Below are 144,179 nucleotides of genomic sequence, written 5' to 3' on the forward strand. Positions count from 1 at the left end.
AGCATCTCCTGTCAAGGCTCCGCTACTCCCTACTGCTGAGGCACACCCGATTCAGCATCCGCTAACCCCGCCGGGCTCCAGAGGCACATCAGGGGGAGGTAAAAAGAGCATGTACAGTGGCTCTGAGGGGCCAGGGGTTCATTGCTAGAGAGGAGCTGTCACCATCAGCGTCCTCACGGCATGGCAGCTAGCTCTGTCCCCACTGTCGCAGGATGCTCGTTTTCCGCTTCTAAGATGTAGTTCTTGTAGAACTCATCGGATTCAAGCAGAATGTCAGTCTTGTGCCACTTGAATAGTAGGATATACTTTTGCAGATTCAACCTGTTTCTCTTGGGCAGCCAACAACCTGCTAGCTTTTTCCCCATGTTCACAGTGATGCTTCTTTAAGTGCATAAGAGTAGATTCAGCTTGAGAGGTGTGGAGCTTGTTAAGAGTTTGTTTATCTGCATGTAAGTCACCTAGCAGTCCCGGGGTCAGTCTGGCATTATATTCCTGGGTATGGTGCTCTGCTCGGTCTTCCAATCTATGTTTATCAGTATCTATACTCCTCTTATAGGTCTCCAAATCATTCATGATTCCTAGAAGCTAAGCTTTACCTGACACTAAGAGCATATGGGTGGAGAAGAAAGTTTCATTGTTTTCTTCCAAATATTGTTTCAGAAAGGAACGTAACTTTCCTTGGTGGCAGGAGCACCATGTCGGGAGATATTCATCCGCCATTGGAGTGTTGGTAGTTTGAATGTGGCAAGATTGAAATCTATTAGGATGAGGTCATGGTCAGAGGTGCTGTGAGGCATGATGGAGGAGAAAAATAAGTGGTGGACTAAGGAAGCAGTACAGAGAAAATAATCTGTTCAGGACGTGGTGCCATGGTCCACGAAGTGAAAGTTTAGTCTCAGTTAGTGGGGTGGGTCAGACGCCAAGGGTTCAACAAGGAATGATCAGTTATTATGTCTTGCAAAACAATCCAATAATCTGGCTGTGGGGCTGAGGGTGCAAAGGACCTGTCAAGGAATGGGTCAAGCAGGAGATTCCAGTCCTTATTAGTAGGTATTTGGATTTCCCAAAAGAATGGAGGAGTCTGGATAGTGTAGTCAAAACATCTGTTGTAGAGCTGGTGGGTGCATAGACAGAGCTACAAATCAAGATCTCTGATTGGATGCTAAGTTTCCCAAAAGCATATCTGGCTCTGTCATCTTTCCAGATACATATGACGCATGCAGCAAGGTATTTAGGGAGTAAGATCACTGCCACTCCCTTACTGTGTGCCAGGAGGGTATGAGCATTGCTTGTGTTCCGGTTCGGTGAGGACCTTGTTTGGCAGTTCGGCCTGGACTGTTACATGAGGAGCAGGGTCAAGGCTGATTTGCATTTGGCTGAGTCCAAACTGAGGTGGCATGGTGAGCAAAAGAATGATGGGTTGGGATGCTACCCTAGGCAATTGCCAGTGGTTAGACAAATTGCAAGCATTCCTCCCATCACATTTTTGTGTTTTATGTACAGCTCTAAGTGGCAAGGGTATGCTCAGACATGTGTCCCTTGCTCCTTGCGCCATGGGAACCAAGATTTCCTGGCTGATAAGCCCTTATCAGGGCAAAACCGGTCCTATGCTTGTGTTCCTAGGTTGCATGTGTTTCGGTTCGGTGAGGACCTTGTTTGGCAGTTTGGCCTGCAGTGTTCCCATGAGGAGTAGGGTCAAGGCTGATATGCATTTTGGCTGGGTCCAAACTGAGGTGCCATGGTGAGCAAAAGAACGATGGGTTGGGACGATACCGAGAGCAATTGCCTGTGGTTGACAAATTGCAAGCATTCATCCCATCACTTTTGTGTGTTTGATGTACCGCCCTAAGTGGCAAGGGTATGCCCAGATGTGAGTCAAATGGTTATTGTGCCACTGGAACCAACTTATACCTGACTGATGAGCACTTATCGATGCTAAACTGGTCGTTGGTTGCTTCAGTTCTGGTTCAGTGAGGACCTTGTATGGTGGTTCGGCCTTGACTGTTCCCATGAGGAGCAGGGTCAAGGCTGATTGCATATGGCTGGGTCCACAATGAGGATGCATGATGAGCAGAAAGACGATGGGTTAAGATGCTACCCCAAGTGTTTGCCCGTTGTTAGACAAATTGAAAGCATTCCTCCCATCATGTTTGCATGTTTGATGTACTGCCATACGTGGCAAGGGTATCCTCAGACGTGTGTCCCCTGCTCACTGTGCCACTGGAACCAAGCTGTACCTGGCTGATGTGCTCTTATCAGGGCAAAGCCAATCCGAGGTTGCTTGTGTTCTGGTTTGATGAGGATCTTGTTTGGCAGTTCAGCCTGGACTGTTCCCATGAGGAGCAGGGTCAATGCTGAGTTGCATATGGCTGTGTATTAACTGAGGTAACATAGTGAGCAAAGAAACAATGGGGTGGGATGCTGCCCTGATCGATTGCCAGACTAATTGCAAGAATTCCTCCCATCACTTTTGTGTGTTTGACGCCCATAAAATATTCACTGCTCTCTCCCTGGAGATGCCCTGCATAGGTTTTGTTCTTAAAATTGTGGTTGTCGTGTTTGTTGTGGTGCCTCTAGAAAGAGCAGGGGCACCACCAACTATTTTCAAAAGTGTCGTTGGGGGATGCAAGGAGCACAGAAGCACCCCAGGGGAGTTTTATTAGGAAGCTGTAAGTCTCCCAGGTCATTGAATGCATGACCCCAGGACAGCTTCAAATTATTTTTAAAACACACCGAGTTGGATCTTTATGCTCTTCAGCTGGAGTGCAAGGACTCCTTGAGGTTGGTTCTATGGCTGCACTTTGATGCCTGAAGCTTGTCAAAGTGAGACTCCAACACACATTTATGGTTGTTTGGAATAAAAAGTCTTAATTGTAGGTTTATTTGTGACAATAACTATTATGCATTGGAATGGGTGTATTAATAAGGATTACTTTGGAATATGGTTATTGATAAATTGTTGTTGTGATTTTTTGACAATGTCAATAGATCTGCTTTATATAGGTTGATGCTAAACCCTTTCTAAAGCCAATAGGCCGCTTTTTATATTTCTGATCCTTTGACAAAGCCAGTAGCTCTGCCTTAGTTAACATTTCATTTCTTTATGCTGTTACTTTACGTTAAGAAAACGTCAGAAATTCACTGAAAAAAACAAAGTTTAAAGTGACGTTTTAGGTGCGTCTGGTAATAATATCTTACTTTACATTAAAAAACCCTCAGAAATTCACTTGAAAAAACAGATTAATATGACATTATTGTTAGGTGATAATGCCAGTTAAAACGACAGGATCTATGAATTCCTGCACATGGAAAATAAACATTTTAAGGCAGTTTCTTGACCTAAATGGATCCATCTGTGACCCCTCTAACACACCCAGGGGGTGAGCATACCTCTACTCCATCCCCAACAATCAATTTACAGTTAAAATTTTAAGCCCCATGGTTGATAAAATGGCACCTGCAGCTTTCCTGTCAGGTTGCAGATAGCCAATCACGCCATTGCTATTGGTGCGCCGATTCAGAAAAACACAGCAGTGGATCCGAAGAGGGTCCGATTCCCTTGAAGTACAATTTTCTGTCTTGTTTAATAATTCCGCAAGTACTAAACGGATTTACACCAAATCACAAACAGGGCTCTTTCTGTGCCAAGAGTAAGTTTTCTGCCAAATTTGGTGTAATTCAGTTCAGCATTTCGGGCTGTAGTCATGTCTAAATTTTACCTGGGAAATTGCATGGAGAAAATGCATTTTGGGACCCCCTTTTTTCTCAGTCCCCACTTGACGGATCATCACAAAACTTTCCACACAGTAGCTGAACTCAGGTACATACTCGTTTTAAAAGTTTTGTGAAAATTCATCAAACAGCTTGAAAAATATTAGCAAAACTAAAAATGCTTTTCCTTTGGAAATTAGGTCCTAACTATAACTACCTAATGTTGACTACCAGTAGGATATATCTATTGCTATATATATAAACAATATCATTCTACAGCCAAAACAGCTGTACAAAATTTCACCAAATTTGACAGAAAGCTAGATTGTTACCCAGAAAGCATGCTTTTTTGTGATTTGGGGTAAAACCGTTTGGTAGTTTTTGAGAAATAAAGGTTAAAATGTGTTAATGTCGGGATGGTTGGGTTTGCGGGATTTACTATTTCCACACCAACCTGAACAGCAATAAATAATGTGTTGGACGTTGGAGGCGTCAAATTTACTATTTAGTCCCATTCCAATGTAAGCAACCATAGGGATGTAATGGACTTTCGATGGGCAGATTTACTATTTACCAGCCAAACTGCGCAACAATGGGAAAAGTGTTTTATTTGGATTAGTCTGATTTTCTACTCCCACTTCAACGTAAGCAACAATAAGGAATGTATTTCACTTTGGAGGAGGCAGATTTACTATTCCCACTCCAACATAAGCGACATCACAGAAAGTATTGACATTTGGATGGGTCGGATTTACTCTTTCCATTCTACGTGAACAACAGTAAGGAAAGTGTAGGATTGTAAAGGGGTGACATTTACTAATCACACGCCAGCATAAGGAACAGTAAGAAAGTACTACGCTATGGAGGGGTCATGATTAATATTTCCACTCCAAACTGAACAGCATTTTGGTGAAAGTGTTGGGCTTTGGACGGATTAAATGTACTGTTTCCGCTCCAGCATAAGCAACAGTAGAGAACGTGTTGGACTTTGGAAGGGTCAGATTTTCTTCTCCCACTCCAACCTGAGGAACAGTAAGGACAGTGTTGGACTTTAGATGGGTCACATTTATTATTTCTAATCTAACGAAAGCAACAATAGGGAAAGTGATGGATTTTGAAGGGTAAAATGTACTAGTCCCATTTCTTTTTTTTAATTTCAAAGAGATTTATTAAATGTTTTAAAGCAAGAGGAACAAAGGAAAAAAAACAATACAGGTTATACATAGTGAAAAGCATGGAATTAGTATACTTGTACAGGTTTGGTAGGAGAATGCTAAGCAGTAGTAATCAGATATAAAATCAAGACAGGTCGCATCAAATTAGGACTAGTTAAAATATGCAAATCTACAAATAATAGAGTAACATAAAGTAAATAACAATAAGTAATAAAATACAATACATACGTTAATACAGCTATTGTAGCACACATAGTAACACTGGTACAGATATATTACTACATACATATCGTTTGCTAATCAGCCAATGAATACAGAGACCTGAGAGCTGAGGATGTAATCCAGCGTTTGAGAGAACCAGAGGGAGCCCTGTCTTGCAAGAATAGCAGTTTGGTAGTTCTTGAAGTCTGCTATATTAACAACCCCAAGTTGAACAGGCAGACAAAGTTCCTTAATAGAAATTCTGGGACTATTATTTTGCCAGATAAACTTATTTAGTAGTCTAATTAGTTTTCAGTGAACGTCTTCCTATTCAACTAAAGTGAACATATTTGTGCGATGTTGATGGTCTCTCTATGCCCCCACCATGTCAGGAATCTAAGGCTCCAGCCCTCTAATAGGGATTCGGTCTTTTTTTTAGCGATAGGGCTTCTTTATTGTGTAATAATTCCAGGGGCGTAACACAGGCCCCCGCAGTGCGGGGGGGGGGGGGGCAAGCTGCAGATGGCCCCCCAGCACTAACTTGTACTCTGTGGCTGCTCGGAGTTCTTCAGCGCGTGCCACAGCATCGACGTAGACAGTGATTGGCGTCTCAAAGAGGCTCTGTTGATGAATGGATTGGCCCCAGCGCGGCCCCTACTGCGTCCCGGCCCTGCCCACCTGACAGCACCTGTCCTCCCGCTGTGAAGCTGCCAGAGCTCGAAACCAGGATCCGGGTCAGGGGGCAGCCGGTGCTAGCCGGTGCTCCCCTGAGTGCCAGCAGCACAGCGTGCATGTGAGCCCCCAGGCGAGCAGCAGTGGTGGGTGACAGGGGAGCCATGCATGGCACCTGGTAGGAGGAGAGCTTTCCTGCCTTCCTTCTCTCATGTTCACTTCCATTGGCTGGTCACCCTTCTGTTGCTTATTGCTATATTCGAGTGATAAACTGGAGCAAATGAGGTGCAACCGAAGCCCGGGCAGTGTTAACAAGTGTAAAAATGACAAACTAATATTGTAATACAATAATATATTGTGCAGCATTATGCTGTATACATTGGCTTTTCTAGCCGCATAATTTACGCAACCCTGCCGCATAATTTCAGTAACCCTGCCCAAAATCTGCATATATCAGGCCGTCTCAGTTCTTTAGTTGCGGTTGAAACTTCCTGCCTGCCTGGCCGTATGAATACGCCTTTATGGCTACCGTAAAGTTCTTGAACGCACATCTCGTATCTAAGACCCGTAGTGAAGTTACACATGTGTAGTCCATGTGGCCGTCTGCTCTCTGGAAACAACGCGTGCCATCTGACCAGCAGGCTCAGAGGCCTGCTGCAAAATGCCTCTCTGCCCTCTGTAATAATAGCCTCCCAGTCCCCTCCGCCGTTTAACTCCTCTTCGTTACTGTTCTGCACAAAAGCTGGCAAGTGCTCAAAACTTTCTTGGCACTGCGTGCCACCGGAAACGCCAAACTCTCTCTTCTCACCACTTTCTGCATGTCTGTGCAGTCCTTGCATGTTTGCAACGCCTGTGATACCCAGAGATGTCTGGTGACTGCATTTAAACACCACGTCATATTTATTATCTGAAGTTACTCCAGTAACATTTTAGTTAAATCGCTGATCATTTTAAATTAAACCTGGTCATTATTTTAAATTAAAGGTGTTGTCGGATGGACAATTTATTTTACAAGGATGCTAGAGTATTTAAATGTTTTGGAAGGTAAAAACGTAAGAAAATATGCTGCAGGTGAAAAGTACACACTGCAAAGACTTTGTCATGAGTTTCCCAAACAAACATGACACCCTCGTGGTTAACATTTTCACCCAACCAGTCTCACTTTCAACGAAATAATTACTGCACAAAGCATACCAGAACGTGTATTATTTGTAAAGCGCACGTTCACTACGAAGGATATATTGGCGCTGAATAATAAATGTTTAATGTTAACTAACTCGAAGGTACTTATTTTATCGACCTCAGAAGGATGACTAGCTGACTGGACCTGCCGGGATTTGAACATGTGACAGTGAAGGCATTAGTCCACTAAGCCACCAGACCCGACTGAACACGTGTAGAAACGTCTCTAGTGAGTAAACCGTTCGTATCTCATGCAGAGTAAAGCACACTTCCGCTGTTTGTGTGCTCTTGGTGTAAATCAGTGAGGTGGGGGGTGCAACTGGCTGGGGATTTAGATTACCGGACCTCACCTGCAGTGCCCACACCCATAAAATATGGGCTGGCGTAGTTGTTCATGGGGAGGTGAGGGGTACTCAAAGAAAAGAATGCTGGGGTGACATCAGAGATACCTTGGATACAGGTGGAAAGAGGACACTAGTCTCAACGGTAAATAACAATCTTGAAGCTCGTCAAATCTATCCAAACATTGAGGTATCTTGTGAGTTGAGTGCACGCCTAGAAGATGTGTAGCTCCGGAGAGAAACCAACATTTATCACTCAACTCAAGTAGGCCGGACCCCTGGAAGGGGCCATGATGTTCCACACCTCCAAAATTTGACACCGCAAAAAGCCGTATTCGAATTTGTCCAGTTACAACGAATGAAAAAACACTCTCATATAAGTGCCACATGCAGTGCTTAATTTGTGCCGGTGTTTTCCGGTGCTGAGCACCAGCCCTTATTTGTAAACACTGGCACAGACTTCTGAGAAACCACCACGTCGGGGCGTATTTTCAAGCAACGTTCATTAGTGGAGCATTAAACTATTTAATATATATATATTTTTTTAATTATAAAACTTCAACTATAAGCTGTAGTTTGAAGTGACAATTTTTTTACAAACTAAGCACTGGCACATATGCACGTTACTGGATGTCTTTTCCCATAAACAGTTCAGAATAAGGTGTGTAAATGTTTTTTTGCACACACTAATTACTCATAGCACAAAGCTGCAGGAGCAATTTCGTCTAGGTAGGAAGTGGGGGAACTGGACCAGCGTAAATTCAAAAGGAGTGGGATTCGGTTCATCCTGTGATCACTCTGTGAACAGAAGGGCAGAAACCTCAAACTAGTTCATGTGCGCCAATGCCAATGGTAACAAACTTCACGTTATCAAATCACACTTTTTATTGTTACAGTGCAGAAAGAAACAAAAGAAAGTTAAAACCACACAGATAACCAGCCCAGCAACAACCCAGCGTCATTTCCCTTCTACCTGCCATAGCTCAGCATTGATAATGTATGAACTGCACCAACACGCTGCTTACATCACTTCCTGTCACTAACCACATGACAAGGTGCAACTGAAAGACACTATCTGCTTGTGTTCATTCAAATGCCCACTAGACAATACATCTCAGTAAAATTTGATTATTTTTCTCAATTTATGAAAAACAGGTTTAATCCGCAATCCTTTACCTTAATTGTGTTTTACGATCCACCGTCACTAACTCACTTCTCGTGACCATCTACCCACCCTGCCAAAGTCATTGCACAATAAGCTGCACACACCCCAGTCAGTGGTCCTCAAACACAACATGGAAACACTTCCCACATAGCATAAAAACAAATACAACACCCTTCCAACCACACACCCTATACAAAGTGTAGCTTGCTACTCATGTAGGCAAGCGCTTCAGTGCTCCATATAGGGGTAGTAGGCCCTCTCTAAATATAACAATACAACACATTCAAGACAGCTCCAGCCCCTTATCGCCTGTCTTTTTGGTTCTGTCCCTTTAGCTCCTGCCTCCTTGCAGCCGTACATTTAGATCATCCCTTCTTGTATCTATCCCTTTAACTCCTGCATTATTGGCTCTTATCGTCCTCATCCAACTGTTGAGTGATTACCTCCTAATCCCATCCCTTTTGCTATTTCCTCTTTTGAATCTTTCCCTTGAGTACTCGCCTTCTTGCATCCATTCCTTGATTTTACAAACTATGCTTGATTTTGTATATTGCTGGACTGGTGATGTTTTTTTTTTTGCACTTTGAAAGTATTTGCACTTTTTCCTTTGCTTTACCAACTGTAGTTGTATAGGTTCTGTCATTAGGTACTTGCTGATATGGTTTGTTTTTATGCTACATGCTGTGTTATTTATGCTTTTGCTTTCTCTTGTCTGTAAAACGTGGTCCTTAAATCTTGCAATTAGCATTGTTTACACTACAGAAATGAAACAATTCAAGCAAACATATGCAACTATGTTCTGAAGCATCCAAGTAGTTTTTATCATCAGCCTTGTTTACCTGCCTGTTTTTGTCCTGCTTACTAATAAAGACGTGATGGTACAAATTAAAAGTGCTTCCTCAGGTCACGTTATTATCATGCACACCCTTGACAGTCGCAAGTGTGCGACATGCAGATAATTCACTAGTTTATCTCTCTTGGGGTTGGCAGGATACCGAGTTACATCTTGTGTACTCCTCATGTATATTGTCAGTCGAGACTGTGAAATTGCAGATTTGGGTTTGTCTTTCAAAGATTCAAGTTATTGTCTATCAATGTAAATTCTAATTCAGACCCAAAATAGTTCTTTGTATTCAACGATAGGGAGTTCGTAAGCAAATAGGATCACTCCTTGGCATTGTTCTGATTGTTGTCTCAGTTAAATAATCTGCTCTTGACAATAATGTTTCAAATGGTGTAGTTTATATATTAAGAGTGCTTCCCACTTTCTTACGAAAACTTTGAACGAAAGGCATTTCATTAAATGTTGGCAGTTTCAAATATAAATATACCAGATTTTTGGGTGGTGGGGAAAAGAGGTCGGTGGTGGGCTGGGCCACTAGGAGGGGGCCCCCCTCCATGTACTTTACAGGGGGGCCCCCTCAAGTTTCGTTACGCCACTGAATAATTCTAGTACATCTGGGTTAAACTCAATTTCCAAATACAAAATAAACTTAGGTTGCCAGCTTAAACCTGTGTTTTTGAAGAGGTCGCTGGAGCAGAGATTATTCAGGCCTAGGATTTCAGAACTTTCCTCTATTAAGCTTGTAGTTTGAAACTCGGGCGTACTCATCTAGTGTCTGTAGTAATGCAGTGGTTGAATCGGATGCACTTTCAGTCATAATTAAAATATCATCAGCGTAGGCCGCTAGCTTCACGGTAGAGTTATTAAAAAGAGACACTGTTGATGCAATTGTTAGATCCGATTTTGTGTAGTGTGGATTCTAGGGTCAGAATGCATAGAGATTGAGAGAGGGGACTGCTCTGTCTTGTACATCTTTCTAGACTGAATGCTGGAAAAACTAGGCCTCTGGATCTCACTTTAGCAGAAGGGCCGCGATAAAGCGACATGACGATTTTAGCAAAGGGCTCCCCTAAGTTATATCTCTATAAGGACTCATGGAGCAATGCCCAGGAGACTATATCAAATGGTTTTTCAGCATCGAGGGTAACTGCAACTGTTTATGTTGGTGCCATCTTGGCCCTTTCAATAATGTGGCATAGGAGGTGGGTGTTGCCATTTGAAAGTCTATTCTTCATGAAACCCACCTGCAAACGATCAATCAGTCAAGGGAGAAGAGGTTCAAGTCTCTTGCATAAGATCTTGGCACATATCTTAACATCCAGATTAATTAGGGAGATTGGTCTATAATTCTTTACCTGTGTCGGGTTCTTACCATCTTTTGGGATCACCACTATAGTAGCATCACTGGTTGAACCAGATCCAGAGTCAGCAAAATGTTGGTAGAGGGCCAATAGGGTTGGTTTGAGAAAAAGAGCAAATCCTTTATAGAAAGTAGCTGTATAGCCATCTGGACCTGGGGCTTTATGCAGTTTTAAAGAATGTATGGTCAAAGCTAGCTCTGACGAGTTTGGGGTGCTAAGAGCCAGCTTCTCTGGATCAGTGATGGTAGGGAGGGGGATGACTTTTAGGCATGCTACACAGGAAGATGTAGAGGTAGTGGAATCATCTTTGTATAGGGATTGGTAGAAGTCTTTTGGGATTTCTAATATTTTTGGGGGATTAGTGTGGGTGACATTTGTTTTATCCGTGAGGGAGTGGATACCCTTGTGACTCTGCTTGTGCTCTAAGTAGGAGGCTAGGAGTTTGCCTGCTTTATTAGCCTCATATAGTTTTAGGCGTTTATATTTGTTAATCCATACTCCCACCCTCTCACTAAGGATTCTGTTGTATTTGTATTTTTTATTAGTGAGGTTGGAGAGCCTTTGAGGGTCCATACCAGAGATGTGGACAGCCTTGTGACTGTATGTTGTTTTCCAGGTCTACTAGGTCTTTATTGTGGTCTCTGCTTATTTTGAATTGAATGTTTATTAGGGCACCTCTTACAGTGGCTTTCAAAGCATCCCAATGTAAGGAGGGCGAAGTCTTGGAGGTTGAGTTTTCCTCCAAGTAGTTTAGTATGGTCTTTTCAATCGTATCTCTGGACGCAGAATCCTTGATTGATTCATCATGGAATCTCCAAATCTTGCTAGGGGTTCTCACATTTGCACCAGTAAGAGAAAGGCTTATAGCTGAGTGGTCGGAGATTTATCTTGTCAGTATGTGTGTCTGGTTGATTAAGTGAATATCAAGTTTAGAGATCATTAGGTAATCTATTCTGGAATAAGATTAGTGGGATGCGCTGAATTTGGAAAATCTTTACCTGAACATAATCACACTCTTAAAACAGTTTTCACTACATTTAATTTTGGTATCACTCTTCGCACAGATAAATGCACATTTTTTGCAGAAAACATTGACACTCTACCACTCACAATGGTATTTCTCCAAAATGTGCATTGATTAAAACTATTAAAGATGCACATCCACCCAGTAACAATGATACCCTTCACTCCTTTCTCGGATTAAGCAAATACTATTTAAGGTTTGTGCAAGGTAATGCTTTTGTTGTGCAGCCTTTGAAAAATCTACTCAAGAAAGGAGTGAAGTGTATCTAGTCTGATGCTGTGCAAGAAGATTTTCAGAAAGTGAAACATCTCATTATTAGAGCCTCAGCTTTAACTCCATTTGAAGCAGACAGAAAGTGTATCATAACTGTTGATGCAGTCAAGTTGGAATGGGGCTGTGTTTTCACAGTTGCGTCAGTGCAAAAAAAACACTATTGCCTTTGCATCTCGCTCTCTCAGTAGTGCAGAAACCAATTACAACACCAATGAGCGAGGGGCATTGGCATGCTGTTGGGCACAGGAAAGGTTCAAGACATTTATCTGGGGTCCCGTTTTAATCTATTCTCAGATCACAAACCATTGCTCCACCTGTTGAGTGGCAGTGGTTCGGGGAAAGCATCATCAAGATTGGTTAGCTTGTTATCAAAGCAGCAAGAATGTAATTTTACAATTAAATGCATACCTGATGGGAAAAACATAAGAGCAGACTGACTTTCCAAATTACCCATCAGAGATGAATTATCCAACACACTTCAAGATATTGACGATGTGATTGCTTTTGTGGAGGATATACTGCGAAACAAAGGAGTGATCATACATAAACAGTGGTTAGAACCTTTCAAACAGGATGCCACATTACGGTCTGTTTTAAAATTCATTAAAGAAGGTTGGCACAAGGAAACAAATGTTGAGGCCTCCTTGAGACCTTTTGTACAGATTTCAGAGGACCTAGCAGTTGTTGAAGGGTGATAGTATGTTGTGATTTGTGTGCCTCCTGTCAGACTATCAGATATGATATTATTAAGAAGGCGCATTTACTGGTGGCCTACATTGAAAGCTCAAGTTTATGAGTTTATTGACAATTGCACCACCTGCTTGGTATCTGATAAGCAATGGGAGGTAGATGAGTCACCTAGTTATATGATCCCTCTATCGGAGAAATCTTGGCAAAAAGTGGCACTTGATTTTGCGGGTCCAGTTGAGTTATTCCCAATTTAACACAAGATGCATGATCGGTTTGGTTGAATATTTTTCGAAATGGGTGTATTTTGGGTTTACCTCCGTTCCTAAAACTGACGGTATAATCACATTTAAAAAAATAATTATTGATATAGAAGGAGCACCCCAAGAAATTGTTACAGACAACGACACCCACTTCAAATCAGCACCCATGAAGGACTTCATTGGCTTGGTTGAATGCATGAATAAGTTCTCAATAGAGGGTATGCAATCAACCTTGACCATGGGTCTTGAGGATGAAACTTTTCTCTGTGAGAACGTTTGGTTATATCGAGTAACTGCACAGAGTAAGAGTATGTCTCCATTTATGATGTTACACAAAACATTTCCAAGGGCTTCAGTTTGTCCTGACTGATTGAGAGGGGTAAGCTAAAAGAGCACACCTGACTTGCAGAATATTGCATCCAGAGTTGAAGCAATGCAAGGCCAGGTTAAAGAACATTTTGACAAAACACACCACGTCAAAGAAATAAAATTGAGAGCAGGGGATTGGGTTTTAACAAAAATCGCACTGAGGTCAAGAAGGGTTTATCGAAATTTTCAAACCCAGTTTGTGTCGAAAGAGTGTCTAAAGGCTCAGTACTTATAAAGGACAAAGGCTGGTGGAGTAAGAGAGATCTGGTCAAGCTTACCCATGTGCTGGCAGCCAAAATTCAACCTGTGCGAGGCTGTGCTGGCAGGAATTCCTATCTTGGAAGTACTTGGTGGTAAATAACTCAAGAGCATTCAACTGACAGTCAAGGGTCCTGTCAGATTGATAATGCAGATGATTTGTTATTTAGACAAAGCAACCTGGTACAGACATTGTTCCTGAACAATCTAATGAATACTACTATGCCTTCTAAGTTTAAGGATTATTGAAAGTCTTAAAAAAAATAAGAGATGTAAATATGTTGTTATGCTTATATTAGATATTTTTTTTATTTATGTTTTTGTTTCATATGAATTATTTAGCTTTGTTTTTTTCAAAAAAGGGAAGGTGTTGTACCAAAAGACATTGCAGTAATGGAGCGTGTGGTACCGCTAAGAACTTGTTATGCGTGAGCAAGCACCTGCGGTGCGAGCTCACTTGTCGAAAGTAAATGCATTCCGGTTGTTATGTTTCCTTTTAAGATACTGCTTTATGACCACCGCCACTGTACTGCATCGGTTGCCGAGTCATCATTGGGCATCTAATGCTTGAGCACAGGCTGCGTGAGGGCTCCTTATTTATTACCTTGTACTTTAGGAAATAAACGCTCTACTTATCTCCCCTTGGCTCCTGAAATCTCTATGTAACAATGCCTTCCAAAACTGTAGAGTTTGCTGAGTTTACTCGAAAAAACCCTCTTCAAATATTTCCTTGCAGGTCTTAGTTATGTGAATTAGTAAATGCTTTGGTGCTCATATTTCTCCAAATGTTTCAACTAATCAGTCAGAGAACATAAATAATGGGTCATTTTAAGGTTTGCTAGGCTCTCAAATCTTTAATTTTCCAACCAGGCTGCCAACTTTTTTCTGCCCAAAGGGCTCCAGTGGGAGATGCTTCAGGGGAAGAAACAGTATTGGCAAGTCCACCAATACCATGGCACCTTGGTGGACCTCTTGTCGCGTATGCAATTTTGGAAGAAAGTTACCCAAAGCAAAAGTCTTTCTTTGGAAGTTACAAAACTGATGTCAATGGTATGCTGAGGGTTTTCTACCACTGTGAGTAGAAATGTATCAACTTATTTTACGGAGTTCCATTGTTGACATAATGCTCAAGTCTTCAGAACTTGTTCCACAGACTCAATCCACTGTGTCCAGTTGCACCTGAGCTCAAACAGCTCTCCTATCCAGTTCTAAATGGTGTTATGGAATTCTTCTATGCCGGTAACAATAGCCTCTTTTTTAGGATCTCATGACTTTCTGCATCCTTCATCCATGGGAGGAAAGTTCCACTGGAAAAGCAGGATACCTTGGCTGGTGCTTTAGGCCTATTGCCAGCAGACCGTCATCTCCAGTACCAACACAAAATACTACAGGAGATGTTTATAATAGAGCTGAAGGCAGCTCTCTAGAATAATTAGGCATACAGGCAGAAATTCTTTGGTTCAGGACTCACAGTTCCAGGAACAATCAGTCTTTAAAGTGTGCCAAGTAGGTATTTTAAAGGGCAAACTAATTGTTTATTAGTGATGTGATACAGCCTTATCTTAATAAAATCCCAAGTCTTCTCAATCTTGGTTTCGCAGCAAAGTAAACCTCATCCTTTCCTAGGAACAGGCCTTGTGGGAAAACATCAATCTTTGAATTCGATGCCCCCAAAATCCAAAATGGGAAATCCCTGTCTTACCTGTGTAGAACAATATTTTCAGACATCAGTTGTTTGCCAACATGGAAAGATTTAAGGTGTAATTCTGTTTTATTCAGTAAGAGTATGTCCTGTATCAGAGGTTCCTCAACATAACAGCTAATCTAAAATAACAATATTCTTTCCTTCTATTCTTCATATTTCTGTGCAGCTGCGCAGAGTTCCTGCACATAGAGGGGTGGCTTACTAGAGTGACACTTGTGGAAGTAAAAATGCCTTCACTTAAAAAAAAAATAAACCTATTGCCAAATCTGTTTGGGAGGTTACAGTCACTGAAAAGATAAAGGTTCCATGTGTCCAGGGCAAGATAATTGCAAGGAAGTGCTCTCATTACCAATAATTATCTAGGTGTGGGATTTTCATCCTGCTCCTTTTCTCAAACTATCTGAAGTTCTGATCTGTACAATATTCAGAAGTACTTCTTCATCCATGAAGCAATGTGAACAGACGAGTGGTTCTTTCCTTGATTGGAATCAGTGATAATGATTGAGGGTAAGACCACTGGAGATGCTTAAACCTTATATATTGCCGGAAGTCTGCTATCAAAATGTATTTAGTTCTTAGGCTAGGTGGCTGCCAAACAGAAGTCCTTCCTTTACTGGCACAGCTTCTGTCATTACCAATTCTCATAATTTCAGATCAATCATTATGAGAAGACCACTCTCTCTTCCAAAATTACATTGTCCATTTTCCCCAGGGACCAAATGACCCACGGAGTTCAAATCTGGAGCTCCAGATTGAATAAGTTTTCATGCAATGCAGCACAACAACCAAATGTGCTGTTCTGCGCAAGGGGAAAGATACATTGTCATATCAATTATGATTGGCCAGCTACTGCTGTCATCCCTGCATTGGTGCTGGAAAATAGGTTTGCGAGTTGGGATTAGGAAGGGGAGTTTTAAGGGTTGTCCTTCCCAATAGTGACTTGCAGGGACATGTATGAATGTTTTGTGACTAGAATGCAGACACAAACATTCATATTTTACCGACTCCGCCAAGGAGGTGTTGATCCATTTGCAAACAGGACACCTTCTCCTCTGTGAATGTGGGTGCCAGCATGTTTTTTAAAAGCAGGCATTGGTCCCACAGACCACTGCTTGGTCTTAAAAAACAAAAAGGTAGTTTTTCATTTTTATTTTTGAAATACATCCCATTTTCCTTTAAGGAAAAAGGGCTGTATTTCAATACAATAATTGCTTACACTGACATGGTGGTCTGCTGATCCCTGCAGGCCACCATTCCTTTGATTACAGGCTATTCCCAATGGGTAGCAAATTGTGACCTACCTCATGAATATTGATTAGGCACATCAGGTGCGAACCCATTGGGAATCGCAAACAATGTCTGAGACACTGTTGCAAATCGCAATTTGCGAGTTCCTAATTGCGAGTCACAGAAAGTCACAATTAGGATCTCGCAAAATATTTCTATTGTACATGTGGCCCCAAATGTTGGCATGTACCTACAGTGGCTAGCCTCCAATATCTATTTTCACTGTAAAGTGCTGTAGCTGTCCTATAAGAAAAACTAGAGTTCAGAATAAATTTATAACCCTGCTAGCTCCTATTTGGAGCAAGCTACTGAAATAATTCAAACACTATTTTAATGGTTCTTAAAAATGCAGTTCAATAGAGAAGTTGAATGTTTAATAAATATTTAGGGAAAATTACTTTTAAAAAGGTACACTTTAACTGCATAGACCTCCAGTGGGCTAATTAGCATTAACCTGCTGGCAGATGAATCTGCCAGTGCTTCCCCTTAATAAGGGGTGAAAATTGCTCCCAAAGCAATAACAATGGCTTGGGCCTTTTTTAAACAAACACCTGGGTGGAGTTGTGCAATAGATATCAGCTCAGGAAGGACAGATGTGGAGGGTTTAGGAACTTTATTTTCTTGAAAGGGACCAGGTTGAGACCTTCACATTCATAGTTAATTATGAATTGAGACCACTGGAAGACAAGTCTTTTCTCCCATATACCATCTACAGCCAGTGTGGCGCCAGCCTAGTGGGATGGAGTGATGGTCCCAAAACCAATTTGATATAGCTGAAGAAGAGGACACCATGCATTTCCCTAAACACACCCATAACTGGCACAGAAGCTCCTTTTCAGGGGCAGAAAGATTCTGTCACATTGTATTTGCCTCAAAATAGTGTACTGTGGGATAGTTTGCAGTAAGGCAAGCAGGATATGCTGCAAAAGTGGGAAGGGTTGCTCTTAGGAACCTTTTTTCTGAATGGTCAAGGAGTATTTAGGCATCATCTCCATCCACTGGCTAGTAAATCCTACAGAGCTGGCACCTCACCCATAACTCAGCAGAACACTATCTGGAATTACAGGAGAACAGAAGAGGACAGGACATGCTGTTTGAAACCTGAAAGGCTGGATCTCTTCCTACTTGTACCCAGGGCTAAGAAGTGGACACCAAGGGTCAGTTGCCACAGGAACACAACAAACTGTAAGTGACCTCTTTCCTGAAGTGCTCAGCTAACCAGAAGCAACAGAACTGGACTGAATCCTTCTGGTGGTCTCTGCTACAGTGAGGCATGGCCACTAAATGCAGTCCATGTGGTACTGGAAGCCTTAGAAGTGACCAAGAGGAACTGTTTCAGAAACTCTAATAAGTTTGAACATAGAAAATTAGAACCTCTGATGCGTCAGCAGTACCTTGCAGCAAAGGTGTCCGACTTTGAAGTGACCTCATCAGATATTGCCTCAGGCTTGCCCTGCTGGTGGAGTTTGAGCTGACTAAGATCGAAGGTATAAATCTTGGAAGGAGCAAAAGGTATCCACCCTTTGTCAACCACAAAATTTAAATGTCTCCTGCTCTGAGCTTTACCCACCAAAATCAATGGTTTCTGCAGGATATTGTCCAAAGGCTATCCAGATTTGAGTAGACTGCAGCAGGCACAACCTGCAGCTTTGACCAGTTAGATGATTTTGACTGCAGTTTCAGAGACTAATTTAGTAGGTAAAATGTTTGACTGGACGGAATCTCCTTAGAGCATCCAATCAGCACTCCAGCAGTCAGCCTGAAATCACGCCTAGGTCCCAGTCAAATGCAAACAGTGACTACTGACAGGCACTTTGCTTTTTCTTGGCAATTTTCACTTTAAATCTTTAGAAAATATCTCTGGTTCCCCTGATTGTATTTGTCATTTTGGTGCCATTTTTCATTACATCTTTCTCTATTTGTTTTAATTAGGTGTGAATTTTTTATTGTATTTTGTTTTGACTGTCTTGTTAATGCTAAATACATTGCATTTTCCTCAGTTAATCCAGTCTGCTCTGTGCCATCCATACCAGAGGATTGACCCAAGGTTTAAACTGAATGGTTTGCGGTCGTATTCCTTGTGGTGAACTCACATCCACCCCAATCTATAACCCACTTTCTTAGACATACCCTTTTAAAAAAAAAAGGACCAAGAAGGTTGTTGATTACATTGCCTACAAAAAACCTATTAGGGGTGACATTGATTATGTGTTGGAAGAATAGGCAACAACAGCAAAACTACTCTCAGGGGAACAAATATCTAGGACCATTTTTTCCACTAATATTTTTGTGTACTTTGGAGGACTAGAAGAAATGCCATGTTCTGGAAACCACATAAACAAACAGTAATAGCAAATTCAACATGCTCTCCAAATTAGCCAATCAGGAACAAGTAGGTACATTATTGGCAAATTGATATCTAAGCAACTACCTCAATGACATGTTTCACCTTTGAGGGATGTAGGAAAGAAATTGTTTATATTACGAATTTTGTGAAAAGCATTCTATTTGTAAATTTCCTTGATGTCACTTCTAAATCGGTTCAGGATAAGAGGTTACCACCCAATAGATATGTTGCTTAATATGTGTAGAATTTGAAAATCAATTGCTCTACCATGCTTTCCTACAGTCCTGCGGGTTTTATTTGCCACCAAAGGTAATGTGCCCTAAGATGATTTTTCTGCAGAGTTAAACTTGCCCTGTGTGCCATTTTTAATGACTAGTGGACCATAACCCTTGCAATTCCTGTAGCTGCATAGCATCCAGACTGCCTAGCCCCCTATTGGGATAAACCTCTGGGTACACACTTAGGGCCCAATTAACAAAGGGCCTCCGTACTTGTGGTCGAGGCCCAGAAGTAAGAGGCCCACAGCAACACCTATGGAACGCACCTTTCACGCAGTGTAATGTGTAAAAGGGGCCCATATTTACCAGGCCATGAAATGTCACGCAGGGTGACTTACTTTACGTGGTCTTGTAAATATGGGAAGCACACTGCACTGCCGGTGAGTCAAAAAAAGTGACTGATCGGCAGTGCAAATGGCCTTGTAAATGAGGCCCAGAATAACCAGTTCCCCTCTGTTTTTATTTGCAAACATTCATGAAGAGACACCTTGTCTGGTCCTGCATTGCTTGGTAAATCTGGAGTAGCACAAGACAGGGCTAGTTGCTGTCTTGCGGTACTCTGCCCTGGGAAGGCGTTCTGTGGGTGAGTGTGGGTGTTAACACGCATCCACCCATGGATTTAGCGCATTCCTAGGTTTACCAAAACTGGGAAACCCAGGAATGAGTCAAAGTGCTACACCTTCCTGATACAGGTGCAACGAGGAAAAATATCTTTATTTCTTCTCATTGTTTCCTATTTCTAAGGGTGCTGCAGAATGCAACTAAGTATTGTTTTTGTTTAGGAAGGCGCTCCTGTTCTCTCCATTTGACACAGTGCAGCACAGCAAGTTGTCTTGCTGTATTGCTCTGCCACAGAGATTGATAAATCTGTCCCCAAGGGTCCACAGGAAGATTTCTTAAGACATGCAGAGTCAGAATATGAAACTGCATTGTTTTCTCATATTTCTCTGTATTCTTTGAGAGCAAATCTTTCAGAACATCGAATTTTACAAGTAATATTCCATGGGTTTTCCTAAAACTCTCTCTCCAGTGTTGAAAGGGCCACTGCAAGATGATTATTTCGAATGAGGTGAGAATTACCCTTAAAATGAAAATAGACCGATTGCATATTTCCATGCATTTGTTTTACAGCTCTTGTAGGCCATCAGTTCTAATTGTTTTCTATGTCTTGAGATACCAAAGTTAACCATTGATTTCTGTTTAAGCATGTGCAAGCTCAAAACAGAAACTGTAAATCTAAAACTGTGAAAGTTCTTCGGCACATGGGTGCAGATTAGAGGGGGAGTAGGAGAGGGTGTGGCATAACAGCCAGAGCTGCTGACTTTAGAGCTGGGTATCCAGGTTCGAGTCTTGGCATCGGCTCAACGGGGCATATCATCAAGGCCATGAGATAATCTTAGCGCAAAGATAATTATCGCCGGCCAACTCTGAATTTTATTGCGGAGATAGCATGCTATCAGCAACGCTTATCTCCAAAGCGATAAAATTCAGAGTGCAAGCTGCCACTTGTGTGATTATCGCTGAAAATACAGCGATAATCGCACAAGGTTTGGCAAAAGCTTGCTGATAGGGCAAGGCATACTTAGCCATGATATCCACCTCACATAGGATATCATGGCTAAGTCAGTTGTGAAGCAGGCGTAAGGAAAGTAGCGATAACAGAGGTTATCGCTACTTTGCTTGTCACTTTGCAGGTTAGCGTGCCAATTGATAATTGGAGAAATGTCGGTTAGTGACATTTCTTCAGTTATGTCAGGGCAGGAACGTCCACTTTGCATCTCATTAGCGATGCAAAGATGGGCATTGGGGGAAAGGGCGATAATGCAAGGATTCACGCAATAGCGTGACCTTGCTGATTAGGCGATAAAATTATAGCTGCTTTCCGTCCAAAAACGGACGCTAAAGCGGCGATAATTTTATCTCTGGGGCTTGATGATATGCCCCAACATTCTGTGATTCTAGGCAAATCACTTAGGGGCATATCAACAAGGCGGCGATATACAATTATCGCTGCTTTTGCGGCTGTTTTCGGCCGAAAAGAGGCGATAATTTTATCGCTATATTAGCAAGGACACGCTATCACGTGAAACCTTGCTTTAGCGCCTGAATTCCTAACGCCCATCTTTGCATCTCTAATGAGATGCAAAGTGGGCGTTCCTGACCTAACATGACAGGAGAAATGTCGCTAAGTGGCATTTCTCCTATCATCAAGCCCCACACTATGAAGCATAGCGGCAAGAAAAGTAGCGATAACCCCTGTTAGCGCTACTTTACTTACGCCTGCTTCAGGACTGACTTAGCCATGATATCCTATGGGAGGTGGATATCATGGCTAAGTTTGTGAGGCCATATCAACAAGCTAACGCCACATTTCGTGAGATTATCGCTGGGTTTCCAGCGATAATCTCACGTTAGGCAGTTAGCGCTAGGAATTTTATCGCTTTTGAGATAAGTGTTGCTAATAGCACGCTATTTCAGCGATAAAAATCCACGTTAGCCGGCGATAATTATCCAAGCGCTAAGTGCGCTCAGCGATAATTATCGCCGGTTGTTGCTGATATATCCCATGATCTCACCGTGCCTTCGGACAGTGCCTAGAGACCCTCCGGGGTGATTAACCGCGATGTAAATCCACGTTTTAAGAATGATTTTTCAATTTTCACAAACGAGTAGTACACCTTGAAAATGTCTGCCGTCACAGTTTTAAGAACTGGTAATAGGTATTAGGACTCTGTGTATTGAAAAGACAGTCCAAATGTACAATTGTATATTTTTTTGTTATTTTGCTCAATGTGGAAAACAGTTTCCAACACTCATCCAACACATTTTGGGTGTTCGATTCCACTTCTCACAATGGAAGGGGATTTGCTACAAAGTTTCTTATCATTTCCTGGGAGGGTAAGGGTCACAGGGGATGTTATGGATGCCAATAAACTAATGAGTTGTTGGTCATTCACAAACTCACAAGGTAAATCGTACCTTGATCCTCCTACTCTCCACCCCTTGCACGGAATCTACTCCAGCGAAAATGTATGTAGTTGTGTCATGACGTATGAGCGAATGGACTTGCAAATATAGGTTACCTTTTGTGAGTGTCTGTCATTTACATTTGTAAACCTGATTTACAAACGCAAATGGTATTGTGAACGAGGCACACAATGTGCATCACTGTTCATAATGCTTACTCTTCTGTGGCATATACAAACACTGCTCCCCTTTCCCTCCGTGGACAAACTGATGTGTAGGGGAAGTATTATAATACAATGCTTTGCCAACTGGCATTCTAAACTAAAGCACGTCCGCATTGCTGTGTACTTACATTTGTGAACGTCACTTTACAGCATGATGCATCCTTATTCTGAGCTTGGAGAGGGCAAATTGATAAGAATCCATGTGAGTATGCATCATGCTCACACTTTTGAGCAGAGTAGAGGGATCATTTAGACTCCGCAGGGGGATTGGACCCTGCCTTCGCCCACCCCTTGTCAGACCACCCACCTTATTTAAGGTCACCACTCCTGCAGTGATTGAATTGTGCTGAAAGTCATCTTGTGGACAATGATGGAGCACTTACATCAGTGGCCGTAGGTCGGACCTCTATGTTATGGACTCTCACTAAGCATTCTATCTTACTTTTCTGAAATTAAGGTCAATAGTGGGCATTTGATCAAGAGGAAAACAACAAAAAAGCAATCGATGACCCTGGCTTGCAGGGAGTTTTGTGCCTATGAATATGGGTCATTTCTTAATGTCCCCTGCCTGGGTGGCCATTCTCCACATGGCGGATCCTAACAGAGACAATCTGCATCAAGAGGACCACCCTGAATATGGCAGATCTCCTGAGGCACTAAAGACAATGGTCCTGTAACAAACAGGCCTTTGCCAATGATTGTGCACCCCAAAGTATACAAAACAGCGATGGATGGAATGCTTGAGTTAATCTCAGTCACTGTTTATTTGTATATATTTTGTCACCCTAGTGTGAACTGGGATGCGGCCCAGAGTGATAACCAGTGACTGAGATTGGTTCAAGCATTCCATACATCTCTTTTTATATAATTCAATGTGTCGCCTTAAGCGGCCCAGATGTGGGTTTCATGCATACTGTGTTACTGAAACCAAGCTATACCTGGCTGATGAGCCCTTACTAGGGAAACACTGTTCCAGGGTTGCTTGTGTTCCGGTAAAGGGAGGACCTGGCCTGGTAGTTTGGGCTGGACTTTTCCCATTGGATATGGGTCGAGTGATTTGCATATGGCCTGGTCCAAACTGAGGTGGCATGGGTTGCAAACTAATGATGGATTGAGATGCAGCCAGAGTCATTACCAGTGGCTGAGATGATTTCAAGCATCCATCCATTACTGTTTTGTATACGTTAATGATTGTGCACCAGCCAAGATAACAGATGCCCTCCAGTGCACAATCAGTGGTTTTCCATCTCTAAAGGGGTCGAGCAATCATTAGTAACTTATGTGGGTTGCAAGCACATTTCTTTGCACATATAACAACTATTTTGCACACATGCAATATCTGTTTACACATGGGTCCTATTTATACATGTAAATTTGGTTGTAATCCACCAAGCAGGTGTAAATGTATTTACTAGAATAGATTTCTGCTCCTCAAGTGCAAAGAAACCACAGTAGTAAGTTCTGCTCGAGCAGTGGAAATAGGTCATTCCAAGGCATGCTTCCCCTTGAAAGTTTGTGAATGCCCAAAGACACGTATGTTTGTGGGCATTGTTATGTCATGTTATGTTAACAGACTTGCAAAGCGCATGGCTGCCCCAGCAACAGGGCATCCCAGTGCTACATCTAGCAGAGAAAGTATCAAGGAGGCTAGTGACTGGAGAAAAAATACGTCTCTTCCATTTTCCTGAAGATCCAATGGTCAGACTACTGCGGGTGGCAAGGGGAATGGAATTCCAAAGGGCAGGTGCCATTGCCCTAAATGAATGACCACCTGCTCTTGCCCTGCGAACCGGAGGTACTCGGGCCAAGGGCAAATCCGTAGAGCGCAAAGCCCGTGCGGGGACGTACTGGGAGCACATATCGCTTAAGATCTGAGGACAGAGGTCATAAAGGATCTTATTGGCAGTGCAGAGAGTTCTAAAATAGAAACTTAGAAAATAGAAACTTCTTTCTGTCCACTTTTTACCCTAAATAGTCAGAGATTTACTCATGCCAAGGACAGTAGTAACTCCCTGTCCAAGATGGGAATGTGAATGTATCATCCAGGAGAAGGAGTTTCTCCACAGCAAATAATGTTTCCCTGCATTAAAAAAAGATGCATTTGCATAGGAGTTCTCCCTTCCACGTGTTTGAAGCTCTTCGCTATAGAGAACTCAGTACAGAGAAAGTACAAACCTTTTGAAAAAGTCTTATGACTTTAGCCGAAGTTAACCGGGGGCCATAATATAGATACTGGTAGAGCTGACACTCATTTAGCACCTGTGCTATCCTGAGAGGATGTCCCCTCATTTACAAGGGTAGTGGCCCCATGAAAATGAGAAAAGTGCTTTGCCTCTGCACCTGTGCTGTATTACAGATGTGATATGTATAAGAACAAGGGGACCCCACAACACTATGACCTGGGGAAGTAATAGTTTAGAGAAACAAAGGTTTGGGTGGGACCTAAAGTGGTCCTCCAGTAGCTATGGCTACCAATTACTAGATGGAGTGTGACTCTCTAGAAGTTAAATATAAACTGAATCCTAACCGGACTCAGTAAACAAGGTATGTGTGGACACAAGCTTTTAGAATGACATCACATTTTACTAACATCATAAAAAGGAGTATCATTCAATTATTTACAAGTAGTTCTGGTGCTCACACATAGACGAGTGGAAGTGCGTGAAGTGATGGTGCTCTTGTGACAAATAAAAACTTTACATCGCATTGAAAACACTATGCAAAACTCCTAATTAAATTAATACAATAAAGGAGTTTTGATTGTGAGGTCGACGGCGTTTCGATCTTATAACATTAAGATCATCATCAGGACAATTTGTGTGAGCAAGTAGAAGCTAAACATGAAAAAAGAAACAGATAATTTGAACCTGTGTCCATGTCTATCAATCCACAAGCACTTAGTCACGAAGGCAAAATTAAGGTGCGCTGTTAAAAATTCTAAAAGTTTGGAGAGAGGGCTGGGCGGGTCAGTGAACCTCAAACAAGAATCTTTACAGAACCTGCGTCCATGTATATCAATCCATAAGCACTTAGTTAGCTAATCATGAAGACAAATTAAAGGTGCGTGATTTAAGAAATCGAAACGTTAGGAGGGAGGACTGGGTGGGTCAGTGACCCTCAAACATAAGTCTTGCAGAACCAATCACACGTTAGGATAAGTGGCAGCGAGCCAAGAGTAGTGGAAGAAGTAAGGATTAAGGCAGGAGAATGTCAGTTCACTAGTAGAGCGATTAGGCGCGGGGCGATGGTGAATTTGGAAGAGAAAAGAGGAGGGGTGGCGAGGGGAGAGAAGGCAACATTAGAGTTATATACTGGACAGGCAGTGCTTTAAATGGGCCGGTACTCACCGGTACTGAGTACCGGCACCTCCGATTTTTTTTGCCGTCAGTACCGGCACTTCTCTGTAGCCAGAGAGAGTACCGGTACCATGATCAGCACGGCAGGCGCAGATTAGGGTTTCCCTCCAGTGCAGGGCAGATGCAGCTCTGCTTGCGAGGAGCTTGTAATGAGTTAATCTGTTTTAGTGACGTGAACGCATTTCTCGTGTGCTTTGATATGTGCTGCAAACGGTACAGAAGTCATTAAGTATGATCATATCTTGCCCTTAGACCCGCCCCTAGCCACGCCCACTTGCCACACCTCTATTTTAGTGAGTACCTGCACTTATTTTTCCCATTTAAAGCACTGTGGACAGGTATTAATGTATGAACTTGTGAGGGGCGAAGATTGGATATGAACAAAATGTACCCCTTAAAATGGAGATGCTTTACCCAACTGTTAAATGTTATTACCATCTTGCATTAAAGCCACCACAAACGAAGGGGTGTTTTTCTCTTCTCTCAACAAACTGCTCTGATCTACAATGTTTTCTCCCTTCACAGGCACTTGTTCCAACTCTAGAAGAAACCACGCCTAAACCCTGTGAAATCTCCAATGACCTTCCAGTTGTTTTCCTTCCTTTGTGGAAAACGTCCAGGAAAGACCCTTTGACAGTCAGCTTCAAGATCCACTGATTGCCAATACTGCACCAAGAATACCGATTAAGGTGCTGCCAGCAATGCAGTATTACCGGAAACTTTCCTGCATCAAAGCCTCCATATTACATAAATCCTGATGTCTGTCATCTGATCTCAAATTAAACTCTTCCAAAAAGGTATTTACCCTCATCAATGGTGGCATTTATCAACTTGAAATTTAGGCTAGGCTCACCTGCATGGCCTTATACTAAATCTCTTTCCGATTACACCGAGTCACTTGGTCTCTACATTGATGCAAATCTCACCTTCATAAAGCTAACAAGCAAAATGTTTTGAATTGTCTAGCTTCAGCTAAATTTCCTTCAGAAGGTCAAGTCATAGCCATCAGTCTTCAACTTCTGCTCCACAATCCAAGACCTGGTATTACTGGACATGTATTGATGGAACTCACTCCTTACTGACCCACCTAACACCACTTTAGCCATGATGAAGGCCATCCTGTAAGTTTCTCTTCATCTGATTTTGGTTTATGTCCAAATAAAACTCAAAGGGAGATATTCACAAGGATCTATCGCCGAGTTAACGGCACATTATCGCAGCCAAAGTTGCGATAAACTTATCGCCCCAATCACAAGCTGGTTTTAACAGCCTGCAGCACCAGTTAACCCACGATAGCAGCCGCAAAAAACATCGCCACAGATGACCCCCGCAGCTATCGCTAATGAGATGCAGAGTAGGCGTTCCCGTGCCAAAAGCCGTGACAACACCACTCCACAACATTCACAACGACCAGCCAGAACTGCGATAAGGACACAAAACAGGCGATAAGGCACGTTAGCTGCAGGAAAATAACACCTGCTCTGACCTGGTGCAAAGTCGGACCACAGCCTGCACCACAAAAGGGAGCACAGCCTAGAGCCACAACTGAAGAAAAACAAATGAACCCGGGCAACTGAACATGCAGCCTGGAGGGCCAAAAGGACAACAACATCCACCGCCACCATCCCCAGGACCCCCCCTCCCCAGCACCTCCCCCGACCAAAGACATGCCACATCAGCTACACCTAAACATGTACAGAATAATCTGCTTGATTTCGCACAATCACAACTGATGACATTCATGTGGCGTCACAAAAATGAGCAACACACATTCACTTTCGAAGCAACAAATGAAACTTTATTAAAATGTTAATGAACACTGAAATGAAATGAAGACACATGGCGGCTCCTCTCGGGACAATCCGTTGGTCACAGCCTGCAAGACAAAAATCATGATGAGAAGGTGTGTCCTGCGCACATCAAAGGACAGAGAGAGAGAGAGAGCAAAGGAGAGAGAGAGGAAGAGAGGAAGAGAGAGAGATAAGAAGAGAGGGGGAGAGAGAGAGAGAGAGAAGAGAGGGGAGAGAGAGAGAGACAGAGAGAGAGAAGAAGAGAGAGAGAGAGAGAGAGAGAAGAGGGAGCATAAGAGAGGGGGAACGAGAGAGAGAGAGAAGAAGAGAGAGGGAGAGAGAGAGAGAGAGAGAGAGTGCCACCCCTGTGCACCTAGTCCACACTGCTCACCTACTGCCACCGGTGTGTCTCCAACCACTTGACGGTATGTATAGCAGTACACCAGGTCACACATCTGAGACAGAGCCATCATCTGAAACAGAGTCCGGATACATGATTGGCACAGTACACGCAATTGCACAAGACAACATCGCCTGCCCGCCCATGCACACCCAGGCAGAGGCACCCCAGTCCCTTCCCACCCATCGGAGCATGCCCGCCCATGCACAACCAGGCCTCACATGCTCACCTTCTGCCACCACGTGCCGCTGCAAGCCACAAGACGGGGAACGCAGACATGACACCCTCCACACCATGCAGCCCCGCTCCGCAGGCGACCAGGTCTCACGTTTGGTGCTGGGTCTTGATTACTCCATGGCATAGGACCCAGCATCATCGCAGGCTGCACACCCGCTCAGCCCAATGGGTGCCACTAACTCTGGGATCCCGGAAGCGACGGCACGTGGCGGTAGGCCCGCACTTCCCGCTGGCTCTGGCCTACACTGCGGTCCAGCAGGGCACACAAAACCTGAGCTGTCTGGACCGCCGGAACGGGGCATCATTGCAGGCTGCACACCGCTAAGCAGCTTAAAATGCCATGGTTCAGTCCATGTCCGAACATGGAAGGGACTGATGCGTGTGTCCCTGTTGTATTGTTCACGGGACCCGGTACACAATGTTATGTTATGTTATGTTAATGTAGCTTATAAAGCGCACTGTTACCGTTAGGTGTCCTGGCGCTGAATGCATTGCCTACTGGTCAGAAAGATTAAGTTATGTAAATAAAAATTGGTTTTAGATTAGGAAAAAAGCCAGGTTTTTAGGCCCCTCCTAAACTCTAGAAGTCCAGCTGCTGATCTAAGCTGCAAAGGGAGGCCATTCCAGGCCCTTGCGGCACAGCAGAAAAAACTCCTACCACCCCAACTAGCTGTTTTAACACGTGGGACTTTTATCAACATTGCCTTGGTAGAGCGAAGGACCCTAGGGGGGTATACCATTGAAGGTGTTTACTCATGAAAGCCGGCCCGCGTTCATCTAGAGTTTTAAAGACCAGGCAAAGAGCTTTAAAATCTATTCGCTGTTTCATAGGTAGCCAATGAAGGTCCCAAAGTCCCTTCCTTACGGAGGCAAACTTGGGGATACCCAGAAGGACTCTAGCAGCAGCATTTTGAACTATTTGCAGTCGATTAAGCTGCCTTTTATGAATGTTAAAGTATAAGGCATTGCAATAATCTAGGCGGGACATAATAAGCGCTGTTACTACCGTCCTAAAGTTGTCACCCGAGAGGAAACGTTTAATTTTTTTCAAGATCCTGAGTATATAAAAACAGGATGAGACCACCTTACCTATCTGATCTGCAAAGGACAGTCTGGAGTCCATCATTACTCCCAGATTTTTTGCCTTGTCAGTTGGAACTGGGGGGGAGCTCAAAGATTCTGGCCACCAATTGGTTGACCAGAGATTAGAGGGATTACCAAAAATAATCACCTCAGTCTTCCCTGCGTTCAATTTGAGACAGTTTGCTGACATCCAGCCAGCAATGGCCTGCATACAGTTAAGGCAGTTATGACCTGTCTCGGCCTCTTTGCCTTTTTGAATGGATAACACTATTTGAGTGTCGTCGGCATAAGAGGTCAATTGGAAGCCAAAAGAACGAATAAGGGCTGCCAGGGGAGAGACATAAACATTAAAAAGCGTGGGACTGAGCGCTGAGCCCTGCGGGACCCCACAAGGCAAAGAGAACGGTTTTGAACAGTCAGTGCTCATATCCACTGTTTAAGTTCTGTCTGTAAGAAAGGATCTTAAGAGGGCGAGGGCCTTGCCAGAGACTCCCTTTCCGCCTAAACGGTCCAACAGTACCTCATGGTGGACCGTGTCAAAGGCCGCCGAAAGGTCCAGCATGATCAAAATTGCCGCACCACCTGATCCAATACTTCTCTGATCTCCTCCGTAGACTTAATCAGCGCAAGCTCTGTGCTATGTTCAGTGCGAAAACCAAACTGAGTAGAGTCGAGGAGTCCATTGTTGTTGATAAAGGCAGTCAACTGACTGTTCATTTCTCTTTCTATCAGTTTAGCTGGCAAAGGAAGCCGAGAGATAGGCCTGTAGTTATTAGGTTCTTTGGGATCCAGATTAGTTTTCTTGAGAAGGGGGAGAATTGAGGCTTTTTTCCAAATCTTAGGGAATGAGGCACACTTAAAGATATTGTTAAAAACAGGGGCAAGAGCAGCTCCGATGGTATTGCAATGTAGCACCCTCTGACTGGCATCCCACAGGATGAGCATTAGTGACGCAAGGGAAATCACTGTCCCTAGATTCATCCACACATTCATACATTAATGATGAAAGACATGACACAGCAGTGCGTCACTGGATGTTTATTGCACATCCAGTGCAGTTCTGCAGCTGGAGCGGTACAGGGCAATGCCGAGCACACTACACAATATGGGCCCGTGGAGGGCCAGCCAGAGTCCATCCGGGGATGACAAGTACTGCGGAAGAGGAAGGGTACAGTTCGCAGTCTGGACGTCATGTCATTGGTCATCAAACAGGATATGGCAGTCCATGTCGCTGTCCAAGGTGAGTGCATTGGAGTGTATCGAGGGTCAGTGGAAGGTCATGAGGCCATGTGTGGCACCAAGCAGAAACAGGCCAGGTGGCGGAAATGAATGCGAGTGCTCCCTGAACACAAACCCATCCACGTCCTCATCCCCAGATGTGTAAACTGCCCCACGTGTAGGTGTTGCAGTACCGGCTGAGGCACTGTGTGTCACTGACACAACAGGTGCCGGAGTGGATACGTCTGCCGCACTGTAAGGCAATGGCACACCAGGGGGTGGAGATGTGGATGGTGTGGGGCAGCAGCATTCATCTGCGCCACCCCCTGTGGCAGTAATGCCATGATGATGATCTGCAGGGCATGGTAGATCCCAGTTACATTTCGCTGATGTGCAGAGGTGGCTGCCATCCTTTCCGCATCCATCCGCACCATGTCCTCCATGAGCCCCCGCATTTGTGCCAGCTCACTGCTGGTATCGCTGGTGCCCCTCTGAGCCGACAGGTGTTCTTCTCTCCACATCAGGACTCCAGCGCTGTCAGTCAGGGCTCGTTGGAGACCATGGAGCGGGCCTAGACAACTATGGATGGCGTCCAATTTGGTGGCCTTGATGTCGAACCCCACCCGCAACTGCTCAGCCGTCTCCCTCTGGGCCTCCAGCACACAGCGTTGAAAGGCCGTGTGTTGTTCCTGGGAGTCCTGGGAGACTGCTGGAGCGGTAGGTGCCTCCTGCTGGGTGGTTTATGTGGTGGGTGGGGTCTCCTCGATGCAGCTGGTCAGCCCTGATCCTGGAGGTGAGTCGCGGATGATGTCAATGATATCTAGGAGGGCTTGTGCATCGATGCTGGGGTTGTCCTCCTAGTCATCAGTGAAGAGTGGCTGGGACTGCTCTGCAGGGGGTGTTGACGGTGGCCCTGCAATGTGAAGGGGAGATGGTGTATTGCAATGTGTCCACATGTATGTAGCCGCATGGTACATGTTGACATTCAGACAGCATGGCATTGTACATTGTGACAGTCTATAGATCGGGGCGATGACCCCGAGTCATTTAGGGTGTGCACTGTGCTCTGCTTGATTGTGCATGAGTGCCATCGTGGACATCTCCACTCGTTCCCCCAGTACCTGGTGGTCACTCACCCTGTTGCGGTAGTGTCCTGTTGAGCAGTGTCCAGTCCCGCGACTCCGGCCACAGTATACACACTGATGACTGTCGACACCAGCTCCTCCATGCCATCCAGCACGAGCTGTGGCGCTGGGCCCCCACCTCCAGTCTGCATTGCTGCCTTCTGGTTGGCTGCGAGTTCTCCTTGATCTTCCGCTTGATGTCATTCCATCGCCTCTTGACCTCGTCCATTATCCTCTTGTGCTCTCCGACGGCATTCATCTTGTCAACGATGTCCCGCCATATTCCAGTTTTGGTGCCCAATGACATGTTGGAGGTGACGAACAGTTGTTGATGGTGTTCCATCACCTCCGTGACTATGATCCTGTTCGCCATCGGACTGAACTTCGTCTTCCTCTTCTTCTTGTCCTTGCCCTTCCCTGTCCTCAAGGTCCCGGGCTGGTCGTCCGGGGTGCTTGTGGGGTTGCGCTCATCCTCTGCGCCTGCTCCGGCTGCCTCCATGGTGCTTGGGTGTTGGTCAGTTTGTGTTTGGGTGTTTTAACGACTTTTATGGTGATTTTTCCCACCTGCCAGGGGTGTTTTGCAGGTCTGGTGCTGCTTATAGCGGATTTCCTCATCACGCTTTGGCCCATCGCAGGTTTATTTGTGTTGTGGTTTGTGTTTTTATCTCCATCGAGGTGGTTGGATCGCGGACATTGTCCGCAGTTTAGGCAGACTGGTACCGCCTTGTTGTGAATTCCACGTTGACACAGGGTTATTTTCCAGCGATGGGCTGCGATATTGAGAGTTGCTTTAAGCTACTCTTGCGGTAGTTATCACACGTTTTTGTGAATATATATCCCAAAAGTGTCCTGCGCCATCTTCAAAGCAATCAACCGCATTGAGTCAGACAATCACACAGACAAACTATATATCTCACAGCCTCTGTATCACATGGAGAAGGGCCTAAGCAAGGTTGCAAATTCAGAAGCTGCGCTAGGAGCACACAAAAGCAAATCTTCTGTACCAGGAGTGAGTGTCCCCTAGATTCAAGACACTCAGTTCAAGAAATACCTTGAAACCCTCCTACAAATCACTTTTGGGACTGGTTTTAGAGCAGTTTCAGGTGCACTTCGAAGTGTATGCTGATTATGTCCCTATTCACCTAAAATGTCACAATGAGCTAGTAAACCATGCTTCCTTTGACTAAAAGGAACCAAAACCAAGATTCTGGACTTGGGAAGATCAGGGGCTGGAATATTGAATATTTCCTTGGAAATTAACGATTAAGATCAGCTCCATGCACCTCACAAAAGGCACACAAAATTCAGGAGTTTTATTTAACACTGCCCGCTTGTTCACATCATAAATGAGCATTATAATCAGTCTTGCCACCCTTCAGTTAGTTATACACTAGTCTGTCCTTTCACTACTCTAAGTCAATCATCACGTGCAGCAGCGTCGCACGTGAGTGGACTGTAAGCCTGGATCATTGCAACATCATTAACAACGGATGTCCAAAAAAACTCAAAGACTGTAAAGAGTACAGCACCAGTAAGGTAAGCTAAAACTAGACTATGTAAAAACGAACCACTCCACCTGCTCTTGGTGGAGGAAAGGATCAAGTTCATAGTTATCAGTGTCATACATGGGCCCGCTGGAGCAATGGGCCAGATGGCATGCTGAAACTAGCATCCTTCCAGGCTACAGCAAGGAATTTACTTTCCGCCAAAGCACAACTCTAGTAATGTGTAAAAAGATTGTACAAGTGCCCAATTTTTAATAGTGCTCAGTCATACATGTCACATTTTTGGAAATTAGAAAAGGGATGATTTTAGAAAAAATCAGGGGGACTTCATTTTCTCCGTTTATGTACATTGAAACAAAGGTAATTGATGGGGGCAGCTACAATAAAGCCATATTTAGCTAAACAAGTCAGTAGGGTCCCGTCTGCATAAGGTCTGTTGGCGTAGATGCTCAGTGTATTAACCTCTGAAAGATGAAAGGCTGAGCTTGCCCAGCCATAATTCTACCACACGAACTGTTGATCACCTAGATGTCTGCAGACAATACTTAATCTGCTTAAGCCTTCTTGCAATATGATCAACAAGTTTTGAAGTGCGTTAAGCCTTCTTGCCATCTGATCAACGAGTTTTGAAGTGCGTTAAGCCTTTGTGCCATCTGATCAACGAGTTTTGAAGTGCTTTAAACATGGAGGCTGGTCAGTTGAAGTCCATGCCTCCAGACTGCTTTGAATCCAAATGTGAGGGCAGAATCAAACTGAATGTTTTTCGGGAACCTCCTGAAAATGAAATGATCAATTCTAGACTAAGATATATTGGACAGGGGTGCCCACCATGCACGCTAGCTCATAACATACAAAGATGGAGGTGTAGAACATGTGCGCATGGTAAAGGCACTTAAAGATAGTGAAAAGACAACACAATACTGGGCATCAGAGTACCATCAATTTCAAAAGCATAAGAAAAGGCAGAACAAATACATAATTAAAAATATGACAACCATGGCGATCGAAAAAAAAAGAAGCAAATGTCAGGATTAAATATGCTGTGGAGAGAACCTCCACAGAAGTGCTGCACACCACACCTGAGGGCAAAGGTACCGAACTTCTTGTTGGCGGGCTGTCTTGTTGTGGGGAGGTGAAAGGCGAGAGCGCCTGACTGCAAGCCAGAGGCAGGTGGGATCTTCACCATGGGATGAGAAGGGCCTGTCAGCATCAGTCAGTCTTTCTGAGGCTCCCTTGCGGTACGATGTCTGCGGGAGTTTCCCACGTGGCGTTGGCGTGGTTAGGCGAGGCCAGCTAATCAGTGTTCTAATCGAGACAGGCGACCACCATGCTTATAAACACCCGCACTGAATATAACTCCTCAAGTAACAGTTCAAATCACTTTAAACAGAGCGCATAATCATGACCATTAATTCACTGTAGATTATTGAAAGTCCTTCAGGGACAGAAGACGGCTTCTGAGGCCTCTGTAAGTAATCCTTCCAGGAACCGAGCCCTGAGCCCATGGACGGTGTTACTGCAGTATCACCTGGCCACGGCAGAGCCCGGTTCAGGTGCGGAGAGCAACACCGGCTCTTCACGGCTCCTCCGCACAACGTGGCAGCGAAACTCACAGCGAGATATTCATTGACTTGCACCGAAACTATGTAAGCCTGGCAAGGGCACAAAGTCAACTGCAGAGCGAAGAATGTAAACTGCGGGCCCGTTCGGTGTTGTGAAACAGAGCCAGCACGAGCACTAAATGATGGGCAAACTGAATATCCAAAGCCTGGAGGGGGGCGAGAAGGCACGGATTGCAGGAGGGGGGGGGGGGGTGGGGGGGGGGAGGGAGGTACGGTTAGAAAGTAGTGCACACTATCTAAACAAGCATTTGCAATGCAATAGGTCTCGCAGTTATACGAGTTTGAGCTACTATGGCAGTGACTGACTGACTGAGTTAAACGTCATTGTCCTGCATTTGAGCTCCGTCCATCTTAAATAACATTTTTGTCCACATCGCTTTCACCGCTTATCTGGGGGAATGCTCACCTTTTACCTTCTAACGCGGAAACACACTAATGGCTTTTATGTGGTAAAATAATTAATTGGATTTTTGCACGCGGTGCAGACATATGGGTGTAACGTGCATATCACAGGTTCGGAGTTGACTCAGCTTTCACTATTCTGTGGTCTAGAAATCGAATAACATTGAATTTGTAGTAATCAGACATATTGTTCGTAGAGGTCAGAAGCCGCAGGAGCAGGACTCTTGGTGGAAGCGGCATACAATTTTTTTAAGTCACCTACCAGATTAATGATTTCAGCAGGTACCAAAATAACAAAAAATGGGAGTAGAATGGTAGGGGAAAAAACGAATTGTTTCGACGTGTTGCAAAAGTTGAATAACGGCCAGCTGCAGCGTGGTGAATGGACAAAGCGCATTTCAGTCATAACTAAGGAACATATGCAGTCGGGTTTACACTGTGCAGCGAGTGCATCACAACAGTCCCCCTTATCTTATTTTATCCGGTTTCGTTGCCACACAAGGCCACCCTGCACTCCAAATATCACTGAGCTGCAGAGAATCCCCATTTTCAAACCATCCCGTAGATGCTAGAAATGGAGGGAACGCATAAAAAACAAGGAAGAAGATATAAACTAGGAAAAGAGCAACATACAGGAAAGACGAACTGTAGAGAAGCTATAGTGAGAAAAGGTAGACAGTGAAACTAGGAAAAGAGCAACATACAGGAAAGACGAACTGTAGAGAAGCTATAGTGAGAAAAGGTAGACAGTGAAAACAGAGAGGTAATGTGCACTTGCGTTGACTTGCTGGTATAAGGATTTGTAGAAGCGGGGATGTAGGGAACCAGAGCCAATGGTGGGATCGGGTAGATGGGTGCGCAGTTTGTTTTCTTTTCTAGGGAGAGGCTTCCAGGTCTTTAGCAGCTGTCTGGTCTCATCTGAAAGGGAAACAAGAAGGGCTGGGCGAGAAGGGAGGGGGGGAATGCCAGCAACAGAGGAGCCCGCGAAAGTGAAAGTGATCGTGATTACGATCGCTACGGAGTTAAGACACATGGCGCTGCGCGCGTGCACGTTCACGTGCACTGTAGCTTTAGGCCACGGCAGCACTTTGAAAAGCCCAGATATAAAATGTCTCTTCGAGCCTTTGGCTCGCGAGACCTAAAAAACATACTGTGCAACACTCGAAGTAAAGGGGCCAGTAGCCATGGAAGGATACAAATGACGACATGGCTGTCAGAAGGAGGGACTAACAAGCCTAAGACCAATCGGAAGGCAGAATTTAAGACACAAGCCAATGAAAAAGATGGGCGGAGAGTGGGCCTAGTTTCCACGGAGCTTCCACTCCATACTGAATACTGCATGCCTCACAAAGCGAGCAGCGCATGCACACTGCCGCTATGGGCTCGACCTAAAAAGTTTAACACCCAATTTTATGGATCATCATGCAGTGTGTATATGCTCCTTCCTAATAAAGTATTAGACAGGTACATATTAACAGTACAATGTTCACCCATATACGTCAACCAACGGCTGATAGCAATAAAAAATAAATAAAAACAGGTCACTGCATAGAAAAAGAAATCTTAGAAAACAAACTATGGGAGGAACGGCTTACAACTCTGGGCCAGCCATTGAATTCAGAGATGCACTTCTTCTGGCATTTAGCTAGCTCATCAGCTGTCATGCTTGCCAAAATAGTTCTATTTTTCAGAGTTTTCATTCACTTTTTCTCATAATTCCTCTGCAGCCCTTCCAGCTTGTTGATGATTCTGCCTCTTATCTTTCCTTCCAGCCAGGGACGCAGGTGTGGCTGAACCATTTAACGAGGTTATGTGGCCTATAGGGAGAGCAGTCTGTGCTGAAGCATGTCTGCCGTATCCCTGGTGACCCAGTATAACCTTTCCCCATCGCTCTGTTTGCCTGCTTTCTTGTATTTATTTTAGTTATGAAAATATGTCATGCAAGGCATACGCCGGAAGCAGAGCGCTTGTACAGAGTCCCGTTCACTAATTTTAGAGAGAGGACTGCATCCCTTACCTGTAGGAGGCTAAGAAGTGTCATCTTGTGCCACATCACTACAGTAGCTCCTAGATTTGCAAACATTCTATGCTTAACTTAGCCTCAGGATTTTCAAACCCTCCTTCCTGTTGATGTCATCCCGTCAATTAGGACCAAGCATACCAGAAGCAGTCTGGTTTGCTAAAGACATCATTGAGACATGCAGAAAGCTTCCATTGGAATGCATTCCGCAGGTTGCTTACCATTGGCTTTGTGGTTTGTAACTCACATTTTCTGGATTTCTATTTGCTGCGCATATTTGTTTTAGGCTATCCAGAGTGAGTTCATCCTCGCCCAAGGAGCAAAGCCTTTTCACTTTACCTCTTCCAGGAGTACTCCTTTCTGTAAGCATGCCAGAAAATCTTGTTCTTATCTTGTCCCATTTGCTTAGCATTCAAGGACAGAGGTCAAATTTCAGGCTTTGTCTTCCAAGGGATCTTGGTGTTTACTTTTCTTTCTCTCACTTCAAAGTGAGAGGATTTATGTTTATAGGGGAAGAAAAGGTTTTTTCTAGCACACAAAATTGAAATGAACTGTGCAAGTATTTGTAGACTGTATAGTTTTGTTAGTAAACCTGTTTGTCTGAGCAAATGTAATAGTAATGCAAATGTGTTGTCTGTAATGACAGTTTGCTACCACCCTATGCATACTCCAATCTATGCCACTCCACTTTACTCTGCACCACTCCATTCCACTGCACTCTACTCTGCACCACTCCACTTTACACCACTCCATGCCACTGCACTCTACTCTGCACCACTCCACTTTACACCACTCCACGCCACTGCACTCTGCATAATTGCACTCTACTCTGCATCACTCTACTCTTGCCAATGCACTCTACTCTACACCACTGCACTCTTGGCCACTGCACTCTACACCGCTCCAATCTAGGCCACCCCACACTACTCTGCACAACTCCATTCTATGCCACTCTGCAATACTGCAGTCTACGCCTCTTCACTCTAATCTATGACACTGCATTCTATGACGCTGCATTGCATGCCACCAAAATATATGCAGCTTCACTCTATGCCTCTGCACAATACATCACTATAATCTGCACCAATTAACTCGACACCAGTTTAGTTTACTCTCCGCCCCTCCACTTTATGCCACTCTAGCTGACTCGACTCTATGCCACTCCAATTCATGACACTCTATGCCTCTCCACTCTATGACACTGTACTCCTCTCTTCGGCCATTAAACTCTATGACACTCCTTGCCACTCTCCTCTACACCACTAACTTTTAGCCATGCTGAACAGCAGCCACATGTTCTTTTCCCATTTGTGCATGATTATATTCACTTATTGTTTCACAGAATAATTGAAGAATATTATAAGGGCATGAGACTAGTTATTCTGACGTCACATTCCGTCGCTTCATTGTAATTTACATTTGCTAATTAGTCCAGCCACTATTTATTAGGGTCAAGCCTGTGTAAGACACTATTGTTTACAAAAAGAGCTTGGAGCCCGCCCATTGCTCAGCAGGTGTTGGAATTGATGTAATTCTTCTTTGCAGTCTCCTAATTGGCCAATAAATATAATGGGATTCCCTGAGTCCCTCAGAACCTGGGCATATAATAATAAACTACAAGTGGTTCTGTCGGGTGGTACAATACATGCAAGAATTGGTACACATGCTATTAACTAAGCATTGATCTTAGTGTCAAATAATGATCCCTATCAGGCAGAGTACGAGAGCTTCTATTCTCATACATTACAAGCCTTTTTTTAATGAAATTCTTATTGCCCACAAACCACAACACAACAAGTAATTCATCAATTAAGTCCAGGTATTGTTGAGCAGTCCATAACACACAGAATACATATAATACAATAGATTCAACTGACATATATTATGTGAAAAATCAAAAGGTCACAGTGTTCACATGTACAAACATAAAAATATAAAGGACACATATCGTCGAATGTCCACACTTATGAAGTTCATGGTATCCTTATATTGTTCATTTTTGTATTTGTGGGATAGCTGACGTAGGACATAGGATATTCCCATTGACATTTTGACCCTGTGATAAAGTGTTAATGGTTATATATCTTAGCAGCGGGTCTTCCTCAGGACTGTAAAAGCAAAGGGACAGCCTCCAACGGAAGAATCCAGGAACACAGGGTATGCGTCCTGTGGAATATCATCAAGGTATATTCCATGTCATCATAGTCCCCAGCTGGGGTACACTGGGGATATATTAATTGGGGTAAGTATCACCCAATACTCCTTTCCCTTGGATACACAAAACACTTTCAAATGATTTCTTGGTTTTTGGGTCAAGTAGCTGATCACAAACAGCCGCTGTGAGCGTGCTGCACGGCCTCCTCGTGGCCAGCCACTGGCGTAGCTAGGGGGGGGCGAGGGGGGCGGTCCGCCCCAGGCAGCACAATTTTGGGGGTGGCCGCGCGGCACTGGTCGCACGTTGCGGCCGCGGCGGCCTTTATAATTTATTTGGGTACACTGTGTCCCCAAATAAATTATAACGGCTGCAGCGGCCGCAACCGGTCACCAGTGCTGGGCGCGCGGGTGCGGCCCAGTTTGAAAGTGTGCGCTGAGCGCACTTAGCACTGACCAGCCTCCAGGGCCGTCAATCACTCTTGTAGCGCGAGCACTACCAATGACGGCTCTGGGCAACATAAAAAAAAAACCATGAATTTATTTTGGCCAGCCCTGCCCTTGCGATGAGAACGACGTAGCAGTGATGCGTCACGCGCTTCACGCTACGCGCTCTCGCGCTCATTCTGGCCTGGACCAGAACTTGTTTGATCAAACGAAAGCCAGGGCCTGGAAACATAGGCAGCAACCTTCCAAGGTTTACACAATGCTGTGTGGAAATCTGCGGTGTTGCACTGCTTATCGGGGGGCAGTCAGTGCTGATATCTGGTTGATTTGATGGCTCTGGAGACAGGTCTGGCGGCTAAAGAAGTTCGAACCAACCTCGCCCCTGCCTGCCATAGAGACCCTGGAACGAGTCACGAGTGAGGTAAGAGAAGAGTTTTCCAACAGGGCTTTAAGTGGGATGAAAAAACTAGGAGGGGGGGGGGTGTCTCTCAAAGGGGGGTGGCCGATTTAATTAAGGACGTGGCTTTAAAACACTTACCCTAAAAATATCTGTTTAGCATAGTGTGCCGCCTGACTTGTATTTTGCTGTTTCTGTCATTGCATCCAGCTATGTGATACAAGAAGTAACATCATACCTACGACCATATTGCCAGCACTCCCTTCTTTGATAACCGTTGCTGGCATATTTTTCAGTTTTTTCCCTATGCATAGAGCGAAAGAAAAAAAACAGACTGGTAGTTTGCAAACTACTGGGGGTCTCTCTTGCCATCTCAATAGAGGACGCACTCTTACTACGTCATCACAAGGCCTTTCCCCCTCTACCTTTGCTTCTGCCTCCCTTAGGTGGGTGCTGCTTCTCTCTGCATAGTGGGCTGTTATCAGGACTTCCACAAAGCATGTGAACAGTTTGATCACCAATACAAAAGTCTTCACTGGCTATTCGCACAACAGCTGTTTTCTAAGTTTTGGTCGTAAACCTGGAGGACAACTAGATTTTTATATATATATATATATATATATATAAATATATATATATATATATATTTATTTATTTATTTATTTATTTATTTTCTTTTATTCCCAGTGATGCTTTTGATAAAGTAGCCCCAAGAGAAATCTTGTCATAGCTTCAGAACGAGCCATTTTGTGTTTTCAGACAGATGTCGAGTTGTGAGAAATCTGGCATGGGAGGTGGGGTACAGGCAGCCACAGTCTCTTGTACCCAGAGGGAGCTTGTGCTGTGGATGCCTACATGTTGCCGCCCTTCAGATATTTACATGCTCCCCAGAGATCTGAAGCAGAGCACACTTCTTTCACTTATTCCAGAAATAGGGATGCTCTAGTTTGTATCATTGCTGCTTTCGGATCATCGCTGCAATTACTGCCCAAGCGATGAATAATGTAAATAAAACTGATTCATTTTTATTTTTTTGATACCTACGACCAGGCCCGGTTCTAGAGGGTGGGCCAAGCCCACCCAAGGATTGCCCTGGCCCACCCTAGGCCATTGTGAACTGGAAAATGAGTGTTTTTCATGATAATCCGATGATCCGAATGTCTCACAGTGTCTTGAAGCCCCATTGTGCCCTGCTGCTCTCTTTTTGAATTGCAAGCGCAGCAACATTGTGGTATTATCACCAGGGCTTTAAGTGGAAGCTTTTTCAATATTATATGTAACAAGCCATAGTTGCAGCTTAGTTATCTTATGCAACTAATAACCATTGACAAAGCCAATAGTCCTGACTTGTTGTTGTTGTAGGCTAGAATAGTAGTATAGAAGGTTAATATGCCTGCAAAGCACATCATGTAATATGCAGATGACAGATTTTTTTTAATGTAGTTTGGTAAGGTTACTGCTTTGAACACCGATCCTTTTGTTACTTGCAGTTCATACATAGTAAACCTTTTAACCCCTTCAGCGCGGCGGGAATTCCCCCGCGGTGCTGAAGGGTTCGAGCGCGGGCGGGGCCATGACGGAACGGTTCCGTCATGAGCACAGCGCAACTGATGCTCATGACGGAACCGTTCCGTCATGGGCATGGAAGGGGTTAATATAGCACAGTGAGCTATTTAGGAGATGTGACTGCTACAACTTTTAACCCTCACTGACTCATGCAACACATCTTGTACACTGATTTACACGCTTGCATGATTTTTTTTCAATCTGTATGTTATGTAAATCGCTCTGACACTGCATAGGGATGTGTAGCATTATAAAAGAATGTAAAATAGTGCTATTTAAATTGTGTGTAAATACTGGGACCGACCAACACATCTGAGATACTTACAGTTCATGCACTTACATAAAGGGGCCTAACAAAGTCAAAAGCATGCCTCTCTTAAGTACCTGTGAAGAGATAACCAGCTGTGTGCTTTTGTTTCCCTCCGTTGTATTTACATTTAAATGTGAAGTTCCAGGCCACTCGATCAAAAGGAGGCCTAAAGGCCCCTTAACTTGCCCTTTATCGTTGTTCCAGCTGGAGATAAATATGAAAAAAAACCCTTGCTGCCTGCACGTTGCTGCTGGGAATGAAAAGCAGACAATGTGCAGGTGCTGCTGAACGTGTCTAGGAGTCTGAAAATGACACCTGGACAAGTTCAGCATATTTCTGTGGGGCCAACTTCTTGGCAGGGTGGACAGCGTTCACCCTGTGAAAATAATGGGTGGACGCTGTGCACCCCGGAATTGTGCCCTGGTTGGTGTCTTTCAGTGGCTGCATGGATGTTTCAGTCCGAGTCCTGGCGATTCACAAATAGAAACTTACCTAGACTTTTACTGGCACATCTACTAATGTAACAGACAGGCTAAAACCCTGAGTAGGAACCAAATGGCTATCTATACATCATCCTGAGCAGTAATTAATTCACACAACCTTTTGGATTTTGGAGTGTATTTTTATCCAAGGCGAGGGGTTAGTCGACCAGTGGCTCTGACAATTTCTTTTGGTCATAGAAGTCAAGGTGTTTGAAAGAATGACAAGCTGGGACGTGTGCAAGCCTTGCAGTTCTTTACTTGACACATTATTATCATTTTACTGTTCTTGTAGACTTTTAACACTGTTGGTTACCATGAAAGTAATGTGAAAACAAAATCGCAAGAAAATGTAATGTTTCTGGTTTCTTCTGAATATTCAAGGAGTGCCGCAGCGCTGGAGCAGTTTGTCCCGGGCCTTGGATAGAGTTGAACATGCTCCCATGGCTCCTACAGCTGTGTTTGAGGATTGTGATGATAATGCGTCGCCCCTCCCTGTTTTTTAGCTTTGGGCCCCCGGGCAGGCTGTGCACCATGTGTGTTCTGAGGCTGCTATGAAGGAGAGATGCACTATTAAAAGCTGTTTTTGGGTCTCAGGAGCACATGTTTTTTCATTCCCAGGAGTTGGTTGCTAGTGCTTAGAAGTAATGACAGGGCGCGACACCTGGCTGTTGCCTTTGGGCCACCAGAGTGGGCTTTGTATCTGGTCTGTGTTGGCAAGGTGGAGCTGACTGACCCCTTTGTGCTGCGTTTAGTTCTAAGGGCACACAGTGAGTCATTCCCTGTGAATAATTAATTTGCTGTTTTTGAAAGACAAAGAATCACAGGCTTTGACACTGTTACGTTGGTTTTGGGTCCCCAGACCATATCACGTTTGTGCAGGTCCCCACTGCTTTAATGGGGGGACCATGATGTATGGTCATTTAATGTAAATGTAAATGTGATGTATTTGTATAGCGCGCAGCTACCCGGAGGCATCCCGGCGCTTGTACTCATACCGCTGTGGAACCCTTCCTGGTTTTTCCTATGAGATGTCCACTCCTGGGCACCCCAAGGTGAAAGCCAGGCATCCTTTGCGCTGTGGGGGCCGTTGTGGAGATTAAGCAAGCTATTGCCCAGAGTTGCAGAGTGGGACCCATGATTAGAATAGGCACCGAGGCGAGAATTAACAGGTCCGTGGAATTTAAGTCCAAGAGCCGCCGAGGTGGGAATTGAACCCTGGTCCAGGCCAGACTTCTGCATCAGGGTCTGCCGCTCTAACCATTGAGCCACACTTCTCCACTGTCAGCTGTAGATGATGGATCCCTGAACAGTGTCATGTATGTGCATGTTTGCATTGTGCTGAGGGGATTACCAGGTAATTGTTTACGCAGCTCTCTGAAGGATGGCACATGCGGTTTTTCTGAGTCCCCAGATGGATCATGCAGTCTGTGTATTCTCTTTTGTACTGCCAGTCACTGGTCTATTCAACTGTGTAGCCTTGGTGGCCTTGGACCGCGTCATGTATGTGCATGTAATTTGCTTGATCGAGGTAACTATTAGCGGCAATACTATCTGTCTTTCGGACCTCTTTCAAGTGCTCGCCATCCTTTTTCCCCAGCACCCCCCCTCCCTCCCCTCCAGGGGCGGCAATCTGAGAGATAGCCCCGGGCGCCACATGCTCTAGCTACGCCTCTGTGGCCAGCGCAGGGCAAATGTCACTTCCGTTCCTTATAGCGGAGCCGGGATGTTGCTTCATTGCTTGCCTGTCCTGCCTACCTCGCCCTGCCATCTGATAGTCTCAGGTCTGGTGGGAAGGTCAGGCTCCTTTTCACCAGACTGCTGGGTATTTAATTGCACTTTGGGTAGCTCTTCTGCTGCTCCAAAGCAGGCTCAACAGCCAGCCTATTTATATGTATTTGTCTTCCTTCACACAGTATCTGCTGTCCGCTGAGAAAACACAAGCTGCGAAGTCCAGAGTCTAAGTTTAACTCGAGCAAAATTTATGAGTTCTGCCTAAAATGTTTGTGTTAGGAGGGTGTCTATCTCGACTTCACAGTGTTGTTAATGTTATACGGATGTCTAGTGCTGCCTTTGTTGAGCTGGATGGAATGCCTCTGGGTGCCCAAATAATATCTGCAGGCTGTGCATTGTGATGCTTTGAGTGCTGTGTGCCCAATGACATAATTGCTCATGGCTGGTGCTCACTGCAGAGCTTGTCCTAGCTGAGGGATGCAACAGAATTTCCTTTTCAGTCCCCGATAAAATCTGTGCACGCTTGGCCATCTGAGCTGAGGTGCCCCACTTAGACTCAGAGGCACATCCTAGTCAAAAGGGAAAGGTTTATGAGCACTTTACAAAGTAACTTCATGAATGATCTTTACATGTGTACAGAAGTTGAGAGCAGCCCTTCAGCACTGCCTCAACACCAGTGCAGCACCAGTGCAGCACCAGCACAGCACCACCTCAGCACCAGCACAAAACCCCATCAGCACCAGCACAGCACCAGTGCAGTACAACCTCAGCACCAGTGCAGCACCACCTCAGCACCAGTGCAGCACCACCTCAGCACCATACCCTCAGCACTAGCACAGCACCACCTCAGCACCAGTGCAGGACCACCTTAGCGCCACCTCAGCACCAGTGCAGAAATGCCTCAGCACCACTTCAGCACCATCTCAGGAGCAGCGCAGCACCACCTCAGCATCAGCGCAGCACCACCGCAGCAACAGAGCAACACCACCTCAGCAGAAGTGCCAGAGCAGCACCACCTCAGCACCAGTGAAGCACCACCTTAGCATCAGTGCAGCACTACCTCAGCACTATAACCTCAGCACTAGTGCAGTACCACCTCTGCACCATAACCTCAGCTCTAGCGCAGCACCACCTCAGCACCAGCGCAGGACCACCTCAGCACCACTGCAGAAATTCTTTAGCAACACCCCAGCGCCACCTCAGGAGCAGCACAGCACCACTTCAGCAACAGCGCAGCCCCAGTTCAACACCAGCTCAGCACCACCACCTCAGCATCAGCGCCAGAGCAGCACCAGTACTGCACTACCTCAGTACCAGTGCAGCACCAGCTCAGTAAACCTCAGGTCCACCTCAGTGCCAGCGCAGCACAAAATTAGCACCATTGCAGTGCCAGCACAGCCCCACCTCAGCACCAGTACAGCACCACATCAGCACCAGTGCAGAACCACCTCAGCACTGTCACCTCAGCATCAGCGCAGCAGCAGCACAGCACTACCTCAGCTGTGAAGTTCACCAGAACTGTTCTTGAGTCTGCAGTGAAGGCTCGGAGACAAGTGTTACAGACAGACTATGGACGTCGGTCTTTAGTAGTATGCAGTGGCCATTTAAGGCTATGCATCCAGTTAGTTATTGTGACATGCACGGCTCGGTGAGTTTTGTTAGAATTAGTAAGATTCTAATTCGAATCACCTTCAATTAAGCACATACTAATCAAATCTACATTGATTAAAGTATTGTATATTAAACATGAAGAATAGTTTGTAGCTAAAGCAATATGGTAATGTTTGTTATTTGTGCACTATTAAAATGGCTTGTGCTCAAGAAACACACACAAGTTCCACTACTGACAACACATGGGGTGTGATTTCTTTTACATTGTTAATTAGATTCCACATCCCTCTGTGTTATTACCTTATTCAAAGCATATACATCTGCAGTCAATGAACCTTAATGTCATGTGTGTGACTTTCAGACACTCAAACTAAGCCACAGCTGCGTGATGGTGCAACTGAAAATATAAGTCCTAACATGCTCAGTATTCTTGACGTAAAGCCACACTCATTACATGGGGGCATGTCTACAGCTATCCACTTTTATAATTCAGGAATTTATTTCTAGTCGTCAGCATTTTGTGTTCACCACACATTGTGCATTTTAGCATTCCTTTCTATGGGGTGCCATTTCAGGTTTTTTGCAGAGTTGTATTATGGCCAAAGCACAAGTCACGTGAGAAATGCTCAGCAAGTTCATATTTGTTTTTAGCTTAGATTCCTTTCAAGTTAAAATCAGGGATGCACATTGCAAATCGCAAATTGACACTTGCTAAAATACAAGAACATGCAAGACATCTCTTAGCTGATAAGGCAAAAACCTGAGTATGCTCATCATGGTTCTTTTCATAGCTAAAGCATGAATTGTAGTTCTCAAAAACTGTTCTTCCAATTTTTTTCTTAGTGTGCTGTTAATGTATAGACACTTTACTGAAGATCGTGGCAGACATACACTATTATATTTCACTTTGTCTAGCAAGGTCTTGACTATGTTGTAAGTCCTTAGTAAAGTGGTATACCATTAACCTTGGGCTGGTAAATTAAATGCTACTAGTGGGCCTGCAGCACTGATTGGGCCACCCACTTATGTGGCTTTTGAAAACCTGTATTAGGGCTGCCATTTCAGCCTGTGTGTTATTTTGTCAGGTTTAAACTGCCTTTTTGACCTTGCAAAATAAACCTTTTGCCACCTAAACCTTCTTTTTTAATATATAATTCACCCTCAGAATAGGCCCCACACCTCGAATGGGGCAGGGTGTGTTGTATTTAAAAAGTGGGACATCTACCTTTAAGTTTTACATGGCAGTGAAAAACTCTCAAATACATTTTTCACTACTGCAAGGCCTACATCTCCCATGGGATAGCATTGGGTTACCTTATTGCATTTAATAAGTGATAACTTTTGTTTGGGAGCAGTTAGGAATATCATGTTTATGTCTGAGGAATCATAATTTACAACCCTCTCTAATGGTAAAGTTGGATTTTAAATCACAATTCTTAAAATGCCACTGGATTCAAGCTAGCCTGGATGATAAAGGGTGATGACCTGATACCGGTCCCAGGATGCTTGTTTCCGGTCCAGGGAGGACTTGGCTTGGCAGTTCGGGCTGGACTGTTCCCACAAGGAACAGGGTCAAGACTGATTTGCATATGGCTGGGTCCAAACTGGGGTGGTGTGGTGAGCAAAAGAATGATGGATTTAACCCAGATCCTTGTGACTGGGGTGAATGTTTGCATTGTCCAGCTTTCTGTCCATCAATTGTTTCTTTTGCATATGTCACCCTAATTGGGAAGGGTATGCCCAGACGTGGGTCCCGTGGTCACTACACCACTGGATTCAAGCTAGCCTGGCTGATGAAGGGTGATGCCCTGAAACCGGTCCTAGGATGCTTGTTTCCGGTCCAGGGAGGACCTGGCTTGGCAGTTTGGGCTGGACTGTTCCCACAAGGATCAGGGTCAAGACTGATTTGCATATGGCTGTGTCCAAACTGGGGTGGTGTGGTGAGCAAAAGAATGATGGATTTAACCCAGATCCTTGTGACTGTGGGTGAATGTTTGCATTGTCCAGCATTCCGTCCAGCAATTGTTTCTTTTACATTTTAAGAAAGTTGGCTTTTTATTGCCCTAACCATTTTCAATTTGTTCCTGGGTCACATGACTAGGTGTGGTTGCCAGTTGGCCTTTGTGTATTCCTCCCAGACAGCATCACAATTGTGGCTCTGTGTGTTGGCAGAATGGGCAGTCCTACCTTGATGGGTTGGGGGGTGGAGCTGTCACAAGCTCACACACAAAGGACTTCACACTAGCCTATTGTGCCCCCAGAAAGACTGGGACGAGTGTAGGGAGGCAGCAAATTCCAGACACCTCTGAAAGGAGAAACTACAGAAGGTTCTCTCACTTCAAAGGGGGGACCAGGTATAAAAATGGGACCCTCGGACCCACACTTTACTACGCTCGTGGACCTGTGGATACTCCAGAAGAAGGACACCCAGCTGTCCTGCTGCTTGAGACCTGCCATGCTTGCTGAGAAGGAAGAATGAACCTGCTCCCTACATCCCTGGCTGGGTGAATCCAAGGGTCAGCTGACTGGCCTCCTGTTCTAAACTACAGGGACATAACAAGCTTCAGAGGTCTCCCTAAATCTGCCCAGCTGACCTACTGCCTAGACCTGCAACTGTAACAGCCTAAGCTCTGCTGGCCTCTGCAAGAGTGTGATCCCTGGTCTCGAAGAGGTGCCTCCAAAGGTCCTGAATCCTTGGTTGACTTCAGAGAGCACTCTTTTGATTCAAAAAGGAGAAATCCTGAAGTCTTGGGCTGTTTGCGACCACGAGCGAGCCTGTTCGCGCCAAGGTATTGAGGCCCGCGCTGACCACCGATACAAATTGTGGTGAACCCGACTCTTCATGCTCCTGCGACCTTCAGTGGCGACCGGCAGTGCAAGATCTGCACTTCATGCAACATCATTGACAGCTCACATTAACTGCCAACATGAATCTCAAGCAATGGCCATCCATTATGCCCAACGCTACAGCAATGACTGTCCACGTCACCTGGCCTTCTCTTCGTGCCACAGTGACGACTATCCACAACACTCTCCCTACTCCTCATGGCCTCCTACACCACAAATAGAACTCTTCGTGCCGGACTTTAAAAGGAAACTTTTCAGCCGGACTAACCTGATCCCTGCGTTTCTACGTGGTCGTCCTGAACTTGTGACTTTCACCCGCTCTCCACGACTAGATAACTGTGAGTGGTGCTTTGTCCTTAAAATTGCATTTTTCCGAATCTACTGATCTGCATTTTTGTCATTTTGTTGCTAATTAATTTATTACGTTTTAGTGTATTCTTCTAAATTGGTGTGGAATTTTTCTTGTGTTGTGTTTTCACTTTGTTACTGTTTGTGTGCTGCATGAATACTTTACACATTGACTCTAAATAAAGCCTGACTGCTTTTATGCAAAGCTACCAGAGGGTTATGCACAGGTTCATTTAGTTACTTTTTGTGTTTCACTCTGAGAAAGATTGTGGCTGTTATTTGAGTAGGGTTTCACCCCCATCAATCAACAACCTTGTTCCTCACATCTTGTATCTAGATGTAAGACATTATTGGTTATTTAAACAGTTGTGCTCCACAATTTCTGTATACGTGCATTTACAATAGTAAAATGATCTGAAAAATGGACACTTTGAAAATCCACTCTTTTGAGAATTCTATTACTGTAATATTTATCGGTTTCTCAGCCAATAACTCTAAATCGAAAGCATGAATTTCCTTTGTTACATTTATCAAGCCCAAACGAGGGTTAAGTTTCATAGAGGAGTTTGAGTGATCATAGCAGCATTGGAAATCATGGATATTCTATCACATATGTATTACATTTTCTCATGACAGTCAAGGTAAGATCCTAATGACATTTTAAAATGCTTCCTCTGTATACCAGGGAGAGTTTCTGTGATTTTGCACCTCTGACCTCATTCATAAGGTGTGTTATAACTATAAATATAATTTTTTATTAGATATGGTATGGTGCATTTCTAAAGAACACAAACTCCGATTATTCATGATGATAGAGGAGGGGGAATACAGAATAATAATAATGTGCATAGGTGAGTCATTCCCTGTGAAAGAAATTTTGCATATATACCCAGACTACTATTGCCAATTTTCTAAATAGAGAACATGCAGGAAAAATACAAATGAACCATAAAAACTGTTGCCATACCATGGGGTTCACCGTCCTGGTCAGGCCCTCGGGAGAGACTAAGTTTAATAAGTATCCAGTACCTGATACTCATCATTAGGTCTTGCCTCAGACAGCTGTAAGTTTTCTAAGAACAATGATCTAAATTACAGTATGCATAAAAGGTGCTTGGAAAATAGTATAAGATTTTCAAATTGGCTGCTCTTGCACGCGCATGCGTGCTCATTTGTGGTGGCCATCTTGGAATGGATTTTTTTTCAAATATAAAAAAAATCATTTCAAGCAGCAATCGTACTTTATACTTTGAAGAAAAAATTTCAAGATGGCCACACGTTCGTCCACATGCATGCGACCATCTTGGAATAGTTATGGCCATAAACTATGCCAGAACCAACAACCATTCGAAAAATCCGTTAGTGCTGCATCCGAATTTATAAGATGATACCCATTGTATTTGTCAGTGCTTATTTCACTTATCTACCATCTTTCTAGCTACCTTCCAGGATGGGCAAAGAGCAGTATCGTTAGTGTCATCCCTAGATGTATTGACCATAAATATGCCTGTCTCATAACTGGCATCGTATTAGGGGTTTATGGACTTGGGGTATGTATTTGGATGGTCTATGTGCGTCCTAGTTGTCTCGTGCCACAGACGATTAATAGGTGTGATCTCGGATTTCACAAAATGTTTATTAGATATCTAAAGAAAGGCCCTTACAGTCTGTGGCCAACTATGGGCAGGCGGAGATCTATGCAAACCGCAAACTGCAGTATAGATTTTTCCAAGTTGCATATCAAGCGGATGGATCATTATCATTACAAATTGCATATAATTCTAAACTAAGCATCTAATACCACCATATGTAAGTCTGTGGATGCTCTTTATCTCCACGACCCTTATAGTCATAGTAAAGGAAGTCCTTTACTAAAATTTCACGCAGCGTAGTACAGCAAGGGAAGTTGCTGCGCTGCTGACGTCAAAGGGAGAGAGTAGAACAGCGCTACATGTACAAAGATATGCGGCAGTTCATCTCCTTCCGCTGCCACACTTTTGGCTGCCTAGCGCCAATGCAGGCCACATTGGGCCATACCACAAGAGTGCCTGAGTTAAGGTTATGATAGCTTTTGTGAAGAAATACTTTACTGCACAAAAACTATCCTTTGAGGGTTATCCCTCTTTGTATGTGTGCTGCAGAATGTAGCACACATGCAAAGAGGAAGTAACGAGGAGAAATAAAGACATTTCTCCTTGATATGCCTAGGGTCGACACTATTTTGGTGCTAATTTATATTTACAAGTCTGTGTAAATATGAGTTTGCATCAAAAAACATAGGTGGATGCACAGGAATGCCCATGCTCCACCAATGTAGCACCTACCTGGTCTATGGTAATACCAGCAGCACTATGTGCTGCATTGTGTTACTTCTGTTTTTTACAAAGCCACACAAAGCCCTCTACTTTGCAAATCCCAAACAGATTTTGTGCTGGGGCTGTGCCAAAAATAGTGACACAACCTGACACAAAATCTTATTGATTCTGGGCCTAAGTATGCCTTCTGTAGCATCATCTTAAAGCCAGACGCCTGCCAGAATAGCTGCAGTACACCCACCAGGACGGAATGTTCTGGGTCTGAAAACATCATTAAGACATCATCTGTGTACATGTAGATTTTTTACTCAGTATGGCTATTTGTCACACCCCTAACATTTGTGTTCGGCTTAATCATTATGCTAGTGGCTCCATGTGATAATACATAAACCAGGGGAAATAGTGGACAGCCCTGCCTCATTCCCCTTCACATCCTAAATGGTGTAGTCAGTATGCTGTTGATTCTTATTCTGGCCCCGGGATCTCATAGTTACTAGTTTGAGGCCTGTTCTCATATGCAGCAGGGTGGCTTCCAAGAATGGGCAGTGGACCCAATTGAATGCCTTTTCAGCATTGAGAGAGACCAGAACTGCCTCCCTGTTCTCCCTCTTTACATTACATATAATGTGGAGGATGCATTTTGTATTGTTTGAACAATTTCTGCCCGGGATGAACCTGGCCTCATCATGGTCAACAAGGCTCTGCAAATGAACACACAGCCTACTAGTCAAAATCCCAGTGAGCAACTTGGTATCTATGTTTAATAAGGTGATTGGCCTGTTGGATACACATAACTAGTGGTCCTTGTCCTCCGCTACACCTCCCTGTGATGCTCACTGTCCGGAGTGTCCTTCCGCCAAGCTAGCATGGTATCACCTGCAGTACAGATCCAGCTCTTGGCCTCCGATTCAAATATGGCGCCTTTGCTCAGGTCCAGTCACACCAAATGCACTGTAACTTATAAAATGCATGTACTTTCTATAGGGGCAGCCAGAGCAGTACTGCTCCAGGATAGATGTAAGATTGTAAAGGGGTCTCTCCACACTCTAAAGTTTCAGTGGATGGTTTGTTTCAGCCACGGTCATGAGGCTGCTCCTCACTCCACCACCCTGGCTGCCACCTTGATTGTGGTATCCTTAGCCTATCATCTCAACAAGGATTTATCCACTCTGAACTGTTGCCTTATTTATTCAGACCCCCACTCACCCCCAGTCTCCTTCTGTCAGGGGGTCGGGCAACTGCTCTTTCTTGCACCTTAAAAACTGCCTGGGGGTGATGGTCCCAATTGCGGTAAACTCAGATGGAGGAGCACGTGATGCCTCCTACCATGCCCCCATCAGAGATGTCCAACACATTTACATCAACTTATATTGGTTTTTGACATACTTTATCATTATTGTACCGTTTCAAAATGGGTACCAGTTTTGGGTTCAATGTTGTAGCCATCTTGACGGTAAAACAATCATACACTATTTGCAATAACGTAACAAGAAGGCCGCCAGGCTTAGGATCCTCATGGTGGCAATATTTGAATAGTATTGTTCAACCTCTGTCAGTCCCAAAATGGCTGTTTTTTTTACTATATGAAACAAGCTTTGGCAAAGCCAACAGGTCTAATTTTAAGATGCTTACACATGCAGAAACAGACATGCACAACTGCATAGTTATTCATACTTGCTTGTTCATGTGTTAGCACATTCAAGACAGATCCATTGAGTTTGCCATTGCTTGTTTTACCTTTGGCAGTGTACAACTTAGGCAGTAGATCTTAAAGATCTATGGGTAATGGTCACTCTTACTCAGGCATAGGATTTAAAATAGAAATGGAAGTGTACATCAAGACAGCTGAGATAAAAGTATGATTTAACAGACCCCCATTTACTTATGGGTACACTGCTGTATGGTCCAAGCATGAATGCTGACCTACTGAATTCTACAGTGTATTCTAAAAAACTCTACATAAACGTTTCCAAAATGCTGTTCTTTTTTTGCATAGGAAAAATAGCCATGTTGATCAAATAAGCCGGTCGCCTCTGTGACACCTAATGGCTTTGCCAATAGTTGATTTAATACTATTCTGACCGGATGTGTGGCAGTACAACACTGCAGCCATCTTGTAATATGTTTTTTTTTACAAAAGTAAACTCTTTAGGGGATGGCTAACACACATCTGCTTGCCTTTGCGGTGGCTATCTTGTATTGTTTTGTATTTTAGTTTAAGCTCCTGGGCGCTATGGACGTTACCTCCACGCCCATAGCACTCTCAACTGTGTGCGAGTCCAAGCACTGAGAACCGAAGCAACAACTGTTGTGTGCTGCTTTGGTGCCTTCCCTTTTCACACCCTCCTGTGTCACAGTGGGTGACTCTCCCGCTGTGGGTCAGGATGGTGTCACTGTCCTGCCAATGACGCGATCACAACAGTGATGTGATCATGTCATTGGTATGGCTGGCACCCAGGAAACCACTTCCTGTATTTCCAGGTAGCGTGGAGAACCCTGAAAACAGCTGCATTCTCCAAGATCCCACAGAATTGTGCTAAACGAGACACATTGTTACAAAGCTGAGGAAATTAGCTTACCATTGGTATCTTTCTTTACCTGCAGAGCTGCAAGCTATTACAGTGAGGTGTGATCTCCTGGCCCTTCTCATAGACACCAGCTACGTTTTTAGGGGGAGCATCCCCATGGACAAGAGCCTGTGCTCCCCCCACAAACCCCTAACAAAATCAGTCTTTCTGCCCACCCTGGAGGGAGGGGGAGGATCGGGGTGATTACACCCATGCTGCCCTCCTAGGGAATTGGATGGGAGTTATTACCACAGACCTGGGGGGGGGGACAGAAATCCCACTATGCCCCAAGTAATAATATGCTCAAAACAACAAGGGGTGCGGCAGCCTACCATGCATCATCCCTGGGAGAAGATTGGGTGTTTGGCCCCAAATGTTTCCTCCCAACCCCGGAGGCTGGAGGAGAAATCCCACTAGTCATCAGTGAAATTAAAAAAACACAAAGGGCTGGCCTATGTCCATGCCCTCACTGCAAAAGAGGGCACTACAGTCTTACTATTCCCCTTGATGAGTGGATGAGGTGATTATCCCCAATCTGTCCCGGGGGGGGGGCAGAATACCCCCTAAACCAAGGATTTTACATCCCCACCCGAAAAGGGGCAAACCAGTCTCTCTGTCCACCCTAGAGTGCAGAGTGGAGGTTTGTCCTCAAATTTCCCAGTCAGGCAGAAAGCTCATTGGACACCAGGATTTTAAAACAAAACTGCATCGAGCCATACCCCACCCAAGAAGGGTAATTGACTTTCTTTCCTCTGGGGGCAGAGAGGAGGTTTGTTCAGATTGGGGATGTTTCCCCTAGTCTGCACATGTGTGGATAGAAAGCCCACTGGACACCAGGGAATATACATTTGTGCAACGCAAAGGGTGTGGTTATCCTAATCTGGTTGTGGGCCACATCCTGACTATAAAAGGGACATACAAATGTTACTATCCCCCGGGGATCATATAGGGGGTTTGCCCCCAACTTGCCCTCGGGAACAGGAAACCCACTAGACACCTGGGTAACAAATTGGTAACAAGCCAAGCAAAAGGATCAGTGCTGCCTACACTTGAATGTAGTCATACTCTCAAATTAAAAGGGGCAATAGAATCTTTCTGGCCCCACTGGGGGCAGATAAGGGTTTTTTCCTGATTGGGGAGGTTGCCCCTAATCTGCTACTCAGGAGGGTAGAATGTCCACTAGGCCACAGGGATTTTACATTTGAGGAAAGAAAAGGGGTGCAGGATTCCCACTCTGGCTATCCAACATGGTCAAACCATCTTTGTGCCCCTAGGGGGCAGAGTGAAATTCTAAATTCTTTATTAACCTTACGATTACTTAAAGTCTTTACAGTAAAACACATGAAATAGATAAAATTAAGTGCACCATGCCCGCATGGGCGCAGGTTTTAGCCGTATGCTCCTGAAAGAGACTACGTTACAATGAGTTAAAATTGTGAAGACACTCCTGATCACACCAATCATTACTTTGTCCAATAAAAATCCCTGTTTACATATAATTCATCAGTCATTGTTTCCAGTTCTAATTGAGCCCTCTTCGAGGACACGCTCTCTCTTATAGTCTGTTTGACCACGCTGCGGGCTCCTACGTTAGATAATTTCCACCAGGGTTGGGGTGCCAGCTGATTTGATCACTGGGAAGTTGAAGCCCTGGGGTCTGCAACTTGTTGCTGGGGGTCAAGTGCTATTCTTATTCGATGAGTGAACTTGCCGACTCTAGCAAGTAGGCAAGTAGTTGTTTCCGAAAAGCACCAGTCCGAGGCATCCCTGCACGTTCTTAGGTCCTTGTCCTTTAGTGCTGAGCGCAACAGATGTTGACAGTCGGTGGCTAGTTTTGGGCAACAGCATAGAAGGTGTAGCCAGCATACCCTGTGGTAATTACATAACCGACAAGAGACATTATTCTCTTTTTGCGCCCATTTTGGGTTGAAGTCCAGAATTCTAATGGCGGTGAGGCAAAAAACCAGGATTTTCCTTCTAGCTTGAGCTGAGAGAGAATCGCGCATGTAAGGTTGAGCTTTCCCAGGCGTGTATGAGTTGTTTAGCGGCAATGTGAAAGAATTGTACCAGAGTGAGGATTGATCCAGTTCGAAGGAGAGAGTCTCAACTTGGTGCTTCAAGGCTTTAGCGCAAGCGGAATACCAAAGATGATTATCTCTTTTTGTTTTCATTGATTTGCAGACTATTTTCCTGGTTGTATACTGCCACCCTAGTGTGCTCCATGATCACTGTGTCATCTGCATATTGGTGGGTGCCCAGGGTCATCTGGCCCAATCTTGGAGGTACTAAGCAATCGTCTTTCAGAGTGGGCCCCAGGTCTGCAGTATACAGATTGAATGCTAGAGGGGCCAGAACACAACCCTGCTTTAGCTGGGTGTTAGTGTTGATTCTTGAGGTTACCGATGTTAGGCTTAGTTTGACCGGAACACATGCCCCCTCCTACAGGGCTTTTATGGCTTTTAAAAGGGAGGACTGGATCTCCCAGGCTTCAAGCTTTGCTCATAATCGACCGTGATTAACTCTGTCGAGGGCCGTGGAGTAGTCTATAAAGCAGCAAAACAGGGGAAGCTTGTTGCTCGTTGGCGCTTGCTTCGAGAGGTAGGATAGCACTAAGATGTTGTCAATAGTGGAGCTGTTTGCCCTGAACCCAGTTTAATAGGGCGGGAGGATGGCGTTCTTGTCCACCCAGTCTTCTAGGCCCCTTAATAGTAGGCGGGCATAGATCTTTGCTTCAATGTTAGGCAGGGCTATGAGCCTGTAATTTGAAGGGTTTGAATGATCACCCTTCTTGTATATTGGAAACAGAATATAACCTTTCCAAGATTGTGGAACCGTTGCTGTGAGATATGAGTGATTGAATAGTGGAGTGAGGGTGGATGCAAAAAAGGCTGGAGCTGATTTAAAGACTTGGGCCGGAATGTTTGGTCCTGGGGCCCTGTTGGTTCTGGTAGCCTTGATGGTCCTGGCGATGTCACACACTGTACATACATCGCACTGACTGGGCGCTATGGGTTTTCCCTGCGCCTCTTGTGGTTTGTGAACTGTGGCTGCGACCTGGGCCCACTCTGAGCTGGAAGGGCCCTCCTTGATCGGAGCGCCTGTATACAGCACATTCACATACTGTTCCCCCACATTGCCCGCAATGTTGTTTACTTTGGGCGGGCTGCGAGAGCTCAGGCTGTTAATAAAGCTTCATAGCTTGCTGTTGTCTTTTCCCTTTATTAGTGAAAACACTTTGAGCCATTTCCTTTCCGTGTGGGATCTCTTCAGCTCCCACACTTTCTTTTTATATGCAGTTCGCAGGGCCGAGATTGAAGTCGACTGTGACAGAGGGGCTCCATTCCTTTTTGCCTTAATAGCCTTTCTGAGCTCACGTTTGTTTTGTTTCAGGCATTTCGGTGCTCTATATTCTGGCGTTGATTGAATAGGGTTTTGGTTCCTATTTGGTCCGTTGGCATTTCCCAGGTAGCGCTGTAGGTCCATTGTCAGTGTTTCCCAGAGTTCAATGATGTTCTTAGTTTGCTGAGTCTGCAATGCCACTTCCCTTACGGCTACATACTTCAGGTGGTTGGTGCTTAGGTTAGCAGTCTATTTTAGTCTTTTAAGTACCAGATGTCATTCTTCGCCTAGGGATGCACCAATTGATTCCAGGACATATGCTGATTCCAGGGCCAGATTGAAAATGGCACAAAGTGGCCTATGTTCACTTTCGTCTCTGTCATCCACTGCAAAGTTGCTTATTTTGAGTGCCTCCTCTTTTTTGATTAAAATATAATCTATAGTGGATACGTTCCTGAAATTCGGTAGTATGCTTCATGCGTGACAACAGTTTTTTTTTATTTCATGGGTGGATTGAAACTTGAAGTTTTTGAGAAGGGAGAGCAGCAAGCCGCCTTCTTCCCACAGCTGGGTAACACTTGAACTTGCTCTAGACCCCTCATGTTGCAATCTCCCGCAATTATCACGATGCGTTTCTCAGATCTTTTGAGTATATCTTCCAAGATGTTAATGAAGGATTCCAAAGCCTGTTGAATTTGAAGTTTTGTTTGATAAATGTAACAATTAATTAATAGTAGAACCTGGGGCTGAGGTCCCTTTCTTAGACCTTAGATTGTAATAACTTGGAGGTCTAGTGTTTCTATTATGACTGTTGTTTTGAATTTGCATGCATGATTTAGGAATAAGGAAAGACCACCAGACGGACGACCAAAGATGTTGTTTTTAGTAGCAGGTCTTTAATGTTCGTAGAAGCCGTTTATTGGGATATTTGACTTGGCCCAGGTCGTCTGGAAGCACAAAATGTCCCTCTTTGCGAGATAGCCTTGTATAACCTTGTCATTGAGGTTGGTACTTAGCCCTGCGATGTTCCATGTTAGGGTTGGATGTCCTCTGCAGGCGTTCTCATTTCTTTGGTTAGGGACACTGTTGCCAAGACTCCACCGTGTGGGCCTGCACTTGCTGAAGCGGCTGCACTCTGTGCTGTGTACCCCTGTGCATGATGTGAATTTTTATCGGGGTTCTTGGTCGACCAAATTTCTCTCTCTCTCACCTACGTTTTTATTCATGGTGCCTTTGAGGATTGATGTGGATTCCCCCTGAACATGTTTGGGTATTAGAATGTGAGGGTATTTTGGCATGCTATTGCCATTCTGCAAGAAGTGGGGCTTCATCAAGGACGGCCAGTTGAACTAGTTGTTGAGTGAAGCGGACTATGGTGGAGTCCCCATGTGTATCCCTCTCCAGAGGTCTGAACTTTACCCACTCTATGTTGTCTGAGGAGATCGTTGCCAAAGCGTCAAGATGACCGAGGGACCATAAGCTGTTAGACCTATTCAAAATATCGTAGGAGCCTTTGGCATTATATCTGGGGGTGAACAGCACCTCGTACGTTGCTTGGTTGCTGTTGGTATTGGGGGTGCACAGGATCGAGACATCCTTCCACGGACCGAGCCTCAGGAGGTTCAGATTTAGTTGATTATTGTCAGTACCACTTGCCGGGAGTCTATCTGCTGCCCAATTAGGCTGACCCGCCCGTATTTGTTCGACATACTCCACAGTCTCATGGCTTGTGAAATGTTGCATTGCCCTGTGTTGAGGCTCTGAGCCCGGGAAGGTGGTTGCCCTGGTTTGAGTACCAGCGGTCTCCTGAGGTGTAGGGTGCCGAACTGCCTCTTTTTGGGTCTACAGTATCATTTGCCTTGCTAATTGTGGGCCTTCCTCTGGAGGGGAGTTCTGTCGGCTTTGTTCCTCACCTGTCCTGATGTGTACCTCACTTATCGTTTTAAGTTTAGTTGACTTTCTGAGGTTAAAAAAAGGAAAGAGTGGTTTTGAGTGGTTGGTAGTCTCCTTGCCGCCGAGGTTCGATGTTGTTACTAATAATGATCTTCTTTGTGTAATTTTGGGTTTTTCTATTTTTTCCTCAGCTTCTTCTTGGCCCTCCTTGACAGTGGTGCTTCCGCCCCTGCCACAGCACCTTCCGCCTTTGCCACCTGTGCTGCTTCTTCTTGGGGGACTGTCAAGGCCAGCAATTTACTAATTCAAATCACACAGGAGCAGAACAACGCTAACTTCCAATGCCCCTCCCAGAACCTCCTTGCTAGGTCTCTTAGTAATCCATTGCAGGTAAGTACTTGGGGGGGCAGGGGAATTGGGACAGAGAAGAGACAGCTCCAAAAAACTCTGCCTGTTCTGCTTAGTCTTCTTCTTCTTCTTCTGTTTTCTTACAGCGCTGAAAACATGTGCATATTGTACCCTATCATTCTAATTTAACTTAACAACTTACTTCTTTTATTATGGTCTAGATAACTTGTATTACCAGAAGGTGTTTAGAAGCATACTTCTCTTCTTACTTCTCAAGTTAGCTTTGCTTTTATTTCGTGATGAGAAGATGTCACTCTCTTCATTCTTCTATTTTAGGGACGGCCTGCGTCTGATCCTGGTTCAGAGCATAAAGAACTGTAGTGATATATCTGCTGGGGTTCTTATAAATGGAGTTTCTAGCTTCCTTCCTATCTATAGTGGTATGTAGAGATACTAGGCTCAATCAGGAACGAGCTGTTTTAAGGAGTTGTTTCCGTTTTGTTTTACACTATCTTAGAATTATTATTTTAATGTGCTAAGGTAACGCGGCGTGTTGAAAGATCACGCTCACGTTAATCAGACCCGGTCTCAACAGATTAGGTACAGCTGAACGGAATTCTTTTGAATAAGTGCTGTGGTAACGCGGTGTGTTAAAAGGTCATGCCCACGTTAGACTACGCTCGGTCGCACCTGACTGGGAACAGCTGAAAGGAATACTTTTGTATGCAACTCAAATCTATGCAACTATAATCTCGACCTTAGTGCCTTCGTTTTCTTTATGTGTTTATTTTAGTCATCCTGAGATGAGTTTGAGTGTTGGGGCATGAGCTATGTTCTTTTAACACTAACTTGATTCTGTGGAATAACGTAACCGTCGAAACTAACCGCGTTTATTCTCGCAACGACCCTGACTAACTTCCACGAGGATTGAGACGAGCTGCTCTTCCATGAAATTCTTTGGTGAAGTGCGCTGTGGAATGTTAGAGCGCGCTTCACCAGGCTGTGATTAACCAAGAAGAATAGACTGCTAAACAGCGGTGTGCTGTTGTAGTGTCAGAATGTTGGCGGTCATGTTGGAATTCCAGCCGTGCCAACTTGCTCGCCAACTCAAGGGACAAAATGCTTTTTGATGGGTTAGCAAGGTGGAAATCATGGCCAGAGTTAGATTAGAAGGAGGAACCCTCCCGTGAGCCCTGACAGAATCCCCTCCCAACGGGGTTTCCTCCAGTCGTGGTTTAGCAGGGAATTTGGCATGAAGCTCTGATTAATCGGGGGCATGAACATCGGTACTCTTTTCCCATGAACGCTCATCAGGTCCATAACCCTTCCAGTCAATGAGATAGAAGAGTTTGTTGCACATTTTTTTAATCTAAGATTCGTTTTACCTCGTACTCTGCCTCACCATCAAGAATCAAAGGATCAGGAGGGGGAATACTCTGCAAACCTGGTTGGATTGGTTTAAGGAGAGAGATATGAAAGACTGGATGAATTTTGGTTGTGCCAGGGAGGGATAGTCTGTAATCTACTGAATTAATGACCTTCTTAATAGGATAAGGGCCCATGAAACAGGGTTGGAATTTACGGGAGCCTTTGAGTCTGAGGTTTTTAGTACAAAGCCAAAATAAATCCCCTGCGTGAAGATTAGGTTCTTTCTTTCGTTTCCGGTCAGCAAAGTATTTGTAACGATCTTTAGTGATTGACAAATTCTGAGTTGCAGAGTGATGAATTTTAACTACCTGTCGAGCAATGTCTTGGACAGCAGGAACTTCTACATTATCAAAATTAACATGGGAATTAGTAGGGTAGACTGTTCCGGATAAAACGGTGCGGATCTTCAGTGGCCCATTTCTCCATTTCAAGATCAGTCATAACTCCCCGAATATGATTCTCAAAGGGCTCCACGGAGATTGCACCAACGATCTTATCTTCAGGAATGATTTGCTGATTTTCAATGACAGGAGTTTGGTTTTCTGTGTCTAGTCAGGAAATAACATCAGCTTTTCCGTTCTTGGACCCTGGACGAAAGGTAATTACAAAATCGAAGTCCGTGAAGTAGAGAGACCAACAAAGCTGACGCAGTGTAAGGGTACAAGCAGATTGTAGAAATTTCAAATTGAGGCGGTCAGTAAACACCGTTACAGTGTGTTTGGCCCCCATCAAATAATGCCTCCAATCTTTAAAGGCATCTTTTATGGCCAAAAGTTCCTTCTCTGTGATTGTATAATTATATTCCGCAGGGTTGAGTTTGCGAGAGCGGTAAGCCACCGGGTGTAGCTGTCCTGTGTCCTTGTACCTTTGTGAAAGTATCCCCCCGATGGCCAAATCCGAAGCGTCTGTTTCCAGGTAAAAAGGTTCAGAGGGATCCACATAAAGCAAAACTGGTGCTGTGGTAAAGCTTTCTTTCATCAAGTTAAAGGCCTCTTCAGCTTCTTTGTACTATTTGAATGGGACACCTTTTTTCAGAAGACGAGTTAGAGGGAGGATCTTTTGGGAAAATCCATGAATGAATCGTCTGTAAAAGTTGGAGAATCCGATAAAACTTTGAACCTCTTTGATAGTGGTAAGAGGTTTCCAGTCCGTAATCGCCTTCACTTTCTGTTCGTCCATCTTAACTCCTGCAGATGATAGTACAGATCCTAAGAATTCCACTGTATCCGTGTTAAACAAGCATTTCTCTAACTTGACGTATAGAGAGTTCTCTCGTAAACGTTGTAGAACAGCTCGGACTTGATCTTGATGTTCTTCTTTTGAGATGGAATAAATCAGAATATCATCTATGTACACAATGGCACATTGGTCGATAAATTCACTTAAAACATCATTGATAAAGTACTGGAAGGCCGCTGGCTCATTACAGAGACCATACAGCATTACTAGATACTCGTAAAGGCCATATTTGGTCCTAAACGCAGTCTTCCATTCGTCGACTTCCCGGAGTCTAATGAGGTGGTAAGCTCCCCGTAGATCTAAGCGAGTATATATTTTTGCTTCCTTTACCTGGTCAATCAGTACCGAAATGAGGGGCAATGGGTAACGATTCTTAATTGTTGTCCTGTTGATCGCCCTAAAATCAATACAAGTCCTGAGATCTCCCCCCTTCTTTGGTACGAAGAAAAGGGGGGGAGAGACTGGGGACTGAGATGGTCTAATAAAACCGTTCTCCAGATTCTTAGCTACATATTCTTTCAAATGGATGTTTTCTTTTTCCGTTAAGGCATAGACCCGACTGCATGGCAGGTTGGCCCCTGGTTCAGGATCCATTTTGCAATCATAGGGCCTGTGGGGAGGTCGCGTCTCAGCCTTGACTTCGTCAAAGATGTCAGCAAAGTCATGGTACTCTTCTGGTATCGTGGTGGTTTGAATCAAGCATACCGAACTACCATTTTCACATAGCTAAGCGGCTGTGCTGGGTTCAGAGAGATCCACTGAGTTATTAAAACAATTCCTTGTACAGTATTCAGAATTTAATTGGATAGTTCGGGCTCCCCAATCAATCAATGGGTTGTGCTCGGCTAGCCACGGTAAACCTAGGATCAATTGAAATTGGGGAGCGTCTATTAAGTTGAACTGTAAGGTTTCTTGATGTCCTTGAGCGGTAGTCATTTGCACTAATTCAGTATGACTGGTTATGGGTCCAGAAGTTAAATCTGTACCATCTACCGCTCTGACCTTTTCACTTTTGTCTTTTTTGATAGCCTGCATTCCAACACGACTAGCAAATTTGTGTCGCAGAAATTACCTGTTGCTCCAAAGTCTACCATGATGATAATTCCTGCCAAAACTACACCCCTGAACCTTAGCGTCACGGACATAACCAAATGGGGTGAGGAGACTTGTAGGGCGTTTGCCAATTGGTGATTCATTGGAGGTGTTTCTCCATTCACATCCACCAGTCCAACTCCGCTTGCCGGTGGTGCTGCTAGTTTTCCTTCTCCTTTGTTGAAACTTTTGGTATTTTCAAGCACGTTTTGACAAAGTGTCCGCTGCCTCCGCAGTACATGCACAACTTATTCTGTCTTCTTTTTTCCTTTTCCTCTTTGGAGAGTGGACCTCGGATGACGCCAATCTGCATGGGTTCAACCCCCGAAGACCCTTTTGCTGTCTGAGTGGGTTCCGATTTGGCTCGATCAAAATGGGGGACACTGGATCTAAACTCTCTCCTTCGTTCTCTCTTCCTCTCATTTTGCTGATAATCAATTTCTAAGGTTAGATCCACCAGCACTGAAATATCGGTAGGATGATTAGGAATTTGAGACAATGCATCCTTCAGTTCTTCTCGCAACCCTCTGTAGAATACTGCAGCTCTTTTATTTTCGGGCCAAGTTGTCTCAACCACCAATTTGTTGAATTGGGCTAGGCACGCCACTAATTCTCTGTTGCCCTGTTTCAACTCTAACAATTCGTTGTCTGAGGCCTGTGATGCTGTTCTCCTATCAAAAATTCACAGAAATTCCTTTTTGAAGTCGTCTAGGTTATATAGGATAGGATCATCTTTAGTTACAAGTGGCATGGACCATGAGGCAGCGTCACCACTAAGGTAAAACAAAATGAAGGCTACGCGGGATTGTGCATCGGGAAAAATCGTTGGATGGCACGTAAAGTGCAGAGAGCATTGCGTTAAAAAAAATTGCGCTTTCTGCGGGTCTCCATTTAATCGCTCTGGGGGAGTGAGAGGGATTATAGGGGATAATGAGTGAATGACTTGTGTGGGGGCAAAGGACAAAGAACTGGTGTTAGGTCTATGAGTCTCAAAGGACGAGGCTCTTTGACTAGTCCCCAAAACTGATTCTCCCGATTTAAAACTAATTAACTCTTGTCTTAGAATTGTATTTTCTTCTCTGACTGCCTCTAGGTCTCTTTGTATGTTACCCAATATGTCTCCTAAATCTTTTAACTCAAACCCCTCCGCCATTCTGCTTGGGTGCTAGTACCAACGTGGGCACTTCACTCTGTCAAGGCTAGCAATTTACTAATTCAAATCACACAGGAGCAGAACAATGCTAACTTCCAATGCCTCTCCCAGAACCTCCCTGCTAGGTCTCTTAGTAATCCATCACAGGTAAGTACTGGGGGGAAGGGGAATTGGGACAGAGAAGAGACAGTTACAAAAACTCTGCCTGTTCTGCTTAGTCTTCTTCTTCTTCTGTTTTCTTACAGCGCTGAAAGCATGTGCATATGTTACACTATCATTCTAATTTAACTTAATGACTTGCTTCTTTTATTATGGTCTAGATAACTTGTCTTAGCAGAAGGTGTTTAGGAGCCTACTTCTCATTTTACTTCTCACATTAGCTTTTCTTTTATTTCGTGATGAGAAGATGTCACTCAGTTCTCTTCATTCTTCTCTTTTAGGGACGGCCTGCATCTGATCCTGGTTCGGAGCGAAAAGAACTGTAGTCATGTATCTGCTGGGGTTCTTATAAATGGAGTTTCTAGCTTCCTTCCTATTTCTAGTGTTATGTAGAGATACTAGGCTCTATCAGGAACGAGCTGTTTTAAGGAGCTGTTTCCGTTTTGTTTTACACTATCTTAGAATTATTATTTTGATGTGCTGAGGTAACGCGGTTTGTTGAAAGATCACGCCCACATTAATCAGTCCCGATCTCAACAGACTAGGTACAACTGAATGGAATTATTTTGAATAAGTGCTGTGGTAACGCGGCGTGTTGAAAGGTCACGCCCTAGACTACGCTCGGTCGCAGCTGACTGGGAACAGCTGAAATCTCACCCTTAGTGCCTTTGTTTTCTTTATGTGTTTATTTTAGGCATTCTGAGATGAGTTCGAGTGTTGGGGCATGCGCTACGTTCTTTTAACACTAACCTTGATTCTGTGGAATAACATAACCGCCGAAACTAACTGCGTTTATTCTCGCAACTACCCTGACTAACTTCCACGACACTTGAAATGAGCTGCTCTTCCATGAAATTCTTCGGTGAAGTGCGTTGTGGAATGTTAGAGCGTGCTTCACCAGGCTGTGATTAACCAAGAAGACTAGACTGCTAAACAGCGTTGTGCTGTTGCAGTGTCAGAATGATGGCGGCCATGTTGGAATTCCTGCGTTGCCAACTTGATCCCCAACTCAAGGGAAAAGATGCTTTTTGATGGGTTAGCAAGGGGGAAATCGTGGCCAGAGTTAGATTAGGAGGAGGAAAGCTCCCGTGAGCCCAGACAGGTACTTTGGTTGTTATATCACGCAAAAGGGCTTTGAGGGTATTCTTATTAATCCTGTTGCTTGGCCCTGCCTGAGGATCCTTGATTGTTTTGATCTCTTCAGGGAGCCGAAGTATTAAGGTGTCTAGTTTCACGATCTCCCCCACTGGTGATATTGGGGTACTTTTTTCTAAGATGGGCGTTTCCCTATGTCCCTTGGCTAAAGCCAAGATGTCCTTTAGAACTGCAGGTAGGCCTGCCCACTTGTTAATAATGTCAGGAATTCGTGCAAGCTGAGTTGGCTTTCTGGGTGTCAAGAAAAACCTCTATTTTAGCCAGCTTGTTGTCTTGGCGCACCAAGTGCTGTGCAATTGACTGAAGTAAATCAATTAGTACTTCCATTTTGGTGGACTCCCATAACAGGGCTTCCGTTATGTATTTGTGGGCTTCTTGTCCCATCAGGCTTCCGCCGTCTGTTTGGTGCATTTTCACTACCAAGTTCTTTTCCAGGTTTATTGGGGTGGTGTTCAGCGTTCTTTCGATGGTCAGCTCTAGTTTTTGCAAGAAGGAGATAGTTGCATCGTCCATGACTGGGGAGTTGGCCTGACAGTCCTTCCTGGCTGACGCTGTTGAGGCAAATCTGATCTCTGTGTTTGTCACGGGGTTAGCCACAAACCCCACCTTGGTCTCTTTGGCCTTGTCCTCCTCCTCCTCTGTCGGCCATTGGTGAATTTCTGCCGTGATCCACATTGGACTTTTGGCCTTAGCTTTGAGCATTGAGGTATTCACAGGGCTTCCTGTTATCTGGATGGCAGCGAGCTCTCTGGTGTGAGCGCCGCTCCAAACCTTGTTGTCCCCTGGGGGACCTGACGAAGTAAGTGGGGACACGGCCTTGCCTTTCTTCCCTAGCAACGGGCTAGCCGGTGTGTCTGTTTTGTCTGTTGGACCACAGGAGACCTGGAAGAAGTGAGTGATGAGCCCTTGGTGTGAGATATCAAAGTTGTTTAAAGCTTGTGATTGTAGGGTTGCTGTAATTCTTGTTATCCTCCTTTGAGCAAGTCCTGCATATTCGGCATCTGCCAAGTCTGATTCCTTATCATGTAACATTTTCTTTTTGAGCGACATACTAATTCCTTAGGCCCGTTCTTATTCTTGTTCTTGTACACTGGTATCTAGAAATACTAATGGGGATTAGAGCGGAGCACAGCTCCTGACTGATGCTTGCTTTTACCCTCCCCCTGGGCCCGTGATTAAGGGCTTCTTGGATTATGTAGGGTTTACTTTGAAATGTTCCCCAGCATCCATGTCAAGCCACGTTGCTGGTGCCTGAACTGCGGGTTTCTGCGGGTTCGGAGCCCTGTGCTAGATATTCAACAATGTGGAAGAGTGTGACAACTGTGCGGGTTGAACCAAGGTCCTAGCTCCAGCCTCTCCCGCTGGTGTGGGTTTTTGGGGACAGTCCAGTATACTACACTGCCCCGTTATTTGTGGTTTTCTGGCCTGGCCCTGCCCCAGACTTCTCCAGGCATCCCCAGGTTGGCCCTGGCTGTTGTGTTTGGCCTCCCCCAGGCTGCCCCTGGCTGTTGGGTTTGGCCAGTTCGCCCTAAGGGAAACCAGATGAGCGGGCCTCCAGAGCTATCGCAAGTAACACCCATCCTGGTAGGGCTGCTTCTGTGGGACCGCCCGGGCACACTCTGAACAACCACCAACTAATGGTGGTGTGCTCGCAGTCCCCTCTGGCCCCAGTGCTTACCGCCAACTGAAGCACTCCCTGGCCCGCCTGCAGTCTGCCACAATCAGCTTACAGCTTACAGCCCACGTTCCGCTGCAGCCCTTGGGTCAGACAAATCCAGGTAATATAGACTCTGATTCAGGGCTCTGCCAAAAAACCGTCACTGTGCCAAGCAACAGTGGAGTACCCAATGACATTTGTTGCAGCGTGTTGCGGCTTGCAGGGGAGAAAGCCCGGGAGACTTCATGAGTAGTTGCTGTCGGCAGTAGATTCCCGCTGTTAGCAGCTATTAGCAGAAGCCGCGAGCCACAAACCAGCCGAAAAACCAGCCGCGACAATCCGAGAAACCAGCCTCCTCCCGCCTCTCGCTCCTCGCCGTCCGTCCGTGTGCACCCTGATCCGAAATTGAGGGACTCAGTACCAGTGCCTCACTGGTAAAATAAGGGGGCAGAGTGGGGGTTTCCTTTAATTTGCCATGTGACGTAAGGCTGACGGTCCATCAAATACTGGGGGCTCAGTCTGGCCCACAGTTACATCAGGCCCCATTCCCATCTCCATCCCTAAAGCGTCAACAGGCTCTCTGCTCCCCTGGGAACTAAAGCATTTTAACACATGGCCCAGCAGAGAGGGACTAAATCCCAATATCATCCTACTTGCCATGCTGAGTGGCTGCACATTTTGGGCTCAGGTAGGCCATCACATGGGAAATCTACTAGACCCAGTCATTTTTTAACACAGAGGGGCTGCAGGGTGGTGTGCCTCATGTGGATCTCATGATGATTTCTTACCCTCAATGTCCTGCAAAGTTCAAACTGTTGTGTGCCCATTGTAGTTATCCCTTTGTTAGCCTAATTTTGCACATTTTAGTTACATTTTATCTTGCACACTTTTCTATATAAACTTGCTTGCTTTTGTACCACATTGTACTTTCACACGGAACCTGCATATGTTTGTGTGTTCTGTTCTTTTCCTGGGATTTAGACTGAACACCACAGACAAGGTCAAACAACAATGCCCCTTGTTATTCTCTCTGGTCAGGCACTAGCACCTAGAAATAACACTAGAACAGAGCTGCCATTTGTGAGCACACGTCTTGTCATATAGCTGAGCACAAGGGTTTAAGCACAGACACTGAGGGCCATATGTAGATAGCTAAATACCGGTCGGTAACGGCCGAAAATCGGTAATTTTCCCGTTACCGACCGGTATTTAGCCCTTTCTAATGTAGGAGGCAGGTTTTAAGGATTCGGTAATTTACCGAATCGGTATTTTAAGAAATCGGTAAAATACCTAATCGGTAAATTACCGAATCCTTAAATCCTATGTAGGGAGCACTCAAGTGAGTGCATTATTGGTTTAAGGATTCGTTATTTACCACCAACTACAAGTTGATGGTAAATACCGAATACCTTTTCAAAAGCAATTTTGTGCTTTTTTAAAAGTGCCATGTGGCAGACATACATGTGCGCCACATGTGCACACATGCTCGATTCAGGGGTGCAACAGGGTGTCAATGTGACACCCTTCCACCCTTGAATATGCTCCCCCTATTACCACTTCGGTATTTACCGAATCGGTAATAGTGAATGGCTTCCCCGTCATTCCTATGGGCCTCCAGGCCCATAGGAATGAATGGGAAGGTATGCCTTATTACCGATTCGGTAAATACTGAATCGGTAATAATGAATATTACCGAATCGGTAAAATTTACCGATTTTTTACCTACATTCTATTTACCGATTCTTAAATACCGAATCGGTAAAATTCGGTATTTAGGAATCGGTAAATAGAAATTACCTACATATGGCCCTGAGTGAGGTTTCTGGGACAAGATTGCTACATCAGCCGAGATGTAGAGCATCCATCTGAATATGCTAAGGTACGTTGTACGCTACTAATCCCAAAGATCTTTGATATATAATCATTTAGTTTTGGAAGAAGGGGAGGGGGGTTTAGGCTACTCTGTCTTATAACATGACATGGCTTTTCTAGGTAAATTATTTATTGACCATGCTAAGAATATTTTTGGTATGCATTTGTTTTCTACTTGTCGCATGAATATTGCATTTTAGAGTGTCTCTTGGTTATATTATTGTGGATGGGTACAAGTGAGACAGCAAAAGGGTGTGTCCTGTTACCGTGATCCCTGAAAGGGTCGACAGTGTTGTGTCCTGGGGTGCCAATTCACGTGCTTCTCTGGTAAGGTTAGGAGGGCAAGTGAGGCACTATAGCTAGTCGGACTCAAGCTCATGGACACTGAGGTGGTATGGTGACTCAGTCCTTACATACCGATGCTCTACGGCCCCTAGCATAGTTCTGTTCCTGAGCAGAATCCCAGCAACAAAACTTTGCCTCAAATCACCTAATTTCTGTGCATTTCTGTGACAGTAGCTTCTGAAATCTGCAAGGATCCACAAACTACCTACTACGCAGTATTCTGACACTTGTCCAAGTAAAAAACTACCCCACTTGTGTAGGTGAGCCTATCGCCTGTGACAGGAAAGGCCTCAAAACTCAATGTGGAGACATCACACTTTCCTCTCAAAACATTACCTGCTTTTTGCAATGTGGCTTACTTTGGAAATTGGATCTGGGCTCTGTGGAAATGTTGGGAATCCTACCAAACCTATCAGAGTCCAGGGTGGTGAGTTGCATGGCACACACAAAGTTTTCTTACCCAGAATGCCCTACAAACCTATTGCTTTGCCTCAAATCAATAATGTTACTTTTATTTCTGTCATGCAACATTCCGTAATCAGTAGGGATCCACAAAATACCTACCACTTGGCGTTCCCCCACTTCTCCTTATTAAAACTCTACCCCACTTGTGTGGCTGGGCCCAGTGTTGATGAGAGGAACGGATCAAACCATGGTCAATGAGAGTCCCCTCGCAAGGACTCCTATTGACCCTTGTTTGATTTTCCTAGGTAGCAGCCAGGCCTGGGCTAGATTGACACAGCTACCCCTATTGCCGATGTCTCCATATTGCGTTTTGGGGTATTCTGGTTTGCGGCCGCTAGGTCCACCCATACAAGATGGGTGTAATTTTTTATCAAGAGCTGCGTGAGAAAGCTGGATGATAGGAAATTTGTGTATCCATAAGATTCCGAAACTTTTCTTCACAATAAATGGCAAGTTTGAGGTTTGCAGTGGTTTCTGGTTAAAAAAGCCTTATGATGTCAATGCAAGTCACACCACCCTGGGCTTCCACAGGAGTCTAGTTTTCAGAAATGTCTGGGTTTGGTAGGTTTACCTGATTGGCTGCCAAGCCCAGGCCTAAAATCTACAGTTACCCAAATTGCAAAAAAATGGGTTGGTTTTTAATGGAAAACATTGATCTGTTCATTTTCTGTTTTGAGACATTTCTTGTGGTGAGCCACACACTTTTTTTAGGAGATGTCTGGGAATACTGGGTGGAAGGATATATGTGAATCCCCACAGATTCCGGAACTCTCCCTCGCAGAAATGTGCGGAAAATGTGTTTTTAGCCAAAGTTTGACATTTGAAAGGGCTTCTAGGTAACAAAACCTCCTGAGATCCCACACTAGTCACACCATCCTGGACTCCCTAGGTTTCAATTGGAGGTGGCAAAGCCAGGGCGCGAGATCTGCAGATACCCACATTCTTTAAAAAAGCACTGATTTTGCTCAGTGAAATCTGATGTCTTGAACAGAGATGTTTTAAGGCATGGCCAAAGTGAGCAATTGCCCAGGGTCTCCACCTTCCAACGCACCCCTGGGAAACTAAACTTTCTATCTGGCCTACCTCTATTTCCATAACTCAGCCTCTCTTCTATGCCTTACTCTACCTCTAAATCTCTCACTCTCTTTGTCCAGTGGCATCTTAATGTTGTTTGGAGGCCCCGTGAGGACATATTTCAATGGCTTTTAAGTGAACCCTGTTTCTAAAGGTTTATTAGGCATCATGCAGCCTTTAATTTGCAAATACATTATGAAGAGGGGCCCTCAAAATAAGTCTTGAGTGGGGCCCCAAAAATCCTTAAGACAACGCTGGTCTCAAGGTCGTGTTTGAGGCATAGAAATAACCACTGTTGCTCAACCAAGTATCTTGTGTACATTTTAGAAATATGTAAATTTCCTTGATGCCCTTTTTTAATTCTTTATACTTTACCGCATGGATTGCCGTATAGTCGGTACACAATGAAAACATTATAAGGTGAGGCTCAGTTGTAGGCTCTGGGTATTTGGGGCCTCATTTATGAGAAGTGGCACATTGCTGCCTGACAGCAGTGATGCGTCACTTCTCAGTGCGCCCTCCTTGCGACATGCTGGATGCGTTATATTTACTATATAACACATCATGTCGCAAGGAGTGACAGATACGTCAGTATTTCTGACGTATCTATAGGCGCTAAAGTGACGCATTGCTGGAGTGTGTCACAAAAGTGACGCAACTCCAGCAATGTGTCCTCTCACATGGGGCAAGCCCCATGTGAAAGGACCTGCGTCAGTCTTACGCCTGCTGTGAGGCAGGCGTAAGATATTGACGCATTTGCACCCTTGTAGTTGCGCAGTGAAATCTCATAGATTTCACTGCGTCACTTCTACGAGGCTTACTTACATGGGAACGCCCACCCTGCATACAATATACCTGAAGCAGGTATAATGTAGCGCAGATAATGTAGCGCAGGGGTTTACAAAGTGATGCATCTGCTTAGATGCGTCACTTTGTAAATAGGGCGCAAAAGGAGGCATGTTTTACGTCACCAATGCGTCACAAAAAGTAACGCAACGGAAGCGCAAAACTGTCGCAAGGCCTCATAAATAAGGCCCTAGGTGTTTTTGTTGAACCACCAAACCGTCTATATTTATCACTGCGAATAGAAGAGTCTGTCGCACATAACGGTATATTGCTTTTGGAAATCAGCCATCGTGGCAAGAAGTTACAGATGAAAACATTGTCACAATGGGCTTCTCATTTTTATTATTTTTTAATTCAACCGATAATTTGAGAAAATCTTGATGGTTCTACAGAAATTACCCTTTGCTGAATTCCTAATGCTGATGTCCATTCAGAAAAGGGATACGGGGAGAGGTACAGATGGAGGGTGGTGTGGTGAAATACCTAGCAGTTAAGAAAAAAAAATCAAAAATGGCTGCAGGGCATACACGCGCACCAATCTTTCCGCCATTTCAGTAATCGATAATGAGCCAGGCCAGAAAGGGAGACAATACGGTTGATTTCTGAAAACCTTGGACACTTTCTCCCTCCAAGAAACTAAATTCAAACCTCAACCTACCTTATCAATGAACTTGATTTATAGCACTATGGCGACGACAGAGATCCTTATTAATTAAGAATGTAGTATTCTTCTGCAGTGGTACACATCTTTCTTTTGTTACAAAAACAGAGGAGCCCACAGACATTTTATGTGTTTCCTCAATTGCTACTTAGCACAGAAATATAAATTATGAAATAAAATGTGCATGTAGTAAGCAGAATTGTTGTTTTATCCTGTGGAACAGTGCCATCTACTGCATAACATTCTACTTTACACTCCACTTTACAGTAGGTACTATTGGAAGTGATATTCAAGATTTTGCATCAGTTTCTTTTTTTTTATGCGTGCAGGAGTATGTACTATCTCCTTTCGTTTTGTAATTTCTTACCGAATATGTGAAGCTGTGCTTATCACAATTTCCTTCATGCCAGATATGATTGACATTTTACATTCATAAATTTTGGTTTAATTGCGAAGGCAGTTTGGTTATCTCTCTATCAAACACGATGAACACATTCTAGTTTCTCTGCCTTTCATTCATTTGTCACGCTCTACGTATGTTTTGTATGATGAATGGATACGTGTGATCCAGTGTTCGTAACTCCCTATACAATAATAATTCATTGGCAGAGCAAATGCCGTCCATGATAACCCATCAATATTTCCATCTTTTGCAGTATCAACATTTTTTGTGCTCTGCATGCAGAAGGGATTTAAACTGCTGTTAACAGAGCTGCAAAACGTGGCTTCTGAATGTTAGGCGGTTCACAAGTGGGTTCCTTCAGTAACTAAGGGGCATATCATCAAGGGCTTTATCTCCCCTTTTCTGGCTTTAAAAGCCAGAAAAGCGGAGATAAAACCAACGCCCTATCAGCAAGAGGGTGCTAACATGCGTATTCGCATGTTAGCACCCTTTTAAACTACGCCTACCTTTGTATCTCTAATGAGATGGAAAGTGGGCGTTCCTGACATACACTACATGTCAGGAGAGCAATAACGCGTCTTTGCGCTATCAGCAAGGATGCCCTTGCATTTTAGCAGACGTTAGTTTTTGGAGAAAACTGCTGTTTTCTCCAAAAACTAACGTCTGCTAAAATCCTGACTAAGCCACCCCTAACATTGGGGGTGGATTATGTTGATACGACCACAGGGTCGTATCAGCAAGGTTATCGTCCTTTTGCAGGGAACATCGCTGGGAAACCAGCGATGTTCCTCGCAAAACGGCGATAACATCGCTATCTCTGGAATTTTTATCGCCCTGGAGCAGCTCGTTGATGATAACGCGCTACCAGGGCGATAAAAAGAGATAGCCAGCGATAAGAAAAATATCGCTAAGCACGGCCAGCGATAATTACCGCTGGCTGTTGCTGATATGGCCCTAAATTCAGCATCACAGCAGCATTTTATTAGTTTGTAATTCATGTACTCTGGTAATGCCTAGAGTGACCAGACGTCGTGGATTTCCCCGGACAGTCTCGGTTTAAATGTTTCGTCCCGTGTCTCTACAGATGTCATTAAATCTAACGAATGTCCCGGTTTTGGGGAGAGGTTGTGTCAGCGTGCAGTTAGATTTAAAATAGAATGCAGGCTCACATTTCCTAGGGTCCTCTCGTGTTACATTACCACGGGGATAATAGTCAATTGTTTTGAAAGTTGTTTAAAAAAATCTCCTATTGTGCCTTAGTGTCTCAGCGAAGCAGACAGCAGGCTGTAAAGAGGGAAAAATCAGCATTTCAGAAGGCCCTCAGATGACACCCAAGATTTCCCCTTAGCTTCAGCACAACTTGTGGGAAAGAAGGAAAGGGCTTATTTTCACTGTTTTAGTTTGACATGAAAAGTTTGCAGACCTTAATGATATATCACGTTTCAGAAAAGATTATGGGGCAGATTTATGAGCCCCTTGCGCCACTTTTGCGTCACTTTTAACATGGGAAAAGTGACGCAAAAGTGGCGCAAGGGGCTCATAAATCTGCCCCTATGTTTTTTCATAGGTTCTGCTGGAGCTGGTATGAGTTTAAATAAAACCTGGCTTACCATCTCACACACACACAGGGTTGATGATACCCACTTGGTGCTATAGCCCATCAGGTCAATGGATCTTGGCCTCTGTGATTAAGAACATCAGGAGTAAATCGTCGCATACATAATAATCACAATTTCTATCTAAGTTCAGTCAATAATGAGAATTGTTAGAGTTTTTAAGGGGCATATTATCAAGACAGGCGATAAAATTATCGCCGCTATAGCGGCAGAAAACTGCCGCTAAAACAGCGATAATGGGCTTGATAATATGCTCTATGGAATTCCAATTGAAGCTCAGGTTAGATGTCCTTCACATCTAACATGGGCTTCGATTGGAATTCCATAGAGCATATTATCAAGCCCAATATCGCCATTTTAGCGGCAGTTTTATGCCGCTAAAGTGGCGATAATTTTATCGCCTATCTTGATAATATGCCCCAAAGGGTTTATTATCTCAAAGTTTAGTTGATGGTCTTGATACAGAATCATAAGTTCATATTAGTTTCAAATAATCAATCTTTTACAGAAGGATAAAGAAATAATGGTTAATTCAAATAAAATACAATGCATTAAGTGTGTTCCATAAAGGAAGAAATCCCTATTATAAGGACTGGTTGAAAGTTGTCAGTAGGAACCCATAAAGAGTTCAAATTCAAAAGAGAGTGAGATCAAGCATAAAGCTCAAAAACTCCAAAAGTCAAAATTCGATCAAAGCTGAACTTCCCATAAAGAGTTGTTCACAAAACTCAGTAGAGTCTCTAAGGAATAAGGCGGGAGAAATATGCAGTAGCAGTAGCAACTACAATCAATGGAGAGGAACGGGGTGGAAAAATAGAGTGGAGTGGCGTATGGCGTAGCATAGAGATGTAACCTACTCTAGGAACACATACTATTATGGACAGTCCAAAATTGATGTTACAGCTAATGTTCCAGCTCCCCTTTCTCTCGTTCAATCATCTTTCAGGATTTTTCCTGGGAACAAGTTTACTCCTCTACTTCTCATACAGGTAATAATGTACAGACAGTGATCTTCGAGTGTACAATTTTGATATTTTAGTTTAACTACACATGGCTACTTCATTCTAAACATCCTTTCCCACGAATGGGGCTACATTTCGAACCTTCTAATGAATCATATAATATATTAGCTAATAATGGGCTATGGGCCCTCTCTGTTTGTGGTTGAACTAGCTCATCATGCCCCTGCACTAAAGCCGCCAGTGGGGGCCCCCCTGCGCACAGTCATTTCAAAATTAATCAACTATAGGGACAGGGATGCTGTTCTGCAGGCTGGCTGGTAGGCTGAGGATCCGACTGTAGTATGTTGCTTTAAAGGTAAGCTATTAGCATTACACATGCAATCTAGAATTGTAGAATGCATTATGTTCCTTATGATGTCAGTTCTGCTGAGGAGGCCGTTCGTGTTGGATGTGCCTGTATGCAGGGGCTGGAATAAAGAATCCTATTTAACCTATTTCCAACTGAACCGGAATTATTTAAGGATGCTACATTAATTTGGCGATGACTGATGGTCCAGCCCCTGCCAACTACAAAAAATGAAAATCCTTCGGACTTCATTCTTCCACCGAGGATTCTACATATTATACATTGGGTGTGTTTATCTACAATTTTCACACCACTACCAGAAGAAGAATATTAACGAAGAACTCTACAAACTTGTGAGTTATATCTATTGGTATTCTTTCTTCTGCAACTATTTTCGCAATGCGCTGCTTACTTTTAAATCGGCTCCAACTGCCATTCCACAAGCAGTTTCTTGAACGCGAGGACGTTTGTTCTCTGAAGACGCTTCAACTTCTCCTGCATTCCACCGATTATCCTTTTGGCTCAATGCACACCACAACGCACCGACGTCATAGCGCGAGGTCATGCAGCGTGACCCCGCAGCCATCTTTATTTGTCAGTTCTCCAGATTTACAGAGTATTTTCATTATCAAATGATTACATTTATTACCACAGCGTTTCCTGCAATTTCTCTCGCCTCCGAGTGAGCTCAACGGTTCATACCAGCAGCGTTTACTTTACTTACATATAGCAGTAATATTTTATTATTACATATACGTATACTGTACTCTTTAATTCATTTGAATCTATTTCTGAATACATTATGGAAAGAAGCTCCAACAAAACTTCCACAGCAAGCAACGCTACACAAACTGGAAGTGTCAGTATAACTCTTAATAATCCAAAAGAATTCCTAGCCAATCCAGGGTAACCTACTGTGAAATGGCAACAGTGGAAAGAATATTTTGCAAATTATATTGCCAGTCTTGAAGACAATGGTAGTGGCATGTCTCCGGAAAGAAAAAAGAGAATTTCAATGCACTGTTTAGGACATGAAGGTCTCAGAGTATGTAACCAAATGCAGAAAATAGAAAGAAGTGGTGACTTTGATGTTTTCAAATGTGCTATACCTGATCTTGTTGACCATTATTCGCCAATTGTGTGTGCAGCAGTATCTAGACGCATGTTTTACAAACATAAACAAGATACTAATAAATCAATTGAAGATTATGTGTCTGCTTTAAAACATTTAGCTATTAAATGCAAATTTGGTTCTTTACACGATGACATGATCAGAGATCAAATTGTTATGTGCACCAAAAACAAAAGTATCCAAGACAAGCTATGGACTGAAGGTGAAGCAGGTCTCAAAGATATCATCACTTTGGTTAAAAAACCTTCCAAAATATGCGTGAAAGCACTATCTCTTTCTAACGAAGCTATATCTGTTAATAAGATTAGTGACAATAGGAAAGAAAAAACTCCTACTTACAAACAGCCCAGACCATACCAAAATACTAACTTGAGACCATACCAAAACACTAATTTTTAGAAAAGAACAGAACACTTCTCAGTCTGGTTTTGTGTGCTACAGATGTGGAAGTACATCTCACAATGCAGGATTTGATAGATGTCCTGCAAAATCAGCTAAATGTCTTGAATGCATAATTATTGTCCATTTCTTAAAATGTTTGCAGAAAAAAACTTTTCAAAAACGTCTCGTGTTACCTGCATTACAAGCAGTAATTCGGACTTGTCAGATAATAATGAAGAAGAGGATTCCCTTGAGACCTCTGACATTATTTCTGCTAATACTATGAAACATGTTGTTGTTAATATTAGAAGTGGTGACAGTAACAAACCTTTATTCATGATTTCCTTTGGTGGGATAACTCTACAGGTTGCAGCAGAGTCCGGATCTCCTTTCACCATCATTGCTAGATCAATTTGGGATGATACATTTCCTAATACAATTGGTTCATATTTGCAACCAACTGATGTAAATCCAGACAGTTTTACTGGACAGAAAATTGAAATGCTTGGTTTTAGATCCCTCATGTTTGAATTTAAAGGTAGAAGAGCGTTATGTAAGTTATATGTAGCCATGGATGGACCTTCGGTTCTAGGGTGGAAGGATCAACGTTCACTTAATATTATTTTAGATCCCAACAGTCCTGAAGATGTCTTAGTTATGTGTGAAGCTGAGAACACAAAAATAATGGTTTTGGAGGAATTTCCTAAAGTTTTTGGTGGTGGTATTGGGAAACTTGATGGTTTTACACACAAAATTCTAGTCAAACCCAATGCTGTTTCCAAAATTCATAAAGTTCCTCATATTCCACAAATTGTACGGGATGAGGTAAAAACAGAACTCAAGAAATTGCAGAATGCCGAAATAGTTGAACCAATTGAAGCATCTGATTGGATTTCTCCCATCGTAATTGCCAGACGTGCTAATGGGAAAATTTGCATGTGTATTGATCTAAGATACTTGAATGACAATATAATCATTGATCAATTTCCTCTTCCAAGGATTGACGAAATGCTTTCATTAACTAAAGGTGCCAGATGGTTTTCAACCATTGATCTTTCCTGTGCATACCACCAGATTTATTTGCATCCCATGAGTAAACATTTTACAGATTTTTGTACCCCTTTTGGATGTTTCCAGTTTCGCCGCATGCCATTCGGATTGTCATCCGCAGCTGCGGTATTTCAAAGACTCATGTACAAACTATTTGGTGATATGCAAGGAGTAGTATTTTTACAGGATGATATCCTGATAATGGGACCTAATAAGAAAGTCCCTGATGAACATTTAAGGAAGGTAATGAGTATATTACAGGATAAGGGAGTGACTGCAGAACTCTCCAAGTGCAAATTCGCAGAGAAAAAAGTTACTTACCTAGGACATGAAGTCAGTCCTTTGGGTATTAGACCTAAAACCAACCTAGTAAATGCCATTATTGAAGCTCCTGCACCCAAGTCCAAGAAAGATCTCAGATCCTTCTTAGGACTCACCGAATTTTATTCCAAGTTTGTGGATAAGATTTCAGAAAAACTCATATCATGAGATCCTTACTTAAAAACAAAATACAATTTAATTGGTGTGTTTCTTTTCAACAATCTTTTGAGGAGATAAAAAAAGCCATTGCTCAGGTGCCCAACCTTCAATGGTTTGACCCTTTTGCAAAGACTATCGACACTACTGATGCGTGTAGCAAAGGTTTAGGAAGTGTATTAACCCAACTAGATGACAATAATAAAGAAGTTATCATTGCTTTTGCGTCATGTTCCCTCACCCCTACTGAAGAACGTTATTCTGTTGTTGAACGTGAGACCTTAGCATGTGTTTGGGCCCTAGAGCATTTCAGGAAATTCCTTTGGGGCAGGAAATTTGTTTTACGTTGTGACCATAAACCCCTTACTAAATTACTAACTACTGAGGGTTTGACCAATGCTACAGCTAGAACTGCCAGACTCTCTATGAGACTACAGGACTTCATGTATGGCATACAATATGTACCTGGTGTCAAACACTTTACTGCTGATTTCTTAAGCCGCATTTCTTTACCATTAACTGAAGTTGACAAGAATTCTTGGAATGATTTTTCTGTTGCCCATATTTCATTTGATAAAACTCAGAGTAGTTTTAGTAAAGAGGATTGGCTTGAAGCTGAAAATTCTGATCAAATTCTACTTGTACTTAAGCAATTGAATATGAAAGGTTGGAATGGTATGGACAAAAAGTTTGTCAATGATGAACTTAGAGGTTTCTGGGAAGGTTGTGATGAACTCAGTCTATGTGATTCATTAGTCCTACAAGGTGAAAGAATAGTTCCACAGAAAAATTTAAGAAGTAGAAAACTTGACTTATGTCATGAAGGACATTCAGGAATTACATGTACCAAACTCCGCTTAAAATAACTATATTGGTGGCCTAGAATTGACAAGGATGTTGAGTGGTGTGTGAGATCATGTGTTAAATGTGAAGTTTCTGATAAAACACTTAAAACGTTTAATCCACCATTAGCTTCTCCCCATTGTCCAAAATTTCATTGGGAAGTCGTTGCCATAGACTTCATGGGACCGGTTACTTGGCAAGATGGATTACAGAAGTACATTTTAGTTCTTGTTGACACTTTTTCTAGGTGGTTTGAAGTACGTGTAGTGAATGTTATCAATACCAAAACTGTAATTACATTCTTAGATGATATTTTCTTGAGGGAGGGTTTCCCTAAGTTCATTTTATCTGATAATGGTGTACAATTCAAATCTCTTGAAATGAAGAACTATTTAGCTGCCTCTAGCATTCAACAAAGGTTCACTGCCTTATATCATCCAAGTGAAGATGGCATTGTTGAGAGAGCCAACCGCAGTATTAAAGGGGTTCTTCAACTTGCCAATAAGAGTCATTTACCTTGGGATGAGGAGTTGAAGAAGTTGCTTTGGGCCTATAGAAGTAGTATCCATAGTACCATATGCAAAAGTCCTTTTTCTTTAATTAGAGGCAGAATTTCACATTAAAAAATTAATCCTGGTTGGTTGATTAGGAATGGAATGATTCAGTGTGACATACCTGAGGTGAGAGAGTGCATCAAAGAATTTCAGTTAAAAAACAAAACCCACTATGACCAAAAACATGGCACTAAACAAGTGAGTTTATGTAAAGGTCAATGGGTCTGTGTGAAAAATGCTAAGAGAGTTTCCAAAGGTGAAAGCAAATTTAGTGAGCCTAAACTGGTTGTTAAAGTCATGAATAATACTGCTTTGTTACAGAAGGGTGAGGTTTGGCAAATCAGTCGCCTAGCGCCGGTTTCGTATAATATTGAAACAGAGAATGTGTGTAAAAGCAAAAATTTCTGGTCGTTGAACACACTTGATTTCACTCAGGATACTGATGATTCTAATCCTACTGATGACAGATGTACTGTTGCTCCTGAATGTGCTACCTTGCCAGATGTTTCATCCAATCTGAATCCGGTGTTGGATGAAAATTTACATGTTTTTCCTGATTATGTTAAACCAGGTTCCTCTTTTGATAAAAATTTGATTAGAACTTCTAGTGGGAGGATTGTAAAGAAACCTAAATGTCTAGAAATGTTTGGTTGTAGTTAAGTTTATTTTTCTTTTATTATTATTATTTTTAAATTTCTTTTAGAGGGGGGATTGTGTAGTATGTTGCTTTAAAGGTAAGCTATTAGATTATATTAGAATTACATCTGCGATCTAGAATTGTAGAATGCGTTATGTTGTAACATTCCTTGTGATGTCAGTTCTGCTGAGAAGGCCGTTTGTGTTGGATTTGCCTGTATGCAGGGACTGGAATATAGAATCCTATTTAACCTATTTCCAATTGAACTGGAATTATTTAAGGATGCTACACCGACCTATAAAAATAATGTTATCAGCATTTTTCCAGACTATGCGAGGCATGTGTAATAGATGCAGATGTCCTTCGGGGGGTTGAAACAAAAAACAAAGGCTATGAGGGAGCACAATATGCTTCTCTGCTCGGCCAAGTTGAAGGTGCTCCATGAGGACTGTCTGGCTTTCTTTACCACTCCGGAGGCAGTGTGAAACTGGCTGGAGATGCATGGAGAGGGTCGGATTCCAGCCCCGGTCTCTCGAGCCTCCGGCGACTCGGCTTCAGGTACCTACCACTTGAGGCCGGTGAGGAGGTGCACACGGCATAGTGGGATGACCTCCTGGTCTTCCACTTGGGTGGTGGTCCATCATGATGGTACCCTCAACCTTGAGCATCAAAGGTAGTAGAGAGAGGAGGCAAGGGTTCTCGTGGAGGTGGTGATTGCTGATGTGGTGGACATCCAGACAACAGAGGAGTCCTGAGTGCAGACGTTTATGGGGAACCTCCTTGGGGATTATGGCTGGACTGGTCCTGTTGATGTAGCCATGGAACCAGCAGGTTCGAGATGGGACACAAGGCACACAGTCTGTTTTCCTGAACTGTACTTTGTTTCAGAACTGTGCTGGCGCTCAAGTGTGAGATGTGGATTCTGAATATTCATCAAGGGCCTCCCCCCACTGCGTCTTAGTAACTGAAGATTGTAGAGTATGTGATTTAAGTGTTTGTGCAATAAGAGTTGTGATAAGAATTGTGTGATTGCGGTATAATAGTAATTTGAGTGGGTGAGTGTTGTGTGCGTGTGTAGGTGTGTAGGTGTGTAGGTGTGGATGTGGCAGTTTGTCGCTTGGAAGATGCTACGGCTGTGGCCAGTGCAAGGCGTGCACCGCCCACGATACATATTGAGTTTGTGCGTTGCAGGTGAGTTTGAGTGAGTTAGTTGGGGTGGTAGTTTGTTTTGCTTTCAGTTTTGGTGACGCAACTGGGTGTGTGATGAACTGGTAACGGGATAGGTCTAGGGGGGACTGTGATATTTGGGGAGCCACAAGTTGTTTTTCTGTGTTTACCCTGTGGATGGGAGGTAATGTTTTGTTTCAGGTGGGATCATACGGCAGCGGCAGCGAAGTTTGAAGATTGTGGTGGACTGTGTGGGTATGTGGTTGGGAGAGGGATGAGGCAGGATGATGATACACTGTAGGTTGGTAACGTGGAATATTCATGGGCTCAATTCATATGTAAAATGGTATAGGATACAGATGTTCCTTTCCCCTCAAAAGTCCCTGAGAAGGCCATCAACCAACAACTCACCAAACACATAGAAAACAACAACCTGCTGGACACATCTCAGACTGACTTCCATGCCAACCACAGCACCGAGACTGCCCTGATCGCCGCCACAGATGACATCAGAACCTTCCTCAACTGGGATGGCACAGCAGCACTGATCCTTCTTGACCTCTAAGCAGCATTCAGCACAGTATCCCACCACAACCTCATCTAGATTGTTTGCCTATAGAAAGAGGCACCAGGCAGGGGTGCCCCCTATCACTGTTCCTCTTTGCTTTGGCAATGGAGCTCTTGGGGATTCGGTTACGCTGGGACATGGCTCAGTGGGGTGTTGTGGTGGGAGGGCTCACCCACGTCATTTCCCTATCTGGAGATAGTGTGTTAATTTATTTTCTTCACCCAGAACAATCGGTTAGTGCATTGTTGGCGATCATGACTGCATTTGATGAGGTCTCGGGTTTGCGAGTCAACCGTCAGAAGTCGGTGCTTTTCCCTCCAGTTGGGCTGGTGGAAATGGATGGTGCTGCTCTCCCTGTGATGGTTCTCCAATGGGAGATACCTGGGCATATAGGTGGCCCATACTGCTGAGGCCAATTACAGCCTTAAGATGGGTAGGGTTCTCGAGTGTCTGGAGACATTTATGTGTTTCTGTGATTGCCTGCCTCCATCAGTAATGGGTAGAGTGGCACTCAGTAAGATGGATTTACTGCTGCGCTGCCTCTATGTCCTGCATAAACTCCTTCTGCTGTATGCAGAGAACTACTTTCACCAGTTCCTGGTGTTCCTGGTGTGGGCCGGTAAGTGGTGTAGAGTGAAGTTGGAGGTGTTAAAGTTGGACATGGGGCTTGGGGGACTGGGTCTGCCGGACATGCAGATGTACTATTTTGCTAGACTGTTACAGCACGCTGTGCAGTGGTGCACTGATGGTCAGAATGGGGAAAAGGCACTGTTGGCGGAATTGGGTGCCTGGGCGGACTTCCCCGTGTTCCTGATGTAGGGGGCGAGAGTCCAGGATGAATACCCCTTTGTTGTCTGACAAGTTGCGGAGTTCTGGGAGCAGGCGGTCATGCACATGCTTCATAGACCCCAGTAGGTCAGGCTGTTGTCCCTTCAGTGGTTGCCATGCTTCCAACTGATACAGTCTGTGATGGAATTACCACAGTTGTATGATGGGGATGCACCACAGCTGGTGACTTATGTCTCAATGGCACTTTCCTCACTTTAGAGGAAGTACAGTGGATGTCTGAAACTGGATTTTAGTGTTAGATGTGGGAGCATAGTAGTATTATCACAGAACACTCCTCTCACACATTCCCAGCTCTCAAAGCCCAGGTTTAGTGTCACTGAGGACATTCACCATCTTGAAAATACTCACAGAGGGTAGGGTGGCTCCTGGGAATTTTCCCTATTGGGTAAGGTGTGCCCAAGGGTCATTACATCAACTAGTTAGTGCCAGGCATAAATGTGGCACGTCCAGGCACCCACTTCAAAACACTAAAGGACCTGAGTAACAACAGAAAATGACTGGACTAGCTGTCTATGACCTGAAAGGAGCCCTCAAGGATTGGACCTGTTTCCACTTTTTCCCAAGGAATAAGACATTAACTCCACAGGTCATAAAAGTGACCTACTGTTCAAACTACAGGAATACAACAAACTACATGGAGCTTTATCGGCAACTGCCCAGCAAACTAGTGGCAGCTAGATCTGGCCTGGACACTGCTGCTGGCCTTTGCCCGACACCTTGTGAGTCTCTATGTGCCTCCACCGAGATCCTGGGTGCTTTCAAAGTGTCCTCCTGTGGTGAATTAGGACTTAAAGGATTAAGGCCCTGATTTATATATTGGCTATAAGCATACTCCGTCACAACAGAGACAGAGTATGTTTATCGCCAATGTTATGGTCCAGAAACCAAATTGATATGCTGGTGGACCAGGGACATCTTAAGGATTTTGGGGGCCCTGGGCCAGAGGTATTTTTGGGGCCCCTCTTTGGAACAGCTTCGAATTTATGATCCATTTTCAGCTATTTCATGCCCTCTTTGGACATGTGACTGACAGTGCATAGACACACTTGTTGAAATTCTAACTGTGTTTATATCTAATATTCAGATATAATTATGTGTTTTCAATATTGTATCACAGCAGCAGCTAACTAATATTATTGCAAATAATCTCTGTGTGACACCCTCCCATTTCTCATATGTGAGGTCTTGTTTTGGTCTAAAAGAAACTTCTTTTTAGGGCTGTTGCATGAAACATAAACACAACATTTTCTCTGCAAAATATCTGTAATGCACTCTCACACATCACCCTCATTTAAAATAATTTAATGGAAAACGGTATTTAGAAAATATGTTTAAGAATTATTCAAAGTCATTCGGACAAGAATCTGCAGCACAGACCTGGCTCCAAGGGGCCCCCCTGAAAGGCTGGGGCCGTGGGCCAGAGCCCACTTTGCCCATGCCTTAAAACGTCTCTGTGGTGGACGATAGTTTGGCAACAGTGGAGACTACCCCATCTCCGTCTAGGCCAAAAGTCTCTTAAAGCCTGACAGAGGAAGGGCAATTAGAATCGGCGATATGTCCATCCACCTAATTTAGATGGGCTGACATATAGTTTCTTTTACTGCCCGTCACTGCCATGCAAACCCTGGTAGTAAGGGACAGTATAAAACTAACCATGCCTGCCTTGCCAGGGTAGATGACTCCCATGGCAAGGGTGACATTCTTTTTTATTTTCAAAAAGAAAATCCCATTTTGGGAATTTTGTTTTCAAAATAAAAAGCATAGGTTTGACGGACGGATCTGTCATATGTGTCAAACGTAAAAAGCATTGACAGAAACAGCCCCGATGGTGGTTTTTGCCAATGCTTTAGAAATGACCGCAGGCTTGGTGGTCATTTTAAAATCTGGCAGGCGGTTACTTCATCATGGGGGCCAGAGTCATTTACTCTGTCTTCCTGGCAGAGTAAACTCTGTCTGCCAAATAATAAATTGGCCTCTAAGCCAGAAAGGAAAATCTTTGACCAGGACGAACATGGTTGGTATATCAGACCTGCGCCCATCATGGTCAGCCTCAAATTGCTCCTAGGTCCCACTCTGCCTCGACCTTTGAGTATCACTGGCACTCTGTGCTTCTTGGTGCTAGTCCTACCTAAAACTATACAAATTCATATATCTGGTTCCCCTTATTCGACTTTTGTCATTTCGGTGTTTGAAGGCTCCATAAGACTATTATAGCCTTATAGCTCCCCTTAGCCGGCTACACTGGTCATTAAAGGCCCATCTCCAGCATTAAATCCCCTCGGGCTCCTTGAGGCCGTTCTTCACAGCAACAGCTGTGCAGGACAAGATTGGAATGTTGGTGCTCATGGCTTATACCGGCCATTAGAAGCTCTGAGCACGCAACATTCCAATGAGCTAATAATTAATATTACACTTGACTATCAAAACTGTACCTAATGTGCCTATTGTTGTTTTAAACCCTGAGTCCCTTGAGTAACACTCCCTTTGCCTGGACATTGGGATTTAAGCCAAGTACTGTATCAGAGGCATGACCCCAAAGCCTGTGCAAGAGGCACAATGCAAACATAAAACTAAAGGCAATCACCTAGCATTCAATCACATCAAACCTACTCCTCAAAGAGCTGTAAAGTCTCAGAATGTGTGTCTTCCCTTCCACTTTTTTTTTTAACAAACTTTATTGAGCTCCACAGTGTAGATTCAATGTGTCATAGCAAGTATTACATGGCATTTACTTTTCTGATCGTATACAAATATCACCTTTGTACAGACTAAATGGTCTGTCTGCATATGCCAAGGAAACATAAGACAATCTTTGTGACTATAAAACAATAAGTGCATGCATACAATATGCAATAATATCTTGTGGAGTAATTGTACAGTGTAGTTCTAAACAACCCCAGTAACGTATAACCCTCAACCCCCACCCTCTCTCCTGGCCTGCCGCTGCTTGTGAAGCACTTAACCTGGTGCATTTGTGTATATACCACTTTCTATAAGTTACTGCTAGTGTGTAGAGGAAATGTGAATAGGACCTGTAATATCCCTGCGGATCATGTACCACATAGAACTGTTCTCATATGTTGAAGCACACGCAAAAATTTAAAATTACAGTGTAATAGTAATGAACAATGACAAAATTCGTGTGGGCTTCTCTTCTTCTTTAATTAAGAATAAAGTCTTGAGATTTCACAATTTTCATAATGGTCTTCCACTCCCCAACGCGTTTCGTCGCTATAGGGATTAACCCAAACGACTTCCTCAGGGCTTGTTTCTTTTGTTCAATTGCCTCCTGCTTTGATATCCTCCGTATAACTCTCTAAAACATCCCAAATTATCCAACCTTTAACTTACGTGCTTTTCTTTGTTTAATATCATTTTGGTGGTTTAGTAATACCCCTTTCAGGATCTCATAACTCTTCGCTGTTACTTCCGGCATGTTATCATGAAGAGATCTTCGTCCAGATCATCCTCATGATTTGGGAGAAGGAGCTTACGTCAAGCTCCATTAAATTAATGGAAATTCTGATTGAAAATGCAGAAAGAAAAGTGAAGAGTTTGCAAATACTATTACACTGTAATTTTAAATTTTTGCGTGTGCTTCAACATATGAGAATATTTGAATCAATCTAGGATTGTATTTGGGGGATTTGGGTGTTAATCCTCAAGTTGATAAGCACCGCAGTGAATTGTGTAGGAAGAAGATCTACCGTTTTAAAACCTTCTAGCATGAGATCCGACTCCATAGAAATGGGATGTTTTCGTAATCCGCGCGCCTCCTCCCGCCTAATCGCTGTGCTTTCAGCACTGCACCATCGTATTACCTTTTCCTGCCACGCGGGTAATGGAGGGCATCTAGGGGATTTCCATCTCATAGTGATCCCTCTTATGGCCAGTATAAGGGCAAGGTCCAGGAAGCGCAGCTGGACCCTCAAGGTACTCACGCGCCTGCGGAGACCTAGTTGGCACTCCAGTATATTGTCGCAGTTTGGCAAATGTGTGATTTCCCAAACTGCGTTGCGGACCCCCTCCCAGTAGTCACGAAGACGAGGGCAAAACCACAGCATGTGGATAAAGCCCTCCTCTTCCAACTTGCACCATGGGCAGCAGTGTTGGGCTTCTGGGAACATGTGATGTATTCTCTTTGGGGTTAAATAGGATCTGTGTAACACCATAGTTTGTATAAATTGAAATTTGGCATTGCGGGATACACGTTTGGGGTGTTCTAGAATGCTCGCCCAGGCCTTATCGGTTATTTCCGCGTCAGTGGCCTCTGACCATTTTGTTCTAAGGTCAGTGAGTGAGATGGACGCTTGTGTTCGAATACCAATGTATAACCATTTGATAAGATGGCTGCCCTCCCCCATATAATAAAGTGATCGTACCAGTTCATGTTGCGGAGGTTCATTGCATTGAGGTGCCCATGTCTTCCTAAAGTAGTGAGAAACTGCTGCGTGTATTAAGTAAAGGCGATCTGGTACGCCCGTAGTCTGTACAAAGGTGTCGTGATCAAGGAGGGTTCCATCACCAAATAGCGATCCAACCCCCTCCACGCCGGCATCCGCCCAGTCATGTAGTCGAGCCTTCGTGAGTCTGCCACCAGTGATTGGTATTCCCAATAGTGGGATATTACCAGCGTATGGAATCTCACCCGTGTAAAGTAAAGCCTGCTTCCAGCAGTGGAGTGCCGTCTTAAGTAATGGAGGCACAGCAGGGGGAACTTTTACCTTTGGTAGCAATAGAGTATGTAAGGTTCCACGTTCTAAGTCTTGGGTTTCGTAACCTATTTCCTGCAGGTTCCTGCCTGATGTCCAATAAGACAACCATTGGAGTTGGCAGGCATAATAGTAGGCCCTAAAGTCGGTGACCCCCAATCCACCCTTGTGAGGTTCCAACTGTAATTTCTTGAGGCTCACCCTGCGTCGGCCTGTCCCCCAAATGAGCTCTAATAGGATTGTGTCGAGAGTATGAAAGGTGGACTGAGAAACCACTCGTGGTAGATTCACAAAAAAATATAAGAGACGGGGAGCACAACCATATTGGAGATGGCAATCCGCCCCATCACTGACAATGGCAGGGATGTCCAAAAAGATACGCTCGAGCGTATTGCAGTGATTGCGTTTGATAGATTACCATCAAGTTGGTCAGCCTGTGTTCTGTATACTTGGATTCCTAAATATTTGAATGTATGATGTGCTACCGGTAGGTTATAATTATTAATTACCGAATTGGAGCATGTTTGGGTGGGGTCCGTCCCGGAGATAGAAAGCGTTCGATTTCCCTTTGTTAATAGCAAGACCAGAGTTACATTCAAAGGTGGAAAAAATGTTGGGAAGAGGCTCCGCTTGGGCTGCCAAGTCACGTAGCTATATGAAGATGTCATCGACATAAATTGATATTAAGTGGGCGGTGCCATCGATCGGTATCCCTAGGTGATCGGCAGATTGCCTCAGTGCTATCGCTAACAGTTCCAATGCAAGGACAAATAACAGGGGGGAAAGGGGACAACCCTGTTGTGTGCCCCTGTGTATAGTGTATTCACGTGAAATATGACTTCCGGTGCGTGCTCTTGCGGTGGGATTATTGTACATTAAACGTACCCATTTAAGATAGTCTGGAGGGAGACCAAAGCGTCGCAGAGCCGCAAATATGTATCCCCATGTTATGGAATCAAAGGATTGGCGAAGATCCAACGCTATACATCCAACATTGCTATATTCCGCTGGGGTAGCCACCATGATATGATGTAATCGTCTGATATTTAGGGAAGTGCTGCATGCAGGGAGAAACCCGCATTGGTCCCTGTGAATAAGGGTAGTTGGATAGGGCAGGAGTCGATTAGCTAGAGCCTTGCTTAGGATCTTGTATTCAGTCGCTAAGAGAGATAAGGACCGCTAACTAGATAAGTTGGTATCGTCATGCCCCGGTTTGGGGAGTGAAACGAGTTGTGCATGCATGGTGGAGTGTGGTAAGTGACCAGAATACAGGGCCGTCTTGTATAACTCCTCTAACTTAGGAACAAGGGCGTCTGAGTAAGTTTAAAAAAATTCTATAGGCAGGCCATCAAGGCCAGGGGCCTTATTATGGTTTAGACCTTTGATCGCAGCCCGTATTTCGTGCTTGGTGATGGGTCCTGAGAGAGCCGTTTGTGTATCTGCTGTAAGACAGGGGAATGTTAAGCAATTTAGGAAGTCATCTATGAGAGTGTCATCAATGTGTGCAGGTTCGGTATAAAGGTTACTGAGATAAGTACAGAAGGCCTCGTTTATCTCAAGTTGCGTGTGGAACATGCCCTCGTTAGGTGTATTAATCCGGGTGATGACGGGGGGTTCCGGGCTGTCCCGCAGTATCCGGGCCAGCAATGTTCTGGATTTATCAGTCTCAGTGTGCTTCAGCTGTGTAAATGCCCTGTAGTTAATGACCCGGAGAGTTTCAAGGATCTCGGCATGTTGAATGCGAGCGTCCCGTAGGAAGGCCTGTTTGCCTAAATCAGTCACTGCCGCTTGCTCCAGTTCAGTCATTAGGTTTTCCATACGGGTGAGGCTGCTATGTATCTCTTGCCTAGCCCCCACTGTCGACCCAATGGCAGCGCCCCTCACCACCACCTTGAGTGCGTCCCAGTCAATTAGATTGGACGAAGCTGTATTCTAGTTTTCCGAGAAGTAATTTGTGATAGTTGTAGATAAAGTGGTGCGAAAGGGGGCATCCTCCAGCAGCTGGGGCCATAGTTTCCAATTGGGAACTGGGGTGGGGACCCTGACCCATGTAAGTGTAATCTCCAAAGGTTTGTGGTCAGAAAAGGTCTTCGCTAAGATTGTGGACTGGCATATTTGGGTAGTGATGGCACGGGAGCACAGGAACCTATCAATCCTAGTGTGAAGTTGGTGGACTGGTGAATAAATGGAACTTTCCCTGTGTGAAGGGTGTAACAGTCGCCAAACATCGCTCACTCCCCATCCATTTGTCCATGTTTTTAGGGAGTCAGCTTGTTTGTGGGCGCCAGAGCCACGCAATGGGGGATGGGACCTATTCAAGTCCACGTCCAAGACAGTGTTACAGTCCCCGCCTAATATCCAGGGAACAGTGTCCCACCCAATCAGGGCCATGCTTAGTCGATTAAAAAAACGTGCCCTGGTCAAAATTCGGGGCATAAATGCAGTCCAAGACCACAGGTATACCATCAAGGGTTCCCTTCAGCAATATGTACCTACCCTGATCATCTGTGCGGCGGTCTAGTTCTGTAAATGGGACATCGTGGCGAATCGATATGGTCGCCCCTCACGCAAAAACCGAGTAGTTAGTAGAGAAAATGTGGCCCATCCACTTCTTACGAACCTTCAAGGCCTCTGAATCGGTAAGGTGCGATTCTTGGAGGAAGACTATGTGCGCTTTAAGCCTAAGGAGGTGGGCATGGACTCGGTGTCTTTTATGCACGGCCCCAAGTCCCCGCACATTCCAGGTCAGTAAGTTATATGAGCCTAAGGTGGTGGAATTGCTAGGCATAGGTCAATATTATAAGCGAAGCTCCCCCTATCTCGGAGCCAATTAACTGTCGCAGGCCAGGAGTACCCTTCCCCTTCAAACCAAGAATACTCGGCTCAGCTATTGAACTGTAACGGAAACATACAGATAGCATAAACATTGCGTTCTCTTTGTGCAGTTAGCTCAACGGAACCCGGGGGTGTCCATATAAACAGTCAGATTGACATGACCAATCGCCTTAGGCATATACGCTGTGTACTAGCAGGAGAGTGACAAAATCCCCCAAACCTGAACAGGAAGATAATAGCAGGCAGTGTGGGTGCTAGATAGCAATATGTAAATAAGTGATTCCACAGCATTTCATAACAAGTACTGATTAAAGCGTGTGAAATAAGGAGAAGTAAAAGGACACATGTGGGCCTGGCAATCCTGCCACAGTACGTAAATGTCCCTGTCGCAGTGATGGAACAGAGTGATTGGGCAAGTCAAATTAGTTGTCCACCAAATCACCAACGGTCTGAGGTGTCACCGAGGGAAACAGAGTGATAGTATGGTCGGAGTCTGACTGAATGGTGCTGTCCTCTGAATCAGTCGCGATCGTAGGCTTGTCATTACGGAAGGAGCCAGCCGCGGCCAGCGCCTCTGTTCTGCTGTTCATCTTCTGGTCATGGGTCGGACCAGCGACAGTGGCTTTGTGCATGCCCACAGTAGCACGGCGGGAGCCGCGTCTCTGAGTTCTTGGGGGACTGTTGCGTCCAGAGCCTGACAACCCACCATGGCTGTATTCCAGGTTTATCACTTCCAGCCATTCCTCCACATCGTTCGAGCTGTCAAAAAAGTAGGTTTTCCGGTCATGAATAATTTTTAAGCGGGCTGGGAATAGCAGCGCATATTTGAGCTGAACAGCACGTAGTTTTTTCTTGACTGCTTGCAAGGAAGAGCGTTGGCGCTGCACCATTACTGTATAATCAGAATAAAGCGAGATCCAATGGTTATCGAATTGAATCTGCGTTCGTTCTCTCACTTTTTGTAATAGCACGTCGCGGTCTCTGTAGTTCAGTATTTTAACAATCAGGGGTCGTGGAGGTGCCCCAGCCCTGGCGCTCCAGTTGGGATCCGGTGTGCTCTATACACACAGAAATATTGTGATAAGCCCTCCTGGGCCACATATTCCCGGAACCAGGTTTCCATAAAGTCAGCAGCCTTGTGCCCTTCACTGCGCTCTGGAAGTCCTATGACGCGTATGTTATTTCTGCCCTCCGCATCCTCGATCCTGTCCTTTAGTCCATTGACTTGCTGTTGTAGTTGTTGTATATGTGTAGTACTTTCCGTGATTTGAGGTTCAGGGCCTTCTCGTGTGCATGGACTGTATCGGCAAGCTTTCCATGGTCCTCTTGGAGGAGGGTAAAGCCAGTAGTAAGGGTTCCAATTTGCTGCTCTATCGCTTTGCGGGAGTCTCTAACTTCCTGTAGGATCAGGTCAAGTTTATCAGGGGAAGTCTCGACGGACTCGGAGGAGGAGGCGCAGGGCAATGAGGGTCTGGTGGTAGTTTCAGGTAAGCCTGTGGGGCCACCTGTACCAGGGTGATTGTCCAGAGTCTTACCTTTAAGTCTTCCAATGATGCCCACAAGCGTCTATTGGGTGTATACTGTGCAAGTAAAGCGGCGACAGAGGGGCACCACACAGCGCGTTGCAAGCACAGCAGTATCGTCCTAAAAGAGTAAATTCTTCAGTGGGAATGCGGCCTGACAGGCGGATCCCAGAAGACTTGTGGTCCCAGTCTCTGTCACTACTCACCCACGCCACTGCAGCTCACAGTCTCATATCTCAGTGTAAGATGCACCATGATGCAAGCGATCCTACTCCCATCTCAGGCCAGGCGGCAAACACTTCCTGAGAAAAGCAAGACTGCCTCGCATCTCTTGCCTCCTAGCACAGCTGCTTCTAGGGAGGCCATCAGTGAGGCCCAGTAGTCGGCATAGAATGTCCACACATAACGGGGTACCAAGGATTACAGTACGGTATGCCAGTCATTACTCTCTGTGGCCCACACTCTCCGCTCCGCTCCACCGCACCGTCACTGAAGCGCCACTAGTTCTCAGGAGGGGCCGGCTGTAGAGGTCGACAGCAGCCACAGGGAGATCGCGTTCCCAGAGGCAGACAGGATTTGAAGTGCCACACCGTTGGTTGTCTCGGGGGCTGGGAGGCCGCAGCAAACGCCACCCACAGCGCCCGTAGGGTCAAGCGGTGCCACCGCAGCAGGCAGGGAGAAGAGCAGGTATGCGGTGCGGGCGTGTATCTGTGGCAATGCCGTGGCTAGGGGTAATGTCCATGCGAGGCGAAGTCTGTCCCGCACTTCTCACTCTGGGGGGGGAGGAAAACCGGCACTGCCCAGAAAACGGCGCAAGGCGCCCGTACTCACTGACGGCCTGTAGTCTACGTCACAGCGGGCCAACCGGCTCATCAGAAGAAGCCCAGCCACGGCCGTGCTCTGCCCCGCAGGGTCTTCAATGCTGGCAGGTTCTACCAGCCAGGTAGAATCAGCTACGCTGGTCGGTGCTTGTCACAGGGACCCGGGCTGTCAGGAGCAGGCAGGAATCGTGGCACAACAGCTCCGGTGCTCCGCAGCAGGTAGGCTGCGGCGTCCCTGGCTCCGGCCAAACGCGAAGTTCCCACAGCGTCATTGTTCCGGTCGGGCCAAACCAGCAGGATCACTTCACTGGCCCACAACGGAAATGTCGCTGTGCTCCAGACGGCGAAAGCAGCCCTCTGTCCGGCGATTTTACAGGATTATTCCCCCCGGGCTCCGGAGCCTCACCAGATTGGGAGCCTGGGGGGCAGCCGAGCACAGCGAGGTCTGCCTCCCGGGCAGATTGGGAGGGGGGGGGGGAGTGGCCGAATGGCCATTTTGTAATAATTGGGCTACATTTGGGGGATAGCCCAAATGCAGCCCAATCCAGGGAAGTAGCCCAAGGGGTATTTAGGGAGTCTGCGCGCCCGCCCAGCCACCATTTTAGGCTTGGTGACCTGGTGGCTGGGAGCGCTAGTTAAAAAGTTTTGTAGGTGTAGGCCTTGATTTGTGGAGAGGGAAGGCGTACCTGACGAGATGGCAGGCGGCGATTACCGGGTTTTGGAGGCCATCCGTTTGTTGAGCGAGGCGGGGAGGATGGATCTTCTGATCCAGGACGCGAATTGGACGAAGCGCCCGGCGAGGCGCGCGTCCGCGGGGGTGGCGGCCGCCGTCGCGGCGTGTTCGCCCCCAGGGAGGTCGTTAAGCAGAGCGGTGAGTGGCAGGGGCGGCGCGTATGCCAGGAGCGCTGCCCCTGGGTCGGCGGTGTCGGCGGGGGAGGGCGCGGCGGGAATGGAGGCGGTGAGGGGGCGGGGACGAGCTCCGCGGCGGGGGAGAGCATCGGGCGCCTCCTTGCAGAGGCCTAGATCTTACACGGGCTGCTCCCAAGGCCGGGGAGCGGCTGTCGTCATGGCAACGGCGGGGGCGAGAGGACGCTCTTGGGAGGGCCGGGCCCCGGATCGGGGACTGATGCGGGGAGCGCTGGGGTGGGCGGAGCAGCAGGAGGGGGACGAGGGGCTCGGGGCAGTGCATGGGTTGGGAGTATTGCCGGCGGAGGTATCTCGGAGCGGCGCGGGGCGGAGCCGCGCTGCCTCGCTCTCTGGGGAAAGAAGGGAGGGGGTGGGGGGACAGGGGCCGCGGGACGTGTGGGTGGGCGGGTCGGAGCGGGGAGCGAGGCGGGATGCGAAGCATAGCCAGACGGCAACGGGGGGCCACGCGAGATGGGGTGTCACGGGCCCCAGCGGGGAGTTGATCGCGTTTGGGCCAGAGGCATCCAGGGAAGCGACGGGGAGGGGTGGGGGGGCGCAGTGCGGGCGGACCGGGGAGGGACGAAGGGGCCATGGGGTTGGCGGTGCCCGGCGGAGGCGGGAGGGGCCAGGCGGAAGGAGGTATTGGAGAGGGAGCAGCAGGGGAGGAATCCCCGGTGCTGTTTGAGTCGGAAGGTAGTGAGAGAGACTGGGATGGCCTGGACATATTTGAGTCCTGGGCGGAGGGTTTGGGGGGGGCGTCGGGGGCTAGAGAAGGTGGCGTAGGGGCGGGGGGGGACAGCGCAGGGGTGGGGCGGCGCGGGGAGCGGAGAGGCGGCGGAGGGTAGGGGGAAGGGGGGCTGGGAGGGGAGCGCGGAAGGGGTTGGGGCGAGCGGACAAGAGGTGGGGGGCGGGGATTGGGAGTGGAGCGACGGTGACGACGGAGATGGTGGGGAAGAGGACGTCGTGGATTTGAGCGCGGTGGGAAAGGCGTGGGTGGCGGGGGCGTTGGGGGCCGGTAAGCGGGGATGGGATGGTAGTAGGAAAGGAGGTAGGCCCAGCACACCAGACCATTCCTTTTCTTTTCAGGTAGCGGAGCGACAGCGGGAACATCGCGGGGTGCCGGACTTGGCAGGGCTGGGAGCGGCCCGACGAAGCCAAGGAGAAGGGAGGGTGGAGCCTTGGGCGGCGTGCCCGGTACCAGCGAGGGATCCCGGCGCAGCTGGCACAAGTAGGCCCGTGGCGGGCTCGCCAGCCCCAACACCCACGGGGTCACAGCGCCCCGGGGGGCATCGACAGAGGAGCACCATAGGGGAGAATGTTGTTTTACCGCGGAAGCAGGTGGCAACACCAGCGGAAAGCGCTGGGGATGCAGGGCGGGAGGAATTGAACTATGAGGAAGACAGTATGGAGGAAGGGGAGTTGCGTGAGGACGGTAGAGACGGGGGGCCGAGTAATGTTGTGGCTAGTTTCTTGCAGGTGTCACGATGCCAGGCGCAGCCCACGGGTCGGACATCAAGGTGGGAAAGCAGCTCGGCCTCCAGGACAGGACACCGGGAGGAGCGACGGACGGAGACACTGGCACCAGGTAACAAACATTTGCTCGGGCGCCCAGTGATGGTTTCAAGAGGAGTGGGGGGGGGCTGGGGAGGAGGGGGGGTAGGAGAACGGTTGCGCAAGGGTGCGTACGTTGTGGATGTGGCAGTGGGCACGGAAGGCACGGAGAAGGGGGAAAGAGGTAAGGCCAATAAGGAGGTGACGGACGAGAAAGTGACAGGTGACTCAAAGGCAGGGGAGACCAAGGTGCCAATTCCGATCCGGTAAAAACCGGGTACGAACCGTCGGACGGAGCCTTTTCTCCGTCCGACTCGTACCCGGTGCGAAATCCATCCGAAAATGCAAGTACGATTCATACGGAAACACCATTTCCGTACGAATCGAACAAAACACCGACCGAACAGAAACTAAACACAATTCCGATCCTGAAAGGCGCCGACGTGACGTCGGTACGCATCCAGCCTACGTTTCACGAACCAGGAAGTACGATTCGAACCGACGTCATCCCGCACGGTAAATATTTACCGGCTGCCAAAAACTGCCGGGAAATCAGGACGACACACGCAAGGAGCAGCTGGACGCGACGAACAGACATGGACCCGAACCTACGTGCCATCCCTGCCCTCCTAGCAGTCCACCTGGCGTACAGGAACCGACGCAGACGCCGCAGAAGGTCAGCACAACAACCAGGGGCAAAGGGGGGGGCAGGGGCAGGACACACAACACCAACACATGGTACCAAATCACACATGGCCTGGACATACCTGACCATCAGGGCCTGGACACTGCCAGGGTGTGGGGGCGAGGCCAGCAACGCAAGCGTCCGCCACAACGGAAGTGGATGGTCACGCGAACCGGTACGTACCCTACCCAGGCCGCAAGAGCGTGGGTACGGAACGTACCACGCGTCCCCCTACGTCACTCCAACAATGGCGGTACGGCCCGTACCCACGTCAGAAAGGCCTTGGTACAGCTCGTACCAGCATTGCTGGGGTCATGTAGGGGTACGCGTGGTACGACCCGTAGCCACGCCCCCAAGGCCTGTGTACGGTGCGGACCCCACGGCACCGCAACAATGGGGGGACGCACCGTACCCACCCACCAAAGGCATGGGTACGACCCGTACCCAGGCACGCAGAGCGTGGGCAGGGGTATGTACGGACCGTACCCCCACCCGTGGAAGTACGGCCCGTACCCCCACCCGTGCATGTACGCCCCGAACCCCCACCCGTGTATGTACGCACCCAAGCACCACCCGTGTATATACGCCCCGAACCCCCACCCGTGTATGTACGCCCCGAACCCCCACCCGTGTATGTACGCACCGAACCCCCACCCGTGTATGTACGCACCAAACCCCCAGCCGTGTATGTACGCACCGAACCCCCACCCCACCCTGGTATGTACGCCCCGAACCCCCACCCGTGTATGTACGCCCGAACCCCCAGCCGTGTATGTACGCACCGAACCCCCACCCCACCCTGGTATGTACGCCCCGAACCCCCACCCGTGTATGTACGCCCCGAACCCCCACCCGTGTATGCACGCACCGAACCCCCACCCGTGTATGTACGCACCAAACCCCCAGCCGTGTATGTACGCACCGAACCCCCACCCCACCCTGGTATGTACGCCCCAAACCCCCACCCGTGTATGTACGCCCCGAACCCCCAGCCGTGTATGTACGCACCGAACCCCCACCCCACCCTGGTATGTACGCCCCGAACCCCCACCCGTGTATGTACGCCCCGAACCCCCACCCGTGTATGTACGCACCCAAGCGCCACCCGTGTATGTACGCACCGAAACCTCACCCGTGTATGTACGCACCCAAGCGCCACCCGTGTATGTACGCACCCAAGCGCCACCCGTGTATGTACGCACCGAAACCTCACCCGTGTATGTACGCACCGAACCCCCACCCGTGTATGTACGCCCCGAACCCCCACCCGTGTATGTACGCCCCGAACCCCCACCCGTGTATGTACGCACCCAAGCGCCACCCGTGTATGTACGCACCGAAACCTCACCCGTGTATGTACGCACCCAAGCGCCACCCGTGTATGTACGCACCCAAGCGCCACCCGTGTATGTACGCACCGAAACCTCACCCGTGTATGTACGCACCGAACCCCCACCCGTGTATGTACGCCCCGAACCCCCACCCGTGTATGTACGCACCGAACCCCCACCCGTGTATGTACGCACCAAACCCCCAGCCGTGTATGTACGCACCGAACCCCCAGCCGTGTATGTACGCCCCGAACCCCCACCCGTGTATGTACGCACCGAAACCTCACCCGTGTATGTACGCACCGAACCCCCACCCGTGTATGTACGCACCCAAGCGCCACCCGTGTATGTACGCACCGAAACCTCACCCGTGTATGTACGCCCCGAACCCCCACCCGTGTATGTACGCACCGAAACCTCACCCGTGTATGTACGCACCGAACCCCCACCCGTGTATGTACGCACCCAAGCGCCACCCGTGTATGTACGCACCGAAACCTCACCCGTGTATGTACGCACCCAAGCGCCACCCGGCCACCCGTGTATGTACGCAACGAAACCTCACCCGTGTATGTACGCACCGAACCCCCACCCGTGTATGTACGCACCAAACCCCCACCCGTGTATGTACGCCCCGAACCCCCACCCGTGTATGTACGCACCCAAGCGCCACCCGTGTATGTACGCCCCGAACCCCCACCCGTGTATGTACGCACCGAACCCCCACCCGTGTATGTACGCACCAAACCCCCAGCCGTGTATGTACGCACCGAACCCCCACCCCACCCTGGTATGTACGCCCCGAACCCCCACCCGTGTATGTACGCCCCGAACCCCCACCCGTGTATGTACGCACCAAACCCCCAACCGTGTATGTACGCACCGAACCTGCAATAAGAATGGGGTGTGCCAAACACCCCCAGCAGTGCCCAGACACAGGAGGGGTGGGTGCAGGGTCCTCCCAGCAGTGCCCAGACACAGGAGGGGTGGGTGCAGGGTCCTCCCAGCAGTGCCCAGACACAGGAGGGGTGGGTGCAGAGTCCTCCCAGCAGTGCCCAGACACAGGAGGGGTGGGTGCAGAGTCCCCCAGCAGTGCCCAGACACAGGAGGGGTGGGTGCCTATCACTCCCAGCAGTGCCCTGAGACAGGAGGGGTGTGTGCCTATCACTCCCAGCAGTGCCCAGACACAGGAGGGGTGGGTGCAGAGTCCTCCCAGCAGTGCCCAGACACAGGAGGGGTGGGTGCCTATCACTCCCAGCAGTGCCCTGAGACAGGAGGGGTGTGTGCCTATCACTCCCAGCAGTGCCCAGACACAGGAGGGGTGTGTACCTATCACTCCCAGCAGTGCCCAGACATAGGACAATATACCCCATCAACAAGTTCAGTGACCTACAAGGGTGATACCCCAGATGCAGGCGGAGCCATCGCTGAGCCAGCATGGCTATATTGAACGGCAACCCTCACACATCCAGGAAATGTAGACACAGCACAGCACAGCATTTGGGAGACACCCTGCAGGGAAAATGGCCTGCTCCACAGAGGATGGAACACACCTTGGGACAATGTCACCATACAGTGAGAGCAAACATGACCAAATACCATTGGCAGAGACCTTAGTGATGGCACGCAGATGGCAGGGTACACCCCATGAGCAGCACACTCCAACATTTCACAGACCCCTAACACATTATCACCACCCCAACGCAGGGAGCACCAGCACCAACAGCAAGTCCAGGAAAGCATCAGTGTGCAAAACCAAAATAAAAGGCTTTATTCAGCAGGAAAATATATCTGAGAAAATGTCCACTATGTACAAGGGCCATGGGCCAGCCCAGCAGCAAAGTCCGGGGGGGGGGGGGTACACATCGGGACGTGTGTCCCCTAGCTTGCCTGCACAGTTCACAAGTCCATTTCATCCACAGAAGAGGGGGCATCAGGGGGGAGGGTGGAAACAGGCACCGCAGGGACAGGAGGGGAAAGGGTAGGTGTTGTGGGTGCAGGGAGGGATGATTCTGCCACAGGGGGGGTGCCAGCGCCAAAGGTGGAGGACAGAATGGCGCTGCACACGTCGGCAAGTTCCCCCAGCAACTCCCCCGCACCCAATCCAACCACAGGCCCCAAGGAGGGGGGGGGGGCAAAGGGATGGGTCGCAGCGCCACTGGGGGAGGGTGTGGACAGGGTGGGGGACTCAACTCCCCTGGCCGGGTCCCGCCTCCACCGCTTGCGGGGTGGTGTCATCCTGGGGCTGGGGGGCACACTCGCAGTGGATGATGCTGTCACTGACTGTTGGCCAGGAGAGCTAAGGGGAGTGGATTTGGAGGGAGTGGGTTGTGTGGAATGCGGACTCCCACTGTGGCTGCGTGTTCTACGTTTCCCCCCCGACCCAGTGGGTGTGCCTTCCTCACCCTGTGTGTGCGTGACAGGAGGTGTGCGCTTCGACTTCCCTGGTGGTGTGGTGCCTGTGTCTGTTGGGGTGCGTGCACGCTGACGTCTGGATGTGCGTGGGACAGGCACGGGAGTGGGAATTGTGGATGGGGCAGGGGTAGGGGGTGTTACGCAGCGCTGCAGGAGATCCAGTGCTGCAGTCAGTGTGGAGTCTATGGACCTCAGCAACTGCCGTTGGTCAGACTGCGCAGCCGACATGCCCTCCATGTATGCCTCCATCTGGGTCAGCACCTGGGTGTGGGCATGGAGGACATTTAGCATCGCAGTCTGACCAACCTGCAACTGCCTCAGGATGTCCACAGACTCCGCACTCACCGCAGCAGTGGTGACAGGGGCAGGGGGTGCGGTGCCTGGCAGGAAGGAGACATGTGGGGACCGAGCACGGAGGGAAGGGCCACGAGCATGTGGGAGGCCGGTGATGGAACCTGAGGTGGCGGGGGGATGTGGAGGGCTGCCATCAGCTGGGGGGGCAGACTCCGCCACCTCTGGGAGCTCAGCCTCGGACCCGTCTGCGTCATAGTCTGTGTTGGCAGTCAACAGGTCCTCTGCCTCACTCCCTTCGGCCTCCGTGCCACTCCATGTGCCAGACAGGACAGCACTGCTGGCACTGGTGCTCAATCCCTCCTCCCGGTCCGTGCTAGTGTCTCCTTCCGTGTCCCCCGGCGATGCTGTGGGCAAGGTGAAGAGACAGGAGAAAATCAGACACCTGTACACATATGTCACATGAGTCAAATATACATAGGTCACATTGCATAGCCTGAAAAGCAACAGGAGTAACACCTACAAAACAATGTACACATGTAGGCCATGGAACACACAGTTTTTCGACCCACCATGCCACTGAGACACAATGGAGATCATGACACAACAGCAAATCACTGCACCTGAAATTTTAGAGAGGAGCCAGCCTCTGGGGACAAATGTGCACAGCACCTGCACCACACTGCGTCGTCAAAAAGGGATGAGCATGAATCATATCCATTTACTCTTGCCGCATGCTGCAAAGGCAATACATGAAACCAGGCCACACATGACAGGGTCACTGCACCTTGAGCGTATGTCCAGTCAAACATCACACACAGGCTAAACCCAGCAAGGAGGATGAAGCTTCTGACATGTAGGCCTTGTACGCACAAACCACCCACACCTGAGACAATCTCATTGAGACGGAGAAAGTATGTACACCTCTTACTCTGGGATGGAAACACATGGCCTCCACTAATTCATGACTGTACACACACAGCCCCTGGTGGCCATGTCCACACATCATTGACAGGCAAACATCATCAGATTGTCTCAACAACACACACAGGTAATGCCCACTGTGAGTATGCACAAGCAAAATGGGTCCCCCTGTACAGTGGACACATGTAGCAACCTGTAGGTCCTAACAGTTGAGCCCAGGGTACAATGCCACCCTACCCAACCCATGGTGAAGACACAGTGAATGGCCATATTGTTGGATGACGCACATGATACCTAGGAAGAGGTGCCCCAGGGCACAGTAGTGCCCACACTCCTCCATGGTCCAGGATGGACATGACTGCAAATTAAGCAACCGTCCCTGCACTTAGCAGGCCTCCCACTCAGGCACATCATGTCAGAGGGAACACAATTGGACATGCATGCTGGAAGGCTGTACATTTTGGAGACACACCCCTATGTCGTGATTCACAATCAGTGCCAAGTGACATGGACACCACAATGACTGAAATTGGCCATGGCACACGCAAGGTCCCCATACCTGTGGCACATCACCCCCACACATGATGCTGATAGCATAGGGCACCTGCATGAACTGCCTGCCTAAATAACCTTGTGCAAGAGTGGCTACAGACAGACCAGGGAACACATTGCAAGGAGGGGAAGGGAGGGAGTGAGAACAGCACTGTGCTACTTTGTGGAGAAGTTGACGCACTGCACAATCAAACCCTGGCAGTGTATCCATGCAACTGCACACTTACATTGGCTGGGGACACACAACTGACACACATGTACCTACCCCCTTCCTGCTGCTGCCTCTCCTGTAGGCGCCTGTCCATATCGGGGAAGACCACCGCCAGCACACGCTTCTGGATGTGGGTCAGACGACGGCGCCCACGGTTCTTACGGCTCTCAGGTGAGTCCCCCAGCAGGAGCCGTGCAATCCTCCTCGTCCAGCACCGGATGTCCTGCCAGCGTTTCCTCACCTGAGACAGGCTCCGCCTCCGACCCTCTGTACCCCTCACGGCACTGACGGCTTCCCTCCAGATCTCCCCCTTGGCAATGGCGCCTACCTGTGAGGATGCAAAAGAGAGAATACATTAATCCACATGAGCAAAGACACAGAGACACACATATAGAACAATCCTCATTATGAACAGGCCATGGTATGCATGCAACTAATTGCACCTTTGTCATAGGGACATTATCCACTGTGGAAGGCCAAATGCACTACGTGCCAGTGAAAGCACACGGGTGGCATGAGGGGTACCACACACTCAATGACCAGGGATCACACTGTGCCTCACAGGCTACACCAGGATTATGTACAGCACCTCACAGCAGTCACCTGCCCCAGCACACTGATGCTACCTCAGCAGAGTACACAGACACACACAGGTACAGGACAATCACATGGCATTGCCAACTGCGGGTACACACCTCACTCTGCCCATGTGCCAGTAGACGGGGGTGTCACAGGTGTGGGGCTGGCTCAGCACGGCATGCACACAGCACTGCTCCCTGCTCACATCGGATGGCCAGGCCATATCCATCCCTCATGCTGCTTGTGTGCAACACTCCCCATATGCACTCACCCACATGACAGGGGACTAACACACACACCAATGTGCAGGGGACGAACACGGCCTTTGGACACTCACAGCACAGGTACACTGAACAAACACACATCCATGGGTACTGACACCTGTCACACTGGGGGGAACACAGGATCACATCAGGACTGTGGAAACAACATCCCCAGGAGGAGTATGCAGGCAGAATGTGGCATGCACCTTGCATTCATTGTCACAGTAGGCACTATGCAAGTGAGGAGTGCACACAGGAAACACAGCATGCTCTGCATGGGTGACATGAGGCCTTCCACACCCTGGGACCCACTCCAAACAACAGTGCATGTCTGTCACACATGGACACAATGCCAGAAGTCACTGTCACACAAAAGGGGCACAGTCTAAGCTAGTGGAGTCTGCACTCACCTGAACCCCTGGTCGACCATACAGGCTCTGGAACTGTGGGAGGATCACATCTATCAGGGCAAGGTTCTCCTCCTGGGTGAATGGCTGTGACCTCTCCACAGTCCTGGACATGGTGCCAGAGGAATCACTATCAGCAGCAGTGGTCATGGATGAATGGATGTGCAGGCAAGTGCTCTCTCATGGGACCTGGCTGCCTTATATATGCCTGGCTGGCCTGTTCATGTATAGGAGTACAGATTGATTGGTCAGTCACATTAGCATCCTACGTTTCATCCAATCCCTTCAAACCTACCCCAGTGTGTGGCTTTGCATGGTTTCAGTTTTGATAATGATGTCAAGTCAACATCCACATTGCAACAATGTAGATTCTTTCAAACTGACTTCTGCTGTGCACCTGGTGCTCAAATTCAAAAATTTAACTCAGTCTCCATGGCAACCATCATGCATTTAGGCCCTTATACTTGTCCCTCATGTGTCCCCTATGTGTTTTCATACATTTACACACAGGTACGGTGCGTTCCACGCCCTAGGGCACCCCACAAGCAGTGATACCGACCGTACAAGCGCTTGTACGGTCCGGATCACAATATGGGCGCTGGCGTATGCGTACGCCACAGTAGTACGGACTGTACAAGCGCTTGTACGGTCCGGATCACAATATGGGCGCTGGCGTATGCGTACGCCACAGTAGTACGGACTGTACAAGCGCTTGTACGGTCCGGATCACAATATGGGCGCTGGCGTATGCGTACGCCACAGTAGTACGGACTGTACAAGCGCTTGTACGGTCCGGATCACAATATGGGCGCTGGCGTATGCGTACGCCACAGTAGTACGGACCTTACCACACATTTCTTGGCTTTTAACCATAAGCCAGAAGACTTGAAATGGCTTATTCTAGAACAACCATTCATCCCTTCCCACGTCACAGACATTAATAAATTCCTTTTCACAAAAGAGCAGAAGTGGGTTTATAAATTGCATAGTGATGGGGTGGGACTGAATGACCAGATACCGTGGACTTCACTCTGAGTTACAAACACAGGCTATATTAGCCTAGCGTTGTCCTCGATAAACAGTAGAACGGTCATTCATTATACTGCTCGTCCTGATCTGAGTTTCGAGTATTGTTATGCTATCACCTAGCCGTTAATATCCGATTGTATATTCTATATCGGAATGGATTGTAGATTATATTCCACAAGAAATATAGATCGTGACTGCTATTTCACTAGTTCTTTTCATTTACTTGGTTACGTTGTGTGGGGCCTGTCAACATCCTTTCGATCCCAATAAAGTTGGGTTCAGTATACGTGCAAATCTGAGTTAGACTACATTTCCCAGAATCACTTGTACGTCACGCTACAGCGTGATTACGTCATCAGTCGGCGTTTTCTCCTGTTTCGGATTATGCGCCGAACGGATACGACGTTTCTGGAATCCTTAAATAGGTTTCGCTACCTTAAGCGCACACCTCCCCTTCTCGCTCAGATACTGCGAGAGGTACCGACGGAGAGGTAAGACTATTCTCTACATACTGCTTTGGTTTCAATTTCTAAATCCTAATTCCACGACTTTCTGAGTATAACTGGGTCAAGGTGGGTCTTACTGTCACACGATTCACGTTGAGTATAGCCCAGCTACCTCAGTGTAGGATTTAACTAAAAATGTGCACTTCAATCGTTTCAACGTGATTGCGATTTGAGCACACTTATTATTAATTTTTCTAAAACTTTCGCAATAGTAACAACAATGTTAAATACCAGCAAAAATCACCGGCTTGTATCCATGTTACTCTCTCTTTGAACTTAAAACGCTTATAAATGTTGTTTGGCATGTTTTTCGACTTTTGGACTTCCGTGCTTTTAACCGTTTGGTTGCCATACCCAGCGCTATATGATGTTTGAACATTTCAACTAATATAACCTTATAACGATATGTTCTACATTCATATTATTTCCCAGAGCGGTGCCTCCTAACCTGAGCAGTTGCCAGGCGGGGTGAGGCACATACCCAGATTAATTCGGGTGAGTGACAACCTAATTATCGTTTTTTTAATTTGTGATTATGTCTATATGGTTGTTTTTGTACACTCGATGGTACCTTTGCAAAAACCTTATATAGAATGTTTTGCAGTTGTTGACCGATTTTCCACATTTAACCACTTTGTTAGTCTGCTTTCAATTAATGCTGTTTCTTTTGTAGGTACTTTCCTGTACCGAAAAACAAGGTCCAGGTTGTATATAAAAATATATTTTCTATGTATCTTAGTCACAACATTACTAATTGCAGTAGCGTTCTGGTCCTGACGAAAGCTAGGATACAATGTATCCAAGAGCTGAAACATGTTGACCAGTTTTTTCCAACACAGTTATCCTTTCAAACTGTTACAGCACTGTCTTGTTTTATTTTGGTACCCAGGTAGCACTTCATTAAAAATATTTTCGTGCCTGGTTAACCAATTTTAATTTTCACATTTCTTTAACACTAGCACTGCACACATCAACCCTCATTTAGTTTTTTGATGGTTCCTTCGATCTAACTAGTATATCAATAGATACATTTGGGACACATTACTGAACCGATATCTACGTCCATCTGGTAGAAGACGGTTCTCTGGTGAAGTTCCCAGGTTCCCAAATGATGAAGCGAGCCACTTGTTGTGGGTGATGGGAATCTTTTTCATATATTTATATACACATACACATACCTGTTGATATAGTTGGCACTTCATAAACAGCAATTAAATTCTGATCAGTACTTACTTAGTGGTTTTGTTACGGTCACTCAACCTCTTTTGACTCACAGTTCCTTTTTGTATACGTACACACTAGTGGAGCCATGAGTCACTTGCATGTCTCAGTCACGGACACCCGCACCTGTCCCCTGATGCCAGGTACACGGAATATTACACATGACATGTGTATGGCTGCGTTGCACGCTGCAACCATGTCATGTGTGTGGCATGTCTTTCCATGATTTTGCTGTAGGTGTGTGGTTCAATGCATCAGCAGTTGCTGCTGCCAACATGTGTCTGTGTGTCGATGGGCATGGCACACTGTTCCGCACACCAGCCCACATATGTGATTTGCCATGAGGTGTGTATGTATGCAACTACACGGAGTATCAACACAAGTACATATCCACATGCTCCCTATGTATGTTCTGTCTCGACATGTACTCCTCAAAGGCAATGTGTGTGGCCTGTCCTATTCCTATGACATGTGACCAGTGCATATCGCATCCAACTACCTGTCTGTACCATACGCATACTACTTCTGCACATGTGTGGATGTCTGTGAATCCTGTGATGCGTGTGCATGTTCACTCACACTGGCCCACAGCTAGTCTCATGCCATGTCATCGTGATCTTGCCCCCCTCCGTTAGTGGCTGTCCCTTGGTAGGAGTGTCACCTGACTGGCGTACGTGTCCAGGAAATGTGGCACAGACCTGACTCACAACGTGGCATATGTGTATTGGCTGTGTAACATGTGCTCAGTGCATTGACGATGTCGTTGTACAGTGCTCACTCTTCGGTGTTCCTTCCATTTCACTGCAGGGCTCCGCCTCTCCCTCGACGTATGCCAGACATGGCTGCCCTGCATGAACGGGACTGTATACGCCGCTACAGATTCAGCCAACGGTTGATTGATGAGTTGACTGGCCGGCTGGAAGCACAACTCCTCCCGCGCCACAGGTATCCCAGTGCACTGACACCCAAGTTGAAGGTGATGGCAGCCCTACATTTCCTTGCCACGGGTACGTTCCAACATACCATTGCTGATGTCGGGGGCATGTCCCAGACGATGTTCAGCCGTGTTCTGCATGATTTCTTAGAGGCCATGTTGGTTCACCTGGATGAGTACATTAAATTCCCAATTCGTGAGCAGTTGACAGATGTCAAGCGTGAGTTCTATGCCCTGGGAGGGATGCCCCATGTCATTGGGTCCATAGATGGGACACATGTTGCGTTGGTACCACCACAGGCACAGGAGGTGGTGTATAGGAATCGCAAACATTATCACTCCATTAATGCCCTTGTGGTGTGTCTGTCCAACATGGTGATTTCACATGTCTGTGTTCGCTTTCCAGGATCAGCACACGATGCCTTCATCATGAGGCGTAGCAGGCTGCCTGAAATGATGCTGCAGCTGCGGAACGAGCGAGCATGTATTGTTGGTGGGTAGACTCTGGCAGTTCAGTGTTTGGCGTCATCTTCCAATCTCACTGCCTGTGCTGACACACTTCTGTCCATGATGTTTCCTTGTAGGGGACGCTGGCTATCCCAACATGCCATGGCTGATGACGCCTGTCCGCAACCCCAGCACGGCTGCCGAGCACCGCTACAACAACGCACATGGGCGGACCAGGAGAGTCATTGAGAGGACGTTTGGCCTTCTGAAGAGCCGATTCCGGTGCCTCCACAAGACCGGCGGAGCACTCCCATATGCCCCGGTGAAGGTGTGCAAGATCATCATCGTCTGCTGCATGCTGCACAACATGGCAGTGGAGGAAGCTGTTCCACTCATACTGGATCAAGATGACCAGGACCATCCACCCGTGGAGGATGAAGGCCTTGGTGACGGGGCAAGTGATGTGGAGGAGGAGGAGGCTGTGGAGGACATGCGGAGTCGGCTCATACGCAACTTCTTTGCTTAGTGGTGAGTTCCAGTGTCTGAGTGTGCACGCATTGGGCCGTGTGTGACATGTGTTGCAATGTGTGTGTCCATCTGCATGTCTGCCAAGTGAGTCAGTGGTGTGTATTGAAGTGTCACTCAAGTGATGGCGCAATGGAAGGATGTTGTCTGAGGGTCATCATTGTCACCTGTCATGTTGACAACATGATACGTGTTGAGTACATGCTTGCGGATGTGCTCCTTTGTGCTGACTCCTTGTGTGTCTCTCTTCCACAGGTCCATGTGCATGCTGTCTGCTGGTGGCATTGTTGTGCTCCTGCTACTCCTCATGAACACAGCAACATGTGCTGATTCAGCGTCACATGCACGGGCAAGTGTTGAAATCTCCTTAGGGTAAGGGATGCCTCACGTCGTTTTGGGTGTGTGAATTGTTTGTAGTCTGTGTGCACTTCTCCGGTTCATGTGTGTTCCATTTGCATACATGGTGATCCTACATGGGGAACATGACATGGGGCAGGCTTCACCTGGAGCCATGGTCAGACTTGGTGACTGTCATGTGGCAGGGGATTGGGGATTGTGATGAGGCCATCATTGTGTGTAACACTGGCCTCGGAAACATACAGGTTGCACCGGGTTGACATGGTGTGTGATTGCCCCATCAGGGCCTCAATGGTGTATAGCGGCCTCTCCGTGGCAGCAGGGGGTGTTTAGCTGTTATCCGTCACTTGTGTGCCAGGTCAATGGGATACCAGCATCTGTGTTGCAATGGGGGGTGCCAGTGTTGCTCCCACATGTTCATCCACATGACCTGTGTATGTGTTGACAGAGTATCATTGTCATTCCAACACACATGACTAATAAATTTGTCCCTCTGTCTCCAAGGTGCCTCTTCCCTGTCAATGGTGGCCTGTTGCCACTGTGCGTGCGGCATGTCTGGCATAGTTTTCATAGGTGGTGCATATGTGTCTATGTGTAGAGTGACAAGATGCTAGGGGTTTGTCAGGGAGTGGGAACTGTATTATGCACAAGATGCACAGTTCCATCCACCTCAAGGCAAGAGAGACCATCCCCCAGGGCAACTACAACATCCGTGTCGAATCCTACCCTGCAGTCTACGGACATGTGCCTTACGACTCCCATGGTACTTGTCCATATCCGGAGTGCATCTGCACAGCTCTGCTACTGCGTCGGGCAACCAGGCCACATCAACGTCCAAACGGGATGGGGGGAATGTTTCACAGCCAGCTGCAGGATGACCTTCTCGATCCACGCCCACACACATGATGCAGCCCACAACCCCAACACAACCATGTGGCACTGTGATCCTAAACTGCATTCTGGCATCTCCATGCATCCAACCTTGGCCTAGCCACCATTCTCAACATCCGCCTGACGCAAGCATGCTGCACATTGTAGGGACACATGTCTAGACATACCTGGGAGCGGCAAGCCAGGTCACTCCACATGATCCCTGACCTCTGCGCATGACTGTTGCTCCCCTGAATGTGTCTGTAGCCACAGTTGTGCGGGAACCACTCAGCTGGTTGGGCCCAGCACAGGTGAGTATGGTACTCCATGTCTGTATCAGATGATACATTGGGACCCATGTGTGTCCTGGGCAAGACTGCGACCCCACGGTTTGGATGGTTGGAGTTAATTCTGAGATCAGGCATGCTTTGACTTCACGACACACACATGTATTGTAATAATGCAGAATCACGGCATCATCTTGTAAGTGTGATTAATTTATTTGTGGTGGGGTACGGGTTTGTGGGGATGACAAGAGGTGCACAGCGGGAGTGTAGAATCCAAAGTTCACTGGGGGAGTTGGTATCCTTGCCGTAGCAAAATGTCAGAGTCCATGCCACAGTCTTCGTCAACATAGGTCAGACAGTGACCAGCAAGTCCATGTGGCAGAGAATGTCATGTGCTGCTATTGGGCCAGAGGGCCAGGTGCCAGGCCAGGTGACCTGGGAGATGGTGATGTTCTGCTGACTCTCACAGTCTTTTTCGTGGACGACCCACCTTCCTGCGGGGACCCTCGGAAGCAGTCCGTGACGATGTCTGTGACGCTCCGTCGGATGAATCCTCCTCCTCCTGATCCCTCCCTGTGTCTGGTAATGGCCTTCGCCTGGTGCCACAGGGAGGGTTGCCCATGTTGTCGGCAATCCGACGGAGTACACCGGTCATTTGGGTTTGCACCGCCACGAGCTCAGCCTGTCTATCCTCCATCCTTCCTTGGTGTTGCAGTTGACAGGCATGTTGCTGGGACTGCAGGGTCTTCATCTCCTGGAGGGTCCCCTTGATGTCACTGAGGGTGGACGCAATCTGGTCCATGCCCCTGGTGTCACGCTGGTATGTATCCAGGATGTTGCTGACCTGGGACACTACCGGGTCCTGAGCTGCCTGGTCAGGTTCGCGCCTCCGCCGTCCTCCACTCCCGCCACCCCTGCCCACGTGCACCTGGCCTGCCGTTGTGGGTGCATCGGGTCTCCGGGACCCCTGAGGGATGGCATCTGCGTTGCCGCCTGCCTCCTCCTGGGTGCCCGGAAGACCGTGTCCCTCCTGGGCAGACTGGCTGGGTGGTCGTGTGCGGGCAGGGCTCCTGGACGTCTCCTGGGATGTGGCAGGAATGGGGGTGGTGGTTGGCACAGTTGTACCTGACGCAGGTGCTGCAGGTGGTTGGACACCAGAGGGGCCAGGTTGGTCTGGGTCATCCACGGAGTGGTGAGAGTCATCGCTGACGGTGGGGTCCTCATCCCGCGGAGCCTGGTCCTGTGAGACTTCCCCCCCAGTGTTGGGGGGTGTTCGTCGACGTTGACCTGTGTGTGAGAGAGACAATGTTAACAGTGTCACATGTGGCATCCATGTTGCATGCATTTCTGATTTGGCACTCTTCCTCTGGGTAGTTGGATCTGTCCTGCATTCCTCTCACTGTGCACTTGTGCATGGCTATGTCCCTTGGCCACAGCTGTCAGGGCTTTACGCATGTGTGAGACACAATCTTAGTTGATGCATCTATTTGGGTACACAGTCAGCAGTGTGGTGTGCGGGCGTAGCGAGCCATGCAGAGGCGCCTTACGTGTTGCACTGTACGTGGCCAAATGGTGTTTTGCCAAGGCAATTTGATGTTGCAGGTAGGGGACTGAAGCATTTGTGACAGGGTTCTTACCGACACAGTGGGTGGGTATACTGGGTGTGTGGTTAGGTCTGTGCCTGCAGCACGGATGGACTCGTGCACAGATTGACACATGGACCGGTCTTCATCTACGGAAGGGGGGGTTGAGGCACTGCCAGACCTGGTCTGCATGCACACAGTCCACCGGCTGACGAGTGGACATGGCCACACCACCCAAGGGTGATTTAGTCTCCCTGTGTCTCTTTTCCTCCCTCCCTCTGTCACCCTCCTCCCTCCCTCTGTCGGTCTCCCTCTGTCACCCTACTCCCTCCCTCTGTCTGTCTCCCTGTGTCCCCCTCTGTCTCCTTCCCTCTCATTCCCCCTCTCCCTCCCTCTCTTTGTCACTCTCTGTCACCTCAGGCCAGCTTCCTGGGCACACACAGTTAGCCGGTCTTTGAATGGCCATTGGCTTGTTCATGTGAGTTAGTCCCTGTTCTCCGGGCACCCATTGGGCAGTGTGTCTGAGTGTAGGCTGCTGCTGTGGCGGTGTGTGCTGAGACTCTATCAGAGCGATGCATCTTCATTGTCTGCTGTTATGTGCAAATTGTGCCTTCAGACCCATGTCATCCTGCATGGCAGCCACCATTTGCAGGCAAGACAGTACTGTGTGGGTACACACAGTTTGTATGGCTGTGCCCTGGGCCATATGGGCTGAGGGCATTGTTGTGTGCTTGTGAGTTGCTCAATGTTAGTTTTGATGCCCCCACTCCCAGCATCGACCACATCCTGTGTTGTGTTGGTGTTTTGTGTGGCCTGTGACTTGGCATGGCCCTGATTGATGCATGGGGCATGGAGGCGCTAGTGGCATGTGTGTGTTTGTGGAGTGTTGTTGTGTCCGGTGGTGGCTTGGGGGGGGTGGCATGCATGATTGATTGTGTATGGCATCCCCCCCATGTGAGGTGAGTTGTTTGTGTACTCACCAGGGTCTGGGAGTCCTGGCAGTCCGTGTAGTCCCTCCACCGCCAGCGTGGACATCACCTTCTCCTCCCAGGGATGGTATTGTACCGGTCTGGGGGGCGGCCCTCCTCCAGTGATGTTCCCCTGGTTGTGATTGTCAGTCATCTTCCTCTTGACCGTCCTCCGCAGATCGTACCACCTGGATTGGCACTCGTGCCTGGTCCTTCTGGTGGTCCCAACAGCATTCACAGAATCGACGATCCTCTGCCACATGGCCGTTTTTTCGGATATGCTGGTCTGTCTGACCAATGTCCCAAAGAGCTGTGGCTCGACTCTGAGGATTTCGTCGACAAGGATCTCCAGCTCCTCCTTTGTGAACTTTGGATTCTTGGTGGTGGACATGGCGTGGGGTGTGGGTGTGGATGGTTGTGGGGGTGTGGGTGTGGATGGTTGTGGGGGTGTGGGTGTGGATGGTTGTGGGTGTGTGGGTGTGGTAGTGGAGGTGTGTGTGTGAATGTGATGAGGGGGTGTTTGTGTAGGTGGTTGTGTGAAGGTATGCAAGTGTGAGGTTCAAGTATGGTGGTGTGGGTCGTCTGTGGGCTCTGGCAGCAGTGGGTCTGTTGCAAAGGCTCATGGTTTGTGTGTGTGGTCCATTTTTATTGGTCCATTTGTGGGTGTGGCTGTGTTTGAAATTTGTGTGGGTGTGTTATGAGGAGTGATTGAGTTTTGGGCCTCTGTTTGGCAGTTTGGCAGTTGCAGGTGAGTGTATGTGATGTTTGTGGGGTTGTTGGGCATGTTTGGTGGTGTGGGGAAACTCTACTTGACTCTCCTTGTGTAAGTATGGTGTGTCCTGGTTCAGTACGTGTTTTTTTGGCGTCAGTACGGTCCGTACATGCACTGGTGGGGGTGCGGTGCGTACATACACGGCTGGGGTGGGGGTTTGGTGCGTACATACACGGGTGGGGGTTCGGTGCGTACATACACGGGTGGGGGTTCGGGGGCGTACATACACGGCTGGGGGTTCGGGGGCGTACATGCACGGGTGGGGGTTTGGTGCGTACATACACGGGTGGTGGTTCGGTGCGTACATACACGGCTGGGGGGGGGGGTTTGGTGCGTACATACACGGCTGGGGGGGGTTCGGTCCGTTCATACACGGGTGGGGGTTTGGTGCGTACATACACGGGTGGAGGTTCGGGGGCGTACATGCACGGGTGGTGGTTCGGTGCGTACATACACGGCTGGGGGGGGGTTTGGTGCGTACATACACGGCTGGGGGGGTTTGGTGCGTACATACACGGGTGGGGGTTCGGGGCGTACATACACGGGTGGTGGTTCGGTGCGTACATACACGGCTGGGGGGGGGTTCGGGGGCGTTCGGGGGCGTACATACACGGGTGGTGGTTCGGTGCGTACATACACGGCTGGGGGGGTTCGGGGGCGTACATACACGGGTGGGGGTTCGGTGCGTACATACACGGGTGGGGGTTCGGGGGCGTACATACACGGGTGGGGGTTCGGTGCGTACATACACGGGTGGGGGTTCGGGGGCGTACATGCACGGGTGGGGGTTTGGTGCGTACATACACGGGTGGTGGTTCGGTGCGTACATACTCGGGTGGGGGTTCGGGGCGTACATACACTGCTGGGGTGGGGGTTGGGTGCGTACATACACGGGTGGTGGTTCGGTGCATACATACACGGCTGGGGGGGGGTTCGGTGCGTACATACACGGCTGGGGGGGGGTTCGGTCCGTTCATACACGGGTGGGGGTTTGGTGCGTACATACACGGGTGGGGATTCGGGGGCGTACATGCACGGGTGGGGGTTTGGTGCGTACATACACGGGTGGTGGTTCGGTGCGTACATACTCGGGTGGGGGTTCGGGGCGTACATACACTGCTGGGGTGGGGGTTGGGTGCGTACATACACGGGTGGTGGTTCGGTGCGTACATACACGGCTGGGGGGGTTCGGTGCGTACATACACGGCTGGGGGGGGTTCGGTCCGTTCATACACGGGTGGGGGTTTGGTGCGTACATACACGGGTGGGGGTTCGGGGGCGTACATGCACGGGTGGGGGTTTGGTGCGTACATACACGGGTGGTGGTTCGGTGCGTACATACACGGCTGGGGGGGGGGGTTTGGTGCGTACATACACGGCTGGGGGGGGGTTTGGTGCGTACATACACGGGTGGGGGTTCGGGGGCGTACATACACGGGTGGTGGTTCGGTGCGTACATACACGGCTGGGGTGGGGGTTTGGTGCGTACATACACAGGTGGTGGTTCGGTGCGTACATACATGGCTGGGGGGGGGTTTGGTGCGTACATACACGGCTGGGGGGGGTTTGGTGCGTACATACACGGGTGGGGGTTCGGGGGAGTACATACACGGGTGGTGGTTCGGTGCGTACATACACGGCTGGGGGGGGGTTCGGGGGCGTACATACACGGGTGGGGGTTCGGTGCGTACATACACGGGTGGGGGTTCGGGGGCGTACATACACGGGTGGGGGTTCGGTGCGTACATACACGGGCGGGGGGTGGTGGGGTGTTCGGCGCGTATGCGGGCACATGTCTCCATGGTTGCTATGGGAGTTCGGTTCGGACGGTGTTTTTTGCGTACGGTTGTGAAATGGGGAGGAGGGGAGGGATCGTACTTGCGCAGTCGGACTTTATTTTTCCGCACGGTGGGTTTTTCGACCGGGGACGTGTCGGTGACTTTTCCCGACCCGAGGACGTGTGGGGAAATCTTCCCAATGCGATTCGTATGGACTTTTTTCCGTTCGAATCGTACTTGGCAGTTTGTACGCTACTTTGACGATTCGGACGGAAAAAAATCCGGATACGAGTCGGACGGGGAATTTTTTTACCGGATCGGAATTGGCACCCAAATTGGAGAGTAAGGAATTAAAGATCAAACGGTTACTGTATATGGGGGTAACCAAGCCCTTGGGGGCGCACTTGATGTTGGCAACAAAGGAAAGGATTTGGAAAGGGGAGTATGTGGAGATGCTCAAACTCTTGCACAGGGAGGTCAGGGCGAAGGAGGGCTCTAAGGAGGAGGAATTCGAGCTGGCAAAGAGGCCTAAGGTACCTCTGACAATAGAGAACTGGACAGCGGCTTTTCTTATATATGCCAGTGTGTACTGTGAGAAGTTTCCGGAGAGGTCAGTGGCCATGTTTAAATACATGGACGTCATTCGGAAAGCGCAGATTACAGGGGGTGGATATGCCTGGGCTCAGTATGATGAGGAATTCCGGGCGCGCATGGCATGGGATACGGAAGCAAAGTGGGGAGAGCTGGACACGGATCTGTGGCAGCATACCATGGGACTTGCCGGGTCGGGGAAGACTATTTTTACGGCCAGCGGGCTGCCGCTAGTGTATCAGCCCTTTCGAGGGGGTCCCACCCGAGGGGGGGTGGGTGGAGCCGGCAAGGGGACGACAGGAGACAAGGGTGCTTGCTGGGACTATAACAAAGGTCTATGCACGAGGGATTATTGCAAGTTCAGGCACGAATGCTCGGGCTGCGGCAAGCGACATCCTTTGGTCAAGTGTTGGGGGGCTCAAGGTCAGGCGCACACCAGTCAGCAGTGGCAGTCCGGAGCCCCTAAGGCTGGGGCCCAGCAGCAGTCACAGCAGGCGGGAGGGGGGAGGGGGGCTAAGGGGCCTGGGCCAAAGGGCTCATACTCCGGTTAGAGTGGAGAAGTTGGTAGGGGCTCTCGGGGGTTATCCGGACAGGGAGGCGGCGGAGCAGCTTCGTTGGGGGTTTCTGGATGGGTTCAGGTTGGGGTACGAGGGTCCGAGGGTACGGAGGTGGGCGGACAATTTGAGATCGGCACGGGAACACCCACAGGTGGTACAAGCGAAACTGGACAAGGAGGTGCAGGAGGGCCGCATGGCGGGACCCTTTCAGGATTGGCCGTTGCCTAATTTGATTGTGTCACCCATTGGAGTGGTGCCCAAGAAAGAGGTGGGTCAGTTTCGCTTGATACAGCATTTGTCGTGGCCAGAAGGTGGGTCGGTCAATGACTTTATTGCTGAAAGTGCGGCCACTGTCTCTTACTCATCCGTTGGCGTGGCTATGTCACTGGTGGTGACCGCGGGCGCAACGGCGCAGATGGCAAAGTGCGACATAAAGTCGGCTTTCCGGCTGCTGCCAGTTCATCCAGATGACTGGGATTTGTTGGGAATACAATTCGGTGGTCACTGGTATGTGGACAAAGCATTGCCGATGGGCTGCTCAATGTCTTGCGCACTTTTTGAATGTTTCAGCACGTTCCTACAATGGTTGTTTACGGAACGGACGAGTCACCAAGGCGTGACACATTACTTGGATGACTTCTTTTTTGTCGGCACCTCAGACTCCGCGGACTGCCAGAAGGCGCTGGACAGTTTCCATGAGATCATGGGGGACATGGGCGTGCCACTGGCCCCGGAGAAAACACTGGGTCCCTGTACGGCATTGGCTTTTCTAGGTATTGAACTGGATTCCGTCCTGATGGAGGCGCGCCTCCCGGCGGATAAAAAGCAAAACATGTTGGGTCTGCTGACAAGTGTGTTGGCACGACAGAAGGTGACGGTCAGAGACATCCAAGTGTTGCTAGGACATCTCAATTTTGCCTGTAGGGTGGTCAGAGTAGGGCGGACTTTCTGTAGACGACTGGGGAGAGCGTTGGATGGGCAGAGGCCTCCACACCATCATGTGCGGCTGTCGGCCGGGGTGAGGGAGGACTTGCGGATGTGGCAGTTTTTCCTGCACCAGTTTAACGGGGTGCCTTTGATGAGAGAGGTGGACATGGTGTGGGACGTGCAGATTTTCTCGGATGCAGTGGGGAGCAAGGGGTTTGGACTCTATTGGCAGGGGAGGTGGTGTGCAGAGCCCTGGCCCGCGGAATGGTTGGAGGGCGGCAGGAGCATTGCGTTCTTGGAATTCTTCCCCTTAGTGGTGGCGGTCACGCTGTGGGGGGTGTTGTTAGCCCACAAGAAGGTCACGTTCAGGATCGACAACATGGCAGTGGTGCAGGTGGTTAACAGGCAGTCGGCGCGGGATGCGCAAGTGCTCAAGCTGTTGAGGGTCTTTGTGCTGGGGTGTTTGAGACATGATATTGCGTTTCGCGCGGTGCATGTGCCAGGAGTGGACAATGACATTGCGGAGGCCTTGTCTCGTTCACAGTGGGGGAGATTCCGTGGGCTCGCCAAGGACGTGGACGTGAACCCGACCAGAATGCCGAAACAACTATGGGAAGTAGGCAACACAGGATGCTACAATTAGTTCTAGGCTCTTTAGCGCAGTCGACGAGGCTTGCATATCGGGCGGCGTGGGAAGAGTTTGTCCGTTCTGGGGCGAGTTGGCGGGCTTCCGGGGTGGAGAGACGGGCGGACGTCGTGCAATTCATACTGGACCTGGTGGAAAAAGGGCTGACGAAGGTGACGATAGTGGGCAAGTTGGCAGCGGTTGCGTTCGTCGGGAAGTTGTTGTGGGGCTATGCGCCATCCGCGGGGGAGCTGGGGGCTCGGATTTTGGAAGGCTGGGCGCGGGAATGTGGGAGACGGGCCCGGGTGAGGAAGCCACTGTCTTGGGAGCTGTTAGACAGGGTGCTGGGGGTCCTGCCCGAGGTGTGCTGGGATGGATGTAGGGGAAGCCGCGCTGTTCGCCACGCTCATGTCTTGGATGTTTTTAGGGCCTTTCGGGTGTCGGAATTGCTGGGGTCCAAAGGGGAGCGGGGTCTGACTTGGGGTGAGGTCTCATTCGGGGAGCAGGTAGTGAGTATTTGGCTTCGGAAGGCGAAAACAGACCAAAAAGGTCGGGGGAAATGGGTTGCTCTGAAGAGAGGGCGCTCTCCGACGGTTTGTCCTTTTCGGTGGGGTCGGCGGTGGAAATCATGCTCTGGAGGGCTGGGGGAATTGTTTTTTTCCCATAGGCAGGGGCGGGGCGTTAAAGCTTCGCAATTGCTGTCAGTGCTGCGTAAAGCACTTCGGAGATTGGGGGTTGAGGAGAAGGGTTTTGGCACGCATTCTTTCCGAATTGGGGCAGCGTCGGAGGAGCATGCGAGGGGTTGGGACAGTGGGGATATCATGAAGTTGGGGAGGTGGTCATCGAATTGCTATGGGCGTTATGTGCGCAGCGAGACAGGGGGCGGGGTACTTTAAAAAAAAAAAAGAAGGGGGAAAGCAGAATGAAGTAGGTTTCAGTGGGGGTTTTTGCTTGGTTTTCATTCTTGTTTTTCGTTTCAGCTTCGGTCATGGGACCCCTCGCCAGAGAAATGTCCATTTGGATTGTGGGGCATTCGTTTGTAAGGAGGGCGCAAATCCAGGCGCAGGAGAGCTATTTTGGGGAATGTTTGGGGTTTAATAAAGATTTGTTCTCTGTGGGATGGAGGGGTAGAGGAGGTATGCGCTGGAAGGAGTTGGTACCGGTGTTGAACGGGATTTTGAGGGCAGGACGGTGCCCAGATGTGTTGGTACTCCATTTGGGAGAAAACGACATGGTTAGGGAGACGGGTTTGGCGCTGATGCGAGCAATGAAAAAGGACTTGGTTTTGATTAAGGAGAAATGGGAAGGTTGTTCTGTTGTATGGACGGAATTTGTCCCCCGGAGGAGTTGGAGGGGGGCGGTCAACCCGGGTGCAGTGGACAAGGCGCGGAGAAAGCTTAACACGGAGATGGTGAGGTTTGGCCGACACTTGGGGATAGGCCGCTTGGCACATAGGGACATTCGCTATGACGCGCAGGAAATGTTCAGGGACGATGGGGTGCACTTGTCACGGATGGGGATGGACCTCTTTCTCTTGGAGTTGCGGGAAGTTTTGGCACGGCTGTTGGGAGTTTGCAGGCGTTAAGTTTTCATGCGTGGCGGCGGGGTGGGGGGGGCAGAAAAAAGGGAGGAAGAGGCGTAGCCGCCGACACTTCCACCTTTTTTCTGGGTGGCGGGGTGGTGGACAGTTGGCCGGGATTGGCTAGAGTTTGTTGTTATAGGTTTGATAATTTGGGTCCAGGGACAGGTAAAGGGTATACAGGTTGGATAAGTTTAGATTAAAGGTTGGATAGTTACAGTTGCACAGAAGGCAGGTAGGGGTTACGGTCATGGGAGTTTGGGAGTTGGGAAAGGCTACATGGTGTAGGTTTGGGTTATATGTTAGTTATGGAATGTTATGTTGTATTTTGGGGGATGGGGGAAATGATGTGGGGATCGTAGGGGTGGGGGGAAGACACAAGGGGTCAGGAAGTTATTGTATAGCGAGGTGTTAGTTTTGTAAGGCAGTGGCCAAGGAGTTAAATTGTGATATGCACCTGTTTCAATAAAGCGGCCTTTTTCACACACAATAAGGTGGTCTGGTGTCGGCTTGCCCCCCCACTCCCCCCTTAATCTCCCAACGTGTCCGCCATTTTAGGCGGCTAGCCATGCCACCTCTCCTCCCTTCCACTTTGTTATCAATATGGTGGCTGTAACCTAAGGGAGAGATTTGTTAAATCAAATGGTATTGTCTTGAGCCACTCTTTTACCTCTTTGCTCGGGCAAGGATGGTTCCCCTTTCTGCACCATGATGTTTTACCAATAGTCCAGCCATAACAGCCTGCCCTCAACTGCAGAAGAAAGTTGCCCTGGTGAGTCTCTACCCGAGACTCGCCATATCTGTGCTCCAGCTGGCCTCCATCCCAATGAGAACATGTGCTCCCTCTGGCGTCTCTCCTCGGCCACTGCCCCATTGAAAAAAAGATCACGGGTCACATTAGTAGCCAAACTCAATATTCTGAAGTGATATTGTCCTGCAAAGGATGGGCCTCTTTCACAGTGTCAATTTCTGCATTGCCTTTGGACAGAGCATGAACTCTGTCCCTCTACCTCCAGGAAAGTTATACTTTTTATGTTTAACTGGATGCTTCTTGTGCCATTCCTGGGAAATATTCTGCCTGTTATAGACAAAAGAAGGAATTTGTGGAAGTGGACCTGTAGGATTGCATTCAAGTAGTCAAGCTTCATGACTTAGGAAAGGAGTTTACGTTTTTTACATGCTAATTCATTATCTGTTATTTTCATTGAAGCATGTTTGTACAGACAGCACTTACGTTCGGGAAATTCTTTTCGTAGCACAGTGATCCATACAATTAGATGACTGGCTCAAGGCAGTGGCAGAGACACGTTTTTGAACGAGGAGAGGCAGAATGCTCATTTAGGGGCACAAAGGTCAATCGTCGCTCTTGAACCTCCGACAAAAAACGGTACCCAGAAGGACAGCCATTAATAGTGGCGGCAGGTGAAGTCTGACAGTGGTGCGGTTTAAATGCCCAGTTCGGATTTCCCGCAGCAACAGCGTGACACAAGCAAGCTGTAATTATTCCATACGGGGGTGGGAGGGAGGATGGAGGTTCCCGTCCTCCTGAGAAAGGTGTGACACATTTCAGAGCACAATTTCAACCTATGTTGGCTAAAAGGTCAGGGGTTCAGAAGTGGCATCCATACGCTTGTTCTGTGCCAGACAAGCCTGACCTTCAACAGGCGTACTAAGGATTAACCCTCCACAATTGGATGTCTTGGGACATGATTTTTTGTGAAGAATGGTCTGGAAATTATGCATCCACTCTGTCTTCGGCTGCAACACCAGTGGACTTCTGGGAGCCGTCCCAAACTTACCTGGCTACTTTGGACAATGGTTGATACTTATTTTGCTGTGTTTTTTCTCTGAATGATGGCTTGGAGCCTGCTAGTGATGATTAGCGGGTTATTTTGATGGGGATGTGCACCGTCTCATTGAATATTATTTATGATGGAAGTTGTGTATTCATGTACTCCATTAGGTACTGCACAATTAACTATTCACTAACGTACTTTATTCCTAATTCAGTGATTGATGATATATGTCTAACTATATGCTTACCACTCATTGCCATGCTATGTATTATTCTGCCAAACATTAAATAAAATGGTTTTTTTTAAACTCCACAATTAACTTATAACATGGTGATACAACTGTGTATTTTTCTGCACATTTTCACTAAGAATTAGCCATCACAAGAGGTAATAGAGACAGTTAAGAAACCTGGTAAACAATTTGACATGCTTTATTAGTTTTTGAAATTTATATTGCATCTCTCTTCACATCCACATTACACTTCATTCTATTTTTCGATCCCGCCTCTATTAATTAGATTGTACTTTATAACTGAAGATCTCCTTAAAAGTAGCTAATAAATGTATACCTAAATGTACATGGTCCAAAAAAGTGGAAATAACTAATACAATAATTGCACTCCTAGAAGAATTACTGTGTGAATACTCAGCGTTAGACATGGGACTTCAATTTACACAACCTTGGGGCAGATGTAGAAAATGCTGTGAGATGTAGTGTGGGTGAGAAAAATGTCAACAATTTTCTGCAAACTTACAGTCTAATTTCTGCAGAAAGCTTGGCACCAATGGAACAGGCTGGCACATTTCGGGTATTCTCCTACAACGATCGCTTAACCGTTGATTATATATTCTTAGATTCAAAACTTAAGGAAAAATGGAAACATTTCACAATGGTAATGAAAGAAGCAAGTGATTATACAATGCTCAGAGTTGATTTAAAACTTACTGTGAGCCACCGGGAAGAGATTGGTACAACCAATCAAACAAATGGAGCAGAAGCTCACACACTGGTGAGAAGAATTGAACGGAACAACATCCATGAAGCTAAAATATAGGACTGTAAAAGAAGGCCTGACAGATACAAACCAAATATCATACAAAATAGGGCTGTCTGGATAATGGATTTACGACTCACCTTAGTGGGAAAAGGAATTAAGAAGAATGTCATCAGAATCAATCAGACAAAGTATAAACTGGGTATACCAGAAAGCTAAGGGAACAAACCCATAAAATAAGGCAAGCAAAAGAGAGCTCATGAAAGAGTAGGAACCAGTGAGTCAATGCGATAGCTGAAAGAAGTAAAGTTGGAACACAAAGCCTTTGTCAGCCAGCTAAAACAAAAGCACTAGGAAGCAAAATGGATCAAAATATATTAACTGTCAAAAAATAATAAGCAGAAGCAATTCTGGGAATATATCAACACATTAGAGAATGGCAAGACTGACAGACGTAATTCGGTGTCCGCAGAAGCATAGCAAACCCATGAAAGGACAAATATAAAGAGAACATGCTTAAAACATTGCCGGAGCCGCCTGCAATAGGGGGTGGGGAGAAAAGAATACACCAACGCCAGAAGGACCCATACTGGTGGACAAGTCAATAGTGACAAAATTAATTTTAAAAAAGTAAGAAAAGATGGGGCTTTGGGCCCAAATGGATTGTCAGGAGCCATGTTTAGTCAAGACCCAGAATACTGGACAGGGGTTCTCTTCCCTCTATACACAGCTTTCAGATTGCAATCTGATGTACGGATGCAAGGTGAGGGTCAATACTACAACCGATTTTCAAAAAGGGGGACAACACAGATCCATACAATTATAGACTAATCGCCCTCTTGGATATAGAGGGGAAAGCCTATGCCAGTACCCTATTGAATGAAGTAACAGAAGAAGGACTGCTCCCCTTCTACCAAACTGGATTTCGAAAATGCGGCTCAACCATTGACAATGTTGTTGCCTTATCCTATATTGCACAACCAGCTAATATTAAGAACAACCTGCCATTGTTGGCCAGCTTCGTAGACTACTTAGAACCTGGAATATCCTGGACAATTTCTTAAATGCTATCATCTCGATTTGCAGCAGAACCTGGGTGAGAGTGAAACTGGCAGGGGACACGGTATCCCCGAAATTCTATACAGATCAGGGTCTGAAGCAAGAATGCCTGCTTGTGCCAATACTGTTTAACTTATATACAGCGGACCTTGGTAAGGAGCTACAAAACGCTAATCTAGCCACTCCAAAGATAGGTCAAAAGAGAGTCCACCTACTACAGTATGCAGATGGTTTGCTAATCTTCGACCACACAAAGATAAGGCTCCAGAAGGCATTAAATGCCTCAAATATGTTTAACGAGCATAATTAACTGGTTGCCAATCAAAGTAAAACAAAAGTGCTGATATTCGGCCATTATGCAAGGAAAACATCACAAAAATGGAGGCTGGGCCCTTTTACGATAACATCGACAAAAATTTCGAACTATCTGGGAGCCTGGTTTAGTGATTCAGGGAATGCAACCAAAAAAATCAGAACAGAATGAAGCCAAAAGGACAAGCAACCATATATGCCCTATGTAAACTGCACGGTAAACTATAAAGTCTGATGACAGCAGCAAACGGGAAGGTCATCACTGCAAAACTGATACCTACAGCGGTCTGTGCGCAGCAAGATATCCAAGGAAAATGTGATACATTACTATAGAAACTGCAATGTCAAGGAGACATGCATATTTTCAACTACCAAAATGCACACGTCACAGCTTGATACAACAGGAGTTTGGTCTCACACAGCAGAAATACGAATGTTTGCGGTCAACAGCAAGATATTTCTATTGAATTTTAAAGGCTCCAGCAGGCTCTCTGAAGGAAGTATTGAAAACAATATACAGTGAACAGCAGTCACTCTGGAGTATTCACTTAAACAGAGCAGTGGAGACTTTGAAGATGGCAACAGAGAACTGGTCTATGGAAGCAATAAGCTACACGACAGTGAGGAACTCTATAAACAAACACATTTGTAAGATATTGCAAAAATCTGATATATCTAGCATTCAGAAAAAGGAATGGCAGACAGCCTTAACTGCATACTACGAGGCCCACAAAACACAGCCTTATTTAAGCCAGGCACTGGGGAGAAAATGCTTGCAAAAAATTCTTTCAGCAAGACTGGTCTGCAGACAAAAGAATTAAATCCTACCTGTAAAACATTATCAAGCATCATTGGATACAGATTATGCAATTACAAAGAGGAGTCCTTATTGCATCTGATATGCATTTGTCCAGCATTATTACAGCCTCAACAGAAATTATTAAAAACTAGTTTCCAAACAAAGGGGACACAAACATGTGTAGGAGCAGTGGAGGTGCTATTTCTATGCATGGTTCCATCGGAGCTAGCAAGATTCACCAAATTCGAGTCTCAGAGAGGCCATACCCAGTGGCATAGCTGGGGGGGAGGCGCTGTTTTTGGGGCTGCGGTAGTCATATCTGTTGACTACCACCATCCCCACGGCCCGAGAACAAGTCATCCGTCACCCCTCCCCCCAGGAACAAGTCGGCCGCCACCCACTACGCTCTTACCTGCACTTGGGCGGCTTACTTAGAGGCCGCCCCGGGGGGCAGTGCATCTAGCAACGCCACTGACCACACCTGAGGGAATAAAATGGCAGCTTCAATGCACCGGATGTCATTGAAGCTGGTCACACACTTCACCCTCTACCTTTCAAGCCCAGCTCCATGTTGTCATTGCACTTTAATTTCATGCGCTTCTTTGCACACATGTGCGTTTCTGAATTTGGTCCTTTAGGGCAATAGTTAATGTGTTATTAAGGAACAGCCCCACTCTGCTTAGGTTTAGGGCTTTGGGAGGTTTTCGTCAGAGTGGAGTCACTTGTCCAGCATAGGCGTCTATTGACCTAGAAGTTTACTATTGTGCTTTCTGTACAATTAAAAGTTACTGAATCAAGCACCTTAGGCCAGTGAATACGATCCTAAGGAGGACAAGTTTTAATGGTATCACGTGTCAGTTGAATTTGCAATTTTAAGTATGGTTGTTTGCAGTTAGATGGAACGGACCTTTTGATTCTCTTTTCCATATGTTGTGGAGGATTTTATTATTATCATGAAATGTTTAGGCTTATATATTGTTAAGAATATACTGTAGCACATTTCTCACATAACTGTATTATGTTTACTTTTATATTGTAATACTGTATTTACTGAGAACGATATTACAATGATTTTAATCAATCACACAATAAAATGTATTCATTCATTCATATTTAGAAGGAGAGTATGTGAAAAATTAAAATTTGCAAAGAATTCACAATAGAAGGCCAAAGACAGCACAGGTCAACAAATGCATAAGGTTCCTACAGCAGCGCTTACACAACCCTCTTTACTGATTGAAGGCTGTAATCGCAGTATCTATCATGATATTCTATAAAGCTTAAACAATATAGAAGACAAAGGGGGAGATTTAGTAATAGTTTGCAGACAAAAATCTTTTTTTCCTAATTTACTTTCCAGTGCTAAACTTGCTTAGTGCTGGAAATAACGGAAAAGTAATGGGAAGCAGTGCATAGTGCTGATTTGCATTACTTTGCGCCATGGGGGCGTACCAAGGGTGGTGCATGGGCGTTCTCATGCAACCACCTAAGGTTTCTTACGCTAAATAAAGTAGAATGGGTTTTTCAAATAGGTGCAAGGAAGGAGAAATGCTTTCATTTCTCCTTCCTTTTCCGACTTTGCGTCTATGCTGCACCTTACTGCACACATACAAAGTGGGGAAATGGTTAAAGTGATACTGTGCATAGGAACCCCCCCACTGAGTCATTATTGGAGGGCGGGAACCCCGGTTACGCATTTTCAATGATTTGAATGCAAAACAACACACTACAGAATACAAATAAAAATACAGAAACAAGCATTCATCAAACAAACATATACACAAATGATCAAATATTGAATGAAATTCACAAACATATATTAAAAAAATAATTTAATATTTTGCTTCTTTTATAATCCATGAATATTATTTAATTTTCTGAGCAGTCGAGGATCTGAGAAAGATTCGTGGACCCCCAGGGTCCCCAGACCACAGATTAAGAACCACTGCTTTAGAGATCTCGCTCCCAATTTGGGCTGCTTGTGTGTTCACACACATGAAATATGAGAAGACTGGAATGGATGCGGCAAGATAGCACTTCATAACAGAAATGTATAAGAAGGCGCAATAAAATAGATGCCAGTCTGCACTGCAAGGTCCATGCCATCTGAGTGCAGCGCAGTGTGTAGGAGCGGCTGCCCCTTGCTTGTAAGAACAATCAGCGAAAGATATATGTTATGTGCGTATTCTGTAAAGCGCCCACGTTTGACTTGCTTCTTCTTCAGACCACTAGCCTATGAGGTGAGCTATGAAAAAGTGTCAGCTTAGGTTTGTGGCGACCTGTACTACTTTTAGTGACCTAATCTTTCTGCATAGGGATGAGGGGTTCTTTCCCAGTTCCCCCTGTGGGAAAGCTGGTAGACCAGAGGCAAGATAAACTGACACTGAACATCTGTACACTTTCAAGCAGCAGAACGGAGCAGTGAGTCCTCTTCTGTGCACGTCCCCCCTCTTTTCTTACTTGTTTTGTGGGGAATCCACTCAAGCTTACACTCCCAGGCCACAGGATTGTCTCTCTCGCTCTCCCCAGCAAGATGCAGATGTATGTTTGTATCTTTGCATTCACTCTGCATGCCACACCTTAGCATAACACCAACCTTAGATTCCAAAGGACAAACATATTAACCAGCAAGAAAAATCCCAAATGTACAACTGCATCACTCATCTCTCTATATTTCTACCATGAGACACTTTGAATGAAGATGGATTTTTAGTATCCTAAAGCCAGGCTGTGGACAATCAAGCAACTCAGAGATAAAAACCAAACGGCATAGGCCATTGGCAGTACACCCATGCAAATATTACATTACAAAGACAGACCCCTGACAAGAAAGAATTCGTTACACTCCCTCTGTAACCAATATGAACCATTATTAAACAATATATTGTGCAGACTGACGTTCTGGACGCAGTGATGCCAGACCACCTTGATTCCAGGCATGGATAATCCCAGAACAGTGCAGAGAGGCATGGGCGTTATGTAGGGGTCGCTGCTTTGACCCTTGGCATTCCCCTTGTGACCCACAGCGTCAGCATAGGCAACATCAGTAACAGAAGCTGCTCGTCCTTACGGACGCCAGGTGGGGGCTTCACTCTCCTTGCTTTCTGTCAGTTATTTTTATTATACTAACAGTGAATAATATTCCAATACTCTCTATTAGTTTAATTTAAAAAATGGAGTACAAATAGCTGAAATATGACTTTCCCTGTCAGTTGAGGTAAGTGAAAAAAAATGCTTTCGAATGTATATATTGTGTGCGTGCTTGCAGTTTTGAGTGTGTTTATGTAAGAGAGAGGGTGTGTATGCGGGAATAAGTGTGAATGCGTAGGGCAGAGTGTGTGTCGTGTGTGTATGTGTTATTGCGTGTGCATGCGTAGGTATGTGTATGTGTGAGTGAAAGTGAAGGTCAGGGGGCATGTGAACCACTTCCGCTGCGCCTGGAATTTTGGTGAATTTACGTCCATGCAGAGACGCAGCTCAGAATACTAATGTTCTGGCTAAACATTTTGATAATATAACAATAAAAGTGCACAAAAGCACAAACTATACTGACGGCCCCTCTGGTGTACACTCTCCTTACTTGCTTACAGGCTAATAGAGAACGGACTAGAGAGAACGAACACAGGCCTGCTTCTTTTCTTCTGGGGGAAACCAATGAGTGTCTGGGTCGCTGTGCAGTTAAGATTTTCAGCCTTATGCATCAACCCAAAATCCAGTCGGTAAAATACCGATTCCTTATTAGCTCCCGGTATTAAGTAAAAAATTCCCAATCCCAATGCATCAACCCAAAAGCAGAAATCGGTATTTAAGGAATCCTTAAATAGCGATTCTTTAAATAGGGATTCCTTAAATACCGATTCCTTAAATAGCGATTGGATTTAAGGAATCCCAAAGTGAGATTCCTTAAATGCAATGCATCAAAGGTAAAAAATTAGCGATTTCGCTAATAAGGGGAGCAAATTACCATGAAGATGAACTGCATGGTAATTTGCAAAAACTTTGAAAATGCACTTTTGTGCATTTTTCAAAGTGTCATGTTGCGCACACACATGCCCTTAGAGCATGTGTGTGTGCAACATATGTGCACATATCATTTTCAGGGGTGCAACAGGGTGTCCTTTTGACACCCTGGCACCCTTGAAAGTGCTCCAGCTATTAGCGATTCGGTAATACCGAATCGCTAATACAGAATGGCTTTACATTCATTCCTATGGGCCTCCAAGCCCATAGGAATGAATGGGTAGGTATTCCTTATTACCGATTCGGTATTACCGATTCGGTAATAAGGAATGTTAAGGAATCGCTATTTGAATAGCGATTCCTACATGCATAGCCTTTTGCTATTCCTTATTAGCGATTCCTTATTTTTCGCTAATAAGGAATCGCAAATGCTAATGTTGATGCATATGCCCCTTAGACTTTTTTTTGCCATCAGGAGACTCCTAGTTAGTAAATGACAATCAGTAGCCGACAGTTATCGCATGAGTCTTATCATACACTTTGCATTGGGGCAAAAAAAGCGCAAATTTATATGCACAATTTTTGCTGTATACGTTTTGGGGAATGGATCAAATATTTGTCCTGTTCATTCACAGAAAGGCGTGTGAAGCAGTAGAGGAAATGAAGTGAGGACCACGGTCGGATTGGGAAGGCGGGCAGTCAGGCATTGGGCGACGGACCGCTGCCTCAGAGTCACCTGGGGGCCGTTTTTTTGGGCCTCTGTAAACCGACCCAGAGACTTAGGGGCAGATTTATGTTGCACTTGCGCCACTTTTGCGCCGCCGTTGCGTCACTTTTGTGACGCAGCAGCGGCGCAAATCCTGCGCCATGGTGTGGGGTATTTACAACGTGACGCATCTGGGAGATGCGTCACGTTGTAAAGCCCTGCGCCACATGTAGGCGTTCCAGGGCAGGTGGGGGCGTTCCGGCGCAGGAACGCCTCCTAAAAGTGGCTGAGTGAAATCTACAAGATTTCACTCAGTCACTTTTAGGCCCATGCTGCGTCAAAACCCTGCGCCTGCTTGAAGCAGGCGTAAGGATTGACGCAGCATTTTAAAGATAGGGCCCCCCAGATCATTGCTGGAGCTGCGTCGCGCTTGCGACGCAACTCCAGCAATGCGCCACTTTTCGGCACAGATGCGTGACGCATCTGTGCCGTTTTTGCCCCATGGTGCGCCGCATTATAAATGCGGCGCATCCATGGTGGCGCATAATAACTGGCGCATCCCTGCTGATATGCAGGGATGCGCCAGTCGTCATAAATCTGCCCCTTAGTTTCTTCCCCAGTCCCCGTCAGGCCACCTTATGTGACGCCGGCACCACGGGCACTGTCCTGCATTGCTGTAAACTGAGGCTAGGGTTCAGGTGTTGCTTTGGCCCTTGGGGCACTCTCACCCGGCCCCCCTGCCTCGTGTGGCCTGCCCGGCCCAGAAGCAATGTTAACCCCCGCTGCCTGGACCACAGCGTTTAGGCCATGATGGGTGTGGGGGAGGGTGGGAGTATGCAGGGGCCTCACTGGGGGAGGCAGGTGATTTCGCACCATTAGGCCATTCTCACCTAAATCCCCCTCGAGTAGCAGGGGCAATGTGCTCTGCCCGACACCTCCCCTGCCAGGTCATTGCCCTGGGACTATAGTCAGCTGGGGAACGGGGCGGGTAAGAGAAGTGGCCTCTCTAGGGGCCAGGTGTTGTCACCTCATTCCCAGTGTCTTTTAGGCCTTGTGAGGGGGGGGGGTGTTGCATACAATTGAATGTGGCATTGTGGTTAGAGCTGCCGACGTTGAAACATAGTTCGAGTCCCAGCGTCAGCTCAACATCCTGTGATTCTGAACAGATCACTTAATCTCCATTCCTATAATAGGAATGAATTGTGTAAGGTAAGTGGTGCTCATGTACATTGCTCCAATGCCTTAGGGCCGAGTTCACACTATATGTAACAAACAAAAAATTAATTTACAAACACTAACTGGCCAGATTCCAAGAGACTAACAGATGGACAATCTGCGAATGGGGGCCACTTTTTGGGGAGTGCCCGGGCCTAATTGTGATCCCAATCCTACCCTGGTGTGGACCCAGGTGCATTGCCAGCATTCTAATAAACCATTTTAACTGAGTCACAGAGTTTTTAAAAAGAAACCTTGTTTTGGTCGTCCTTTTTACCTTTGCAAATAGCATTTCTTACAATTGCATATAATACAAGCTACAAAAAGGTGCAAGAGGATTTGCTTTGGTTTTCTTGCTCTAGTCTGACATTTCTGTATTAAGGTGAGATTTTTGGTGAGCTGCAGCTCACAAGTTTAAATCCTGGCAAAGCTGGCTGAGTCTTCAATCCTTTTGATGTTGGCAAAGTGGGTATCATAAAATTGGATTACAGTAACATGCTATTTCCAGTACTTAGAAATGCCGAAGTGCACTAGGCTGTGCTGTACACTAAATCTAATCTAAATTGGTATTAATGAAAATAAGCCTTGCATGAGGCTTAGCCAAGGAGGAAATGACATAGAGCAGAGTGGACCGTCCTCATATCAGATGGCTGCCAAAATACGTTGCTTGTTTTTCAGCAAAACACCTTCTTAAACATTGCAACATTGCAATTACTGGCAGCACACGTGTTTGAGTGGACAAGTATCCTGCATGGTGACAGACATACACCGCTGCCTTGTAGGCCCCCTCTGCAAGGATATCTGGATCCCTGGTAATGATTTTTGGTCATGGATGAACGCGGATCACGTGTCTGCATCATGATCTAGGCCTATCCCACAGGAATGTGGTCTTGTCGCCTGGGAGGTGCACACCAAACGCCACCCTCATAGTGGTAGAGGGCTACTGCCTTTACCCGGAGTCAAGTGAGATGAGTGCGCTGGTGGCAGCATTCCCGTTTTGTGTTTCAAAGTGATCAGTAGTGAGAACAGGTCTTTTTACCTGTGTCACAAGAGTGGTGCCTACGAGCCAACTATTGTAAAGTTCAGCTGCTGTGTACTGTATAATCAACTCACCATTGGCCTGCATGATGATATGAGTGCTGGACAGCATGTGATATTTGTGTGTGCGTACTGGGATGTGTGTGTGCCTGTGTATGGTACATAACATAGAGGCGTGTGGTTTCCATTTTGGAAGCCTAGGGCCTGGAAATGATAGTGGAGGTTAGGTCTGCCACCCCCAAACAAGAAATATGGATTGTTAACATTCCTGTGGGCTGGGATGGGAACACGCACACTAGATAGGGAATGAATATTCTCTGTGTGCATCAAAGGTCTATTTGATACTAGGAAGAGTTACTGGTCAGTGAAGCCTGGGCTTATTGTCAGAGAGATGGTGGGTCTGATAAGGTTGGCACTTTACGACCTGGGAATCTTGATAGAGGGGAAGGCTTAGGCCTTTGAACCTTTGTGAGGTTTTTAGTGTAGGTTGACAGCCATGTGTGATTCCCTGGTTATTCCCTTGGCTGTGATGTGAGTCATTCAGATCCAGAGCCATTCCTGCTGCAGCAGACTGTCCCTTTGACAAATGACTGGGCAGAGGAGGGGCACCTCAAATGAATCGACACCCACAACCCAAATTTCAAAGGACCAGATACTAAATCACATCTGTGTGTGGATTTGGATTATAAAAGTGGGAGCATGAGACCCACAAGTTGCTCAGCAGCACTGTTCATCAGGGGAAAGAAGATCGCCAAGACTTCTAGCTGCTTTCTCCGGGTCTGGGGACCAAGGTCTGCCAGTCTCCCAGCTTGGCGAGAGGTCTATCTCCAACGAAGGCAGGAGCACTTGCCTTTAGAACTAGTCTTCTGCCTGCTTGCCAAGACCAGTGTAAGAAGGAGGAGAGAGCCTGAAGGGAGAAAGGCCCAGTGGATCTCAGTGAACAGAGTGTGAGATGTCCAGTCCAGTTGGGGCTGGTATTGTGGGAGAGCAGTCTGCCCTCTTGCGGAAATTGGTAACCCCTCTTGGGGCTGCCATGAAGTTGCGGGCATCGCTTAGTCCAACTGACCCCAATGGGGCCATCACCGGTGGCTGTGACCCCCATATGCCAGGAGGGGGCTACAAGGACCATAGGGGCTGTGTCTGTGTCGAACAAGTCACCACAACTAGCAGAAGAAATCAAGGTCAAGATTAGAAGCCGACCTGCAGCACGGCTGCTGCCCATCACCTTACTGGTTGGAGCCTTGAAGGACAAACCATCTGCTGCAAGCAGAAGCCGTCACAGACCGCCTCAGAGCACTGCCCTTCAATCCACGTTAAGACGCAGTGCAGGAAGATGCAACCTTGCTCCTATGTACTTCTTCAGGCTGCATTTGGGAAAGACTAGAGCAGGGTCGGCAGGCCGTCCTGAGATTTGTACATGCTCTGTGTTGTGGCGCTAGTGTGAGCTCAAGTTTCAGGGTTGAGGCAGACATTGTTGCGCATCACTAGTGTGGTAAGCACCTGTGATATTTCCTCAAGAGAATCGTCAGGTACATGTTAGTTAGCATGTAGGGGGTTAGGAGAGGACCCGAGGGAGAGGGACTACCTATGCCAATGCAAATACGATGGCCTGCAAGACATTTAGTGTTCATTTGTTTAGTTTGCATGGATAATAAATATTGCTTTTCTGACCAACAGTAAGTATTAGACCGGACATTTAGATTACTGGGGTCACTGGGGGTATTTGAGTCATGAGCCTTCGCATATCCTGCCACCACTACCTTCCCATGAAGAGACTTGGCCTGCTTGACCTGTGCTGCCACTGAGAATCGAGTGCTGAAGGAGTAATATTGGGCCCAGTTGATCAGATCCCATATTAGGTAGGGTCCTAGGACAGCAGGTGCAAACGGATCTCACTTAAAACATGTCCTAATTTTTCTTTCTGCAGCACTAATCATACTTTCTATGGCAAAATGAACCCCCTAATTTTGTTCCTTTTTAAATTAAATGTTTTAAGAGTTACCACTTTATTCCAATCAAGATGGCTTCAGGTGTGCAATACGTTTGTCATAAGTAGGACTGTTAGCACTCTAGTTGTTCTTTAGAACACTTTGGGAAGCTGCAGTAGAACACAAAGGAATCAACTGACAGTCTCTGCCCTTGTTGGATGTACATGTTTTACTGAGAATGTCAGACTTCATTCTCACATGACTGAGAAAGTTAATGTGAATTTACAGAAAATATGCTCTCAGTTTAGCTTATAGATCACCTTCCAAACCTCTGTGGGAAAAGCATGAGAAAATAGTTTTCTCTCAAACATGATTCATTATATCACAGCAGAAGGCTTTTTCACATGGTAAAATCACCTTAGAACACACCACAATTCCTAAAATGAGTATGGTACCATCAAAAAATGATTTATAATGTAACTAAAGTCTTAAAACCTTCTATTAACTGCAATGCTTTTTAATGAGGTGCTATCATGTATATTGGTCCCAAGATGGCTGCCAACACTTCTTGGATGAAGTACTGACAGCCAATCAGATCTCACGATGAGATGTGTGGCTTGGCTCCGCCCAGATATATCTATCTTTTTAACTTTAATTTTCTCAGGAACTACTGAACGGATTTACACCATTTAAGAAAAAGGCACGAGTCTGAACTGAGGACTACCTCTTTGCCAAATTTGGTGTAATTCCGTTCAGCAGTTCGGGCTGTAGCTGCGTCAACAGGTTCTATGGGAAAATGCATGGGGAAAACGCGTTTTTGGACCCCCCTTTTTTCTCGGCCCCCGCTTGACGAATCACCGTGAAATTTTCAGGATAGGAGTGGCCGGAGCTGGCCAAAAGTTTGGAAACTTTTGCGAAGATTCGTCAATTGGCGCCAACGTTATTCCAAATAGAATGTTGCGGATTTCCTATGGAAAATAGGTCCTAACTATAACTACCTACTGTGGAAATTTGTGGATCCACGCGGATTCCAGAACTTTTGACCACAGAAATGTTGGGGAAAATGTGTTTTTTTTTAAACAATTTTTTAGGTTTGCAAGGGATTCTGGGTGACATTACCTGGTGGGAGGCAGTCAAGTCACCCCATCCTGGATTCCCCGGGGTGTCTAGTTTTAAAAAATGTATAGGTTTGCTAGGTTTTCCCAAGTGTCAGCAGAGCTATGGTTCAAAAACTACAGCTAGACATTTTGCCAAAAAAGGGTCATTTTTCACTGCGAAATTGAGGTGTGTCCGCGTTGCGTTTTGCGCCGTTTCCTGTCGCGTGCACTAGGCCGACCCACACAAGTGAGGTACCATTTTTCTCAGAAGACTTTGGGGAACGCGGGGTGGGTGGAAATTTGTGGATCCACGCAGATTCGAGAACTTTCCACCACAGAAATGTGGGGAAAATGTGTTTTTTTGGACAATTTTTTAGGGTTGCAAGGGATTCTGGGTAACAGAACCTGGTGAGAGGCAGTCAAGTCACCCCATCCTGGATTCCCCTGGGTGTCTAGTTTTTAAAAATGTATAGGTTTTCTATGTTTCCCTAGGTGTCAGCAGAGCTAGGATTCAAAAACTACAGCTAGGCACTTTGCCAAAAAAGGGTCATTTTTCACTGCGAACTTGTGGTGTGACCACGTTACGTTTTGCGCCGTTTCCTGTCGCGGGCACTAGGCCGCCCCACACAAGTGAGGTACCATTTTTCTTGGAAGACTTTGAGGGACACGGGGTGGGTGGAAATTTGTAGATCCACGCAGATTCCAGAACTTTCCACCACAGAAATGTGGGGAAAATGTGGTTTTTTTTCAATTTTTTTAGGTTTGCAAGGGATTCTGGGTAACAGAACCTGGTGGGAGGCAGTCCAGTCACCCCATCCTGGATTCCCCTGGGTGTCTAGTTTTAAAAAATGTATAGGTTTGCTAGGTTTCCCTAGGTGTCAGCAGAGCTAGGGTTCAAAAACTACAGCTAGTCACTTTGCCAAAAAAGGGTCATTTTTCACTGCGAAATTGAGGTGTGACCACGTTGTGTTTTACGCCATTTCCTGTCGCGGGCACTAGGCCGACCCACACAAGTGAGGTACCATTTTTATTGAGAGACTTAGGGTAAATCAGATTTGTAAAGCAACTGTTATTACCCATTGACTGCATTTCTGCCTTTCAAATGAAAGACATTGTGTAAAAAAGAAGTCATTTTGAAAAATGACCGATAATTCTCATGCTAGTATGAGTATTCCCAATTTCGAAAATGTGCAAATATCTACTGTTTCTAAACTCTATAATTTGTTCCCATTTCAGAAATACATAGGTGTCTTTCATACCGATTTTTCCATGTATACATTTTCCCACAATAATTGATATATACCCGGTACATAATAAAAAGCCATTGCAGATTGCTGCTCAGTTTTTGACTATGGGTTTTTCTGGTTCTTGGTGAACCTACAAGTCCTATATATCTCCACAACCAGAAAGGTCCAGTGGATGTAACGTTATATTGCTTTCAAGGAGCTGTCATAATTAAAAGAAGTTACAAGTGAAAACGTTGACACAATTTTCAATTTTTCCTATATTTACCTGTTAGTTTCTATAAAGAAACCAAGATGGATCTACACAAACGACCCCTTGCTGAATTTAGAATTTTGTCTACTTTTCTAAAATGTATAGCTTTCCAGGATCCATTATTGCTTTCACACCCATTTCTCCCATTAACTGGAAGGAGGTTGAAGGCACAAAAAATAGCTATGCCCCAGAAAAATGCCAAAACAGTGTAAAAAATGTTGGTTTTCTGACAAAAGTCTGTCATTCCCTAAAAGCTGGGAAAATTGTGATTTCAGCCCCACAAACCCGTTTTTGACACAATTTGCAGGGAAAAACCCAGACGCTTTCATTTGCAGCCCTTTTTTCCAATTTTTCCACAAAAATCAAAAATTTGGCTGTATTTTGGCTAATTTCTGGGACCCCTCCAGGGGAATCCACAAACCCTGGGTAGCTTTACAATCCCCATGATGTTGGAAGAAAAGGACGCAAATTTGGCTTGGATACATTATGTGGTCAAAACGTTACAGGGGCCTAAGCGCGCACTACCCCAAATAGCCAAAAAAAAGGCTTAGCACAGGGGGGGAAAGGCCTAGCAGCGAAGGGGTTAACAACCTCTGCCTAGTTTTTCACCACTCTTAAAGCACTGGCCGCCATGTTGAGAACCAATGTGTTTGCCATCTTGGAATGGTAAAACAGTGAAACTATGGATAATACCATACCATGACAGCAGCCTGGCCTAAAGGCTGTGGCTTCGCAGGATGCGGTGCACTGCAGATGAAATAAACGGCAGGCAAGCAGCCTTCAGCGCTGTCTGGGGAGCTGTAGTGTGCTCTAAAAATAATTACAATAAAAGGATGAGAATGAAAGAAACGATAGGACAAATTGGAAAGCAGAACAACTAGCCCACCAGTCCTGTCGCTGAAGCGCTCTTATTTTCAATTGGATGTGCCTATGATCAGAAAAGTGCTGGGATTCATGTCGTACCAGAGCCAGTGTCTGAAATCGGTGGCCCATTGCCCCACACTGAATGGCATCATGGTTACAAACAGAGGGGGGGCGTGGTCTGGACGCCGATCGGGATGGCTATGTGAGCCTGCAGCTCCGTGCCAGATTCCGTCATTTATCCTGTTCACCCTCGGAAACACACCGCTGGCGGTGCGGGCTTGCTGCACAGAGCACCGGGGCTGTGGAGGAGACTGCCTGCGGGACGACAAGCGGCCAGGGGGGGTGCCGGAGCCCGAACACGGAGCGGAGAAGTACGGCGCTCTGCACCCAAGATGGCGGCAGCCCCGAACGACGGAGCCTGACTGGCGAAGAACAACGGCTCGCGGCTGGGGCGTAGGGCAGATCACCCCCTGCTGCACGGAGCGGTGCAAGCTCCCCGCCGTATGTGCCTCCACGGACACGGCTTAGGTGAGCAGAGCTTACAGCTGCAGCGGACATGAGCGGCTGTGACGCCCCTCCCCCATCGTCGAATATGGCAGCCTTGCGAGACGGGCCCCGCTGCTAGATGGTGATCTGGGATATCCGTGGATGCCAAGACCCCGACGGCGCCAAGCCACAGACGCCGCACGCAGAGGTGCATAGCGGGGACGGAGCGGGTAGGAAGAGTGATGGACGCTATGCCCGACCTCAGGGCTGCTTGATGGCCCGCGGCGATGTTCCCAATGAGACGCGGCTCCCTGGGTAGGGATAGGACGGGCGAGAGTAGTTGCTGAGCCACGGGGGGAGTGGACCAAGGCCCGATCCAGGGGCTGGCAAGAGACCTGCGGGATCGGCACTCAGCGGTTGTGCGCTGCTGTCGCTGGCCCGACGGGGCATCGGACGCCCTGGGATCGGGGAGAGCTGGGGGCAGGCGCGCCGACCCGCCGTGGAGCGGCGCCCCTTTGCAGTACAGAACTGGCCTCCCAGGTTGGTCGAGCTGGGGCTTCCCCGACGTGGTCTCGAAAACGGGGTGAGCCCGCATTGCAGGCGCCACTGAACTGGGTGGCGGGCGGCCCTCGACCTGCGGAGCGCGCACTGGCATTTAGGGGGTGTGAGCGCTGCCCCCACCCGGACCGGGAGGTATAGGGCAGTGGACGGCCAGCTTGATGCGAGATCGGGGAGTGCGGACTGAACAAAATTGACCCCTGGGGGTGGTGGCCGGGGCCCGAGGGAGACACGGAGATCATTGTGCAGGGGCCGGGCTCGGGGCCCTCTCTCCCGTGGTGGCTGAACGTTGGGACCGGCACGCCCGCCGGAGGTGACCCTGCTCTGGCGCTCACACAGGGCGAGATGGCCGCTAAGGGCTTGGAGCCGCAGCTGACTTGTGGGCGCGGCAACGCGATGGTGCCGGCCGCGGCTAGCGGGGACCAGAGTGACTCGGAAGGCGCAGCGCAGGAACGCCGCCTGAATAAACGGCTGGAGGCGATCACTGCGGCCAAGGAGGCCTTGCGTCACGACATAGCGCAGGTTGCCACTGGACTGGGCCTCTTGAGGGCTGATCATGCGAAACTTATAGACAGGGTGAAGGACAATGAGTTACTGCTTCAGGAGCTCAAACCGGCAGTGGTGACTGCGGAACACAAACTCGCTGATATCCTTGGCCGCCTGGCGACGCTGGAGAAACGGGCGGAGGACGCCGAAAGTCGTAATCGGAGGAACAACGTGAGGGTAGTGGGCCTGCCGGAACACATTGAAGGGGATGATGCGGTGGCCTATATGGAGAACTGGTTTAAAACGATCGTGGCCCCGGAGGGTCTCTCCCCCTTTTTCTCCCTGGAAAGAGCGCATAGGGTCCCGGCCCGCCCGCCCGTGCAGGGCCGCCCTCCTAGCCCAATGGTGGTCAGATTATTGCATTACAGGGACAGAGATCTTTTGATACAGAGGGCGCGCTCGGAGGGCCCGTTTCAGGTGGAGAATAGCTCGGTCACGGTGTTCCCCGATTATACGCAGGAGGTACAGAGAAACAGGGCTTCTTTTCTGGCTGTGAAAAAAGAACTGAGGACTGAGGGCATACAATATTCCTTGCTTTTTCCGGCAAAGCTGCGAGTGATCTTGGGTGAAAAGACTCAATTCTTTCAGACCCCTGAGGAGGTGTGGTCGTGGCTTGAGTTGTACCGCGCTGGAACGGACCGCAAAGGGAAAGGTGAGAAGGAGAGACAGAAGCCGGTCCAGGTGCGGAAATCTCAACGCATTCACAAACGTAATAAACTCAAGAGGGCGGTGCGGGACGACCAGATGGCGGACGACAGGAGGGGAGCACTGGCTGCAACGGCGATCATCACAGGCTCCCAACAGGAGAGGGTATCGGTGGGCTCGGACTCTGGTGAGGATGGAGGACGATCGGGCGGTGAAATCTCGGATGCTGAGAGCTCTGGGGGGCCGGCGGTCACCCCACAAACGGCCGATGGCCTATTTAACGGTTGACACTGGGGGTGAGGCCATACTCCCAACTCCTGCTCTGGCTGAATGCCCTGGTGCTCTGGGGATTAGCAGGTATTGTGTTGTGACACTCATGGGGTCGTGGGCTCGGGGCGGGGGCTTGGCTGGCTCCGGGTCGGATCTGAATCACCCTCTCGTTGCCCTTAAGGCCTTCTGTGGTGACGACCACAGAGTAGGGGATGTGGGGAAGGTTGCAGGTTTGGATGGGGGCTGATATTGCATTATTGGGTCCTGTTCTGGGGAGAGGGGTGGGGGGAGTTTGTTGGGGTGTTTTAGTTTGGGGGTTCTACTGCGATGCTGTGGGTGGCCAATTGACACTGGTGAAATTGTTGGGTTGTGGCTGCAATGGGGACGTTACCTAATTTGAAATGCCTCTCATGCAATGTCCGTGGACTTCGAACTATGACGAGAAGATATAAGGTGCACGCCCAGCTGGTGAGGCGAGGCATCCAGATTGCACTACTGCAGGAGACTCACTTAACTAAGCAGGAATACACTGCACTGCAGAAGAGGTGGCGTGGCCAGGTGTTTGGGACCACATACTCAGCGTTTGCCAGGGGGGTGTTGGTGTGGGTGAGGGCGGGGGTCCCATTCCAGGCCATGAACCAGCTAGTAGACCCTGAAGGTCGCTTTGTGGCGGTGGAGGGGAGGCTCTATGGTCAGCGCGTGGTCTTGTGCAGTATATATGCGCCTAATACGGACCAGGCCCGCTTCTTTGCTAGCATGACAGGCTCCCTGGCACATTTTCTGGCAGGCCCCATATTACTGGGAGGGGATTTCAATTCAATCACTGATGTGGCCCTAGATAGGTCGCATCCCCCATTGGCCGACTCCCCGGTGCGCCGGTTAGCGGCACACAGAGCAGACTGGCAGGAGAGGTGGGGCCTTATAGATGTATGGAGGGAGCAACATCCTGGAGTCAGGGACTATTCCTTCTTCTCAGCTTTACATGCGCTGCATGTTAGGATAGACTCCATTCTGTGTAGCGGACCCCTGGCTCCCATGATGGCCCACACGGAGTATTTAACTAGAACTATCTCAGACCATAACCCATTGTTGCTGTCGGTGCAGTGGCAGCGGCCGAGGTCAGCTGTCCCAACATGGAGGCTGAGACCTGATACATTAGAAGACCTGGTGTTTAGCGATGCGGTCCTTCAGGGCATTGAGCACTACTTTAGGGAGAATGAGGGCTCAGCTACTACGAGATCAGTAGAATGGGATGCAATGAAGGTGGTGGCCAGAGGCATTTGTATGGGCAGATTTTCAAATGTACGGACGACAGTCCTGGCTGATTTGGGAAAGGCGGAGGGAGTACTGCGGGATTTGGAGCGGCGCAGGCCAGAGCGGCCAGACTTACAGGCCAAGCTGCTTGAGGCGAAGGAGTTAGTGGCGACTGAAACAGAGCGCCTGCGGTGTTTTGATTATAAGTTGTATGTTACCAGAGTGCATGCGGAGCGGGACAAGGTGGGAACACTACTGGCTAGGCTAGCTAATCCTGAACCCAGAGGTTGCCCGGTCATGAGCATTAGAACGGAGACAGGGGAGGTAGTCTATTCGCAGGCTGCGGTTTTGAAGCGATTCCAGTCGTATTATACAGGCCTATATGAGAGCCAATTGGGGGTGGGTGTCGCTGCAATAGCCGACTATCTGGAGACTATTCAGCTCCCAGTGGTGGATGTTGAGACTGCGAGAGACCTGGGCGGACCCATAACGGTATCAGAGGTCCGGGTGGCCATCAAGCAGATGGCTAGAAATAAAACACTGGGAGTAGATGGCCTGCCGGTTGAATTCTATGCGCAGTATGTAGAAGTGTTGGCGCCTAGGCTCTTGCTAGTCTACGCGGAAGCCTTAACGCTTGGGCATCTACCCCAGTCGATGAGGGAGGCATTGGTGGTGCCGCTGCTGAAGCCTGGCAAGGAGGCCTCCGATGTGACGTCGTATAGACCTTTATCTATGCTGACGGTGGATTATAAAATACTGAGTTGTATCCTGGCCACTAGATTGCTGCCACACATGACAAGGCTGGTTCATGGGGACCAAGCCGGCTTTATTCCTACCAGGAGCACATCTATGAACGTTCGCCGCCTGGTTAACATAATGGATAGCGCTTGGAACCTTGATCAGAAACCAGCAGTATTAGCAGTGGATATCGAAAAGGCTTTCGACATCCTAGAATGGGGATACCTCGATGAGGTCCTAGAGAAGTTCGGCCTGGGAGACGGCTTTGGGCGTTGGACGAGGGTCCTCTACTGCTCGGCTACTGCCAGGGTACGACTGGGATCTGTCATATCCTCAGAGTATCCGGTGCGCAGGGGGACAAGACAAGGTTGCTCGCTGTCTCCCCTGTTGTTTGCCTTAGCGATGGAACCTTTGGCGGCACGGGCGAGGACAGGGAGGGTGTACAATGGGATTAGCTGTGGTGAGGCGACCCATCATATATCATTGTACGCTGATGACCTCTTACTGTACCTAGAAAATACCGAGGAGGCCCTGGTGGGGGCTGTGGGGATGCTATCGGGCTTTGATAGGCTGTTGGGCCTCAAGGTAAATTGGACTAAAACTTGTGTTTTCCCGCTGCGGACGGATACGCCGTATCCCCCTCCTGCGGTGGATGTGGTCTGGGAGGCTACATGCTTCACCTATCTTGGGGTCCGAATCTATCACGACATCGCGAACTTGTTAGACGGTAACATAGGGCGTTGCATAAGGGCCCTGAAAGGGTGCATGACCTTTTGGGCCTCCCTTCCGTAATCAGTGCAGGGCCGGGTCGCATTGTTAAAGATGGTGGCTCTGCCTCGACTGCTCTATTATTTCCGCACCCTGCCAATCTGGATCCCACAGCGGATCTTCAAAGATCTGAGGACGTTGGTTATCGGTTTCCTATGGGGGACCGGACGACGTAGGGTGGCCTTGACGACTCTGATGCAGCCCAAAACCGAAGGAGGGTTGGCGGTCCCAGATTTCGAATTATATTACTTGGCGGCGCAGCTCCAAGTTTTGACGCGAAACATTGCTAGAGTGTTTAGAGGCCCGGAACAAGGGAGGGGGACCGGCATCCAGAGACACATTTTATCTTATATAGTCATGCAACAGAAATTGGACCTGAGAGGCTTGTCTATAGAGGAGAGAACTCTTCAGCTGTGCTGGCGCAGGAGTATGAAGAGAGCGAAAGCAGTGCGTCCGTATGCTCCGGAGATCCCTCTGGGGATGCTGACGGCGTTACCGCATGGAGGCGACTGGTCCCCGTTGGCGGAGTGGGAGAAGTTGGGGCTGCAGATGGTGGGGGACCTCTATGTCGACGGGGTGCTTGCCCCCTTCGGGGAGTTGCAGGAGCAGTTTGGCCTCCCGGATGGGAGTTACCTCCTGCATGCGGCGGTGATTGCGGCGATACAAAAGCATTGGAGGGAAGGGCTGGTGGAACCTACCGCAAACATGTCCTGCCAGTACGTGGTGATGGCAGCGGGAACGCTTAAGACGGTGACCTGCCTCCACTCTAGAATGCTACAGGAGGAGATAGAGCCGCTCACAGCGTTGAAGGAGACATGGGAGGAAAGCATAGGCAAACCCATTCCAGACACGGTCTGGAGCCATATTCTGCGAAGGACGTGGAAGGGTAGCAGGAATGCCCGTTTTCAGCAGGTACATTTCTTCATCCTACATAGGGCCTACATGACCCCGGGAAAGATTGGACAATACTTTCAGGTGCAGGATGCGGCGTGCCCGAGATGCTTAGCGCTTGGGGCCGAGCTGGACCACCTACTGTGGGGGTGCCCGAAGCTAGGGACATATTGGGCTGAGGTGGGAGAGCTTTTGAACACGGTCACGGACCGGGAGGTAGAATTCGACATGGCGGCATGTCTCCTGCTCTGGTTCCCTCACACGGCTAAGACGAAAGTGACGAGCAAATTCATTGACCTAGGTCTCGTGTTGGCCCAGAGAGAAATTACATGGCACTGGAAATCCCGGGAGGGCCCCTCAGTTAGGAGATGGACGGCTGAGCTGTTGAAATGGTCTGGATGTGAGAGTGTGCTCAGAAGGCGACAGGCTGTCAAGACAGGTAATGAAAAGGGCTTGGAGTGGGCGAGGGCTTGGGAGATGATAGTACAGGCTCTGCAAGACTACCTGCTGGAGGGTGCGGAGCACGAACATTCGGAAGGCGGGGTTCCCTGAGGCTTGAGAAACCACATGCGAAACCCGATAAATGGCAAGCCATAGCGTCAGAACCCACAAGTATAACCCACAGCAGCAGCAGTTGGGGGGTGGGAGGGGTGGGGGGGAGTTCATGGGGTATAGTTGTAGGGATAATAAGAGCGCCGGCAGACCGGCTCTCTGACTAAGGACCAGCAGGGAGTGGGGTTCCAGAGGAGCTCTCCTTGGATGCCTCTAATGTGATATGGGATAGGCCGTAGGCACTGCGCCTCCGGGAGGGAGCTAATGTGGACCGGTGCTGTGGATAAGGATAATCCTGGTGCAGCCAACTCTGAGTGGCTGACTATATTTGGCGGCGTTTGTGGGGAGGGAGTTTGATGGGTATAAAAGCAGATACTATATTACGCTGTTGACCTGACATCTCTGTGAGGTGATCGCCTTGACACTCTGAGTCACTGTGATGGAACGCCGCCCGGCCCCCGGGATGTGGGCTGAATGGCTGTGTGCATTGTTATAACGACAGATGAGCTTTGAGATGTCGTGCGTGTACAGGTTGAATTACTGGATGCCTTGTTTACAACTCTTCAATAAAAACATGTTTTAAAATAAATCATGGTTACAAACAGAGAGCTTCAGCCATTGGCTCTCTTGCAGTGGCTTTATGGCCCTGGAATTGGCATCATTTTTCTGATCTGATTTCTTTCCTTCTCCTATTTTCTAAATTTGTATTTACATACATCTCTCTCTCTCTCTCTCTCTCTCTCTCTCTCTCTCTCTCTCTCTGTCTACCTATATATATATATATTCACTAAAAAAACATAGGTTTCAGGAACGTTATAGTTAGAAATTAACATTTAAAAAGCCTTAGAAATTCACTGAAAAAACCATAGGTTTCAGGGACATTATAGTTATTTGGACATTTCACTCGTACAAAACCAGTGAAATTCGCCCGTTATAGTTAGTAGAACTAACTATAACTCGCGCCCTCGCAACGCACTGCTGATGATGTCACATATTACATCACTCATGACATGGTCAGTGACATCACTGATGACATCTCAAATGACATCACTGATGACATCACTGATGA

Source organism: Triturus cristatus, chromosome 3_1 (genome assembly GCF_964204655.1).
Source record: "Triturus cristatus chromosome 3_1, aTriCri1.1, whole genome shotgun sequence".
NCBI lineage: Eukaryota > Metazoa > Chordata > Amphibia > Caudata > Salamandridae > Triturus > Triturus cristatus.